Below are 144,179 nucleotides of genomic sequence, written 5' to 3' on the forward strand. Positions count from 1 at the left end.
TTCACAAGAGGTTACATATTAAATCATGCAGTCTAAAGGCTGTCAATTTAACTAAATACCTAGAGATTACAATTAGCAACAGCTTAAATTGGATAGATCATCACATAGAAAACGCAATATTGCAGTGATGATGTCACTACCTCACTCACTCTTCTCCCCCCACTTCCCCTCTCCTCCCACACCTCCCTTTTCCCTTCCCCATCTATGAATTGGCGGGAAAAGGACTCACTCTGTGTTGAGCTGCTGGAAACGAAGGACGTAAGGTACAGCCTTGGAAACTGTGTTCAATTATTTATATGTTTAATATCCTGCTGGAAGAATTTTCTAAATTTGTCATGGAAACGTAACTGACAATTATCCTACAGCCTTGTTGCTTGAAATTCAAATAAGCACAACTGCTTAAAAATGACGGAACAACAGAAAAGTGCTCTCCTGGAAAAAGGTCGTCCGTACAATGGAAAAACGTTCAAAAACCGATAACTGAAACGAAACCATAATCTTGCCTATCCACCGAAAAACGCTTTGTAATTTACCTTATGTCATGGAAAATTTCGAAGTACACAAAGATACACATCTGAGAAAGTTTGACGAAAAACACCTGTCTTAATAAAACACTGCTTGCTACTGATATAAGAACTACATCTGCGGTGGTATAAAAACACACACACATCGGGAAACATCAATGAAAAGCTTATACACACAAAACGGATATCACGAGAAAAACATGAACGCAAACTGTTCTAATTACACGGTGCTAAAAAAACGATAGTGAACCAAAATCATAAACTACTCTACACACACAAAACAAAATGTTGTATCGTGAAGAAATAGCGGTTAAATAGCTTGCTTGAGTGAGGTCTTCTGATGCAATACACGGAACAGCTGGCGTCCATGAATCTAAATAAAGCACACACCACAACTGCCAGTCTCCTGCTGTCATGACATCTGTCGTTCAACTGGCGGTGCCGTACCAGTTGATACGCAGCCTGTAGTGGGCTCCTGTGACTGGTATGTGGCTGCAGACAACTGGCGCATCAACTGTTGTATCGGCACGTAACATGTACCTGCTCGAGCCTTTCGTCTCGCTAATCTGCTCGTGGCCTGAAAGGCCCGCATTTACAAGTTCAGGCATGTGTGTGTATGTGTGTTTGTGTGTGTGTGTGTGTGTGTGTGTGTGTGTGTGTGTGTTTGTATGTGCTTGTGTGTTTGCATCCCTCGCTTCCACTGCCGCAGACAACTGCCTGTTACAAATTATGCAGAAAATGCATTGTATCTCTTAACGACCACCCTGGACTTTACCTAGTTGGAAACAAGTGTATTTCCCAGAACGACTGTAGGTACCTTATAATACATGACCCCCCCCCCTCCCCCTTCCCTCGGCAACTTTCTTGATATGTTTTTGAGTATACCAGGAAAATTTGGGCCAGTACCTTTGTCTGTTTCACTGTCAAAGGCAATACCGGCTCCTTCGACGAAACGAATGTTTCCCATCATAAAAGAGTCTAAACCACCCCAGGAGAGGGAACAGGCAATTACTAGATACAGTGCAATTTATCTCACTGTTAGAGGCGATAGTGATGTACCAGCTTGTTCTAAAAAGGGGTATGCTCACCAAGATTTCCACACGATCCACAGATGTCAGCAGGTCTCTGTATACCAGGGAAACTGGGACCGTAGCTTTGTCTAAAACAGAACAAAATATTTCATTGTCAAAGGCGATACCGACTCCTTCCAGGAAGGGGAAGTTTCTCCTCTCACAAAGGTGTATGGACCACCACAGGAGAAGAAGTAGGCAGTTACTTCCTCTATGGGAACTTCCATTTCTGTCTGAAACATGGCAATTTATATCGCTAGCGATCTACCAGCTCGTTCTAAGGAGAGCACGCAGTATAAGCTGACAGGTGGTAAGAGCTGCACATCTGCAGGACAAAGGCTCTCGGCCTAACATGTTGAGACAAGTAGATTAGCAGACTTGTTCCAATTTGGTGGTCAGAGTTCCTCTAACCCTTTTGGCTACCACTAAAAGAGAAGGAGAAGATTGATGCTATATAAAACCTACCCTCTCCACAGTCATCTTTATTCTGCTTGTTTGCCTCCCTGTGATCACAATGAAGCTACCTCATCCGTGGCAGTGCCAGCAGCAAGTGTCTAAATTGTTCAAATGGCTCTGAGCACTGTGGGACTTAACATCTGTGGTCATCGGTGCCCTAGAACTTAAAACTACTTAAACCTAACGAACCTAAGGACATCACACACATCCATGCCCGAGGCAGGATTCGAACCTGCGACCGTAGCGGTAACACGTTTCCAGACTGAAGTGTCTAGAACCGCACGGCCACACCGGCCGGCAGCAAGTGTCTGTGACTGGATGAAGACTGGTGTGTGTGTATGTGTGTGTGTGTGTGTGTGTGTGTGTGTGTGGGTGGGTGGGTGGGTGGGTGGGTGGGTGTGTGTGCAACTTCGTCAGCAGCTGTTTCACTTGTAGGTCGGTATGAGTCTACTCTTCTGACATTTCAGTGGTAGTTCACTGCCCTATCCCTTCTTAGTAAATATTTGCGTGCAGGTTCTTCAGCAGTTCTTTCACTTGTAGATTGGTAGGAGGCTATTCTTTCTACACTTCAGTAGTTGGTTCAGTGTGTGTGTGTGTGTGTGTGTGTGTGTGTGTGTGTGTGTGTATACAAGTTCCTCAGCAACTATTTCGCTCGTAGATTGGTATGAGGCAACTCTTCCTACACTTCAGTTACTGTTTGCCGTCCTATCCGTTCATACCATGGGTGTGTGTGTGTGTGCATGTGTGCGTGTCTAGTAAAATTTTGTAGTATATTTTCGTAGTTTATGGTCAGATTTCGTAATATATTTTCGCAACAAAATGTTTCTTTGTGTTGTTACAGCATTCATTCATCAAATTCAGGAGGATTTAATTCGAAACTTGGAGACTGAAAGAAGGTCGGTTGATGGGGTGTAGAGCCCCTTCAGATAGTGGAACAGGCTCCAGCTGCGGTTTCACCAGCACATCAGCTATGTAAGTACAAAATTTGGTGTTTAGTCGTAGTATATATTAACATTACAAGAATGTCACAGTTTTTTTTCCTGTTTCAGTACATGTTGTCGCTGAGATTGATTGGTTTCTGAAGCTTGTAGGCAAGCAGGTCAAAGAGTCTGAGCAGACTCCAGGGAAATTGTCCCATGTAAGTACATATTCTCGTTGAAAAGATTTTTTTTTTCGCAGTGTTGTATTTCGTGTATTTGCATCCCCGCTGTATACGTTTTTAAATAGAAATGTTCCTGCTGTTGTACGCGATTTTGGGAAGGTCAAGGGCTTTGTTACGCCATCCCGGATAAACTTATCGCAACAGCCATATAATTATATGTGTGTTCATCAAATTGCATTTCGTAGTACATTCTTGTTTAGAAAAACAATTATTAATTCATTTCCGTGTTGTAGTTACAAATGGTTCAAATGGCTCTGAGCATTATGCGACTTAACTTCTGAGGTCATCAGTCGCCTAGAACTTAGAACTAATTAAACCTAACCAACCTAAGGACATCACACACACCCATGCCCGAGGCAGGATTCGAACCTGCGACCGTAGCGGTCGCTCGGTTCCAGACTGTAGCGCCTAGAACCTCACGGCCACTCCGGCCGGCTTTGTAGTTACTGCTTGCATATCGAAGACTGCAGTAAAGCTCATGAAACTTGTCTATATAGGGATGTGCTTTCTAAACCTTCCAAATTCCACATGGACAGATACCATTATGAGTTTGTGAAACCTCATTTGGTTGATTCTAAGTTAATTTGTATGGATCAGGCTGGTTCATCTGTTGGATGAAGAACTGCAATGCATTTGAAGTAATGAGGTGCCACACTGTAGAACTGGACATGTCTTCATACCATGGTCGATAATCCTTCTGGTGTTGTTCCCCAGAACTTCCCTATTGTCACCTATTGTGGAGAAACATGGGCAATGACAGAAAAGGACTGGAGCAGACTGCAGGCAGGGGAATTAAATTTGTTAGAGCAGTTAAGGGAAAAACAAGAATGGATAGAGTAAGGAATGTAGAGATTAGAAAGGACGTCAAACAAGAAAATGTGAGAGAAGAAATTGAAAAAAAGAGATTAAGATGGTATGGGGACGTTAAGAGGATGCATGGGCAGAGACTCCCCAAAATTATGATAGAACTAAAGATGGATGGAGAAAGACCTAGAAGGCGCCCAAGAACACAGTGGAAAATGCGAGTGAGAATATCTGTGAAAAGGAGAGGTGCGACCTGGCAGCAAGTGGAGGAAGAAAAGTGGTGGGAGGACCGAGCCAAATGGAGAGGACTCGTCAGCACCCAGACCCGGCAGTAGGCGGAGCGGAATCCGGATATAGATAGATTGTTAGTGCAAATATGTGTATGTGTCAATGTAAATAGTTCCTGTAAAAAGTCTGGTGTTTAAGTTTCACCTGCCGCCAGTGCTACTGTGCCCTGGAAAATTGTAAAAAATATCTAAACCAATGCTACTGAAAATTGTAAATATTCTCAACTAGTGCTGCTGTTGGGTGGACTGTGGACGGCTTTTTCTACTCATGGTTATTAGTAACAGTAATGGTAATATTGAGTAAGTTAAAAGTAAATCTGCACTGAACATATTAGAACGAAATTGTACTGAGTCTCAGTTATTAGCATCTCTGCATTGAAATATTAGAACCAAATTGTATGTGAAAAACTAAATTATAACTGAAGAACTAAATTGTATCTGTGAGCACTGAATAAACGAAAAATTCGTTACCATACATCTTCATCGTTGTTGTTATTTACAGAAAACGTATGCCAGAGGTTGAAGATACTGCATCAGATGTAAAGTTCTCTTATTATCACACGACTGGTTTCTGGTTCTCATAAGCCTATCTTCCGTGTCGTACTGTAAATAGTAAGATACGGGAGAAAATTTTCACACGCAGCATCACACATAAAAAACAAATAATTCCATAAAAAGATTTTAAGAAACTTTTTACAAACGTTTCAAAACTGCCGGTCGGGCTAGGTGCTGTGAACCCATGTCAGTGCGGAAGTGACTCCAGACAGTAGAACGGTCGACTGCCTGGGTAGGGAAGTATACAAATAATAGCAGGACACTTACACTTGGTGCTGTCGCCCCCGAGCGCCGCGGTGGACGTTTACTGGGCGCGGTGTGCTACCATGAACGCAGAACAGGGAATAGCGGATGCGAAAGATGAAGCAAACTGGTAAACCAGAGTGGCAAAAGTGGTGGCATCTGTTGACGGAAAAAAGAACGCCGGAACACTAGCCCAGCCGCTTACAGTTTGAGATAGTGGTTTACATTTAATATGAAGAAAAAACAAAAAAATACAAAAAAAATGCACGGAATAAGTTAAAAGTGCATTATGCGTAGTAAAGGAGCGTATTGAACAGGACAGTACAGAACTGCGGTAAAACTGAGTGAAAGCTGCGACATGAACTTATTAAGTAAACCATAAAGCGCAATGAAACTTTCCTTTTACATGAGTGGCAAACAAGCTTTTAATTTGGTTGGTATATGTAAGTGGCAACGTGAAACATCAGTTAAAGGGACATCCGCATGTGCCACTCCTACGTACAAGTTCCCGTTACCGATCAACAGGGAAAGTAGCGAAACCATACAGTTTATTCTGTCAGAAAGAATATGCCAATTAATGGCTAGCAGCAACAGCCCTAAAAAGAGACATTAAAAGTGGGATCAATTTAAAACGTGCAACCAACAGCCGACAACTAATCGAGGCTTACAGGAGATGAGGCCTGAGACGCATTTTACATCATGTAAGGCAGGTACATTTTTAATTAGTGAGGGCACAGATAATGACACAGCACAATAACGCGCGATAGATAAAATGTAAAACATTCGAACTTTTATTAAGAGAGGACAATTTTACAGCTATGTAAAATGAACTGGGCGGACCTCACTATAGCTAACAGCCATATCCCGTACACCCGTTAAGCCTACTGAAGGCCACAAAAATAGTGGCAGTAATTAAGAAATATACATGTATGGCGTAAGTACTCAGCCACCAGAAAGAGAAGGAAATGAGGCTGGACACTGCTTCAAACGAGAACAGTTATTCAACAGGACTGCGTGCTTAAGAGCAGCTTGGTCGTTCAAAATGCCAGAAGGATCACGGCAAATGCTGCGGATGTTTTCTGTTTCCTCTAAAATGTTTAAAACCGGGCCTAGATGTTGAATATGTACAATGCTGCAGTCTGTGTTTATATTTGAAATGGAATGGTTATGATTCTTCAGGTGGTTAGTGAGAGCGGATTTGGAATTGCGAAGATCCTGATTTTCACTGAACCGTATGTTAAAGGAGCGGCCAGTTTGGGCTGTGTATGCGGAAGGGCACTCACTACACTGGAAGTGGTAGACGCCCGATTGTGCGTAGCGATTGTCTTCTCTGGTTTCGTGGTGTTTCAATAGGTGCCCGACCATATGCGCGGTGTAGAAGGCGGGTATAGCCCCCTCTTTTCTAAGCCCTTTTCCAATCCTGTCAGATATAACACCTACATAAGGGATCCTAAAAAAAATTTTTAGTGTTATCATTATTAGTAGATGACAGGGTAATTCCATACAGATCGTTGGAAGCGGCTTTCGATTGCATTTGCTGATGAAGGACATCAACAACATTTATCTGGTAGCCATTAGCATGTGCTACGAATTTTATGGTATTCAACTCGCGCTGGTAATTTTCTTTTGAGAATGGGACTCTGGCCGCGCGGTAAAGCTTAGCACGAAGAGCTGCCATTTTTTGCTGCTTTGGATGAATTGAAGACTAATGAATTATAGAACTAGTCGTAGTTGGATTCATAAATATGTTAAATGAACTTTATTGTCCTGTAACGATATTTCCAGATATAAAAATCAATTGTAAAACCAAAGTGCGTACCATCACGTTTCCGACTTTGATAAAGGTCGGATTATAGCCTATCGCGATTGTGGTTTATCGTATCGCGACATTGCTGCTCGCGTTGGTCGAGATCCAATGACTGTTAGCAGAATATGAAATCGGTGGGTTCAGGAGGGTAATACGGAACGCCGTGCTGGATCCCAACGGCCCCGTATCATTAGCAGTCGAGATGAGAGGCATCTTATCAGCATGGCTGTAACGGACCGTGCAGCCACGTCTCGATCCCTGAGTCAACAGATGGGGACGTTTCCAAGACAATAACCATCTGCATGAACAGTTCGACGACGTCTGCAGCAGCATGGACTATCAGCTCGGAGACCATGGCTGCGGTTACCCTTGACGTTGCATCACAGACAGGAGCGCCTGCGATGGATTACTCAACGACGAACCTAGGTGCACGAATGGCAAAACGTCATTTATCGGATGAATCCAGGTTCTGTTTACAGCATCATGATGGTCGCATCCGTGTTTGGCGACATCGCGGTGAACGCACATTGGAAGCGTATATTCGTCATCGCCATACTGGCGTTTCACCCGGCGTGATGGTATGGGGTACCATTGGTTACACGTCTCGGTCACCTCTTGTTCGTATTGATGGCACTTTGAACAGTGGACGTAACATTTCAGATGTGTTACGGCCCGTAGTTCTACCATTCATTCGATCCCTGCGAAACCCTACATTTTAGCAGGATAATGCACGACCGCATGTTGCAGGTCCTGTACGGGACTTTCTGGACACAGAAAATGTTCAACTGCTGCCCTGGCCAGCACATTCTCCAGATCTCTCACCAATTGAAAACGTCTGGTCAATGGTGGCCGAGCAACCGGCTCGTCACAATACGCCAGTCACTACTCTAGATGAACTCTGGTATCATGTTGAAGTTATACCTGTACACGCCATCGAAGCTCTGTTTGACTCAATGCCCAGGCGTATCAAGGCCGTTATTATGGCCAGAGGTGGTTGTTCTGGGTACTGATTTCTCAAGATCTGTGCACCCAAACTGCGTGAAAATGTATTCATATGCCAGTTCCAGTGTAATATATTTGTCCAATGAATACCCGTTTATCATCTGCATTTCTTCTTGGTGTAGCAATTTTAATGGCCAGTAGTGTAACATTATTGTTCTGTTGTGAAGTATCATGCTGTGAGTTGTTTGTGGTGGTTTTATACCTTACACTCACCCTTTTTTCATTGACAGTACGGTACACAGACAGAGGGATTCTGCAGGCTGCTGTGAGTTCCAGCTGGTTGGAGGTCACCACTGCTTCTGGTCCAGTAAGTTGAGGGTCGTTGTCGTCGCTTCCGCCTTCCACATTCCGTGACTGGCTGACGCTCATTCCTGCTTCCTATCCTGACTGGTTGAACTTCGTTGCAACCTCTGTCAGGTTCCTGCACGTTTGAGGTCACTGCTGGTTCCACTTTAGATGTGGTCGTACTACGATTTCCTCACCATGAAAGTCGATTATCCTCCTCTACAGTACGCTGCTCCAGATAGTCCAAAGCCTGAACTGTTACTGAGAGGTATATAGCGTTTGTAGGAGTCTCAACGATCGTATACCCAGTTCCGACTGATGAGAAGAATCCGTAAATTGTATGTATCGATCTATTGTTTAAATCGAAGATTGTTACAATGTTACAGTCGACACGGATTGTACTGACAGGAAGTATATCCACTGACTGGTCAGGTCTGTAAAATTTATTAGGGTCCTTCTTCAAAACCTGACCGTTGTGAAACCATGTAGTCATCGCACTGAATCTTTCTGGTTAAAGTCAGTCGCTGCATTCGCTGTATTTTTTTCAGTTTTAAGTGTACTGATGTTTGCGTGTAGTAGCATGTAGCACAATCCAGACCGTTTTAGAACGTCGTTTAAATCGCCAGTATTTTATGCGCAAGGTTCTATTTCTACAATTTCTTTTCTACCATTAATATCCAGATAAAGTTTATTGTTTGCCTCTGTGACGTTCAGAATGCTGTTGTTTGTCTCCAGTCCAGTCAGGCAATACACTACTCTCCACTGCTTAAATCAATCGGTCGAAAGTAATTCGCACGTAATACTGACGTTCGTTCTTCTACAGCTAGAGTACACAACATCACATTTGAACCACAACTGACGAGTGGATGCTTCATGCACTTCCTTATTTTTTCTTCTTCATAAACATTAGGAGGAACGTGAATGTAGATGCCCGCACAGTCGAGTAATAAAGTCTTGATAGTGATGAAATTTATAGAACACGTTTCTTCTATCGGGGAAGTATCGTTGTAACTCTTACGGTGGCTGCGTGTCTGGTTCCCCAGTAACATCTAAATCCACATTTCGACATAGTCTTCGGTAATGTATCCCGCATACACACAGCGTAGAATCTTTTTTTTCTGATGAACTTGAGCAGATTGTACCCTGCACGGTATCTGACTTTTTCTTTTTTTTATTTATGAAGAGACCTAGTCCTATCTTGTACGGTTTCACGTGTACTCCTTTCCTAGTGGCAGCTGCTTCCATCATGTGGTTATGTCTCCTTGCTTCCTCTAGCTGCTCCTGGGAGTTCTATGTTTTCCTGATTGTTCTGGCAATAGCCGCAAAGCCGCAACACCGCCAGCCAGTAAACCCTCTGCGAGGGCTAGAATCAGAAAGGGGATGATTCCAAATCCGCCTGATGTCTTGGGTATCGGGAGAACCACGGTGCTTTAACCAATCCTTTATGCTTCAGGGTACTTTTAGTAGCTTACATCGCTGTCAGGAAACAGACTTTTAAACACTCCTGACCTGACTTCTTCGTCTACATCTACATAGATACTCCGCAAGCTACCGTAAGGTGCGTGGCGGAGGGTACCCTGTTCCACTACTTGTCATTTCTCCTCCTGCTCCACTCACAAATACAGCGAGGGAAAACGACTGTCAGTATGCCTCCGTATGAGCCCTAATTTCTCGTATCTTAGCTTCTGGTCCTTACGTGCGATGTATATTGGCGCAAGGAAAATCGTTCAGCAGTCAGCTTCAAATGTCGACCTCTAAATTTTCTCAGTAGTGTTTCCCGAAAAGAACGCAACCTTCCCATCAGGGATTCCATTTGAGTTCCCGAAGCATCCCCGTAACACTTAAGTTTTGTTCGAAATTACTGATAACAAATCTAGCAGTCCTCTGAATAGTTTCAATGTCTTTCTTCAATCCGATCTGGTATGGATCCCAAACACTCGAGCAATTCATCATTGTTGTCTTCTTCTTCTTCTTCTTCTTCTTCCGCAGTGACCGACGTGTGGCGTTCATAATTTGCTTGAAATTCACAACCATGCCCAGCTTATTTTCATCATGCATGGTTTTATCAACTATAAATGCTCCAATGCGCTGCCCTATGCCAATACCCTTCCGCATAGGTATTGTCCCGACTTCATCAGCTAAAACTCGATCTATAGTATGACGTCCTGGGAGATATTTACGTTTTGCGTTATCGAACACACCTCGTCAAACGGGTTAACAAGCCAAGGCTCGTAGTAATTATACCCTCCAATGTGCAATTCGACTAGAAGTTTGTCGAGAATACGCAGGAAAACCAAGTCATTTAATTAGTGCTGTATTCCCTCGATGTCTTCCGACACGCTCTATGAGAAACACATGTCGTTCTGAGCTCTTCTACAATTCCTCTGTGGAAAATTATGATATTTCAGTGCCACTGCTATTCTTTAAGATATAAGTTCGGGGGTTTGTTCTCTGCATTTTAGAAACTGCAAATGTCTCATTCGACCTGTTTGGGAGGTTTGGCTTCTCGAATGCTATCTTGTGTTTTGAGATATGCATCAAATGACCCACATAAATTTCTGTTTATATGAGTCCAACATTTCAATGCAACAGTATACCGTATCCATGAGTCCATTATCACGAACATTGATTGCTCTCATTTTTATTGTCCTATGATTGATACGATTATATTGTGGGGTTATTCCTGTGAAGATTAAAATCGATCCACATTTGAGCTTTTATTGTCCTGTTCAGACATTCCATGATACTCATATTCAGGTGGGTGAAGGTTGGATGATGCTGATGTATTCCATACCGCTGCATCACAGTCTTGAAATAGCTATAGTAAAACTCTCCACTATGATCGGTTTTGAGTTTTTTTGGCCATAGATTCATCCCTGGCCACAGCAAACACTCGAACACATCTGCGATATCTCTCCCCACTTTTGTTTTGAGGGGGTTATGCACAGACAAATATGTAGCATGTATCAGTGACCATCAAAATATATTTGAATCAATTATTCGCCTGTGAATATTTCTGTATATCTATAAGATCAGCCTGCCATAAGTCATCTAAACCTTTAATCATAACATGCTTACGAGGGTATGTTTTGCTTGATGGTTTGTGCAGTTCCTGAACTATACTCTCTATCCTTATTCGATTATATGTCTTTCTCTAAGTTCGGAGACAACTGAAACAGCCTCATTTGAATGAGCAGTATTATCAGCGGCAGCTGGTCCCATGAGTAGTCATAGTCGATCTATTAAGTCACTGGGATCGTCGTATTATATATATTTCGTGGGTTGGTTGCTGACTATTTTATGCTGAATGTCGATACCATCACCAATGCTATATCGAGAATCTAATACAGGTTTTATAATGGTTCTGTATTTTGCACTGCACCAATTTCGTGCCTTCCTATGTAATTAGTCAAATGTAGTGTTTCAACATACATGTCCAGATCCTTGGGTGAATAATTCATTGTTTATCTGGGATTTAGGAAAATCATATTCATTAGACCAGTTGTTTTTTGAAGTCTCCCGTAACCTATCTTTACTGTTTTTTTCTTTTAAAATTATAAGCTGCAAGCACAACATGTATGGGATTTCACCACTGTTTTGCCTATCTGAGCATTGCTATGATGGTGAATGAAATCAGCAAAGACATTATGGTTTCATAATTTCGTTGAGAGCTCATCAAGACAGTCAGTAGCTGGTTTAAAGGTTTCTCTGAGCGTCTGCTCTCGGTCCAAACGTCCTAACCATAGCAGCCATTACTTCTCTTCATCAGCCGTCCATGCTGCAATGACCTTATACTTAGTCGACAGCTTGTTATGTACTGAATGGACTCCTTCAAGGGATGCACCTTATACACATTCCGTCATTCCTATCAACCTTTACAGTTAAGTCTCTTGCATTCTTTTCAAGAGGATTAACCCTAGCAGCTAATTCGTTGATCTGTCTCAGAAAGGTGTCAAAACACATTGATCAGCCAGAACATTATGACCACCTACTAACTGCCAATATGTCCATCTTTGGCACAGATAACAGCAATGACACATCATGGCATGGAAGCAATGAGGCCTTGGTAAGTCGCTGGAGGGAACTGGCACAGCATCTGCACACACAAGTCACCTAATTCCCCTAGATTCCGGGGAGGGGGGGGCAATGAACGCTGACGCCATATTTAGCCATATGTGCTTTATTGGGTTCAGATCTGGCGAGATGGGGCGTCAACACTCGCCACTGTGTTCCTCAAACCACTCAATTACACTCCTGGTCTTGTGACATGGCGCATTGTCATGCTGAAAAATGTCACTGTTGTCGGGAGACACGAACATCATGAAGGGGCGCACGTGGTTCGCAACCAGCATATGATACACCTTGGTTGGGATGGTGCCTTGCAAGAGCTCCACTGGCCTCATGGATGCCAACCTGAATGTTGCCCAGAACATAATGGATATCAAGGAGCTGTGTCCTTGCAAGTCGACGGATTCGCGATATCCCATCCTCATGATGAAGAAGGTATCGGGATTCGTCAGACCACGCAACGCTCTGCCACTCTGTCAGTGTCCAGCTCCAATGGTCATGTACCAATTTCAGTCATAATTACCGATGTCACGGTGTTAACATTGGCACATGCATGGGTCATGAGCTGCGGTGGCCCATCGTTAGGAGTCTTCGGTGGACTATATGTTCAGGCACACTTGTAGTCTGCCAAGTATTAATGTCTAATGTTAGTTCTGCCACATTTCGCCATCTGTCATGTTTTACCAGTCTTCCCACCCTATGTCATCTGACATCTGTAATGAGTGGTGGTCGCCCAACCCCATGGCATCTAGACATGGTTTCATCTTGGTTTCACTGTTTGTTGAAGAGACTCACCACAACACTCCTCGAACGACCGAAAACTTGTGCAGTTTCCGAAGAACACATGCTAAGCCACTGAGCCATCATAATTTGCACTCGGTCAAACTGAGATAGATCACGTGCCTTCTCCATTCTGGACACACATCGACAGCACGCTCACTGATACTACATGCGGTATGCATGTGACTGAATAGCAGTCACCCCTCGCCATTTGATGCTGCTATCGCCTGAGCGAGATTATATTGTTAGTAGGTCGGTGGTCATAATGTTCTGCCTGATCAGTACACATCTCTAGATACCTAACTTCAGGTTAGAGACACTGAAATTTTCCATCTATGTATAGACGAATTGTCTGTCCACGTATACCCATTGTCTTCGTTGGAGTGCCTTGGATACATACAAATTGGTACTCATCTCTTTTGTAGATGTATAAATACAAACACCTGGAAGTTGCATCTATTCCTACCATCATTTAGTTTTCTTATTTTATCAATAACAAGAAACTAGTACAGAGTATTAGTACAGCAATCTACACATATCTTTACAAATTCATTGAATGACAATGTCAGTTCCACATGAGCTTGGTAAATGAGGTTTAAATTCAAACTATCTTGTTTGATGGCTATAATGAGGTTTCCATTATCCCTCACAAACTGTTTCAGGATTCTGTAATATGTTTTACTCAAATAAAATATGTCAACACCCACATGTCGACCAAAACAGAGATATCGTAGAATTTGATCCTTGTTTTTCACAGCGACATCATCAAATATGAACTCAGTGTTTGGCTTTACTTTTTCTGGAAAAGGAGATTTCACTGCTTTGACTCAATGTCGTGTATGTTACGCCATCTACATTTTGCAGTCTCTTTTGCAGCAGCTGGTACTTGGGCTGAAACAGCGTTTTTGAAAATATACACACATTCTCTTAATGTGTTAGCAGTGGCACAGGAACATGTCTTGCCACAGCTGGATGAATCCACAGTTATCACCCTATATTATCAGGTAGGAGTGTCCCATTCTTCTTCTTCTTCTTCTGGTCTTCTTGTGCACCGTCACAGGACCAGTTGTTCATAAGAAATTCATTGTGTTGAGAATGCTTCACCCATCCCACCAAGATACTGACTACATCAAGTTTTGATGTGCAATGGACTTTTCTGGAATGTTCCCTTCTCCCAGTGCATATTTACCTACGATTTTTCCTTCTCTTCCTGTTCCTACTATAAAATTCCAGTCCCCCATGACTATTAAATTTCCATCTCCCTTAACTATCTGAATAATTTCTTTTATCTCGTCATACATTTCCCCATCTCCTCCTCATCTGTGGAGCTAGCTGGCTTATAAGCTTGTACTGCTGTGGTGGGTGTGGGCTACAATGGCTACAATAATGCGTTCACTATGCTATTCGTAATAGCTTATCCGCGTCCCTATTTCTTAATTCGTTATTAAACTTACTCCTTCATTACTCCTATTTGATCTTGTGTTTATAGCCCTGCATTCACATGACCAGAAGTCCTGTTCCTCCTGCCACTGAACTTCACTGTATCTAACTTTAACCTATGCATTTCCCTTTTTTCTAACCCACCTGGCCGATTAAGGGATCTGACATTCTACACTCCGATCCGTAGAACACCAGTTTTGTTTCTCCTGATAACGATTTTCCTCAGCAGTCCCCTTCCAGAGATCCGAATGGAGACTATTTTAAGTCTCGAGCATTTTACCCAAGAGGATGTCATCATCATCTAACCATACAGTAGAGCTGCATGCCCTCGGGAACAATACGGCTGTAGTTTCCCCTTGCTTTCAGCCGATCACAGTACCAGCACGGCAAGTCCGTTTTGGTGATGCTACACGGTCGGATCACTCAGTCATCCAGACAGTTGCCCCTGCAACTTCTGAAAAGGCTGCTGCCCATCTTCAGGAACCACGCATTTGTCTGGCCTGTCAACAGATACCCCTTCGTTGTGGTTGCACCTACAGTACGGCTATCTGTATCGCTGAGGTACGTACGCCTCCCCACCAACGGCAAGGTCTATGGTTCATGGGGGGAGGAGACGAGGGATAATGGGTAATAATTGTAGAGGGATAGAAAGCTCGACCACAGAGTGCCCTATTAAAGTGTTTCCAGGTTGCGAAAATTAAACAGAAATGAAGGAACTGGCACAGGACAGGCTAGCGTGCAAGAGCTGCGACAAACCCATCTTCAGAATGAATACCTCGACAACATGGCACTCTAAGCGAAAACGATGGTTCTAGTTGTGTTATATTACATTCCACAGACTATCGTGGTCTATAGAAGTATGAATTAAGTGAAGTATTTGACAATGAACTAGAGAAAGAGACGAATTTATTCAGACATTCACAACACACGTGAAATAGTTCACAGCCTGTCCATACCTAGTTAACATCCATTAGAGCCCTAAAAAAGCAAGATAGATTCAACAGAATGTCCAAGGATCCAAAGCCAAATCGTCGTACGCAATAGCAATGGCCTCTAATGTATTAATGCGCCACGTATCCAAGTTCAGGTTTCCTCGATCAACCCAGGCGATGTCACTAGCTGATTTATGGTCTGAAGTGTTTTTCCACAGGTGATACTTGTAACTAGGGCCGCGATGGGTTGCTAGCATCTGCTGGCGCTTATAATTCAAATGGCTCTGAGCACTATTGGACTTAACATCTGAGGTCATTAGTCCCCTAGAACTTAGAACCACTTAAAACTAACTAACCTAAGGACATCACACACATCCATACCCGAGGCAGGATTCGAACCTGTGACCGTAGCGGCCGCGCGGTTCCAGACTGAAGCGCCTAAAACCGCTCGGCCACTTCGGCCGGCTTGCTGGCGCTTATGTCAGTAATTGTGCTGCATCGATAATGATGTCTGCGTCGGAGCCTGAGTTGCCGTCAGGCCGGGATAGAACATTATTCAAATTTTTGTGGGTATTGAACCCACATTAATAAACATTTTATGCCAAGTCTTGAATGAAATTCGCTGTTAAGTATTCGTCTGTTTTGAGTTGCCATTTTGATGCCCTCTCACATAAACTGAAAACAGAGCGTCGAACTATATCAATCCCCATTAACTTGGCTGCCGGGATATATATTTTGTTTAATGATATTAATTGTTTTTGTTTTCAGTTTTTAAATAAGATTGCAGTATGGCATAAAAAGGCTGAGAGCCTGGCATGGGTGATGTTCCTGGGTATATCGCTTGACATGTTGGTCACGACAAGTAGAAAAGTGTTCCTGACTGTGTGCTGTTTCCTTACAACATCAAGACATGTAAGGGACTGGTACAGTCTCTTCTCTCCCATTTCCATCCCTCGTCTGATGCTGCTAGACTCCCTTATAAAGTAAATTCGTTACGCTGATCTCATACTCACTGTGATTTTCAGTCTTAGTTCTTTTCACAAGTTTCTGCGTAAGTAACTGTTAGGTTTATCACAGTCAATCATGGTTTCGGGAGCAAAGATGGTGTAGTCGGTTAATACATGTCGACCAGTATCACACTGAAATTGGCCATACAACATGAAATTTGACCTATTCCACGAAAAACTCATATTATTATTTGAAAACAGCTTTCCACAAAATCTAATCAGAAAGGAGATTAAACAGCCTTGTAAATACAATGGACTCCTAGACTGATTAAAGTATCTTGTGAAAGGAAAAGAGAACTCTATTTACTGTAAGAAATAGAGATACTGCACTAGTTGCACACTACAGAAACTGCTCTAAATTACTAATAAAAGTTATTAAAAAGTCAAGGAACATGCATATTATGCAAGGAATCAGCAATTCTGACAACGGACTTACGGCTGTGTGTAATGTAGTGAAACGAGACGGGACAACCAGCCACAAAAAAGGATAACATCTCTATTGTACTAAATGATGAATCACGTGTAGCAAATACATTTAATAATCATTTGTTTAATATAGTAGAAAGTATAGGGAGAAACATTTCAAGAGAAAAATCAGAGCAGTTTGTTGAAAAAGCAATTCTCGTTGAAATCAGTCAAATGAATATATCAAAAATTTCTCCTTCCGAAATTAAGAAAATTATACATTCTCTCAAAAATTAGTGTTTGTCTGGTTTTGGTAGTGTTTCCAATAGAGTACTAACGATTTGTTGCCACATAATAAGGCCTCTGAAATGTGTAATCCATCGCTAACACAAGGCGTTTTTCCAGATATGTTGAAATGTGCCATTGTCAAATCCATCCATAAGGAGGACGTCAATAACTACTGATCTGTTTCATTGCTGACATTATTCTCCAAAATTTTTGAGAAGGTGATGTGTTCTAAAATAGAACCTCACAATAATATTCTCAGTAAACCACACTTTGGATTTCAGAAGAGTTGTTCTACTGAAAATGCCGTTTGAATGTTCACTCTCCAAATTTTCAAGCGTTAAATAATGAAATAGCGCCAGTTGGTATTTTCTGCGGCCTATCTAAGGTATATGACTGTGTGAATCACAATACTCTCCTAGATACATTGAAGTTTATGGGACTGATGGTATAGCCAATCAGTAGCTAATGTCATATATGACCAAAATAATGCAAAAAGTTGCAATTAGAAATTCAACCAATGTAGAATGGAGACATTACCCTGATTGGAGAAATATCAGGTTTAGGGTTCTGTAAGGCTCAATCTTTGGTCCACTGTGGTTCCTCATTTATGAAAACGATCTTCCGTCTAATATCCAACAAGTAGAATTAGTTATTTTTGCAGATGACAATAGTACTGTGATTAATACAAGCAAACACACAGAAACAGAGGATATAGTGAACAATGTTCTTAAAAATGTCGTTGACTGGTTTTCTGTGAATAGTTTCACCCTCAGTTTAAAACAAACAAACAAAATATTCATTTCTGCACATCTAGGGTACACACCAGTGGTAAGTGTAACACATGGTGAGAAAATAATAAATAGGTTGGAAATTTCAAAATTCTAAGGTTTCCATATTGATGAGAATTTAAAATCGAAATAGCGCATTTTGGGACTACTGAAACAACTTAGTCCAGCCACGTTTGCCTTAGAATCGTTTCAAATCTTGGGGAGATACTAAGAAGTGAGTTGATATATTTTGCATATTTTCATTCAATAACGTCATAGGGCATAATGTTCTGGGGCACATCATCTTTAAGAAGGAAAGTCTCCATTGTTCAAAAATGTGCTGTAAGAACAGTATGTGATGCTCAGCCACGATCATCTTGTAGACATCTGTTTAAGAATTTGGTCATTTTAACTACTGTTTCTAAGTATATTTTCCCCTCGTGAAATCTGTAGTAAATAATCCACTACAGAGCAACAAGAGCAATGAGTTATACTTACAGGATAAGAAAGAAAAAAGACATTCATTACTCCACATCAAAGTTGTCTTTAGCATAAGAAGGGGTGTACAATGCTGCAGCTAAAATTTTTCATAATTTATTCAGTGATATCAAACGTCTGGCAGAAAGAAAAGTAAAAGTTTTAAAACAATCTGAAAAAGTTTGTCCTTGACAACTTCTCCAATTTCTTGGAAGAATTTCTATTATTGTAGTGTATAAAAGGTGGTGGGAAGGAATTACTAACTCACATGTGTATAATAAAATATATGTTTAGTATGCAGCTATGTTTAAAAATTAATTTGGGACCTGCATGTAAAATGATTCGTTCCACATCATTACCGTTTATATTACAAATGCTGCATGGAACATGAAACTAGGAGAGGGGCATGGAACTGCCTGCATGGTCGGCATAAGTGCACCTCCTGTCACTCCTGTAGTCAGTGGACAGTTCATGCTGTGCAATCATGAGTGAATGTGATTGGAAGTTTTTTTCACCATATATGTTTAGTGGAAACGGTAGTGGGCAGTGTGCTTGTGTTCTCAACTATCGGTACATACAAGCCCTCAGATATATTTAGCACTACAGTCTATTTGTGGCGGAAATTTAATTACTTGATTTGCAAAATGTATGATTATGATTCATATGCGTATTGATATGAAGAAGAGTCATTGTAAGGTGGTTGTGCGTGTTTTATGCGATCTATTTGACTCCTGTAAATTGTTAAACAATTAATTTGATAGAATAGCTCAAATGGACAATTAATAGCTATTTTGTTATATCGCAGTTGTACCAGCTTTCCCTATTGCCCCGTGGCATCATAAGAGTGGACAATTTTTCCCCACCCAAACAAAGAGAACCACAGCTCAGCGTTTCCCACCAGTGTAATTAATTGATTTGATTAGTGTTTAAATCAATAAACAATATATTACTCAAATTTACCACCCATTTCGTGTCTTGATATCCTCCTAGTCCAGATTCTCAACACAGACTGAGCTTTTCCCACCAGTTCATAGGTGACAAAGGGGGGGGGGGGTGACAAACAGGAAGTAACCACTTGAGTGAGTGAGAGAGAGAGAGAGAGAGATGGACAGAAAGTAAATGAGTCTGGAATTTCTTGGTCAAATGAATGCTGCCACCTGAGAGGGGCACTCGTGTAATCACCTGTTATGTACGTCGTGTAATCACCTGTTATGTACTTATAAAGAAATTCACCTAGATCTCTTTGTGTACCATCATTGACAAGTTATAACAGGCTTGTAAAACCAGTATCCCTCCCTCTGGGAGGAGGAGAGAGAGGAGGGAAGGAAGGAAAGGGAGGTAGGAGGAAGATAAGACTGTTTCTAAGCTGGTTAGTCTGTTTCCAACCATCATGGTGAGCACATATGTAGCGCAACCACTCTCTCCTGTCGAGGGCCAGTTCTTGCAGTAGCTGTATTATTACAATGATTTTTCTCAATTCTCAGTGTGTGTTTTACGTTATGACACATGTTTTATGAGTTGTGGTTCTTTTTCATGACAGCTTCGATGTGTAATTAGAGCAGTGAAGCATTTTCTATCAAGTGTGGTAGCATGTATTGGCCTTCTTACACTCACCGATAGTTTGCTATCCTGTCCCTTCTTACTATACGTGTGTCAATATGTGTGTGTGTGGGTGAATGGGTAGATGTGTGTGTGTGTGTGTGTGTGTGTGTGTGTGTGTGTGTGGGTGGGTGGGTGGGTGGGTGTGTGGGTGTGTGGGTGGGTGGGTGAGTGAGTGGATTTGTGTGTGTGTGTGTGTGTGTGTGTGTGTGTGTGTGGATGTGCAACTTCTTCAACAGCTGTTTCGCTTGTAGATCAAAATTAAGTAATTTTCTGGCAGTGGCTGTAGAACAGTTCCCCGCCAATTCCAAGTGGTATTGTGGACTAGAGCAAACATCAAGCATCAAGGTGAACATATACACACAAGTGATTGGAAAGGATAGCAAAACCTGTTTCATGCGCCCTCATCGGAGCCCCCTACACAAGGCGAGCACCTCTGGTTCACTCAGTCTGGGGTAGTGGAATAGGACAAAGTTGTCTCCTGCACTGTGGACTGACTGGCCACTTCAGAAAACACAAACAGCTCCAGCACACACAGTAGTCCCTATGAGTTGTGAAATGCATCCCAATGCATCGCCATTATTTGCTGAAAATTACTCGCCCCCACGAGATGCATGTGCTCGGCGATCCACCTGGGCCCAGCAGTACTCATCTCATACATACAATCCAATCTCTGTGGTGTATGGATACACACAATTAGCGCTCCATGACCTGGCTGGTAGACACACTCATGCAGACGACCCAAAACTATGGCTAACATATCGCACTTCGCTCCATTTCTCGGTGCTTACAGCTATTGCATGATGGAAAGTGGAGGTGTGGGGTGTGCAGATGTGATGTCTATTGAAGTGGGGGAGCCTTGTCTCCCACAAACTGATTAAATAAAGAATATGCGAGTTGAATTGATCAGTACATTATCATGTCAATTGACATTGATTTGAGATTCTTCTTTTCCAGCAGCTCAGTGCAGATTGAGTCTTTTTCCTGTCGTTTTATAGATGAGGATAGAGGGGGGAAGTGCAGAAGGGGAGGGGAGGGTTGGAGGATTTCGCAAATGGGGAGGCGGTAAATTATTGATCAATTTAATTAATTACTCAATTGATATCAAAAGTAGGGTTGTATCAGCAAGGGATAGGGGGCATTGGAGATTTCCCAGAGGGGTGGGGGTTTCTTATAAAGAGGGTTTATCCTCTGGGGGATCATAAATCAACCCCCAGGGAGTCATAAATTAATCAGTGCAACAAGTGGAGGGAGTGGGCAGTAATTTGCCCCTGAATGTATACTTGTCCTGAACGTATCCAACTGGCACAAACTTAATCCTCCAGACACTTCTTTGCCTCACAACTGACCTGCATCTGTATCCCGTGCTCAGTCGAGCTCGATGCCAAGGTGTGTTGCAAGCTGTTGTTTGGTGATAGAGGTGGCAGCTCTGTGTACCAATTTTGCTCCCGGTGTTCCCCCAAATCACCTACAAATTTAATCACTTTGTCTTCCTGCTATGTGGTACTGCATAACCCACAACAAGTAAAATTTCGGTATTTGCTATTCTTCTTGATGTTGCAATCTTAATGGACAGCAGTATTCCGTAGCTGTAAGACAAGACTTAATACATCCCATAGCTTGGCTGCATCTAAGCACAAAGCCCAACTTTTCTCTCTCTCCTCTTCAATTTCAGCTTTTCGTTTGTGGAACAAACTACCCGTTACTCTACATGTGTTTATACAAAAGCCGCTTTTAAGGGAAGGCGAAAAATTCGGCGTATATTTACTCTCAGTATACACCAGATGTTTCCTCCTGACCAAGAGAAAACCAACACTTCTCTTAGAGTGCCAGCACTTCTATCAGCTTGTGTTATCGCTATCTCTTGCTCTGTCTTTATATTCTGACTCCACTGCTTTCTGTTTCATTACCTCTTCTATTGACGCTCTCCTAGCCTTTTTCTCTCCGCCACTGAGCAAGTAAATCCATTTGTATTCCTTCCGTACCACTGTTTATATCATTACTCCTAGTTGATAGAGACCTTATGTTACAATCAATCAAAAGTGTTGCTATAATAAAGTGATTTTCTATTGAAAGGCCGCCACTTAAGAACGAACATCTTATCATTCCTCCTGAAACTACAATTCGCATTGTATTTATCACTTGTTTGGTCCGGCTGTCGATAAGTGTGTCTACTACAAAACGCTGGAGTGATTCATCTTCCCTTGTCCGAAAAAGTTTGTAAATTTGTGATAAGGACTATGGGACCAAAAACCTGAGGCTATCGGTCCCTAGGCTTACGCACTACTTAATCTAACTTAAACTAACGTAGGCTAAGGATAACACACACACCCATGCCCACTCGAACCTCCGACGGGGACAGCTGCGTGAACCGCGACAAGACGTCCTAGACCACACGGCTACCCATCGCGGCTGCTTGTCCGAGAATACGGTGATCTCTTCTGAGACGTTAAGGCATTTATAACCCGAGAAAGCCAGTAGGTTTACTAGGCGGTAGTTTTCGCATGTCCCAGCCACGCGGTTCGCAATGTACAAAGCTGCTACTTCTTGTCTGGTCTTCATTCGGTGCTGACTCTGATCTCGTCGCCATTTTCAGCACGTCATATCAAGCTCTTATTCAGTTTTTTGTCTACTGGACAAGATGCAGCTTTTAAGCAAAACATTTCGATGTAATATGGTGAGACGCATATCGCTGCGAGCATTGCATTTAGCTTCCTTTCAACAAAGATTTACGGGTTTACGGCGATTGTAATTTCGTGTGCTAAATGTGGGTCTTTGTTCGAGTTAGCACTTCTTTCGTACAACATGTGATACGAAGTCCATTTTAATGATAAGCATCCTAAACCTCAAGTCACTTAGACTTACACGCATCTGTCTCACTTAAAATGATTCGTTTCTTCCACGTGGAATATTATTGTTGTAATGTAGTTTTGAGATACTGTTCAGGAAGACTCAATCTATTTCACCGTGTGAACGCAGCCACCAGAACTGAACTGCATATTTGATTCCTTATTCAGTTGTAGTATTAGTCAAATTAATTTGCCTACTTTGATTGATTTACTTCACCTTTTCCTTTGAAGCACGAACTTACCAGGTGACACAGCATCCATATTACTCGTATAATTTTGAATGATTACGCTCAGCGAGCTCATATAATGCGTAGAACATGATATATAAGGAACACTTTGTACTATCGTGTTGCCTTTGAACTTATCTTTCGTTAATGATTTTCAGATCGTAAGATAAGTTTGAGGCTCCTGCAGTTTCTCCGAGATCTTCAGGCGGTGTAGACGAACGACTTGCACTTATTAATACTGGTCAAATAGCGTAGATCTTCAGGTTGTTAACTATTAGTTGGTAACTGATTTTAAAGCATGTTTACAGAGTTTACAGAATCCATTTTTGTGCTATTCGTTATGCTTTGAGATGTAGAAAGTAGGAGCTCACACTTCATAATTCAAGTTTAATGACCAAAAAGACATTACTAATAAATGATTTCCCCTGCTGCTGCTATGCTATCGCGTGAGCTTGCTCCCACTGCCACTCTCACTATAACTATTTAACTTCGATTCCTTTAAAATGGTTTCTTCTATTTGGGACCATATTTCAGAGCAAAGTTAATTATTGTTGGTACCAAAATTTCTCCACACTGACGCACTCCAACTGACAGAGAGCTCTTGTTGTTCGGTTTCGAGCACTTGAAAGTGACCTAAGGGCCTAAATGGATTGTGGAGAAATTTTTCATGCAACTGGCACAGCGTTTTAATCTAAATTTACGAGCTACTAAAATCAAGGGCAGATTATTTTCAGTTTTAATCTCCGCTGTTCTTACTGTGGCAACTACCATAGCCATCTGCAAGACTTTCCATAGTTCTGCTGACATTCTTTGTTCCTTTAGACCTTTTTGCATTTATAATGACTATTGGTATTGTATGAACACAAACAGGACGCCACTGTCATTCTCATAGTTCTGTCAGTTGAACAAAATTAATTCGCCAGAATCTTTAGACGTGAGGTGTCGCCCAAGGGGATTGCCTTGTCAACAACCCTTGCGCTGTAGCTAGTATGAAGATGCACGCTGTCAGAACAACTCGCTGACGTTGTATGATGTAGAACGCATTGTCCTCTAGCCATTCTCTAGCATTAAAAAACTAAACTCCATGCCAACAGGCCTTGGAAGGCCCAACGGCACCGACCGGCCGTCGTGTCATCCTCAGACCACAGGCGTCACTGGATGCGGATATGGAGGGGCATGTGGTCAGCACACCGCTCTCCCGGCCGTATGTCAGTTTACGAGACCGGAGCCGCTACTTCTCAATCAAATAGCTCCTCATTTTGCCTCACAAGGGCTGAGTGCACCCCGCTTGCCAACAGCGCTCGGCAGACCGGATGGTGACGCATCCAAGTGCTAGCCCAGTCCGGCGACTTCAGTGTTCTGACGGGAACCGTGTTACCACTGCGGCAAGGCCGTTGGCATTTTCTAGCATACTTTGAGTTATATATTTGTAATGCGATTGTTTGCCGACAGGTATCAAATGAAGTACCCAGTGGTATTTCAGCCATTGAGCCACGTCCGATCTTCTGATCATGTCTTATTCTTGCAACCTTCTATTATGTACGTCATAGACTCTACTGCGGTGGAGCCGTATCACACTTGCAGTTAACAACGAAAGACCCTCACATAGTTTTTTGTCTCAGTCAGTTGATCTTGAAACTCTCACTGCTTAGAGATCTCCAATAGTACGATATTTCTGTGACGACTCCGTTGACATCGTGCGCTTATACAAAAAACGTGGAGTTTAATATTAAAAGACGGACTTTCAATGGTGGTAATAAAAATAAATGAACGAGAAATTAACCAAACATAGTGTTGCAAAGCGCAGTTTGCATAACAGTGTCAGAATACAACAATAAACAACAGAAAATGTAGAAGTGATGCTATAAACAAAATTACGTGGTCAGTCAGTAACAACTTCTACATATGACTTCACAAGCTTCTAAGTTTTACCTGGGTCGTTGTTTTATTTTTCACGATATCTGCCAACTTCTCTTGTGGTCTTCGTCAGACGTCGAGAGCAGAGTGGTTCGAGTCAAAACTTAATTTTTTACTTTATCAAAGTCTTTTTCCTTTATTCCCAGATTTCGAACTGAACAAGATGCATTCGTCACGTCGAAATCTGTAATCAAAGTAATAAATACACTATTTGATCAAAAGTATCCGGATACATATTCGTGGGCATTAATATGAGATTCGTCCACCTCTCGCCTTTATGACGACTTGAACTCTGCTGGGGGACTTTAATAACGTGTCTGAATGTCTGTGTAGGAATGGCAGCCCACTCTTCCTCAAGAGCCAAAGAGTGTAGAGAAGGAAGTGATGTCGGACGCTGGGGCCTGGGGCAAAGTTTACGTTCTAACTCATCCCAAACGCTTTCCACTGGGTTCAGGTCAGGACTCGGGCAGGCCAGTCCATTTCACGAATGTCAAGAAAGCACTGCCTCCAACATTCTGCTTTATCGTAGGGTTCACTGACATGCTGATCTGAACAATCATCATGTCCGAGCTGTTTCCCTACTGCATGCAGCACACAATGCTGTAAAATTTGTTCACATCCTTCCACATTTGGGTTTTTCTTACTCCAAAATAAGGGGACCACACCCTAACTACGAAAAACACCCCCACACCATAACACCACCTTCTACATAGTTTACATGATGCCAGACACCAAACCCATCCATCGGGTTGCCACAGGCGTTTGCGTGATTCATCGCTCCAAATCACTCGTTTCGAGTCATCCACTGTCCAGTGGCGTCCCTCTCTACATCACCTCAAGCGTCGCTTACCGCTGACTACAAAAATGTGTGGCCTTTGAGGAGCTGCCCGACCACTCTACCACATTCATGTTAACTCCCTAAGCACAATCATTGTGCTAGCTGCGCTGCTGGTAGCACTTTGGAACTCACGAATAATTCCTTCCACGCTGGTTTTATTATCACCCTCCGCAGTGCTCAATGGTTCCTGTGGGTTAGTACGTGAGGTCTGGCTGGTCTTGCTTTGGCTATAATTCTTCCTTCACGTTTCCTCTTCACAGTCACATCACGGAGGTCTCTTTGGCAGTTCTGGGAAGGTTGTAAAGTTCCTGCTGGATGTGTTACTCAGGTGACATCCAGTGACTAGTCCACATTCGAAGTCAGTAAGCTCTCCTGACCGATCCTTTCTTCCACTATTGCTTCTCTACTGACAACACACTACTCTTTGCCTCCTTTTATACTGGCCTCTCATGATATCTACAAGCCAATTCCGCATTAATATGGGTGATTAAAGAGATTGTAAGGATCCAGACTATGTTTTCTGTAGTTATTGAAATGCAGCACACTGCACAGTAACGTTGTTTTATGTGCAGCACAGTCGCTGAAACACGTCATGCTATGCATGAAAAAATGTATCTGATAGAGTGTCTTACATTTAAATGATTAATGACACAAATGCGTACCTTTTAAAACCTCATTGTAATGAATAAAATTAAGATGTTTTCCTTCATTAGATCCTAATATTGATTGTCAGGTAAAACAAATTTACAGGGGCAGAAATATGTAAGATCGAATCTAGTAGTATCTATCTCACAGAGGACTGCAAAATGTGGTATAGAAATTTTACTGATTACCAGCATAACAGTATGTCGTCGTCCCTACGCTGGACTATGAATAAAACAGGTATGCTAGTGTTCTTTGTAATGTTATGTTATGTGATATAAAATGGTATAAACAGAGGACGCGATAGGTTATCTACGACATGTACAGAAATCTGACTACAGTCATAAGAGTCGGAGGGCATGAAGGGGAGCCAGTAGTAGTGAAGGGAGTGAGACACGATTGCAACCTTTTCCCCTAGTTATTCAAACTTTACTTTGAGCAAGCAGCAGACAAAACTAAAGAAAACCCGGAAAGAGAATTAGAAGTCACAAAGAAGAAATAAAGCTTTGAATTTTGTCAGTGACATTGTAATTCTGTCAGAGACAGCAGAGCACTTGGAAGGTTAGTTGAATGAAGTAGATAGCGTTTCGGAAAGAGATTATAAGATGAACATCAACAGAACCGATACAAGATTTAGAGTGAAGTCGAATTAAATTGTACGATGCTAATGGATCTGGATAATTAAGAAATGAGATGTGATTCTTGAGTTTCTCCCGGCGTATTTGATAATCAAAATATCCACGGGTGTGCTGCCGGTCTACAGTGCCCAACGGGCACAATATTTCGGTGATCATACACGTCGCGATCATCAGGTGAACTGACGGACTGAGCTCCTGTGAACGTGCCGGCACGGAGATCCGTACGCTATGGCTGCTCAGAGGGAACTGGGTTCGGTCGCGGCGGCGTCCGATTTAAATACCCCCCGCCCGCGGTGCGCTCCCTCCGCTGTCCGCGCCCCCGCGCCACGGTCGCGCTGTGGAACAGATTGCGACGGGGTCTGAGATGACGTCGGTGTGATGGCTCTGTCCGCCGTGGTCGTCACAACTATACGTTGGCTCGATTTACTCCTGATTAACCCAATCGCTGGTTCGCAAGCCTTGCTAAGATTATGGCCACAGTCACGGTTTATGAGGTAGTCATTGGCGCGAATTTCGATGGCCTCTCTAACAACGCTGTTCCAGTATCTTGACGTCTGTACCAGAATCTTCGTGCGTTCATACTCCATGGAGTGATTTTCCGACAAACAATGCTCAGCGACCGCCGCCTTGCTCGGATACATCAGTCGAGTGTGCCTCTGGTGTTCACGGCATCGATCCTCGACGGTACGCATCGTCTGACCAATATATGACTTGCCACATTGACACGGAATCTGGTACACGCCGGCCTTACTCAAACCGAGGTCATCTTTGGCGCTCCCCACCAGTGCACGAGTTTTATTCGGAGGACAAAACACAGTTCCGACCCGGTGTTTCTGCAAAATGCGGGCGATTTTCCCCGAGAGTGCGCCTGTATATGGAATAAACGCAGTGCCTACCTCCTCCCTCGTGATTTCATCCATCTCCACAGGTTGTGCTGTAGTGGTTGGGTGGAGAGCACGTTGAATCTGCCACTCTGAGTACCCATTTTTTCGAAATACAGTTCTCAGATGTTCCAATTCCTGGGCTATACTCTCTGCGTCAGAGATAGTGCGCGCCCTATGTATTAGAGTTTTAAGTACCCCATTCCTCTGTGAAGGGTGGTGACAGCTGTCTGCGTGCAAATACAGATCAGTGTGCGTTGTCTTCCGATACACCCCATGACCTAGGGTGCCGTCAGCGCCTCTCTTGACCAAGACGTCAAGGAAAGGTAATTTACCCTCCGTTTCAGTCTCCATAGTGAATTTGATGTTGGGGTGTATGGAGTTTAGATGTGTAAGGAAGCCAAGGAGTTTATCCATACCATGTGGCCAGATGACGAACGTGTTGTCCACGTAACGGAAAAAGCAAGTAGGTTTCCATTCGGATGACGACAGGGCTTCCTCCTCGAAGTCAGCACACATCCTGAGGATTTAACGAATACTTAATTTGATAGTGTTGGGAAGTGTGTGTGTTGGGGGTGGGGGAAGGAGGAAGAATAGAAATTGTAAAGGAAGATCGCTTGACCAAAGTGAGCAAGTACTTTGTGGTTGTAATTAAATTGCAGCTATGCATGGGAGTCCAGTGTGAACTAGAACTATCGCATGGCAGTGAAACCTGGTACATATTCTGATGTGTTGATGTGGAACCGATTTCTGCTACTAAAAATTTGTTCCAGTGTGGGTCACCAGGTGCAAATCTACGCTGTGAATGCAAGAAAGACGTAAAGAATGTTTCCATATGTAACGAATTGGCAATAGGACAAGTGGGAAAAGATTTGCTTGCACCTGTGACCAAAATGGGAACTATTTTTTACAGCGGAAATCCGTCCCGCATTAACGCATTCGAATATCTAGCAAGTTTCGCTCCCATACGATACCTGCAGCCAACAGTGGACCTCTGTGGATAGCTGCACTTTAATTGTAACCACTCGGTACAAGTTGGTGTGGGTGGCAGGATTTATGAAGACTTGAAGAGGCTTGAACAGGACGTGGAAAACCGCGTCGAAACAGTCTTCGGGCCGAAGACGCAACAGCAGCGGTGTACGGGAGTTCACTCTTGCTGCGGTGAGAGTTTAGCACGGGTTGAGGTTACCGCAATTCCCCGCAGCGCTCCCGTCTCGGCCAGCGGCTGCTGCTACGGAACCACACTGCCAACTGGCGGCTGTCAGCTGTCAGCCGGGGGACTCACCGGCAGAGGGCAGGGCGGGCGCGCCGGCGGCCGCAGCCGCGCCGCCGGTCCAGTGTGCGGCAGCATGGCGGCCGGCGCGCCGCGGCTACTGTGCGTCTGCGCCTGCGTCTGGCTGCTGCTTGTGCCGGGCTCGCTAGCGCGTAAGTACAGCTACCCGCCGGCGCTCTGCGTACGCGCTAGGAACGTCACAGTCCAACAACTCGTCGAGAAACTGGAATTCTAATTCGATAAGGAAGGCGATACAGGAATCGTCCTTGTATTAGGATGAAAGGTATCAGACGGATTCCATATTCCTTGACTTCCGGAAAGCGTTTGACTCGCTGCCCCACTGCAGACTCCTAACTAAGGTACGAGCATACGGGATTGGTTCCCAAATATGTGAGTGGCTCGAAGACTTCTTAAGTAATAGAACCCAGTACGTTGTCCTCGATGGTGAGTGTTCATCGGAGGTGAGGGTATCATCTGGAGTGCCCCAGGGAAGTGTGGTAGGTCCGCTGTTGTTTTCTATCTACATAAATGATCTTTTGGATAGGGTGGATAGCAATGTGCGGCTGTTTGCTGATGATGCTGTGGTGTACGGGAAGGTGTCGTCGTTGAGTGACTGTAGGAGGATACAAGATGACTTGGACAGGATTTATGATTGGTGTAAAGGATGGCAGCTAACTCTAAATATAGATAAATGTAAATTAATGCAGATGAATAGGAAGAAGAATCTCGTAATGTTTGAATACTCCATTAGTAGTGTAGCGCTTGACACAGTCACGGCACAAATGGTTCAAATGACTCTGAGCACTATGGGACATAATATCTATGGTCATCAGTCCCCTAGAACTTAGAACTACTTAAACCTAACTAACCTAAGGACATCACGCAACACCCAGTCATTACGAGGCAGAGAAAATCCCTGATCCCGCCGGGAATCGAACCCGGGAACCCGGGCGCGGGAAGCGACAACGCTTCCGCACGACACAGTCAAGTCGATTAAATATTTGGGCGTAACATTGCAGAGCGATATGAAGTGGGACAAGCATGTAATGGCAGTTGTGGGGAAGGCGGATAGTCGCCTTCGGTTCATTGGTAGAATTTTCGGAAGATGTGGTTCATCTGTAAAGGAGACACTAATACGACCTATTCTTGAGTACTGCTCGAGCGTTTGGCATCCCTATCAGGTCGGATTGAGGGAGGACGTAGAAGCAATTCAGAGGCGGGCTGCTGGATTTGTTATGGTAGGTTTGATCATCATGCGAGTGTTACGGAAATGCTTCAGGAACTCGGGTGGGAGTCTCTAGAGGAAAGGAGGCGTTCTTTTCGTGAATCGCTACTGAGGAAATTTAGAGAACCAGCATTTGAGGCTCACTGCAATACAATTTTACTGCCACCAACTTATATTTCGCGGAAAGACCACAAAGATAAGATAAGAGAGGTTAGGGCTCGTACAGAGGCATATAGGCAGTCGTTTTTCCCTCGTTCTGTTTGGGAGTGCAACAGGGAGAGAAGATGCTAGTTGTGGTACGAGGTACCCTCCGCCACGCACCGTATGGTGGATTGCGGAGTACGTATGTAGATATAGGTATTGTATGAGCTAGGAAAGACAACGGAAAACCTAACCCACAGTAGCCAGATAATGGTTTGAACCCTTTCCCTTTTGAACACAAGTCCAGTGCTCCACCAGGAAGCAGAATTCACTGTCGACTGACTGGATATTTACTACACCACCTGCCATTTTTAACTATAAAAAGACTGGCTACGATACATTAGAATTCGAAGCGCTTTGTGTGAGTTCAATTCATCGTCGAGTGTGAGAAGTACATTAAATTATATATTTCACTGAAACTGAATCTTCATAATAAAATCGCCCAGCCTACACATATGTATATAGTTCGTTAACACTACCACCCTATCACCCATGCAGGCCGCACTGTGGCAGCCAGAAAGAAAAAATACGCTGTGCCAGTATCTGGAATCGTGAAACTCCTTACCACTCAGGCCCCCAGACCTCCTTCCTCCCTCCTCTACACCCGTTATAGCTCCTCCAAGCAGTGATTTGCTACAAAGTTTTAGTTTCAGCTGTGTCATTTTTGTTCATTATACACCTTACAATCGCCGGCCAGTTTGGCCGAGCGGTTCTAGGCGCTTCAGTCTGGAACCGCGCGGCCGCTACGGTCGCAGGTCCGAATCCTGCCTCGGGCATGGATGGTTGTGGTGTTCTGAGGTTAGTTAGGTTTATGTAGTTCTAAGTTCTAGGGGACTGATGACCTCAGATGTTACGCCCCATAGTGCTCAGAGCCATTTTTTGAAACACCTTGCAATCAGGCAGAACTGACTCCAGCATGACTCACGTTTTCGCGTTATTATTAATCCAGTGTATCACAATGGTGGTATAATGAATAAAAAACCTTTTAATTAAAACAGTTCACTTGTGGAGCTCATATTCTGCCGAAATAGTGTAACATCGTAGATAATCCAGTGTTTTACAAGGGAACCAGAATCATCAAAAACGAACCTGGAAAGTATACGAGCATCTCCGGTGTTCGCATACAGACGAGCCATTAGGTAACGTAGAGTTGTTTCCGATCTTGATAACTGTAAATAAATACATAATAGTCGGGAAAAACATAGGAACACACACAGTAGATAATACAAAAGAAAAAAAACAGAAACATAAAACTGGTGATCGGTTTCGTCATAATTAAGTCAATTTTGTATTCTACCATACTAGAAAGCTCTGTTGACTGGAATAGGATAGCGTATTACGGAAACATTGTCTACAACGTTTTTGAACGACCAGTTTTGTAAGTACTATTCGGGTGCCCGCCTCAGTCTTGTCACCACAGAGAAAGAGACTAGAGAATTTACAGACAAGCTGCTGTATTTGTAACTGGTCACTTTTTCTCGGAAGTGATGCATAATTCTCGGTAATTTTTGGAGAGCAATGGTTAGAGGGGAAATTCAGAGCTCGGTTAACTGACGTAAACTTGACGACATTGTTCGCCTTACCATCACCAGATATGTCACTATTGTCTGAGGTGGGCATTTTACAATGTGTGTGAAGATTCTTTCAGCTGCGTTCATACAGTGCTACGCCTCCCACAAATGATGTATCAACCAGGCGCTAATGTGTTGTGACTCTAATTCCCAGAAGATACGAAGTTATCGAAAGCGAGGAATAACAGCGTTCAACGTGCACGTACAATTGGACGACCACACTCAGCGACCTTCTGAAATGCCTAGGAAATGATTTCCTTTCCATATATGCGATACGTAGGTTATATATGTATCGTTGATTTAGTACCGTAGGGCTACTACGCTTAGCAACTAAACAAATGCAACAGAATGTAACTTTTAAAAAACTGTCAATTTTAGCTATTCTATTTTATTTCACTGTGCAACGTTTTAATGAGACAAGAGCATAGGGCTCGTCATTATAAATCTTGAACTCTTTGAAAGAAAAGTCAGAAGTTGCAAAACGTTAAACCAGTGGTAGCAAACCTGGTACCCACCGCCCAGTAGTACACGTTCCAGTTTTTATGGTGGGTGGCAGGCAGTTTGGGATTAAAGATATTTTCATTTGGTTTTCATAAAATTTTGACGTAATTGTGATATGCTTTAATTTGCTGCACCTCAGCTTTATAAATTTTATAAAGTAAAGTTACTTTCGTACTTCATAAATCACCATTACTATGGAACTGGTGGGCGGTAAGGAACTTTTACTACTAACACAGATACAGAATTGAGGGTACTTAAAATAAGTTGAGTATCCCTGCGTTAGACTATGAAAAGCCGAAAGGAGTCCATTTGTTGGCCTGGAACAGGATGGCGAAACCACGCAAAAATCCAAATCAGTAGGCCAAGTCAGCTGAACAGGCCTGAACCTTATTTACATAAGCAATTATTTCTTACTTTTCAAAATAATTTAGTAAGCTACGGTTGCAGTTACACAGTAAAGTGGACCTGAAGTGTTCTTGAAGGGGATAGTTTGCCGGAAAAAAGCCCTTGACACTGGATGTGAAGATCTACGGCTTGTCACAGCATTCAACTCTTCTGGAAGTCAACTGAAAATTTACTCCTCAGAGTACTGCACACTGCTTCGGATGGTGCTTAAGGTCGTACTCGTAATACAACTATTGTTCCTCCGTTTTGTGTTCACGGAATGGATACTGTTATTTTTAAGACAACGGATTTATGTTTTTAACCTTCTGTCTATTAAGCTGTGCTTCGTCGTCAGTGTAGAATTTCTCACCCTATTTGACATCTACTAAAGCTCAGAGGACGAATAGACCAACTATGGCGGGTGGCTGGCTTTGTGGCTAAAAATATTCTTCCTGCCTAAGATGAGTTGCTCCGAGACGTTACTCTGTGTGACAGAAGGGTATAAAGTTTTCAGTGTACTACTACGGGATGACTGTGGACAATATTCTAATCGTAAGCGTAGCCACAGTCAGTCTGTGTGGGAGATCGTGAATATTGTTTTACCATCTACCCACAGTTTCAGAGACCCGGTCACTTTTGTTTCACTACTGGTATCATCAATGTAAGAGAATTGCATCTCTGTGCAAACAGAATTATGTGACAGAAACAGCACGTATTGTGTTTCGTTGCCGCTGAGTCACCTTATTAAAACAACACAGACAGCATGATTGCTTCCCGTAGGTCAAATGTTATTTGCTTACGATATTGGAATCAGGGAACTACTGAAAATATCAGAAATGTGCCGAAGTCAGTTATGGCTACCAGCAAAATAAAACAGTGGTCACAATAAAGTGTTAGATTTTAATTTTCTAAATGCTATAAAAGGCCTCAGTTATCTGTATATCACCAATATTAGCTGCTTTCATGTTGTTGAAGTTGCTGCTTATAAAGAAAGACGATGACATCATCAGATACCTAATCTTTTCACTAGTATTGTTATATGAAATTTGCTGTGGTCTAACAAGGAAGACGCGAAAGATTAGAGTTTGCCATGTAGGTCATTGGAGACAGAACACAAACTCACATTCGTCAGGAGTTTATTAGGGAAATCACAGTAAACCTATATTAGAATGGCTGGGAGGAGATTTGAATCAAAACAAGATCGTTGTGTTACTCACTAAACACTCGGGTTATTGATATGGTGTAAACGTTTAATCGTAGATTAAATCAGATACACTGTTGTTTCTGTAGACACAGTGAGGAGACCCTCGAGGATGTGGAGGATGTCAGAAAAATAAAAATACAGAATGCTTGTTTATAAGGGAACCGACATGCCAACGCTACTTCCAGAAATGCTAACAAGTGGTCCTCAGGGACGTTGAAACAGTCTCACATTTTACGATTTTTTTTTCATTTACACGTTAAAAAGTCAGCACACACATTTCAGTGTATATGCATGTAAAAGCAGAAGATAACGTCTAGATTATTGCAGCCAAGCATTGTCAAAAATAAATAAGACATACAGATAACATTACTGCACTCAATCTGGGTGGGAATCAGGTATTACATAACATTTATATTAACTATTAGGCCTATAATTAATTATTCATTTGTCTGCTCTGCTTCGAAATCCATGATCTGGCCACAAATATATGCTTTAGGTTCCTCTCATATTATACAAGTAGCTAAACTTTTTAAGCTTTTTGGAAAATTATAGAAAATGTGTTCCTGAAAAATGGACAATTTTCTGGACTCCTGACTTTAATAACTCTTCATTAAGATCGTTCTTATTCCTTCCACTGACTCCATTTTGCGAGAGATATACATCATTTATGACAGTTTTCATTGAGCAGTAAATGTACGAAGAAGCACTAGTCAGTAGGCCACGTCTTTCAAGAGTGTTCTAAGAGAAGTTCTTGAATACATACCATAAATTACTCGCATTACCCCAGAGAGGGCACAAAAAGCTTGAGCTTGTCTAACTTGTATAATGTCATGGAGTGAAAGCAAGCAAAGTATGGTTCAAATGGCTCTGAGCACTATGGGACTTAACTTCTGAGGTCATCAGTCCCCTAGAACTTAGAAAGTAAGTCAGCTCTTTAATGCTTATACTACTTATGTTTGTCAATATTTGAGACACAAATAAGACTTTTAGGCGTTTCTTCAGTTATACATTATGCTTCTCTCAACTGAATTTATTATCAAATGGTTATTTTAATTCATTATCAAGTGATAATTTCAAGATATCAACTCTGGCACACTCTTGTATCCTCATATTTTATGTACACTACCGGCCATTAAAATTGCTACACCGCGAAGATGACGTGCTACAACCGTGAAATTTAGCCAACAGGTAGAAGATACTGTGATATGCAAATGATTAGCTTTTCAGAGTATTCACACAAGGTTGGCCCCGGTGGCGACACCTACAACGTGCTGACATGAGGAAAGTTTCCAACCGATTTCTCATACACAAATACCAGTTGACCGGCGTTGCCTGGTGAAACGTTGTTGTGATGCGTCGTGTGAGGAGGAGAAATGCGCACCATCACGTTTCCGACTTTGGTAAAGGTCGCATTGTAACCTATCGCGATTGCGGTTTATCGTATCGCGACATTGCTCCTCGCGTTTGTCGAGATCCAATAACTGTTGGCAGAATATGGAATCGGTGGTTTCAGGAGGGTAATACGCAACGCCGTGCTGGATCCCAGCGGCCTCGTATCACTAGCAGTAGAGATGATAGGCACCTTGTCCGCATGGCTGTAACGGATCGTGCAGCCACGTCTCGATCCCTGAGTCAACAGATTGGGATACAACAACCATCTGCACGAACAGTTCGACGAGGTTTCCAGCAGCATGGAGGCTCTGAGCACTATGGGACGTAACATCTGTGGTCATCAGTCCCCTAGGACTTAGAACTACTTAAACCTAACTAACCTAAGGACATCACACACATCCATGCCCGAGGCAGGATTCGAACCTGCGACCGTAATAGTCGCGCGGTTCCGGACTGAGCGCCGGAACCGCTAGACCACCGCGGCCGGCAGCAGCATGGACTATCAGCTCGGAGACCATGGCTGCGGTTACCCTTGACGCTGCATCACAGACAGGAGCGCCTGCGATGGTGTACTCAATGACGAACCTGGGTGCACGAATGGCAAAACATCATTTTTTCGGATGAATCCAGGTTCTGTTTACAGCATCATAATGGTCGCATCCGTGTTTGGCGACATCGCGGTGAACGCACATTGGAAGCTTGTATTCGTCATCGCCATACTGGCGTATCGCCCGGCGTGATGGTATGGTGTGCCATTGGTTACACGTCTCGGTCACCTCTTGTTCGGATTGACGGCACTTTGAACAGTGGACGTTACATTTCAGATGTGTTACGACCCGTGGCTCCACCCTTCATTCGATCCATGCGAAACCCTACATTTCAGCAGGATAATGCACGACCGCATGTTGCAGGTCCTGTATGGGCCTTTCTGGATACAGAAAATGTTCGACTGCTGCCCTGGCCAGCACATTCTCCAGCTCTCTCACCAATTGAAAACATCTGGTCAATGGTGGCCTACCAACTGGCTCGTCACAATACGCCAGTCACTACTCTTGATGAACTGTGGTATCGTGTTGAAGCATGGGCAGTTATACCTGTACGTGCCATCCAAGCTCTGTTTGACTCAATGCCCAGGCGTATCAAGGCCGTTATCACGGCCAGAGGTGGTTGCACTGGGTACTGATTTCTCTGGATCTATGCACCCAATTTGCGTGAAAATGTAATCACATGTCAGTTCTAGTATAATATATTTGTCCAATGAATACTCGTTTATCATCTGCATTTCTTCTTGGTGTAGCAATTTTAATGGCCAGTAGTGTATATGTTGGACGGAAATTTCTAGCAGGTTCTGAGCTTCATATAGAAAGCTTTTTCTTTTAAAAAACAGTTTAATGCCATTAAGTTAGTTAGAAACCGCGAGTTACTGATCAACATAATTTCATAAACCCTTCTTTCTGAAACTAGTCTTGGTTTACTACTTATTTCTCTTTGTATCATCTAAAATGCAAACAGACATAGCCTCTGGTAATGTTTACCAGAACTCTTCGTTATTGACATCTTGTGTTCCATGCTAGAAACGGTGTGAACCATTTAGGAGAATATTCTGCGGCACCAGGACCTAATTTATTTAAAGGCATGTTGTGAAACTGAAGCGATCCTTCCGGCTCGCCCACGGAAGTTCAGTGGTCACGGTCGGAATCAGCGCCGGGCGTCACTCGAGACAGCTTTGCCTGCCGAAGACGTGTCCGCCAACTAAACTGCAACGCAGGCACCTTAAGAAGAATACCACATCTGCACACAGGAACGCACTTGCAGGCTCTTTTAAAGCTTAACGCACTGACAAATCAACTATATTGATCACACGTGATACAATCGAGACACTTTAATCAATCAGCTACGCCCCGCATAGCCCACGACTCACCGTCCGCCCTCGCGAGAAATGTGGACAGACTCTCGATTTAGGAAGCTCCACGAAATTGTCTTACATCCAGGCTTTCCTGTCAGTCAGACTCAGGATTAACTAACATGCAGGCAATTTCATTCGCTGTGTAAAACACTTGCCATTATAGAAAAATCACTCTATCTTAAAACAATATAGTAGGCGCCAGTCACAACCCATTTAGAAGTATTACGGGAAGGCCGGCTCAGCATCTCGAAGCTGGACAAAGTCTCCTTCTACCGGATACCATCTGGGGCATTCACAACTGCCGACGACTCAGCCTGCCGACACGGCAGCCAATATGTTACAAAATGTTACTGACTGATAAAATTCTGGTCACGTATCACTTATTGTCTAATGAAGCAAGTGCTTTCTCAATCTACATGTAAGGAGCCTACTCAATATCAAAACCCTTTACAAATCCAGTGACTCTGACATTTTGTTATTCGTAATTAGAGGTTACCGGAAAATTATTATATTGACGATCCTAAGCATTTTGTGAGTGTTGACAAAAGTAGAAAAATAGGGAAGTTCGATGAAGTGTGATCAAACGAATCCCGACGCCTGTCAGTGTACATTGGTATGGGATGTGTCCAGCCTTCGCATGTGTGACGGCCTGAATTCTGGTGCGGCACTTTCCGTGAGGTATCTGAATGTCTGTGGACGAATGACAGCTGATTCTTTCTCAAGAACCGAAACCAGAGAAGATGTGATGTTGAACGCTGGGATCTGTAGCGAATCCACGTTCTAACTCATCCCAAAGGTTTAGAAAAGATACCCAGTGTTGTTCAATTTTAGGAATGTCACCGTCTACAAACCACTGCCTCACATATGCTGCTTTATGACAGGGTGTATTGTCATAGTGACAGGCCTACAGCCTGTCATCGTCTCCGAACTGTTCCTCTGCTGTATGCAGCACACAAAGTTATGAAATGTGTTGGTATCCTTCCGCCTGAAGCGTCTTCTTTAGTCCAGAGGCGACTACTCCCTAGCCGCTACAGACACCCACAACCATACCTCCATATCTCCGTGCTTCGGTATTGGCACTACCCTTAATGGCAGGTAACGTTCTTCCAGCATTCGCCAAATCCGAACCCTTGAGTCAGATTACCGCACGTTGTAGTACGATTCATCAGCTCAAATCACTAGTTTCCAGTCATCCACTGTCCAGTGGAGTCGCCGTTTACAGCACCTCAAGCTCCGTGTTAGCGTGCCCTCCAGAAGTGTGTGTCTTATGAGGAGCTGCTCCACCACTGTACTCCACTGTTTGTAATTACCTACACACAATCATTGTGCAAGATGGACTGCTAATAGCTCTTCGGAACCTTTCTGTTGTTACTACTTCTCTCCTGACAACAAAATACTCTCCGCCTCCTCTTATAAGGAAAAGTCCGCCACTTGGGACATCTAGAGGTCAATTCTGCATTACATGCTTTTCACCAGACAGTATGTTCATTTTTTCACTTTCTTAGAAGGGGGCACTCATTATCGAGTCACGATGTATTAACTATTACACTGAATCAGTTTCCGCCTATAGCTCCGAATGTAAAATAATCGTATTGTGATGAGATAAAAAAGATTTTTTTTGGCGTCATTCAACATTTCGCCACCTTTCTCTTAAGTGCCAACATGGTGAATGTGTGACTGAACCGAGAGCTGAGGAATGGTGACTTTGTTAATGTACGTTCATAATATATTGTCACTGAGTAATTGTATAACAGCTCTTGAAGTGAAAGTTTATTTTTTTTCTATTTTTAGATCTGTTTTGTGTTTACTGACTTATACTGAATCCAAGATCCACAGCCAATGCCCATAATGTCACTTATAGTTAAGAGGCTCCACCGTGCTGCTCTGTAGAAGGTAGTATGTATCAAATTGGGCAATAGGGGGGGGGGGGGGGCAGTGTCCGATGTTCGGAATGACGTCTCACATGTTCAATTATTTCAGTCGTTATGGAAACATATGCTGCAAATACAGGAAAACACAGGAGCTAAAGTTACCGCTGTAGCATCCGTAAGCGCAGTGCAGCAGAGATTAAGAAACAAACGTTTCGCAAGCAATCAGACTGCTACCTCACTGCGCTGTAGAATTCCCTGTCTGGACGCGTTGCGCAGCGCAGGTTCTGCCATGGAACGGCGCCTCTCGAGTAACCGCTGAAAATTCAACCAGCACAATTCCTTTGGCATCTGATACTACTCACATTTGAATAACCAATGGTGAATCTGTTGCACATTAAAAATAAGCAGTGAGAGATATACTGACACCCGCACCGACAAATAGTGCCAGTTTATTCTTGAGACAAAAACGATGAGGAAAGACCAAAACTTTTGCCCAAAGATAGTTTTAAACCTACTTTCATCTCTAACTCAACTTATAGTCATTTTCACGTTTTTTTACAAAAAAAAGTAAAAGTCGCCAAGTTCGTTCAACAGACGGGTCGATATTTCATGCACTATATGTTGAAGAGACATCTGCCAGTTTGGGAACAAGTTTCCTTTTCTGCACTGTACTTCAGGCGCTGTTGACAACACGATGTCATAATATATAAATTTAATGTGAAGGAGACAGAAAGGAAAGGGAAGGGAAGGTACTGATGATATCAGCTGCATGTGGAATCAGCAGCGACGAGTGAAAATGTGTGCCGACCTGGGACTGAACCCAGGATCTGCTGCTTACTACTAGGCAGTCGCGTTGTTGCTGCGCCACCGGGCCTGTGTTTATAGCAAATGCGCGGACTGTCTCTGCACGCTCCTCGGCCAAGCCACATTTCCACCTAGAGTCATATGTTCAAAAGAACAGACACCACGCATTCATATAATTGATACATTCCAATGGAGTATAAATCCATAACCATCAATGCAGATGCACATTTACGTTCAACCGCCACAGGGAATCTAAGATTAGCGAGCACGGAAGACATGGACTGGTACTACAGGTAAGCGGTGGCATTATGTGGGAATGTGGATCGGCCGAGGAGCTTGGCAAGATAGTTGGAGCAGTTGCGATAAACACTGTGTCCGGGTGGAGCAGTGGTTAACGCAACTGCCTAGTAAGCAGAAGATCCCAGTTCAAGTCCCGGTCTGGAACACATTTACATTCGTCGCCAGTTATTCACCGTAAAGTCCCGCGCTGCTGGTATCATCAGTACCTTTCCTTTCCTCTTCCCCCCTCCACATAATACGTATCACAGCTGCTAATTCCACGTGGTGTCTGTTCTTTCGGAAATGTTCGGACTTTTCCAAAAGAACAGTCACCTCGCACTCGTATAATTATGCCATAATCTGCACAATACATCAGCAACAGATGTTAGTAGGTTATAACTGCGTTCATATGGTCAGATGTAAAATCTTCTGGTCACACTTCCAATTGGCTGGGACTGGAGGAAAAATAAAAAAGAAGTGAATATAGAAACTCTCTCTTAATATGATGAGAATGCTACCAGGAGATTATTACTGCAGTTTTTACGCAGAGCCTGAAACATTCAGCGATTTTTTGGTACTTCTTGACCTGAACAGACATAAGCGTCGCATATTGATCAAAATCAATTTTGCTGCCTCGTGCAAAGTTACGAAACGTGTTACTATAAATACAGATAATTCGTCCTAAAGTCAGACGAATCAATTTACGAAGCTTTGGACGAACTGCGGAACATTAACTTTAATGAAACACTTACGGAGCTAGCAAGATAATTTAGACACTTTACACATTTATCATAAAATGTAAATTGTATCCACAATTATGCAAATTCTTACCCAAAAAGACAACAAAAAATCAAACTAAATCAGGAAAACGATATCCGGAATACCGATTCTGCGTGTTACCACGTTGTAAGAAGCACTGAAACGAAAAGATGGTAACTGTGGCCACGCAAGAAGAACGTAGATAAAGGATAATCATTGGTTCAGTGTTAGTATAAAACAAAAAAAGTAATTTTGTAACGTCACAATCACTTTTTACTCACAAACTGGTCACCAGTTTCGGGCAGAGCCCGTCTTCGGTCCATAACCGTTATAAGAAGTGTAATAGGTCATTAGCTGTTTTTAGCATCCACACATTATGATAGATGGAGTGCTCATATTCCCTGATATGGACACGTCACTACATAGTAAGTAACCGACAACTGGCTGCCTCCTACAGTTAGTTACGTGCTATAACACTTGTAACGATTATAATTTCACCGGAAAACGGCAATCAATTAGTACCCAAAAGGTGGCTATGACGTCAAAAACAAATATTTCTTTCAATCTCAGCTCTGTTCAAAAATGGTTCTGAGTACTATGGGACTTAACTTCTGTGGTCATCAGTCCCCTAGAACTTAGAACTACTTAAACCTAACTAACCTAAGGACATCACACACATCCATGCCCGAGGCAGGATTCGAACCTGCGACCGTAGCAGTCGCGCTCAGCTCTGTTGTTTTAGTACAATAATCATAGCAAAAATAATCAGTGGTAGTACGCGGCAGCTATCATTATGTGGAATACGACAGTAATAGTGCTAACAGCACAAATATTCACTGGGTACCAAAAAATTTTCGAAAGCACGCTAGTTCAAATTATGGAAGGAAGATAAGAAGGACGATCAGTTTCGAACGTATCTTCACGTACGAAGCCAGTAGAGATGGAGTCAGATCGGATTAGGGAATGAAATCAGCTGTATATTTTTACAGGAGCTATCCTGGTATTTAACTTCAGCTGTTTAGGAAAAGAACGGGAAATCTACGTCTGAATGGCGAGATGGGTATTTGCTCGCGATTGCGTTCTGCACGCTCGCTCGGGGCCGCAAGTGTGCGCCAAGTCCGATGAAACAAAGCCAAAGCAGGAAACACGTTACATGGCATAATTAAAATATACTATTAGGCAAGGAATTTATCATCATCGTCTTCAGTACCAACTCCACAATTTATGGGCTTAACCGTCCTGCATGCTCTGCCGCTTTCGTCTGGATAACGAGTTATATGGGAGTCTCAGGGAAAGAACTAGCTGATACCCTAGACAGGGGAGCGGTAACACGACCGACGTTGGTAATGGAGACAACGGACGCGGATTCGCGAGCACATATGAACTTGCAGCCCATCAGAACTGGAGCGGGGATGTTAGGCTATTGCTCCTTCCAACAGACTGCGGGCCATGAAAGAGACCTTAGCTGTCTGGCATTCGTTCTTTCGTCGTCGAGGAAAGAGTCGACTGTCTTATGCCAGTTTCATATTGGTATACCTGTCTAATGATTTTACCCTGTGTAACGAGACTCTCCACAGTGGGACTGCGGTGCTACGCAAAAGGTGGATCAAATCGTGGTGGAATGCCCCCTCACCATACTGGATCTGAAGGGGAGAAGGTACCTTCTACCTCCGCCATGTTAAATTCACCGTTTTCAATGTACCTTTTCTGAGGAAGTGTTGACAGTAGAACACTGGATTGATTGGTTGGTTGATCTGAGGGAAGGGCCAAACAGCGAGATCATCGGTGCCATAGGATTAGGAAAGGATGGTGAAGGAAGTCGGCCGTGTCATTTCAAAGGAACCATCCTGGCATTTCCCTGAGGCGATTTAGGACATCACCGAAAACCTTAATCAAGATGACCGGAGGCGGGTTTGAACCGTCGTCCTCCCGAATGCGAGTCCAGTGCGCTAACCACTACGCCACCTCGCTCGGTGGCACACCGGAATTTTTTTCACATATATTTACACTATTTCCTAACAAGCTACCATTTTTAAGAATAATATATTAAATCTGAAATGTTGAAAAATGTTTTGATAATGTCCCTTTTTTGGGTAAATGTATAAAATAAAAATGATGATGGAGTCCATAATTATTTAGTTAGAAAGCTAAAAAACGTATTTCGGGCACTTGTATTCAGACAATTGACTATTAGAATTTCATTGCTCTGGGATGAATGATTTCAGAGAAAAGGCACATTAAGGAAAATAGAACAAAAATTACGCTAAGTTTAAAATATTTTTGCAGTTACAGTGCCTTCAGTACGTTCCTGCTTTGTTCACATTTTAAAAACGAACTTACAGCTTCTGAAAACACATTGTTATCCCATATAATATACCTGCTACGGGTTTCAGAGTGTTCTGCGTCATCTCTATACGTAGAAGGGCAGTAAAACAGATTCCTCATAGAAGAGTTGTGAGTAGAAGCACTTCCATATGATTCTGTACTCGCTGAAGCAGTAGTATGACGTAACTTACACTATTACTAGGTAAATGATTATCAACTTCTAGTGTATTTGTAATGTTTATATTCATTATTTTCTTTTTCCCATAACCTCCAAACTTTTTCTTGAAAACTTTGGAAGTCAGAATCAAAATCAAAAAACACACTGTAGGAAACAACTGAATGCAAGACAGGAAAACATATAGCCAATTGCTGGATGCTCAAAGCAATGGAAAAAATCCGCAAGGATAATGAACTCAAAGATCATAGCGAGAGAGGTCACAGAGCAAAAGTGGGTGCGCCTCATTCTGGAAACTGCCATTTAAACCGACATTCACGACCTTTAACTATGGATTTGGTCTAAAATACTTTTATACTCGCATAAAGTATACTACAAACCATCATAATAACAAATAACAAAATTACGTATTTTCATCATTTCCAAGGTACCTTTTGCCCTGAACTCTAACTCTTAGTACTGGCTGCTGGTGAGAGGACAGCCTTCAGGATTCGACCATTCTCAGGTCGGGAGCGAGATCGCATGATCAGCCCTGGGGAAATGAGGGGGATGTTAGACTGCCCCACTTTACCTGAATGATCTTTCCAGTTTTTCTCGTTTTTACTATATTCCAGGTATTTTTTCAGATATTCGCTCAACTATTAGCTGTCAAGTCGCTTTTATTTGTACTGACGTCTCCTTTGTCTGTTTACAAGGGGGATGATACTGTACCATTGTTCTATAAACGTCTAGTGTTGGTTGGAGGTCGGGCATGGTGGCTGGGTGCTGAGCGTGCGACTCTCCGCAGATGAGCCTGGAAGGACCTCTGTTTACATCTTCTAAAATTGCTTTTAATTCTTAGTAATGTCAACGTTCAGGACGCCTCTCTCCTATTTTGCGCCGGACATCGCAGCCCCTTAGTTGGGATTTACTTCTGGTTTGCAGTGCCGTTCTCCATGGGTTTGTTTCTTGATTGAGGGACTGATTACTTCGTGGTTTGACCCCTTAAACATCACATGCCCAACCAACCACATTTACCATCTTACCCATAGTCATCTCCATCTTATTACGTTGAATATAAGGTGTCATATCAAAATTTGTGCCAGATTTGGGCTCGATTCAAGATTTTCAGCTTGTCTCTAAATTCACGTTAACTGTTACGCTATCTAAGCACGCAGTCATGGAGGCCCCGGTGTACAAACCAAAAGTGTTCCCCACCTCGAGCCTAACCCTCCCACGTTCACGTTTCTAGCTAAGCAAAAGACTGCCCATACTTAAGCTCTCACACTCAGCTCCCCCAACCACTACCGATCCCCCCCCCCCCCCCCCCAACACACATTTACTCATCAACCCATCACTGTCCTACTATCTCCTATTAACAAAAAAACGCTTTCAAAAAATAGCATTTGACCTTTAATAGTTTAATAGAGTGGAATATAATATCAATATTTTCTCTGATATATCAGCACATGAAACAGCTAAACTTTCCGATATCTTTGCACGTAACAAATACTGCCCTCCGCCTGAGGAACATTTTAATATAAGATAAAGGTAGTTTTTTTATAGAATTTTTTTAACCTTGTAGGACACCTTTCTTAGATTCAAAATAAAAATATTAAAAACTAATCAATTATAACACTCAATAATATCACAAAAAAGGCGAGTAATACAGCATTATAAGACAAAACATAAGCAAAAAGTTAACCGAAGCAATAAACACGACCAGGTAAACGATCCTGTAGCATTACAGAAAATAGCAGTTTTATTTACCTATTAACTTGGAAAAATAAAGCTTTGCCTTTGCAATGGATACTGTTAGATGCATCAGGATAGCTTTATTTACGTCACGTTACTCGATACCAGTGACCTATGTTTTACCTACAACACCTCTGCTAACTTTTGTACACCAGACGGTTTCGATACTTGTATTTTAAATGAAGTTCTTATCAGTATAAGATGTGCTGAAAACAGAGGAGAAATGTAGTCAACAGATGCCATAATAAGCACAAATGTTATATTTTTAAGATCTTCCTCACAGGCGGTAGATACGAACAATGGTGGTATCGTTCTATACGTGCGTATAACTTCTTTCATTCCTTAAAATATCGTATTCTGTTACAAGAAGCTGATGTCCTCATTGGGCAGGAAAGTGACACTCCAAATAGTTTCCGGCTCTGCCAGTCTCGTCCTCGTAAAGCTCGACGAAGTGCTTCTTCACTGCTTTTTATTTCTTCGTTCGAGCATTTGCTCATGCGTTCCATATTTCACATACTTTAACTTCATCAAGCAGTCTGTCTAATGATCCTTTGATTTGTGTCAGCTCCATTCCTAAGAGGTTATAGGCCTATGCAGCTGCGCCGTCCATAGTCTTAGAATATTGCTTTAGATGCTATACTGTTTTTTATCTGGAACCTTAGGCTAGGAAGATAAGACAGCTGTAGTATTACGTTTTCTTTTTAAGACCTATGTCTACATTTCCGTGATTAAATTTCTTGCCGCGCGGGGCAGCCACGTGGCCTGAGGCCCCTTGTGTCACGGTCCGTGTGGCTCCCCACGTCGGAGGTTCGAGTTCTCCCTCGGGCGTGGGTGTGTGTGATGTCCGTAGTGTAAGTTACTTTAAGTTAGATTAAGTAGTGTGTAGGCTTAGAGACCGATGACCTCAGCAGTTTGGTCCCATAAGATCTTACCACAACTTAAATTTAAATTTCTTACTTGAAAGAATTACACTTGTCAAAGCCTTAAGAAAGTCAACGAATCTGTAAGAGCATGGATGCGCCGCACCATCTCGCTCAACGTATCTCGTTCAGCTGCTTTAGCTTCATCTCGGCAGTACCCCGCGGAACAATTTTTAAATCCCGACTTTAAAGCACATTGTTACTAAAAAATTAGTAGATGTTCTTAACTGTTCCGAAAACGATGCTATTTCTTGGTTAGCCTCTACAGCGTCTTTACGGATTATATTGAATTTGTGAATCGCACAATGAGCAAAAGCGATAGGACGCACTAATTTCTTTTATTTTTCACCATAATATATGCCACTCGTAATGGAAGCTCTGCCATAACTTGGCGTTGAAATTTGATCAGATTTAGTTCCTTTCGTTCTGTACATCCAATTATTTGATGTTTCTATCATAATGTGTAATACTCTTTGATCTGACTAAAGGATTTCTATTGTCATCTTTGATTATTTCAAAGTAGTAAAGATTGACGCCCATTAATTGGCTGGTTTTACATATGCTTGAGTAATATAAGATGTGATAGAAAACAACTGTGTGCTTTAAATCTCTTGAATTAATTCTCGTGTGATTTCTCCTAACCACCAAGAACTAATTTAATTCTGGGTTACGAGACTGAGCTACTTTACAGAGACATGTGGTTTCTGATACAATCCATTCAGTGCTGAATGATAACTGTTAAGTAGTTGAATGGTAAACAGAAAGTTATCCTTGTTTAAGCACGTGGTATTGCTGGTTGTCCCAGGGAATATTGCTTTCTACTAAGGTTTATGGGACATAATCCATCATTCGACGACTGACGCTGGTGCACCTCCTCTTCATAATCAAGAGTCAGGTATCATTAAAGCTTTACGTCTTCCTCTTTCCTAATAAAATTATTGGCATGTGTAGTAATCTCTGTATGCAAACTACACTAATCAGCTCGTGGCTGTCGAAACCTGTGTCTTTCTCTTCCCTATTAAAATTATTGGCATGTGTAGTAATCTCTGTATGCAAACTACACTAATCAGCTCGTGGCTACCGAAACCTGTGTCTTAAAAAAAGATAATCTTGCTGTTTCGTTACTTCAAAATGTGGCCACTGTAGCTGAGTTATCGATTTCCTTCCTACGAGAGTTTCCTTTATGCTTTTTTTTCGTTTTTGATCTTCTTAACCAAACGAAGCTGTTGACCACCAACATAATACGGGCCTTAGCGAACGAATATCGATGCATTTCGTGTTTTATATTTTTCAACTTTTCGCTTTCTTTTTGATTTTCCTTTTGTTTCTGTTTTCCTGTCTGTGTCTGCGCGTCAGGAGGCCGGTTTCCTCAGCCTAATTACGGTCAGCTCAAATTTTGGTCGTCACTAGACACAACACCAAAATTTCTCCCACGGGACGTGTGGGATTGGTGCTACTGTGGAAACGGATTTGAATAATAATGACTTACTCTGCCAGGAGGTTTGCACTGTATATGAACCGAATTAAATGCACTGAACTGAAACGAATATCCAGACATTCTTTGTGACAGAGTATGCCGCTGTCCTCCACCATCCGTTAACCCCATACACCCCATCGACGGACCTCTAGTGGTAGTGTTCGGAAATCGCAGATAGGAACGTCAGTGACGGTGGAAATTGGGGTCAGACCTTGAGGCATGGTCAAATACTACGTCGCAGTCTTTTCATACCTCTTGGTAAGCAGCGCAGAGCGTCCTTGGCCCACCTACCACGCATTCATCCGATATGTCCCACGTCATCCACTCCACTCTGTTCCCTCGTATCTTTGTTTGTTTGTTTTCCTACCTCTCCTGGTAATTCACAACATGCACTTTTCATTACTCGCTGAGTAACTTCCAGTGTTTCAACGATTTTGTTATTAAACGACCAAGTCTCCTGCCATAAACTGTTGATAAACAAACATTACAAGCTTCCCATTCCACACAGATATGAACATGCTTTTGAAAGTCCGATTTATTTTATGAAAAGCCTCTTCTGTTTATTTCTATGCGTGCCGTCATTGTCTTTAGCTATCCTAAATGCAAGAAAATCATCAGTCACAGTGACACCTGCGCCGCCTGACGCAGTGCGCTGACACATGTGCTTTTCGTACTATTCTAGATATCGCAGTATGTCGTAAGTGAATCTTCCGGCAACTAATGCCAACGTGTAAAAATAAGGAGCACGAGAATCGAATGAGGTAACTTTACTTCTGTACAGGCATCCTCTGTTTCTTCTACCATAGCTCGCTAGCGTACTTCAGGGAGACCTCGGCCGATTCTCATAATATACACTGACGGAAAGGAAATCGCAACACCAAGGAGGTGTTGGACGATTTGTTTCCACATCTGAAAGATGATGTCTAAGCAAATTTCGCGCCAGTCGCATAAGACTGGCGCTAGCAGCGCCACTATGAGGATGCAAATCAGGTTTGCTTTAGAAACACGCTGTAACGGTTTCGAGTGGTGATTAACAATGTGTGTGTGAAATCTTATGGGACTTAACTGCTAAGGTCATCAGTCCCTAAGCTTACACACTACTTAACTTAAATTATCCTAAGGACAAACACACACACCCATGCCCGAGGGAGAACTCGAACATCCGCCGGGACCAGCCGCACAGTTCATAACTGCAGCGCCCAAGACCGCTCGGCTAATCTCGCGCGGCGATTGGTGATTACCTTTGAGACTGCACGTGGAGAGATGTCTTTAACGTGACAAAGACGCCATTATCAAAACCTCACAGAATTTGAATGAGGCTGTGTAATAGGGCTGCGGGAACCTGGCTGTTCCTTCTGCGATATTCCAGGTAGACTTGGCAGGAAATATAGCCACTGAACATGACTACTGGCAGCGGTGGTCACGAGAATGTACGATCGCAAGATCAGGCTCCGGATGGCCACATGGCACTACCGACGGTGTAGAGTTGTAGACCATCGTGTTCGGTGTATGGTTCTGACCCATCGTACTGCATCTGCAGTAGCAGTTTGAACAGCAATTGGTACCACAGTGACAAAGAACAGTTATAAATCGGTTACTTCAACGACAGCTCCGAGCCAGAAGCTCTATAGCGTACATTCCACTGACCCCAAATCACCGCCATCTGCAACTTCAGTGGTGTCAATCCAGCCCTCATTAGAGGGCAGGGTGGAGAGGACTGTTTGTTTTCTGATGAAAGCTGGTTCTGCTTCAGTACCAGTGGTAGTCGTATGTTAGTCAGAAGGAGACTAGTTGAGGACCTGCAAGCAACCAGTCTGCGTGCTAGACACAATGGACCACCACTTGGGGTTATGGTCTGGTGTGCTATTTCATATGATAGAGGGAGTTCTTCCTTGGTGATCCCACGCACACTGATTGCAAATTTGTATGTCAATCTGGTGACTCGACCTCCTGTACTGCCATTCATGAACAGCAGTGTAGGGGGTGCTGTTCAACATGATACGTTCGCCCACATACTGCTGTTGTAACACAACATGTTCTGCAGAGTGTTGATGTGTTGCCTTGCCTCCTCAATCACAAGACCTGTCTCCAATCGAACACGTATGAGTCATCATCGGACGACACCAACGTCATCAATCCCGGTATTGGCCGACCAAATGTAACAGCCACGGTACTGCAGCCCACAAACTGCCATCTGGCGCCTGTACAACACAATGCAGGCACGTTTTGATGCTTGCATTCAATAATCTGGTAGTTACAGCGGTTATTAATGCACCAGCATTTCACATTAATTGCAGACAAATGTATTCGAGAAAATTCATTATTGTGCAATATTTTTTGGTGTTGCGATTTTTTCCGTTAGTGTAATAATGTGGTCTATACTGCGCATTGGTTCAAAATTAAGTCTGAACACAACAGGAGTTGCCTGTGTGCGGGCCTAGTTACCGAATGCGCACTAAACAGAACCAACATAAAGGAAAAGCAACTTAGCTATAGTGCCTTATCTTCTTATGCTGTTCTGCTAATTCTGTTTGCTGCTCTTCCGAAATTGTAGCTTGTAACTGTGTACAGATGTCAACCTGGGTGTTTAGTGCTGACTGCTCCTGTTGCTCCGCAGAATCTTCCCGCCGCGCGCAGCGTCAGGAGTGCGAGATGACCGTCCTTGCGGACCGCATCTACGGCGGCGACAGGGCCACCATCGGTCAGTACCCGTGGCTCGCCCTGCTGCAGTACCGTTCACGTGAGTACCAGCACACTATACTCTGCTACCTCGCTGACTTCCCTGCAATCGCTTCTTGAAATACATGCCGATATTTATGGTTCACTTGGGCATCGTTATTACGTTGTTGAAGCATTTTACGCTGAAGAACCAAAGAAACTGGTACACCAGACTAATATCGTGCGGGGCCCCACGAGCACGCAGAAGTGCCGCAGCACGACTTGATTAATGTCTGAATTGGTGCTCGAGCGAACAGACATCATTAATACTGCCGGGCTGACCATAAATTCGTAGAGTGCGAGGGGGTGGAGATCTCTTCCGAACAGCATGTTGCAGGGCATCCCAGATATGCTCAATAATGTTTGTGTCTGGGGAGTTTGGTGGCCAGCGCAAATGTTTAAACTCAAAAGAGTGTTCCTGGAGCCACTCTGTAGCAATTCTTGACCTCTCAGGTGTCGTATTCTCCTGTTGTAATTGCTCAAGTCTGTCGGGATGCACAATGGGCATGTGTGGATGGAGGTGATTAGATAGGATGCTTACGTAAGTGTCACCTGTCAGTCTTATCTAGACGTATCAGGGGCCCTATTTCACTCCAACAGCACATACTCCACACCTTTACAGAGCCTCCACCAGCTTCAACAGTCCCCTGCTGACACACAGGGTCCATGGATTCATGAGGTTGTCTCCATACCCATACACGTCCATCTGTTCGATACAATTTGAAATGAGACTCGTCCGTCTGTGGATATTATAATCATTTAATAAATCATTTTTAACAGTGTCACAAGACAAACTATGTGCTGTAAAATACCAAGATGGATGGAGTTTACTAGATTTTATACAAGTATCTCTAAAATTTTCAGAAATATCTGCTAGTATTAAAACAATAGATTTATTGTATAATTTTGTACATTTGTCTTAATTTTAAATATTCAATTTTTCCCAAACAAGTTTTGCATGATTTAATCTTCACCACAAATGTTTTTTAGTCAAGTCTAGAACAAAAATATTCTCTATTAGGTAATTTTTATTCTTTTAATTTTTCTGTACAATTCGTATATTCATAACATCTTTTTTAATCATTAAAACTAGTTGTTCATCTTTAAAATATTTTGATGCTTCTCTAAATTGTTCTGTTGCAAGATTTTCAGATAATTTATCAATGCTCAAGGTCACAAATTTAAATTTATCTAAACATCTTAATGTTAATCCATCTTCAACATCTTTACTGAATGAAATATATTATTGTTCATTATTTGGAATAGCATTAATGTCTTGATTATCTATAGTTAATTTGTTGATAAACAAATGAACATCGTAATTTGCTGCATTATCAATATAAACTGCAATAAAATTAGGATTTTGATAATAACAATTAAAATCTACATGTGCAGTTCCTTGATATTGTCTTTTTAAATAATAATTATCTCTTACCTTTTTTCCTCTTTCGTAAATTGTTCTTCACAAATAAAACAATTTTTTGAATTTATAAATTTATTTTATCTTCTTTTGCCATTATCATTGGAATATTTCTATCATATAATTCTGGAACTTCTCTAGGTTCTTGTTTCAACATTTCAATGACTTTTTTTGCTGTACCTTTACCAGTGTATGTTACAGGCTCTTTGTAGTCATCATTAGAATATTTAACATAGTAATTAAATGAAAAATGGAATATGTTTTTGATATTTATTAACACAAGCTTTCCCAGCATTTGCTTTACAAGTGTTAACATCCTTTAAAAGATGTTCGAAATGTGAATAAATTATAACAGTTAGTTGTAATGAATTATTATAATTTCCAAATCCAATTTTTTCACCTTCTACAGCCAAATCTATTTTTACTTCTTTATGTTATTTACAGTAGTTGTCATGATTGTCTATCACAAGGATAAATTTTTCCATTGTGTTCATTTGTTTGTGAACTAATTAATCTAGGTAAATTTTTTACCCCAAAATAATGTGAATTATTTTTATCTCGAATTAAAAGAAGATTAATATGTTTTTCTTGTTTATTTTTTGTATGGTTAAGAGAATGTACAATAAATTTTTCATCATTTGCATAAACATTAATTGAAATATTCTGACTTCCTTTTAAGTTTTGGAACATTTGATAACTGAACTGCAAAGTGAATTTTCTCTTTTTAAAATTTCATCCAAATCTAATCCAATATTTTTATAATTTTTAACTTTTTCAACAAGATCATCTTCTGGACATGAAGCTGATTTTAAAAGAAAGAAAATATTTCTGATCTGTAATTTTTCACATTAATTACAGCTTCTTTATCTTTAATTTTTTTCATAAATCGATATACACTCCTGGAAATTGAAATAAGAACACCGTGAATTCATTGTCCCAGGAAGTGGAAACTTTATTGACACATTCCTGGGGTCAGATACATCACATGATCACACTGACAGAACCACAGGCACATAGACACAGGCAACAGAGCATGCACAATGTCGGCACTAGTACAGTGTATATCCACCTTTCGCAGCAATGCAGGCTGCTATTCTCCCATGGAGACGATCGTAGAGATGCTGGATGTAGTCCTGTGGAACGGCTTGCCATGCCATTTCCACCTGGCGCCTCAGTTGGACCAGCGTTCGTGCTGGACGTGCAGACCGCGTGAGACAACGCTTCATCCAGTCCCAAACATGCTCAATGGGGGACAGATCCGGAGATCTTGCTGGCCAGGGTAGTTGACTTACACCTTCTAGAGCACGTTGGGTGGCACGGGATACATGCGGATGTGCATTGTCCTGTTGGAACAGCAAGTTCCCTTGCCGGTCTAGGAATGGTAGAACGATGGGTTCGATGACGGTTTGGATGTACCGTGCACTATTCAGTGTCCCCTCGACGATCACCAGTGGTGTACGGCCAGTGTAGGAGATCGCTCCCCACACCATGGTGCCGGGGGTTGGCCCTGTGTGCCTCGGTCGTATGCAGTCCTGATTGTGGCGCTCACCTGCACGGCGCCAAACACGCATACGACCATCATTGGCACCAAGGCAGAAGCGACTCTCATCGCTGAAGACGACACGTCTCCATTCGTCCCTCCATTCACGCCTGTCGCGACACCACTGGAGGCGGGCTGCACGATGTTGGGGCGTGAGCGGAAGACGGCCTAACGGTGTGCGGGACCGTAGCCCAGCTTCATGGAGACGGTTGCGAATGGTCCTCGCCGATACCCCAGGAGCAACAGTGTCCCTAATTTGCTGGGAAGTGGCGGTGCGGTCCCCTACGGCACTGCGTAGGATCCTACGGTCTTGGCGTGCATCCGTGCGTCGCTGCGGTCCGGTCCCAGGTCGACGGGCACGTGGACCTTCCGCCGACCACTGGCGACAACATCGATGTACTGTGGAGACCTCACGCCCCACGTGTTGAGCAATTCGGCGGTACATCCACCCGGCCTCCCGCATGCCCACTATACGCCCTCGCTCAAAGTCCGTCAACTGCACATACGGTTCACGTCCATGCTGTCGCGGCATGCTACCAGTGTTAAAGACTGCGATGGAGCTCCGTATGCCACAGCAAACTGGCTGACACTGACGGCGGCGGTGGTGCACAAATGCTGCGCAGCTAGCGCCATTGGACGGCCAACACCGCGGTTCCTGGTGTGTCCGCTGTGCCGTGCGTGTGATCATTGCTTGTACAGCCCTCTCGCAGTGTCCGGAGCAAGTATGGTGGGTCTGACACACCGGTGTCAATGTGTTCTTTTTTCCATTTCGAGGAGTGTATGATGAACCTAAAATTTGATTGTGTCTATTAACACTTAATTCTAAATAATTTGTATAAAATAAAGACCAACCAGTTTTTTTATTTGCATTTCTTCAATTTCAGTTAATAGTAAAATCACCGATCTTTGAAAATGATCTTCTAAATTAGTTGTTCTTTTTGAAACTTTGTAACTTGTTTTAAAATTAAATTCTTATATTTTGTCTTGTCTTTTAAAATAACAATTATTCTAATGACAATTGTTCATTGTATTAAAATATTATTAAATTTAGTGGTTACCTCTTGTTTAATTTGATTAAAAAATTCTTACAGTTCAACAAGATTATTGACAGTACTAATTTGGTGAGTTGTTATTCTAGATTTAAAGGCAGAATCTTTTCAATTCATTCATTTAGGTGATTTAAAAAATAATCGTCTATAAAATTCTGATAGTTTTTTTCATTAGATTTCTTGATATTTCTCTATAAGAAGTTGTTATAATAATTCTCATTATCATTATTATTAATATTACCCTGAGGTCTACTGATAAGATCAATTAATTGTTGTTTATTAACCTTAGAAAAAATTTTTAAATTTTTTGTTATACAGTTTTGATGAATTTCGTTCAAAGATTTTTTATTCAAATCTTTTCATTGTATGAATTGCCCTCATATCTTCCAATACAAGGTATTAATTGTTTTTCATTAAGTTTCCAGTATTTTTTAAGTTTTTTTTGTTTTTGAGATTCCATTGTTTGTTTAAAGATAATTTATTCAATTTGTTATCATTATTATTAATATTGTGAACATGATTTATAAATTTATTTTATCTTCTTGTGTCATTATCATTGGAATATTTCTATCATATAGTTCAGGAAGTTCTCTAGGTTCTTGTTTTAACATTTCAATGACTTTTTTTGCTGTTCTTTATAGTTATCTTTAGAATATTTAACATAGAAATTAGATGAAAAATGGAATATATTTTTGATATTTATTAATACAAGCTTTGTTAAGCTTAGTATAATTTTTTAATGTTCTCATTTTAAAAATTGTTCGAAGTTCTTTTATGTTTTTATACCTTAGTTCTCTCTTCTTCATTTGTTTCATACTAAAATAACCAATAAATTCCCTTTGATCTTGTCTAGTTACATTTGAATAAACTTCCACTTACAACTTTTTTTCTAAACCAGCATAACTATATTTTTCTCTACAATAATTTTGTAAGTTTTGAATAGCTGAACTTTGGAATATATTTTGTCTTGATTTTATTTTATAGAAAAAATTTAACTTCTTATGAAGTTGAAATGTTTATTGGTGAAATGTACCTTTGAATTTTTAATTAAAATTTCAATCGATGATATAGGTAGCTGAGGTTTGGGAGAGTTTATTTATATGGAGAAAAATGTATTCATTTTTGTATAAATTAAAATTTGGTTTGTGGATGCAGATAAACATGATCTTGAAGAGCCTATTTATAAAGAAAAATGTATTAGATTTTTATTTTTTAAATAAATGGAAATTTCATAGACAGTCTTGGAGAACCAATTTATAAAGAAAAAATTATTAGATTTTTATTTATTAAATAAAAAATTTGGTACATGGATATAGAAACATTTTTAAGTGCAGGAAACAACAAAACTAAAATCTTGGTTCATATCGAGACATTTTCTAAAAATGTTCTCTTTGGGCCAGCTCTCTCATAAATATGCTACTAGTACGCCACTTTGCTCGGTAGTCAGTTGAAAATAAACCATCTACACATTTTAAAAATTACAGAGAGGTGGCAAAAGTCATGGAATATTTCCTAATATTGTGTTGGACCTACTTTAGCCCAGCATGTTCCACTATCTACATCTACATGAATACCCTGCAAATCACATTTAAGTTCCAGCATAGGGTTTGTTGAACCACCTTCACAATTCTATATTGTTCCAATCTCATATAGCGCATGTGAAGAACGAACACCTGAATCTTGTTGTGTGAGCTCTGATTTCCCTTCTTTCCTCATGGTGATCATTTCGCCCTACGTAAATTGGTGTCAACAAAATATTTTCGCATTCAGCAATTTCGTGAGAAGATTCCGCCATAACGAAAAACGCATTTGTTTTATTTATGTGCACCCCAAATCCTATATCATTTCAGTGACATTCTCTCCTCTATTTCGCGATAATGGAAAATGTGCTGTCCTTCTTTCAACTTTTTCGATGTGCTCTGTTAATCCTATCTGGTAAGGATCCTGCAACACACAGTAGTATTCTAAAAGAGTAAGGACAAACATAGAGTAAGCTGTCTCTTTAGTAGATCTGTTACATTTTCTAAGTGTCTTGCCAATAAAACGCTGCCTTTGATTAGCCTTCCCCACAACATTTCCATTATCTTCCTTCCAATTTAAATTATTCGTAATTGTAATTCCTAGGTATTCAGTTGAATTTACAGCCTTGAGATTTGACTGATTTATCGAATAACCGAAGTTTATTCCTTTTAACACTCATGTGGATGACCTCACACTTTTCGTTATTTAGGGTCAATTTCCAATTTTCGCACCATACCTATATCTTTTCTAAATCGTTTTGCATTTTGTTTTGATCTTGTGATGACTTTACTAGTGGATAAATGACAGCATCATCTGCAAACAACCTAAAATGGCTGCTCAGATTGTCTCCCAAATCGTTTATATAGATAAGGAATAGCAAAGGGCCTATAACACTACCTTGAGTAACGCCAGAAATCACTTCTGTGTTAACCGATGACTTTCCGTCAGTTACTACGAACTGTGACCTTCCTGACAGGAAATCACGAATCCAGTCACATAACTGAGACGATACTCCATAAGTACGCAATTTGACTATAAGTCACTTCTGTTGTACAATGTCAAAAGTCTTCTGGAAATATATAAATATGAAATCCATTTGAAATCCCTTGTCGGTAGCACTCAACGTTTCATGTGTGTAAAGAACTAGTTGTGTTTCACAAGAACGATGTTTTCTAAATCCGTGTTGACTGTTTGTCAATAGGCCGTTTCCTTCGAAGTAATTCATAATGTTCGAACACAATATATGTTCCAAAATCCTGCAGCATATCGACGTTAATGTTGTGGGCCTGTAATTTAGTGGATTACTCCGAATACCTTTCTTCAATATTAACGTGACCTGTGAAACTTTCCAGTCTTTGGGTACGCATCTTCCGTCAAGCGAACGGTTATATATGAATGGTAAGTGTGGAGCTATTGCATCAGCATTTTCTGAAAGCAACCTAATTAGTATACAGTGTGGACCAGAAGTCTTGCTTTTGTTAAGTGATTTAAATTGCTTCACTACTCCGAGGATATCTACTTCTGTTTTACTCACGTTGGCAACTGTTCTTGATTCGAATTCTGGAGTATTTACTTTATCTTCTTTTGTGAAGGCATTTCGGAAGGCTGTGTTTAGTAACTCTGCTTTGGTAGCACTGTCTTCTGTAATATCTGCATTGCTATCGCGCAGAGAATTCATTGAAGTTTCTTACCACTGGTATACTTCACATACGACCAGAATCTCTGTGGATTTCTGCCAGGTTTCGAGACAAAGTTTCGTTGTGAAAGCCATTATAAGCATCTCGCATTGAAGTTCGAGCTTCTGTAAAAGATCAACTATCTTGGAGAATTTGCATGTGTTTCAATTTGGAATGTTTTTTTCGTGACATGTACTCAAGAAGCCGTTGAAAGTCCCCTGTAGAAGTATTGAGCGATGCTGCCTTTATAGCACTCCATAAGCGTTTATAGCTGTCCATAAGTGCGAAAGAACTGCTGAAGCAGGTTTTTGTGCAAGAGCTGACCTCTTGATTTTTCCCATAAATGTTCAGTGGGATTCATGTCGGGCAATCTGGGTGGCCAAACCTTTCGCTCGAGTTGTCTAAAATGTTCTTCAAACCAAACACGAAAAATTGTGCCCCCATTACGTTGCATATTGTCACCCACAAAACATAAAACTTCCTTCGTTGTCTGAGAACATATCGTCCATGAAGGGCGGAAAATAGTCTCCAAGTAGCCGAACATCCAGAGGACCCAATCCGTTCCTTGTAAACACAGCCCACACCATTATGCCATTATGGAGCCACCACCAGATTGCACAGTGCCTTGTTGAAAAGTTGAACCCATAGCTTCGTGGGGTCTGTGGCACACATGTACCCCCTCCATCAGCTCTTACCGCCTGAAATCAGGACTCATCTGACCAGGCTACAGTTCTCGAGTCGTCTAGGGTCCAACCGACATGGCGACGAGCCCAGGACAGGCGCTGCAAGCGATGTCGTGCTATTAGCAAAGATACCCGAGCCAGTCGTCTTCTGCCATATCCCGTTAACGCCAAACTTCGTCTCTCTGTCCTAACAGTTACGTTCGTTGTACGTCACACATTGGTTTCTGCGGTTATTTTACGGAGTGTTGATTGTCTGTTAGCACTGGCAACTCTAAACATACGCCGCTGTTCTCGGTCGCTAAGTGAAGGCCGTCGGTTACTGCATTGACCGTGATAAGAGGTAGTGCCTGAAATGTGGTATTGTAGGCACTCTCTTGGCGCTGTGGATCTCGGAATATTGTATTCTCTAACGATTTCAAAACTCGTGTCCACCTCCGTAGCGCAGTGGTAGCGCTACCGCCTCCCACGCAACGGGGCCCGGTTTCGATTCCCGGCAAGGGACTGTGTGTTGTGTGTCCTGCATAATAATTTTCATCATCATTGACATCCAAGTCGCCGAAGTGGCGTCAACTAAAAAGACTTGCAATACGGCTGCCAAACCCCGAAGGGGGTATACCGGCCAATAAATGCCATATGATCATTTTAGTTTTTCTAAAATGGTATGTCCTACGCGTCTACCTCCAACTACCACTCCACATTCATAGTCTGTTAATTTCCACCGTGCGGCCATGATCACGTCAGAAACCTTTTCACATGAATCTCCTGGGTACAAATGCCAGCTCCGCCAATGCATTGTACTAATGAGTATAAATAATTTGCGCGATCGTGACTAATAGAAGATTATTTACAAGAACCTATAATTTGTAAAAAATAATTTAATTGCGTAACCGAAACGCAATTGAACCCTTTTGTTTCTACCCACCAGAAAATTACATTTTACCCCTCATGGAGTAATTAGCCCAGATTGGGAACACTCTCACAATGTCGGAAGCAGATATTCTTAATAACTCGCTTATTTCAGTGATTTTTTTCATTAATTGCATATGTATGTTTAGGAGTACTAAAATAATACTATATTCGAAAGAAACAAAATTTATTTTAAGCTTTGTCTGCCTTAATAGTTGTTCATAGTAGTCAGATTCCCTGATATAATTTGCATGTTAGCCGCGTATTCTGGGCTGGAATTCCGTACTGTATAGCTGTGTACTGTGTATGCTGACTTTTAATAAACTGAAAATGTCGTTTGTACGAATCGACTGGAATACAGTCGACCGAAGGTTTTAACCACTTGAAGTGGCTGGACACCCAGGAAGATTTTTGTCGCCTATATTTATCAGTTCTTAAGAAATCTTTTCGAATGTATTTCAGCCTGCTATTATTGTTTTCTTGTGAATTATTTACATTCATTGTGTGTCATTTTATTTATATTTACTCTATTGGACCAAAAGTATCCGGCCACCAGAATGTAGCGCGGAACTGACCGCTAGATGTCACGAGAGGCGGACCCGTCAATATAAAACGAGGCGACGAGTTTTGTGTTGTCGCTAAAGAAGCAGTAACAACAGAATGGATCAGTCGGAAAAGCTGAGTGACTTCTAATGTGGACTACTCATTAGATGTCACCTGAGTAAGAAATCCATCAGGGGTACGTCAACCTTTTTAAATCGGCCCAAGTCGATTGTTGGTGATGTGACTGTGAAATGAAAACACGAAGGAACAAATACAGGTAAAGCAACACCAGAGAGGCCCACGTGTTATGGGCCCGAATCGTCGACAATGTGGAGCGTGGCTGTAGATAGTTGGATGAATTCAGTGGAAGGAATCACTCGTGAGCTCCAAAATGCTACCAACAGTCAAGTTAACACAACAACTGTGCATAGGGAGGTAAAAAGAATGAGGTGAAATGGTCGAGCTGCTCCTCGTAAGCCAGACATTTCGGTGGTCAGTGCTAAGCGACACTTGAGGTGGTGTAAATAGCAAGGCCACTGGATAGTGGACTGAACTGGAAACGAGTAATTTGCGGTGTTAAATCACGCTGTACCTGTGGCACTCAGATAGAAGGGTTTGAGCTTGGCAGATGCCTCGAGAACTTTACCTGCCACCATTTGTAGCGCCAGCTGTGCAGTGCGGGTGAGGTGTTATTATTATTTTTTTCTTGGTTAGGTTATAGTCCCCTTATTGTGCTTAACAAAGCGCTAAATGTGGAATGGTAAGAAATCATGTTACGGTACTGTGTTCTGTGTACGATGCAGGAACAGTTCGGAGACGACGACTGTTTGTACTTGCATGACGGTGTACCCTCGCATGAAGCAGTATCTGCGAGGCAGTGGTTTGTGTAAGCAACGTTCTGAAATGGACAGGCATGCCTGGAGTCCCAATTTGAACACAGCGAAACACCTTTGGAATGAGTAAGAGTGTCGACTTTGCTCAAGACCCCAGCGTCCAACACCTTCTCATGTTTCAGCTGCCATTCCTTCACAGACATTCATACAACTCACTGAACGAGTCCCGAGCAGAGTCAAGCCGTCATAAAAGCGAAGAGTGAAAACACTCCTTACTAATGTCCACTAATAAGTGTCTGGATACTTCTGATCAGTTATACTGTGAATATTATTTCCTTAGGTTCATAAGAAATTAATATTTCCATTTGTAACACGCACGCGCAAGTAGCCTCTACTAACTGTTACACATTTACACGATTGACAACTACAAATCGTTTCATTGCCGGTAACGGTGTTGTTTACTGCGGGCAGCAGTGACAGTGGCCTCACTGTGAATGTTGTGTTGTGTTGCCAGCTGAAGGGGAGCTGGCGTTCCTGTGCGGCGGCGCGCTGGTCAGCCCGCGCTACGTGCTCACCGCCGCCCACTGCCTCCAGAGGAAGCCCTCCGGCGGCACCCTGTAAGTACCACCTCACATCACCGCACCACATCTCTCTGCCCGCAGCCGTATCTGCAATTGCAATGAAATACGTTTTAACAACTTCTCTAGTTAAATGACTACTGGCATCGTGACGCTCATGCTAAACGTAAACCCCGACATAGGGAGACACCAGATTAATAATAGTTCACTGTAAATTTACTTATCAGGATCACGTTGCAAAGAAACAGTTAGATAACCGGCTTCATTGTTGAACAACCAAGTTCGTATCTATCTGCCGTAGCTCGTAGTGCAACTGGTACCAAAATACACATTCTGAAAAAACTGATAAGGTGCACTGCAAACAGCGTACTGTCACGGCACTCAAAATCTGCCTAAAGATATACCACAGTGATAGTCATCCACCCAACACTGACCCCTGCGCGTCGCTGTCTGGCGCCAGCAAGGGTTTCCAAACTCAACAAATAGGGGTCACGCAGTTATAACATAAGTGCAATATATAAATACACTGAAGAGACAAAGAAACTGGTACACCTACCTAATATCGTGTAGTGTCCCCGGGAGTACGCAGAAATGCCGCAACACTACGTGCCATTGACTTGACTAATATCTGGAGTAGTGGTGCAGGGAACTGACACCATGAATCCTACAGGGCTGTCCATAAATCCGTAACAGTACGAGGGGGTGGAGATCTCTTCTGAATAGCACCTTGCAAGGCATCTCAAATATGTTCATTAATGTTCATGTCTGGGGAGTTCCATAGACAGCGGAGGTGTTTAAATTCGGAAGAGGGTTCCTGGAGCCAATCTGTAGTGATTCTGGACTTGTGGGATGTCGCATTGTCCTGCTGGAATTGCCCAAGTCCGTCGGAATGCACAATGGACATGAGTGGATGCAGGTGATCAGACAGGATGCTTACGTACGTGTCACCTGTCACAGTCGTATCTAGAAATATTAGGGGTCCCTCCAACTGCACATGCCCCAAACCACTACAGAGCCTCCATTAGCTTCAACATTCCCCTGTTGACATGCGGGGCCCATGGATTGATGAGGTTGTCTTCATACTCGTTCACGTCCATCCGCTCGAAAAAATTTGAAACAGGGCAACATGTTTCCAGTCATCAACAGTCCAATGTCGGTGTTGACGGGCCCAGGCGAAGCGTAAAGCTTTGTGTCATGTGGTCATCAAGAGTACACGAATGGGCCTTCGGATCCAAAAGCTCATACCGATAATGGTTCGCTGAATGATTCGCACGCTGACACTTATTGATGGCCCTGCATTGAAATCTGCAGTAATTTTCTAAAGGATTGTACTCCTTTCACGTTGAACGATTTTCTTCAGTCGTCGTTGGTCCCGATCTTGCAGGTTCTTTTTCCGGCAGCAGAAATATCGGAGACCTGATGTTTTATCCGATTCCTGCTATTCACGGTACACTCGTGAAATGGTCGCACGGGAAAAGCCCCACGTCATCGCTTCATCGGACATGCTGTGTCCCATCGCTCGTGCACCGACTATAACATCACGTTCAAACTCACTTAAATCTTGATAACCCGCCATTGTAGCAGCAGTAACCGATCTAACAACTGCCCCAGACACTTGCCTTATATAGGCGTTGCCGACCGCGGTTAATCGCCATCTGACATTAATGCACAAGAAAACAAACAAAGTAAATGGAACTGACACTTGAATTTCAGAGTTTGAGAACCCATCACAGGATGCAATCAGTACACTCGATAGTAATATCAGCAAGTTGATGTTTCGCACGACATAGGCCAGACTAGCACAGTAAGTTTTTCGAGTCTATCCCTGTAGTCGAACACACGTGTAGCAAATACAACAGAGCGAGACGATGAATTCGGCAGAGTCAGCTTAGCTGGGTGGCGTCGTACTCAGTTCGATGAAGTATCGCACAGTCGCTCGGAAGATCCTCAGTCCACAGTCCACTGAGACGGTCGCGCTCTCGTTAATCAGAGTATAGATATCACTCAGAAAGACAGAAGGTTTTCTATAAGTGTCATCGATGTTTCCACATGAGTTGGTGGTCGAGGGTGACCTCCAAGTACTTTGCTGTTGACATCCAGAGGGTGGGTGTAGCGAAGAAAGTAACATTGACTGTGACACGGCATCTCTTTGTGAGGAGTGTCGCCTGGCTTTTGGCGGCATTAAATTTGATCAGTCACGTTGACGCCCAAGATTCGAAAGTCCAGCAAGCATCTTGAGGACAGCGTTGAATCCCTTCTCGTTGCTGGTGCCAGCATAACAAGGCAGTTTCGTCGGCGTATATGTATTAGCTGACACGAGGCGGCGAATGGAGGTCTGCAGTGTATGCAGAGTACACCGAACCCTGCGGGACTGCGGCGAGAACAGGTCGTTCGTTGATGTGGCGTCATCGATCCTCATGCGGAGGAGAGTTCCTCAAAATAGTTGGCAAGGAGGTGGGCCAATGAGGTCGGCAGGCCTTGTGTAAAAAGTTTATAGATCACACTCCGATGCCAAACGCTATCAAAAGCGCGAGAGACATCATGCCTCAGCTCTCTCTGTTGTCGAAGGCTTGGATAACGTTTTCAATAACCCAAAACAACAGGAGAGGTGTAGAGTGACTTGCCCTAAATTCAAACTTGCTCAGCAGTCAACACAGCTTCGCTGGACTGATGTACAGAGAGCCGCGGCAGCAAAATTCCCGTTCGGAGGCCTTGTTGAGATTAGAAAGTAGGTTAATGGGCTGTAAGCTGGCAAGATCGGCACGATTCTTCCCCAGTTTGGCCGTCTTCCAGGACCCGGGAAACATTTTCTATGTCAGTGTCCTATTAAATGTGCAAGTATGAAAGTGACAACAACTAGGGCATTACCTTAGGCGCTTTCCTGTGGGGATTTGAAAGTTTCGCCGGACGTTCTGTTCGCTGATGGCCTCATATCCTGGGCGTTATCCCCAGGATCGGCCTAGAGATAACCAGAAGACTGTGACGGCTGTAGTTATGCAAATGAGGGCCTCATCGACATTGGTGCCAGAAGCAAGCGTATGTTCGACGATGTAACAGTGCAGGTGTCGGTAGTACTCTCTCCAGTCAGTTCTGGCAGTGTGAAGGCGACCTGAGGTGGGGGTAAGTCGTCCATCCATGGAGTACACTACTGGAAGACGGTTAAAGGGAAGCTCCCAAACTGCTTCATTGCAATGAATCTTGGGATTCCTTTGGCGATGTGTACATCAACGACATCTGGTTAAGTGTCATTGGCAGGGTAGCTGGTAGGCCCATTGGGAGCACACACGAGAGCCTGGAATGAACTGCTGCTCGACACAAAGCTTTGCCACTGCGGTTGATTGTCCTGGAGTGTCACACCACATGCTTTGCGTTAAAGTCCCTGGCAATGACGCACTTTATTCTAGTATGGAAGAGACGAAATGCATCCTCTTCAGTCGGGTGGCATTTAGGCGGTCTGTAAATGCGGTGAAAGTAACAACGCCATGCCTGATTTCCACTGTGACAGAAATGGATTCCATGATGCGGAACATTGGCGACGGTGCTGCATAATGGCAGAGAGAGCTGCTAACGAAAACAGCTGTTCCACCTCTGGCTGCAGGGCTGTCAGCGTTATAGCGTGTTCACTATGGTGGCCTGCACCACTGGCTTGATGTAGGTTTTATGTGATGCAGGGAGAGCTCGAATCCGTTTATATGACGATACAAGTCATTGTCCTTCCAAATCACAAAGATAATGTCGTCAAAATGCATACGCCTGGGTATGTCCAGTCTGAGTAGTTCCAATGGCGCGAACAAACAAGCTTCTAACAGCTTCTTGCACAGTCATAATAGCAGTGGCACCCTTGAGGTCAGCGACAGCCTGACAAAACGCAAGTACCAGTGCAGTGACGTCTGTTTGTTTTCCCATGGATCGGGGTACAAACAGGGCTGTTGTCCTGGTCCTTACTTCCACATGCCTAGCTGTGATGCAATCAGTGTAGTAGATGCTCCTCGAATCTTGGAGACTAGTTGTTCTAGTCAAATTCAAACCGAGTGGTGCTCCATAAGCGTGGATTGTGGCTGCTGATGGCCGTGGTGATGGCGCGGCGGAGCATATAAAAGTTTCGGTAGTTGGGCCGTAGCAGCCAATGTCTTCTGGGTGGTGTCCTGGGGACGGAGAGGCGGGAGACCAACTTGCCGTCGGCGAACATTTTGTGCTTGAGTCAGTCCCTGTAGCTAAAGGGGTGGCAGCCCTGGCAAAGGCAGCAGATTGCAGGTTTCTCACGTTATAGCGGACAGGGACCTCCTTCATGACCCTGACCACACCTGCCGCAACGTGGCTGCGTCATAACTAAGTGGCGCGTAACGTGATGGCATTCCTGGAAATTATAGCACTGAAGAGGATCTCAGCTAGAGTACAGATTCTCAACTTTGACGACAAGATGGTAAAATCGCTCTACATAGAAAATTTGGCGAGTCTGTGCCTGGAAGAATGACTGCTCGCCTTGGGGAGGTCTTCCCAGTGCCTGGAATCGTGAGCGGCATATGCTTCTTCTGGAAGTTCCTCGATAATGCCGTCGTCAGGGACGGTTCTGCGGATGCCTTTGATGACGGTTTTCACTCACTCGGCTTCACCATCGGGAGCGTATAGCACGGGATGCTTTCGGCACCAACTTTGTCAATGACTTTGACGTAATCAGCGGAAGTACGAAGTGAAAGCTTCAACTTGTCTCCACCTGCCTGCTTGGCAGTGAAAGGCGCAGTAAGGTTCTTCTTAGTCGGGTTTTAACCGTGCTATGATTCGCGTTGTATTGCAGCACAGTGGGAGGTATCTTCTGGCCTTGTTGCTGCTGTTGCAGTATTGCTGTTGGGCCTTTGGAGTTGCGTCGTCTTCTCGGAGTGCAGAGGACAAATTCGCAGTTTCTAACACCGGCGGTGCAGGCGCTGTCTCAGCATTCGTCAAGCTGATTTCTTTCTTCTTGGGAGTACCATGAATCCCTCGCTGTCGCCAGAGACTAGCAGCGCAACACTCATTGTGGCCACTTCTCTTTTCCTCTTGGAGTCGATGGGAAGACGCTCCGCCTCCATAGAGTCCTACACCCTAATCGGAAACCTCTCTTAGTTTACTGACGGTTGCCGTTTCGTCATACCTGGAGCGCCCGATGAGGCCGCCGACGAAGAAAACTCCGCCGGACGACGATCAGCTGACTCAGGTGCGGCCGGCTCGGTGGCCGTTTATAAAGTCACTTCTTACAAGGGGAGGACGCGACGGTGGAATCATGTATTTGCTTCAAACTTTGTACGACTTTGGTAGGCCATTAAAACAACATAGTGTGCAAGTAGTGAGGTGCACCAATCCGAGAAAATCTCATAAGAAGTTTTATGCGTCTGTCATGTGCCTTATGTATCTGTGCGTAGGTGACGGACGTTGGAGTCCATTGGTGGTCAAGTGACCAGAGTTCGACCTTCGGAAGACGGATGTGTATGAGGCGACGATTCGTCTCCCGTTCACACTTAATTATTAATCTATTTCTTTCATCACTGGCCATATTATTTAATTTCTGTGTCATTTGAGAGATAATATAATGTAAAAAAATATGTATTTGCGTAAAGTATTTGCATGAAGTTTTAATTTATGTTTTCCATGTCTACGACAAATACCATCCTGCGACGTGTGATGTCGAGAGCACATCCGTCGAGTAACTGTACATTACTCTTGTAGTCTGACACATTACTATACTTCTGATTGTAAATGACGTCATTCGCATAATTATTTATCGAAGTTTGACTTGGGCTTTCCAAACCTATCCCTTGTTCAAATAATGGTTCAAATGGCTCTGAGCACTATGGGACTTAACTTCTGAGGTCATCAGTCCCCTAGAACTTGGAACTACTTAAACCTAACTAAGCTAAGGACATCACACACATCCATGCCCGAGGCAGGATTCTAACCTGCGACCGTAGCGGTCGCGCGGTTCCAAACTGTAGCGCCTAGAACCGCTCGGCCACTCCGGCCGGCTATCCCTTGTCCTTGTAAAAACGTTCAAATGTGTGTGAAATCTTATGGGACTTAACTGCTAAGGTTATTAGTCCCTAAGCTTACACACTACTTAAACTAAATTATCCTAAGGACAAACACATACAACCATGCCCGAGGGAGGACTCGAACCTCCACCGGGACCAACTGCACAGTCCGCAGCGCCTTGGACCGCTCGGCCAGTCCAGTGCGGCTTGTCCTTGTAAATTGAATTACAAATAGCAAATAGTCAAATAACTCACGAAATTCACTACAAGTTCGTCATAATGCACGTGCGCTTTTTTCGTTGTATTACATATCAGATGTCATATAAATGAAATAATGTGACCAGTGATGAAAGAAATATAGATTAAAAAGCAAACGGAAGCAGAATTCGAACCTTCGCCTCCTCCATGACCTTCTTGCCACGCGGGAAAGCTACCCGCTTGACCACAGTGACTTGTGTCTATTGATATCTTGGCACAAATACATCTGTGACATAATAGACGCGTAAAACTTCTGTTGCCGTTTCCTCAGAATTGCCAGAGTAATGCACCTTACTACTTGCACATTATGTTGTTTTAATGATCCGCTAAAAGTGTACAGAGTTTGAAGTAAATTCGTGATCTCAACGTCGTGGCCTTCTATCGTTAGTTTCCCATGTAGCCGACTTAAGTGACCGGTGGTCACGTGGCGCACTTACCCCGCTTGTGACCGGGCCGATAAGCCTGTGATGTTGATAGTCCCCGTCATTGATGTGTCTTCATCCATCGATTGCAAAGATGTCAAGAAACTCCAAATTGGTCTGTTTGTAAATGAACTGGTAAAGTCATCACTGTTTCCTCTGTGTGGCAGCATCAGATTGCACAGGGTTTCTTGTGTTTTCATGCCCCACGTGGTCCAATTGGATCTAATATGCTGTAATAAAAGCAGTTAGTTTCTGAATAATCCTGTTCACTAGCGATCACATGGTCTCAATCCCATGATACTGACAGGCTTTCCTCCATTTGCGTTTTAGTGGACAAGCATATCATGTCTGTCTTTTACCTTTCCGTCTAATTTATTGCAAAAAATAAATCCACTAACAACAACAGTCTGCTGAGTAAAAGGAAATATCTCTTCTTGTAGTTCCATGAGGACACTCTCCCGTGGACACGGCTAAGTAGAAGTAAGCTCACCCGCTGCCTGCAGGCACCTATCTCCTCTTACCAGTACTGACTTTCTCACGTTTTGCGAGATAGTCGGGCTATCTGCAGCGACAGATTGTCGCTAGCACAGCTGCGCCACAGCTGAAAGCATTCAGTTCTGAAACTCAGATTTACAGAAGAGTACAACTTCATACAAGATTTCCTTATGTCTCAATGTTTTTACTTTGTCATTAACTGGTTTCTAAACGGGTTTGTGGTAGCTTCAGAAAATATTTTGGAAGATCATAAATTCACATTCATTTGACGACACAACTCTTAATTTTAAGCGAAGATGTAACTTCAGTAATAAACGAATCTGTATACAGAATTCTTGGACTTCTTTTCGCGTCAGTTCTGGGTAAGACCTCGAGCTTTCGACGCTTACCACCATCGCCTTCGTCAGGAGCAAACGACTGTCTAAACTGCTGGTGTTGTGGCCTTATGTAGCCCACAGATGACTTCTGATTGGTCGGTAATTACGCAGTGCTATCGCAGACGGTGTCAACGTCTGTGCTGGCCATCGCTCCCATCGTATCGTGAACATAGCGACAAATACCAGATGTAGAAATATGAAACCGGAATTTGGTTGCAATAATTACAAGTCTGTTGTTTGAAATTAATAAACAATATTTTATTCAGAATAATCTCCATTGCTACTTATACATTTCTCCCGACTCTCCGGAAGGCTATGAATGTCACGCCATAAAAACGGTTCTCCTTTTGAAGCGGACCAGTCAGCGAGCCATTTTCGTACATTTTCATACGAATTGAAGCAATTTTTAGCGAGAGCGTGTCCCAGTGATGCAAATAGACGATAATTGGACGGAGCCAAATCTGAAGAACCATATTCCGGTCGTTTTTCACGTAATGATCGATTTAAATCGATCATTTGCTATTGGTAACGATCGGTGTTAACGTTTTCACCAGGTTTTAGCACCTCATACTAGATGACACCCTTCTGATCCCACCAAACACAGAGCAGTGTCTTCTCTCCAATGCGATTTGGTCTTGCAGTGGATGCCGATGGTTTGCCTGGATTCACCCATGATTTACGGCGCTTAGTATTTTCAAAATATATCCATTTTTCATCACCTGTCACTATTCGATGGAGAAACGACCTTCTTTTGTATCTGTCGAGAAGCATTTCGCAAGTGGTCGTTCGATTTGCTTGCTGTCTTTCACTCAATTCATGCGGAACCTATTTTCCCACTTTCTGCACCTTTCCCTATTTCGTTGGACATAGCGCCGCAGAAAGGTGAAATACATTCGGTGGCTCATCAGGTAAATTTGCAGCATTTCACGTTTCCTTTCTTTCGCGAACATTGATGTCGTATCACGTGAACCATAGGCATTCTTTCGGAGCACGTGCTTCAGGTAGTTAATTTCGGAAGCCAAGTGGTTCTCGTCAGAAACGGAAACAAGTGGTGCTGCATCTCTCATAAGACGGCGCAAAGGATGTAAGACTTACCATCAGTCGCATTTTAGCCTCTTGAAGTAGTCTGGTCTACCGGAGGACGTCATCAAAAATCTTAGAGCACGAACTCCTAGACCTCGCAGGCTCTAAGGATTATCTGAAGTCCACAAGGCAAGTATTTCGTTGAGGCCAATCGGTGGCGCTCTTGGTCCTCCTACCTACAGGCTGGTCAAATATTTAAGTAAATTGATCACTCTGATAGCTGTCCACTGTGAACATCAGATCAGAAACTCTCAGGCGTTCATTGAGAAATTAGATTAGAGTTAGCCTAAACGATATTTTAGTCTGCGTGGATGTAGTCTAACTATATACAAAAGGTCCTGTGGAGGACACATTGAATCTGTTGGCAGAGCATTTTCCTCCTGAAGCAATAAAGTTGTTCCAATATATTATGAGAGCCACGTACTTCTTGTATGATGGAAAATTTTACGAAATGACTGACGCAATGGCTATGGGTTCTCCGTTGTCTCCAGAGTTGGGTAACTTTTTAATGGTACATTTTGACGGACGTGCATTGAATTTAACTTCCTTTCGTCCATCTTCATTTTATCCTTATGTTGATGACATGTATAGTCTGGCCACATAGCCACTCGGCCGAACGCTAAGTACTTCCTTGAACATATGAACAGTATTTACCCAAGCATCTGGTTCAATATCGAGACGGAGAAAGAAGAAATGTTGCCATTTTCGGATGTTTTGGTACGACGTAAGTCGGGTGGGTGTCTCGACAATTCAGCGCACTGCATACCGACGCACACTGATTTATATCGCATATATTTTCGTCCTCCAGTGCAGAAGAGAGCGATTTTAAATACACTGGTACACAGAGCAAACACTGTTCCTGACGGGGACCACTTGGATTCCGAAGTTAACCATCTGAAGTATGTGTCCCGAAGGTTGAAAATTCTCGTGATGAGCCACCGATTGTATTCCTTCTTTTCTGCGGCACTACGCCCAACAAAGTAGGTAGAGTCCAGAGAAGACAAGATATTAAATCGCCCAACAAAGTAGGTAGAGTCCAGAGAAGACAAGATATTAAATCTATTTTCCACCCTCCTAAGAAGATAAAGGAGATACTACGCCCTGTTAAAGGACAGTCTCGGCCTCTAGATCACTGACATTTATGACGTCCGTTGCGAGTGTGGAAGAAATTACATCGATCAGTCCATTCACACTGTTTTCTACTGCTGTTTAGGACATTAACAGCATATTAAAAATAGAGAACTGGAGAAATCCTCAGTTGCTAAGCACAGCCTCACAAACAAGCACAAAATTCTGTTTGACGAAACAATAGTTTTGTACCCGTTTCCTACATACCGAGATTCTGTAATAAAAGAGGCTCTAGAAATACGAATGTGCGAGAAGAACTTCAAGCGCGACAGCGGATACAGTCTTAGCGAGTTCTCGATGCAGAGAAGAGGCAGATATATTCGCTGGTGCCACCAGCGCAGACGTTTACACCATCTGCGACAGCATTACGTAATCACCGACGAATCAGAAGTCGTCTATGGGCTATATAAGGCCACAACGGTAGCAGTTTACACAGTCATTGGCTCCTGACGAGGACAATGGAGGTAATCATCGAAAGCTCGAGGCTGCACCCTGAACTGACGGAGCAAGAAATCCAAGAATTTTTTATACCACATTGCGTCTCAACAAATGTATCTCTAAAATATTGTAATTATTAATTCCATTTGATGATAATTCAATTCTGGATCGAGGGAAAAATCTAGGCATCGAAACCAGAGTTCCACGATACGGCAACTGTCGAAGAACATTCAACAGGTTCCTCGGAGAGTTTTGCCTGAGATCGAGACTACGTAATTAGGGTACCAGAAGTTCCGTACTTGTTGGTTTCTAAAATTTCTTTAGGAGAACCACAGTACTTAACGGATGACTTCATCTCTGGACTCTTTTTCGTTAAGGTGCGGAAGGAGACTGCCCACTGAACAGAATCGTTATTCGAGACAAGACATGGGTTTCCTGTGCAAACGCGGAGACAAACCAGCATCACTATAGCGGAGACATACAGCCGCACACACACACACACACACACACACATATATATATATATATATATATATATATATATATATGTATATGTATATAAAGTATTTAATTTTGACTGTAATTTGATTTTGTGTGTGTTTCGAATGCGGACGAGCAGTATGGAATAGACAGTATAGAGGTAATTATAATTTTTACTGGTTTTAACTGTAATTAATTCAAAAATTAGACATTTTTGCCACGGTGACCTTTTCCATTGTTAGAGGACCCTTCGTGGAAAGTCTGAAACCTCTTTCGAGCATGAATACACAAGTGAGGCCCCAGAGCAGCGGTTGTGGTCGTTAAAAGAAGCAAATGTTGGCAACCTAATCTAACTGAGCCACCGAGGGCTGGGCAGATGAGGACAGTTAGTTTGGATTTGAAAATTAGAGCCTTCCGCGCTTTCGACCGTCCACAGCAGGACTCTGCGTCATTGGGGTCAGTGTTCCTCTGCCGTCGAGACATGTTTTCGTGGCTGGTACAGTCAGTCTGCACACCACATGGCACTGCCATTAACTGCCTTCTACACTCGGAAAAAAAGTTAATGATCACGTTGCTTGCAAGCTACGCCAGTCAGATCAACCGCCAACTCGTAGTTATTACGATAGTATCCGGGCCACCGAAGCCTCGCTGTCGCCGCGTTCTGCTGCCGTGATCGTTATTAGACGGTATCTCTTTTGGTCACTCCCAATTACATGTGTTATTTCTTCATTTTGTATGTGTGCTCTTACTACGTTTTTTTCGTGATCGGACAAGCGTAATCTTCAGGTCAAGTAATAATTACGTCATATGTGATCGCTTTTCATCTATTTCAGTGCCTTTCTATTCGGTTTAATCGTGTTATTAATGTTTTTGTGGAATTTTTATCAAAATACATCATATCTGAGTCTGTAGTCACTCTTATTTAAGTAGAGTTTGTGCTATTCAATTCCGTCCTCAACCTATCATCACGCTTCGTGTACTGTACTGTGACCATGAAGACAACACCGAATAACGCCTGTAGTAGGAGATGAATTCGACGCTTTAGGATAGATCGTGACAGGGAGCTCGTTCCAAGCAACACAGCCGGGAACCCGGTTTGACCTTCTTACATTGCCTCGCAGCGCTTTGACTCTGATAAGATGCTCTGCCGGAACGGCTGCAGTCACTGGCGTAGAGCTGTACGCAGAATCAATTTTCAACTCAACAGATATAAAAGCTTACATCTGAACGCTGATTAAGTGGAGAAGCAAGGCAAATGTGTAGGTTACAATAGTTTTCTCATAAATTTGGTTTACTAGTTTCTCCGTGTTGCGAGGGTGCTGATTACGCAACTATATCTTCAATTAATGATATGCCGCTCCAATTGCTAATAAGAACATTATTAAGTCCTCGACTCTATTCGGCCCTTACATTAGGTCATTCTTAAGAGGCCTGCAACTGCCGCTGTAGATGTATAAAATGATATACAAATATTCCACATAACAGGAGATGAAAAACAAGGCTTCCATATCTACATTTTAAGCACAGGAAGAATTTTTAACTTGCATTGTGCTGTAGAGAACCAACGGCAAACGACAAAAAACAAAATTAGGAATCAGGTGGTTTTAAGAAGTTACGTGCCCGTGGCATCGTGAGAACAATAGGCGTGCGTGATTAGACTCGATCCAGTCACAATAATATGACCACCGCCTATGTCCGACGTCAGCGTGCAGTAACTACTCAGACGGCAGGTGTCAGCAGTAGCTGTGCGGGTAATACAAAGCGTGTCGTAGGAACGTGGAAAACGGTGCAGTCGTTTTCGTATTGCAGAAAGGGAGCGATTTATCTGACGTCCAAAAGGGCATAATCATTGGATTTTAGGCCAAGGATGAAAGCGTTTCAGAATCGCTAAGTTTGTTGATTACGGCCGGCCGGGGTGGCCGAGCGGTTCTAGACGCTACAGTCTGGAACCGCGCGACCGCTACGGTCGCAGGTTCGAATCCTGCCTCGGGCATGGATGCGTCTGATGTCCTTAGGTTAGTTAGGTTTAAGTAGTTCTAAGTTCTAGGGGACTGATGACCTTAGAAGTTAAGTCCCATAGTGCTCAGAGCCATTTGATCCATTTTTTGTTGTTGATTGTTTTGCGTGCCACCGTGGTTAAAGTATACTGTGCATGGCAAAAAGGCGCAAAACGGGTACCACAGGCCATACATAGATGACAGGGGTGACCGGCGGCTCCGGAGGTGTGCACGGGCGAACAGACGTGCAACTATCAAACTACTGACGGCCCCTGTGAACCAAGGGGCCACTAACAGTGCCTCCTCAACGACCGTTCAGAGAACGTGGCTGCGTATGGGCGTCCGCTGCAGGTACCAACTTCATGCAAACCATGCTGACTGCTGTTCATCAGCTGCGACGGCTGGAATTTGCACGCCAGTACCGCGATGTAAGTCCACTGGGAGCAGCAGGTGACCTTTTCAGATGACTTAAGCTTTATGCTCCAACGGACTGAAAGCAAACACCGTGCAACAATCGTCGGTAGGGTTCATGCTGGAAGAGGGAGCGTTATGGTCTGGGGAATGTCTTGGTGACGTCCCCTGAATGTTTTCGTCAATCTAGAGGGTACAATAGATCAGCACACGTACGCATCTATCCTTAGCGACCACGTCGACTCCTGCCTGCAGTCTATTTTTCCTCAGCACGATGGCATCTGCAAACAGGACAGTGCGACATGTGGCACAGCTCGCACTGTACCTGCGTGGTTCGAAGAGCGCCAGGATGAGTTTACCGTACTGTCCTGGCCACCGAACTCCCCGGGTTGAAACCCAATCGAGAATCTGTGGGACCACCTCTTTCGGGTTGTTCGCGTCGTGGATCCTCAACCGAAAGACATAGCGCAGCTGGCCACAGCTGTCGGTACCTTCCTGGACCTCACTGACTCTGCTCCTGCACGTCTCGCAGTGGTCTGCTCCGAAAAAGGAAGTTATTCAGGCTTTTGACAGGTGCCCGCATTAATGTTACTCGACTGAGGAAAAAATGTACAGGTCGACACATTAAAAGTATTATCATGATTTAAGAAGATGATGATGATGTTTCGTTTGTGGGGCGCTCAACTGTGCGGTCATCAGCGCCCGTACAAAGTCCCAGTTGTTCCACAGTCCAATTTTGTACTCAGTCCAGCCTATTCACTGTCACGAATGATGATGATGATGACGATGATGATGATGATGATGATGATGATGAAATGATGAGGATAACACAACCACCCAGTCCCCGGGATGAGGAAATCACCAACCCGGCAGGGAATCGAACCCGGGACCCTGTGGATCCAGAGGCAGCAATGCATGGTTTAAGAAGAGTTATTTTCTGACGTGTTCCAGAATTCCAAGTTCTGTGCTTTAACAATAAAAGGCTAAAAGTGTTTTTTTTAGATTAACCAAGAATTTCAAATAATTGCGGTGGACAGTCCATCCAAGTGGAGTGTAAAGTTACGTCCTCTGGCGAGCAAAAGTTAAATCACAATTAACTGAAGCGGCGTTTCATTACTTAAATTTCTTTTAACTATTCCATTATGTTATACTACTGGCAATTAAAATTGCTACACGAAGAAGAAATGCAGATGGTAAACGGGTATTCATTGAACAAATATATTATACTAGAACTGACATGTGATTACATTGTCACGCAATTTGGGTGCATAGATCCTGAGAAATCAGTACCCAGAACAACCACCTCTGGCCGTAATAACGGCCTTGATACGCCTGGGCATTGAGTCAAACAGAGCTTGGATGGCGTGTACAGGTACAGCTGCCCATGGAACTTCAACACGATACCACAGTTCATCAAGAGTAGTGACTGGCGTATTGTGACGAGCCAGTTGCTCGGCCACCATTGACCAGACGTTTACAATTGGTGAGAGATGTGGAGAATATGCTGGCCAGGGCAGCAATCGAAGATTTTCTGTATCCAGAAAGGCCCGTACAAGACCTGCAACACGCGGTCGTGCATTATCCTGCTGAAATGTAGGGTTTCGCATGGATCGAATGAAGGTTGGAGCCACGGGTCGTAACACATCCGAAATGTAACGTCCACTGTTCAAAGTGCCGTCAATGCGAACAAGAGGTGACCGAGATGTGCAACCAATGGCACCCAATACCACACGCCGGGTGATATGCCAGTATGGCGATGACGAATACAAGCGTCCAAAGTGCGTTCACCGCGATGTCGCCAAACACGGATGCGACCATTATGGTGCTGTAAACAGAGCCTGGATTCATCCGAAAAAATGAAGTTTTGCCATTCGTGCACCCAGGTTCGTCGTTGAGTACACCATCGCAGGCATTCCTGTCTGTGATGCAGCGTCAAGGGTAACAGCAGCCATGGTCTCCGAGCTGATAGTCCATGCTGCTGCAAACGTCGTTGAACTGTTCGTGCAGGTGGTTGTTGTCTTGCAAACGTCCCCATTTGTTGACTCAGGGATCGAGACGTGGCTGCACGATCCGTTACAGCCATGCGGATAAGATGCTTGTCATCTCGACTGCTAGTGATACGAGGCCGTTGGGATCCAGCACGGCGTTCCGTATTACCCTCCTGAACCCACCGATTCCATATTCTGCTAACAGTCACTAGATCTCGGCCAACGCGAGCAGCAATGTCGCGATACGATAAACCGCAATCGCGATAGGTTACAATCCGACCTTTATCAAAGTCGGAAACGTGATGGTACGCATTTCTCCTCCTTACACGAGGCATCACAACAACGTTTCACCAGGCAACGCCGGTCAACTTCTGTTTGTGTATGAGAAATCGGTTGGATAATTTCCTCATGTCAGCACGTTGTAGGTGTCGCCACCGGCGGCAACCTTGTGTAAATGCTCTGAAAAGCTAATCATTTGCATATCACAGCATCTTCTTCCTGTCGGTTAAATTTCGTGTCTGTAGCACGTCATCTTCGTGGTGTAGCAATTTTAATGGCCAGCAGTGTATTTATAAGACAACAGAGGATACTTCCCAGACAGCCTTCGAATCCTCGTGGGCAGTTGGCTACCGAGTGCTGCCAGTTTGGAACACTGTGCGCAGGGTAAGCGTGCGGCTGGGCGAGTTCGACGTGGACTCTGAGTTCGACTGCTTCGAGCCGGACGTGAACGGGACGCGGGTGTGCGCCGACCCGCCGCTCGACGTGGAGCCGGAGCGCCTCCTGCCGCACCCCGGCTACCGCGGCCAGGACAACAGCTACCAGAACGACATCGGGCTCATCCGGCTCAACCAGGAGGTCATGTACACAAGTAAGTATGCCCCTGCAACAGCGGCACTCGGCCGTTCAGGCAACACCACACATGGAGCTGGAGCAGGGTACATCAGTTGGTCATTAGTTGGACAAAATACACTCTTCTTCTTCTTTCCCTTGTGCCTTTGTTCAATGTTTTCGCAGGGTCGGCATGGTTATGGTCGGATTTGGCAGGGTTAATTTAAGGGGTGGCCGGATGCCCTTCCTGTCGCCAATTGGCCAAAATACACTGCCTGATAAAAAAGCAAACCACCCAGAAGTCATGGTCGGGTGCCAATGTAATTTAATACACGAGCACACCATCGTCGGGTATGTAAATGACTAAGACTTAAAATTCTCGGTGACTGGTAGAACAGCCACCAGAGCGCATTAGTGTCCTTCGTGTGTAGTACTGTTACCACACCTGGTAGGGTATATAAGGGACGTGAACAGCGTCAGATAATGAGTTATTACTGTGAGGGACACGGAGAAGCCCCGTACACATGTGAGACATCTTTATCAGCAGCTCATTGTAGGTTTTCGTTTGACGGCTGGCCGAACCGTACAGAAACCATATTTGCGGGTTATTTGGGTGTAACAGTGGCCCGATGTTGGGCTGCATGAGAAACGAGAGCAAGTAAACTGGTCATCAAGGTTCCAGTCGAGCATGCCTGACCACCACAAGGGAGGATCATCGCAAAGTGCACCAGGCATATCGTAAACCCTTTACATCGGCGCCTGCCATCCGGCAACAACTGAAGAAACCCCCGCAACTTCCTTTGTCATCCTGAGACTAGCAGCAGCCGGATTAAGGAATCGCCGTCCCACGCACAGGCTGTCGCTAACACCACAACGCAAACATCTGCGTTTGAAGTGGTGTTGTGAACGGGAAGCTTTGAGTATTGATGAATGACGCTGCATTGAGTTCAGCGATTAATATGTGGTTCTGTACTACCCGCGGTGACCATTGTTGGCGTGTGAGGGGGCGATCTGGGAAGAGGTCTCATCCTTCAGGTTATTCGGAGAGCCGCAACGGCGTTATACTTGGCGTTACGGTGTGGGGAACCGTCGGGTATGATTTCAAATCATGGCTGATGGTGATTTCTTCCTCCTCTGTGGCCTCTCCTTTTCCATGGCTTCCTTTACCTCGTATAACCAGGCAACTTTCGGTCTTCCTCTTCTCTTTCTTACCTGAGGAGGGTACATCGAGGTCTTATTTGGTCATCCGACATCTGTCATTTGCATTGCATGTTCATACCTGGCGAGCTGCCGTTCTTCTGTCCTATCTGCAATGTTATTTTTATTCTTAGTCGTTTGCCTAGTCGTTGCATTTGTTATGTGGTCACGCCCGGATATTGTACACGATCTTCTGACATAGTCCATTTCTACAACTCTTAGTTTGCTTTTATTTTTTCCAATACGCTCCCACCACTTCCCGTAAGTTGTTATAGGTTCTACAGTATTTATTTAGAGCATCTTCTTTACTCTCAAACTTATCTTAGAGGACCACAGCAGACGGTTTACCTTCTAGATTGCTGTTTTTCCATTCACTACTCGTTACTGTATTACAAAATTATTTTTCGTCTTCCGATTTGTTGCTAGCCAAATATTTAAACGTTTTACGTGCCTTAACGTGTTGGCCATTTACTGTTTTAATTCCTACATTTTCTCCCCTGCATCGGTATTCAATCTTTTGAAAATTTAGTTTCAGTCCCCACTATTTAAACAATGTAAGAGAAAAGCAGCACCCTGCTTCAGTCCCTTTCTGATTTTGAAAAGCATTGCCGAAATTGGTTTCCCCACTTAGATTACACGCTCTGTAAACTTCTGTAGTTTGCATATAGTTCTAACATGTCTTTCAAAGCCCAATCCCCTCAGGGCTTCAGCCGGCCGGAGTGGCCGTGCGTTTCTAGGCGCTACAGTCTGGAGCCGAGCGACCGATACGGTCGTAGGTTCGAATCCTGCCTCGGGCATGGATGTGTGTGATGTCCTTAGGTTAGTTAGGTTTAATTAGTTCTAAGTTCTAGGTGACTGATGACCTCAGAAGTTGAGTCACATAGTGCTCAGAGCCATTTGAACCATTTGAACCTCAGGGCTTCAAACAGTTTCTTCAGCGGCACTGCGTCATATGGCTTCTCCAGACCTTTGAAAGCTAAATGGCTGCTAGAATTCCTTTGCAGTCTCTTTGCCATTAGTTGTCTTAAAGCAAAAATGTTGTCATTACTGTCGCCACTCAAATTCGTTTTTACGCCGGGCTATCTAAACTGCTAGCAAATAAGCCTGCACTACGAAAATTTAAAGGAAAAGCTGTTTTTTAACACTGCTTCTTATAATCCTAAAATACGTAGACCGTACTTATTTGGTATGGGTTTATTGGGCTTAATTTTACAGTGCACAGCTGACATGAACGAAACATTCGTCTCTCATACCCTGCGCTCCACGCGTCATGCTCCCAGTGGCTCCGGGCCAGACGCAAGGCTCTTCATTTCCTAACTGAAAAAGTATTTACGCACGCACCTTATCATAGAAACGCACAATTCAGACTGTTTACCCCTTTCGGTGAACCATGGCGGAGAGTCGCAGTTATTTAGGAGGTCATATCGACATCACAAGTTGATAATGCAGTCTACATCTACATCTACATTTATACTCCGCAAGCCACCCAACGGTGCGTGGCGGAGGGCACTTTACGTGCCACTGTCATTACCTCCCTTTTCTGTTCCAGTCGCGTATGGTTCGCGGGAAGAACGACTGTCTGAAAGCCTCCGTGCGCGCTCGAATCTCTCTAATTTTACATTCGTGATCTCCTCGGGAGGTATACGTAGGGGGAAGCAATATGTTCGATACCTCATCCAGAAACGCACCCTCTCGAAACCCGGCGAGCAAGCTACACCGCCATGCAGAGCGCCTCTCTTGCAGAGTCTGCCACTTGAGTTTGCTAAACATCTCCGTAACGCTATCGCGGTTACCAAATAACCCTGTGACGAAACGCGCCGCTCTTCTTGGGATCTTCTCTATCTCCTCCGTCAACCCGATCTGGTACGGATCCCACACTGATGAGCAATACTCAAGTATAGGTCGAACGAGTGTTTTCTAAGCCACCTCCTTTGTTGATGGACTACATTTTCTAAGGACTCTCCCAATGAATCTCAACCTGGTACCTGCCTTATCAACAATTAACTTTATACGATCATTCCACTTCAAATCGTTCCGCACGCATACTCTCAGATATTTTACAGAAGTAACTGCTACCAGTGTTTGTTCCGCTATCATACAATCATACGATAAAGGATCCTTCTTTCTATGTATTCGCAATACATTACATTTGTCTACGTTAAGGGTCAGTTGCAGAAGGGAAAAGTTTCACGCAGGGCGTACCAAAACGTATTAGGTGACTGTTATCTATATGGTCTTCCGTCCGAATGCTAGTTCGATGTAGCTCAACATATTAATCTATCCTGAGCAGGCCTCTTCATCTCTGCAACGTACAGCCATTGAAACTGCTTACTGTATTCAAACCTTGGTCTCCCTCTACAATCACCCCCCTCAACCCCACTCCCCCCAACACACACACATACACACTCACACTCCCCCCATTTCCAAACTGATGATTCCTTGATGCCTCAGAATGTGTCTTATCAGCTGAACCCTTCTGTTAGACAAATTATGCCACAGATTTGTTTTTTCCACAATTTGATCCTGTAGTTTTTCGATCCGCCCATATAACTTTCAAAATTCTTCTGCTGCGCCATGTTTCAAATGATTCTATTCTCTCCTGGTCTGAACTGTTTATCGTCCTCGTTTCATTTTCGTACGTTCAGAGAAAGCTTCCTAGCACTTAAATTCATATTCGGGTTAATAAATTCCTCTTCAGAAACGCTTTGCTTGGTACTGCCAGTTTCCTTTTTATATTCCCTACACATCAGCTAACGCCAAGTATTTTGCTTTACGAATAGTAAAACTCATCGACTTCTTTTAGTCTATGAACTCCTAATGTACACTCCAAGAGAAAAGACGCATCACGAAGGAATTATCCGAATGGGAGGGATAACAGTAGATGTGACGTACTTGTACAGACAAACAAATGATTACTATTTCAGAAAAATGGAATACTTTATTCAAGAGCAAGAGCTTCGCAATCTGAGCATGTCAATAACGCGTTGATCCACCTCTGACCCTTATGGAAGCAGTTATTCGCCTTGGCATTGATTGATAGCGTTATTGTTATGTCCTCCTGAGGGATATCGTGCCAAATTCTGCCTTCTTGGCGCGTTGGATCGCCAAAATCCCGAACTGGTCGGAGGTCCTGCCTATAATGTTTCAAACGTTTTCAATTGGAGATACATCTGTCTACCTAGCAGTAGAAAATCTCACCACGTGCGGGTGGGTGTTATCTTGCTGAAAAGTAATCCTAGGATGACTTGCCATGAGGGTAACAACATGGGGCGTAAAATATCGTCGACGTAACACTGTGCTGTAACGGTGCCGAGGATGACAACCGAATGGGACTTGCCATGAAATGAAATGTCACCCCAGACCACGGCTCCTGATTGTCGACCATTATGGCGGGTGACGGGCTGGTATCTCCCCGCCGTCTGGGGAGTCTCCAGCACGTCTTCGCTGGCCATCAGAGCTCATTTCGAAACGGGACTCATCACTGAAGACAATTCCACTCCTATCACTGAGATTCCAGGTCGAAGACGTGTCTGAAGACGCCCGAGACAGCAGTGGGATACCGACCTGATTATCACCCGCCATACGGTCCGACAACCAGGAGTGAAGGTCTGGAGCGCCATTTCAGTTCATAGCAGAACTCCTTTGGTTGTCATCCGCAGCACCCTTACAGCGCAGCGGTACGTCGACGATATTCCACACCCCGTTTTGTTGCCCTTCATGGCGAGCCATGCTGGGCTTACATTTCAGCAAGTTAATGCCCCCCCCCCCAACCTCCCCCCGTCAAGAGTTTCTACTGCTTGTCTTCGTGGTTGTCAAACTCAACTTTGGCCTCTCCCCAATTTGGCACGTTTGGAGCATTTCCGTCCCATTCGGATAATTCCTTCATGGTGCGCCGTTTCTTTGTCTTAGAATGTACTTCCGTCGCCATCGCCTGATTTAATTCGACTACATTCCATTATCCTTGTTTTTCTTTTGTTGATATTCGTCTTATAACATCTTTTCAAGACATTACCCATTCCGTGCAACTGCTCTTCCAAGTCTTTAGCCGCGTCTGAGATAATTACCATGTCATCGAGAAACCTCAAAGTTTTTAATTTCTTCTGACTGAGCTTTAATCTCTGTCAAAAAATTTCCTTAATTTCCGTAACTGCTTGCGCTTTGTACAGATTGAACAATATCGGAGATAGGCTACAATCCTGTTTCATTCGCTTCTCAACTGCTGCTTTCCCTTCATGCTTTTCGAATCCTGTAACTGTGGATGATGATGTCCATTCACCAGCTCAGGCATTGTTTCAATCAGGGCACTGCATGTGTGAGTTAAGTCTGGCACTCATTCAGTTGGAAATGTCGAACTTCAGTTCAGCACTTGCCACACCGAGTGAACTGACGCAGAGGCCAACACATTGGACTAGTATTCCGGATGGCAACTGTTCAAATCTCCATCCGGAGATCCAGATTTACATTTTCTGCGACTTCCAAATGCTTCAAATGGCTCTAAGTACTATAGGACTTAACATCTGAGGTCATCAGTCCCCTAGACCTAGACCTCCTTAAACCTAACAAACATAAGGACACCACACACATCCATGCCCGAGGCACGATTCGAACCTGCAACCGTAGCAACAGCGCTGTTCCGGACTGAAGCGCCTAGAACCGCTCGGCCACAGCGGCCGGCCTGCGACTTCCCTAAATCATTCCAAGCTAATATCAGAATGAGTGCTTTGAAAAAAGTCACGGCCAATTTTCTTTCCCATCTTTCATAATTCAATCTTGTGCTCTGTCTCCAACGACATCGCTGTCGACGCAACGTTAAACTCTTAATCTTCCTTCCTTCTTAGTACGTGTCACAGCATATGCGACACTGAAATACAATCTCTCACAGTCCAAGTATCTATGTAGCCTTCACAATCCGATGGACTTAAAAAACCTGCCCTATTTCCCGTGTGTTTTAAATTGTCCACAGGAGGTATATATTGGGCGTAACAAAAATGTACGGCACAAATTGCTGGACACATTCCTCATAAGTAGGCAAAGAAGTTATGTTGTATGAACATTGACCTGGAAACGCTTTGTTTCCATGTTACAATTCGTTTTCTCCAACTCATTAATCATGTGAAACATACAAGATCAGAATGTTAGAATCACGGGGAACACGCTCTCTTGGTGACGTCTGGTTACGTTGTGCACCACCAGTGTTTTGTTTCTCAGGTCCCTGTTGCCATGCGACGTACACCTTAGCTTGTTTCAGCGATCAGTATAACAGTTGCAAGCACACGGGTTACTACGTAGAGTTAATGACATATTTGACTCTTGCAGTGGCAGTGTACACAAATTCAGAATAGGCAGATGCCCATTTACTGTACGGATTAGCTGACGGCAATGGCCATCGCGCTCAACTATGGTACTGATCCGGTTACAATGGATAGGTAGCGACGGGGCAATTGACTGGCCTCCATGCTCTCCGGACCTAAACACACTGGACTTTTATTTTTGGGGGCATTTGAATGCACTTACGAGATGTAGAAGTATGAAACCGGAATTTGGTTGCAGTAATTACACGTCTGTTCTTTGAAACTAATAAACAATATTTTATTCAAAGTAATCTCCGTTGCTATTTATACATTTCTCCCAACTCTCCGGCAGGCTATGAATGCCACGCCAAAAAAAAAAAAACAATTCTTCTTTTGAAGCGAACCAGTCAGCTAGCCGTTTTCTTACATTGCCATACGAATTGAAGCGTTATTCAGCGAGAGCGTGTCCCAGTGATGCAAGTAGATAGTAATCGGGAGGATAATCCGCATGCCCTAGTATTTCCCAAATGAACGCCTCGATCGTTTCCCTGACCCGCTTTTCTGTGTGTGATGCGTTACCACGAAGCAATATGACTTTGTGTTGCATTTTTCCATAATCCGATCGTTTTCCACGTAATGCTCGTTTTAAATCATTTACTGTTGGTAGCGATCGGTGTTAACGGTATAGTAGATGACACCCTTCTGATCCCACCAAACACAGAACATTGTCTTCTGCCCAAAGCGATTTGGTCTTGCAGTGGATGTTGATGGTTTACCTGGATTCAGTCGTGATCTACGATGCTTAGGATCCATTTTACATCACATTCGATGGAGAAACGACTTTCTTTCGTATCTGGCGAGCAACATTTCACAAGTGGTCTTTCGATTTGCTTGCTGTCTTTCACTCAGTTCATGCGGAACCTATTTTCCCACTTTCTGCAACTTTCCCACAGCTTTCAACCGAAGAAAAACGGCTTTCTGTAGCACATTCAATTGTTCCGCCTGTTCCTGTTGAGTTTGAGTATCGTCTTCATCCAATAAGGCCTGCAATTCGTTGTCTTCGAGCTTTTTCGTTGGTTTCCCGCGCTCGTCGTTTCTCACGTCGAAATCACCACTTTTGAATTTTTTGAACACTCGAAACACTGTTTTCTCAAGAGCATGTTCGCCGAAAGCTTCGACAAGCATTCGCTGCGATTCTGTAGCAGTTTTCTTCAAATGATAACAGAAAACCATAGATGCCCTAAAATCGTAGTTCGTAGGCACAAAACTCGACGTGTTTACGGGTTTGAAACAGATACAGATGTATGGAACTCGCGTTACAATGTGTTGACATTCGTCGTAAGCCGTTACAGGAAGCAGATGGCACTGCAGACGCGGTATCACTAGAGAGCCTTAGGTATCACGAGATCTGCACTGACCGCTAGCACCATCTGTAGGGGAATTCCGGTATCATATTTATGCATCTGGTATATGTGGAACCCAGTACAAGTTGTTCAGAGTCTCTGTGCCCGTATTATGGAGGGCTGCGAAACCATACGTAATACTCGAGGGACACATCAGTGCATCAGAGATTCTGTATGACGGCCGTTTAGCGCATGTGCCAGTGCCCACGGAGGGCATATTGAACAACTCCTGTGAGAAAGAGTTGTATGAGGTTTGCTGGTGCGTTCTGTTCGTATGTATTTCCCGTGATTAATGAGTTAGAGAAAATGACTTGTAACATGGAAACAGAGCCGTTCCAGACCCTTGTTCATACAACATAATTTCTTCGCCTACGTCTGTCCTGCAATTTGTGATGTACATTTTCGTTAGAATCTATATAAATTTTGAGAAGAAATATCTTTCCTGGAATAAGCTCGTTCTTACTGTTCAATAGGTAGGCAACTCCTCGAATTCACTGGAAGCAGGTGCTATTACGATTACTTCAAGTTTTTCACCATTGACTGCTCAATTACGGTATAACTATGCCTCTGAACAATTTTCTCCGTCAAAGAGATGCTAGGCTGTGTACAGAGCGTTAAGTTCTCTTTAGTCTAATAATTCTGCTCTGTCAAAAATTCTCATCTATCTTAAACGGAAATCGATTGACCTGTTCACCCGCGCATGCGCGGGGAAGGAGCGTACAACCATACCACGACTGGCCAGTGCGACATTTATCATACGACTCATTGCAGCATTTACGAACTTCACGCACATATGGTCACAGCCTTTAACATGTATTTTCAGTCTAGAGAAGTAACATACTTCGGAGCTAAGTTTCATTGCAGGCAAATAATAATCGACATTGATAACAATTTCTGAATCATGGGATTGTGGCGAAAAGCTTTAGTGAACCTGTATAAACTCTCTGAAGTAGATAACTGTTTTTTTCTGTAGGAATCATAATATTAGATGTTGGGCACTTGCTACTTCTCCCTTTTCCGCTCTCTATCGAACCCACAGTGGTAAATAAGACAACGTTACTTTTATGCTCACTGTTTACGAAGTAATGCGCTCTTGCTTTCTTCATACATAGAGTTAACAACTATTTCTCTCTTCTCAGTTGCATTGTTACACTAAGACAAGCACTTTGGTATTCCAGATAACATCCGGCCGATCTGCCTTCCGTCTCCACGGGATGTCAACGAGACCTACAAAAACTGGCAGCCGACTATCGCAGGCTGGGGTCGCACTGAAACGAGTAAGCAGCCCATGTATTAGAACAAAAAGTGGTTCTCGCGAAATTGTGACATTTCCCAATATCGCAAACTTCTGACCATAAATTAAGACTTAACACGATGTACACCGTACTATAGAAGTTTTGGTCTGCGTAATGAAATAGTAGTCAGCCTTTTACCTACCTTAGACGGTTAATCCATTACACAAGTGTCAATCAGGTCAATGAAAAAGTGGCCCAAAATATCCACTGGTAAAATGAAGGAAATGGAGTATTGAGAAGAGAGTCAATAAGACGCAAAATAGTCGTTAAGGTCAAAAATATGGATGGCCCTCCCCCACTTTTTCGGGATGTGGAATTGGTAAGGTTAAAAGATGGGCTCCTAGAAAAAGTTCCAAGCAGTATATTGAACCATACTAACAATTTAAAGAATAAAACAGTTCCACGGAAGCTCCTACATTGCCCTGTGGTTGTGAGAGTTGGGCACCAACACAGAAAGCTACGTCTTGAGTGCAGAACTGTGAAATGAAATTCGTAAGCGGAACTAAAGAAGACAAGTTTAATAATGCTAATAAGAGCTGGTGAGCAAGATGTATGAGACAGGCGAAATACCCACAGACTTCAAGAAGAATATAATAATTCCAATCCCAAAGAAAGCAGGTGTTGACAGATGTGAAAATTACCGAACTATCAGTTTAATAAGTCACAGCTGCAAAATACTAACGCGAATTCTTTACAGACGAATGGAAAAACTGGTAGAAGCGGACCTCGGGGAAGATCAGTTTGGATTCCGTAGAAATGTTGGAAAACGTGAGGCAATACTAACCTTACGACTTATCTTAGAAGAAAGATTAAGAAAAGGCAAACCTACGTTTCTAGCATTTGTAGACTTAGAGAAAGCTTTTGACAACGTTAACTGGTATACTCTCTTTCAAATTCTGAAGGTGGCAGGGGTAAAATACAGGGAGCGAAATGCTATTTACAATTTGTACAGAAACCAGATGGCAGTTATAAGAGTCGAGGGACATGAAAGGGAAGCAGTGGTTGGGAAAGGAGTGAGACAGGGTTGTAGCCTCTCCCCGATGTTATTCAATCTGTATATTGAGCAAGCAGTAAAGGAAACAAAAGAAAAATTCGGAGTAGGTGTTAAAATCCATGGAGAAGAAATAAAAACTTTGAGGTTCGCCGATGACATTGTAATTCTGTCAGAGACAGCAAAGGACTTGGAAGAGCAGTTGAACGGAATGGACAGTGTCTTGAAAGGAGGATATAAGATGAACATCAACAAAAGCAAAACGAGGATAATGGAATGTAGTCAAATTAAATCGGGTGATGCTGAGGGGATTAGATTAGGAAATGACACACTTAAAGTAGTAAAGGAGTTTTGCTATTTAGGGAGTAAAATAACTGATGATGGTCGAAGTAGAGAGGATATAAAATGTAGACTGGCAATGGCAAGGAAATCGTTTCTGAAGAAGAGAAATTTGTTAACATCGAGTATAGATTTAAGTGTCAGGAAGTCGTTTCTGAAAGTATTTGTATGGAGTGTAGCCATGTATGGAAGTGAAACATGGACGATAACCAGTTTGAACAAGAAGAGAATAGAAGCTTTCGAAATGTGGTTCTACAGAAGAATGCTGAAGATAAGGTGGGTAGATCACGTAACTAATGAGGAGGTATTGAATCGGATTGGGGAGAAGAGAAGTTTGTGGCACAACTTGACTAGAAGAAGGGATCGGTTGGTAGGACATGTTTTGAGGCATCAAGGGATCACAAATTTAGCATTGGAGGGCAGCGTGGAGGGTAAAAATCGTAGAGGGAGACAAAGAGATCAATACGCTAAGCAGATTCAGAAGGATGTAGGTTGCAGTAGGCACTGGGAGATGAAGAAGCTTGCATAGGATAGAATAGCATTGAGAGCTGCATCAAACCAGTCTCAGGACTGAAGACCACAACAACAACAACAACAACAAGAAAGAAATGAACGTAGAAATAGTCAACACCTGAATGCAAAAATACAGACGCCAATGGGCTTTCCATATCCATAAAAAGGAGGACACCAGGCTACCAAAGGCAGCTCTGTGCTGTGAACTCAAATGATGAAGTGTGGAGAAACCAAGGAAAAAGATGGAAGTAAACGCTATGAAGATGTAACATGCGGTATCCCTAAACGTAAGGAAACTGTTACTGAAGTTTGTCAGGGTTCTCTTGGGACACTATGTATTAATAAATGTTTGTGTATGTGTGTGTGTTTTTAATGTTTTTATGTATATTTGTTATTAGGCACTCCGTATTATTTCTTACGCTATCAATAACATCAAAAATCACGAAAAGAATGGCAGTGGTTAAATCGCAATACATCAATTACATCCCAAGAAACCGCAATGCGACGTCGATACTTGAAATAAACGAAACGCGCAGCTACTGCAAATCTGATATGCAAGCTTGAATCCCACATTTCTCGTAATCGCGATGTACTTGACATACTGCGATTCAATAAACGGTGTACTTATTGATACACTGTTAAGTGGACTGGAAACAATACAGATGTCTGGTCATACACAAAGAAGAGTAAGGGAAGGGTTTGCTCATTCGTGTTTTATTGAACTTTACTACAGTATGGTACTAGAATGGACAAGACGGCAACGAAAATCCAAATATCTCCGGCCACGGTGAGCATCTAAGTATCTAACAAAGAGGTAAATAATAGTTGTACATTTCTGTGTTGTAGGTAGTTGTATGACTGGATACTGCATTGTTTCCAGTCAATTTAATAACAATGTAAATGACAAAAAGTACAGCGTTTGTTGCATCATAGTACGTCAATCACATCGCAATTACGAGCAGTGTGGGGGATTACACTTGCATCTCAGTATGTTCAATAGCTGCGTGTTCTGTTTATAAGCATCACTTTCGCCTTGCAATTTTTCGGGATGTGAATGACGTTTTGCGATACAACTAAAGCCATTCTTTCTGTGATTTTTCGTGTCACTGATTGCGTAAGAAATAATTCGGGCTGCCCATTACAAAAAAACCATACGTTTGTGTTGAAAATAATATTTGCTTGCGATTTAGAATGTCTCATAGTATTTACTTTCATGAGCCCCTGCCTTACATTCATACTTCTTAAAGTCGTTTACCAATATCTGTTGTTGTTGCAGAGATATTTGCACTGAAACGTTTAAGTGGACCACCCTGCACATACACACCGATGAACCAAAACATTATGACCAACAGTTTAATAGCGTGTTGTTTCTCTTTTCGAACACAATAGAACAGATATTCTGCGTGACGTGGATTCTATAAGTCTTTGACAGAATTTCAGAAGTATGTGGCACCAGAGGTCTACTCACAGGTCAAGCAATTCCCGCAAGTTTCTAGATGGTTATTTACAGCCTAACACCTGGCATCCAATATGTTTTCCAGTGGGTACAGATCAAACACATTTGCTGGCCAAGACTTCAGTGTGAGTTCACTATAATGACCCTCAAACCATTGTCGTAAGATTCTGACCATGCAACACGGGCAGTTATCCTGCTGCAAGATGTTACAGCCTTAGGGGGAGAGTTCAAGCACGAAGCGATGCAGGTGATCCGCAGTAATGTTCATGTGGTCCACTGCTGTCATGATTCCTTCGATGACCACCACAGATCCCACTGAAGCCCTACTCAATTTTTTCCCTTAGCATAGTTCTACACTCACCGGCCTAGCATCTGTTGCCTGATGCATGTTTCGTGCAGCCATTCGCCTAGATGACGGCGTGTAAGGACCCAACCATCGATATCGAGTAACAAGAAATGTGATTCATTCTACAGGCGACACATTTCTATTGACCCACAGTGAAAACTCAGTGATGCTGTGCTCACTGTAATCACAACTGATGATGTCGTTGGGTCAACACAGGAACACATAGGGGACGCATAAAGTGAAGCTCCATGTTTAAAAATGGCCTTTGAACAATCTGCTCTGAAAGACTTGTGCCTACGCCAGTATTGTACGTTGTCTTCAGATCTACCACAGATCACTGCCTACCCTGGATTACCCGATGAGGAATCCTCCAACTTCCACGTTACGTAATGAGGCGTGGTCGTCCAGTACGATACGGCCTCCTTGTTATTTCACCATCCTTCAACCACTTTCCGTAGGTACTCACGACAGCAGTACGCCAACAGGGGGCCAGCTTCGCCTTTTCAGAGATTCTTGTTTCCAGTAGCCCTTTGTCGAAACCTCTTATATCGGTGAATTTCTGCGTTTGCGGCCCGTATCTTCGTTATAATGTCTGTCTATTCGCGATCTCTTGCGCTTATATTCTTTCCTTATTGCCTCACTGCCCTCAACTCCACCAGGAGTGAGCAGTAGTCATAATATTTTGGCTCATCAGTGTATACATATATACGACAGCTTCAACACCGAGCAGAATACATTTCCCTAAAACGAACTTTATTTCACATATTACGTATATCAGTAGCATTGTTGAACTGTCCATAATCTCTCAGTTTGATAACTCAGTATGCTGTGAACAGCACGTACGTGCTACATTTGTATTCCGCAAGCCACGGCACGGTGTGTGGCAGAGAATACATAATGTATTGAACCTGTATAATTTCTGTCTTTCCTATTCAATCCGCGGATGGAATGTGGGAACGAAGACTTTCGGTAGACCTGAGTCTGAAGGTCGGTTTGAACATCTCAGTGCCTTTCTACGAGGGGGTCTCAGAAAGTAAGTTCCACATGCCGTCCCACGCCAAGACAAATGCGCAACAGGAGTGGTGCGTTGTCAGGAGTACTTGTTCTGGCGTTCTTGCAGACACAGTTCTGCTTTGGTAGGTATAACAGACGCCTGTGCGAATGAAATTGAGCGATAAATGTAAACGTACTTCAAATTTCATTTATGCGGAAGAGTACGATTCTTGTGGGCGGAACGCCTCCATGAAATTCTCGTGATACACGGACCAAATATAATTTCGTATCCAGCCGTAATGAAATAGTGCCAACAGTTTGTCCCAGGACGCACAGATGTCAGTGACGTTGACCAGGAAGGAATGAAGGCCATCTACGCCAACCACAGACGACAACATTCAGGCAATCGAGGAACTGTTTTGCAGCAGTCGTAATTTTCCGACGATCATGACGTTCACACAGCGATTCCCGAACGGCTGCGTTACGAAGAAGCGGACTTCTACCGTCGAGAAATTGAACGATGTGCAATACGCTGCGACCGTTGTCTACAGAAACTGTGCGATTACATATCTGTATCACTTTAAAGTGTAGAGTTACCAGGCTTGGCTCTGAGCACTATGCGACTTAACTTCTGAGGTCATTAGTCGCCTAGAACTTAGAACTAATTAAACCTAACTAACCTAAGGACATCACACACATCCATGCCCGAGGCAGGATTCGGACCTGCGACCGTAGCGGTCGCTCGGCTCCAGACTGAAGCGCCTAGAAACCGCACGGCCACTCCGGCCGGCAGAGTTACCAAGCCTGCCATAATAACATGTAATTTACTTTTTGAAGTCCCCTCGTAAGTATGATCCTGTTGGAGGATTGCCTTGTATATTGGGTATTAAACTGTTAAACCGGGGACCTAGAAACGACGCAGAGGCTTCATCCCGTCTTAGCCCTCAGTGGTTCACAATCCCATAACAGGCCACACAGCAGTCCACCCACCTCACCGCCGCCCCATGCCGAACCTAGGGTTAGGGTTATTGTGCCGTTCGCCCCCCCCCCCCCTCCCGGGAACGTGTCATACCAGACGAGTGTAACCCAAAAAGTTTATGGTGTACTCGCACATTGAGACAGTGTTTGCGCATAGTGTAACTTTAGGCTGAATGAGGCGAACCAGCCCGCATTCGCCGAGGTAGATGGAAAACCGCCTTCAAAACCATCCACATGCTCGCCGGCACACCGGACCTCGACACTAATCCGCCGGGCGGATTCGTGCCGGGGACCGGCATGCCTTCCCGCTCGGGAAGCAGCGTGTTAGACCGCGGGACAAGCCGGGCGGGCGAGGATTGCCTTACTCCGGCCTTTGAACTGACATACCCAGCTAGTTATGTGGGGAACTGCTGTTAACATCAACTGCAAACCACGATGACACTTGTCATTTTAGACATTATAAACCATTACCAGAGGTGAATAAAGACGAATAAGTGACAGAAAAATCCTAGGACCAACAGGGGGTCGCACTCCAGGCGTTTGAGTTGTAGTTTGTCATTAAACGTGGAATGCCTTATTGCAAGTGGCGATTACTGTTCCAGCTCGCCTCCATGCTGCTCAGAAAGTTCACCTCGTCGTCGGAGCTGAATCGCTTTCTGGCCAAATGTTCTTTTAACCTGGGGAACGGGTGATAGTCACTGGGCACCAAGTCAGAACTATAGGGTGGGTGGGTGATTATGTTCCACTGAAACTGTTGCAGCAGAGCAACGGTTTGCCGAGCGATGTTTGGGCGAGCGTTGTCATGGAGGATGTGTACGCCCTTGCTCAACATTCCTCTTCTCCGGTTCCGAATTGCCCGTTTGAGTTTTTCAGAGTCTCACAGTACCTGTCAGCGTTAATTATGGTTCCAGTGAAAGAAGAGGTTCATAACTTTCTGAACATCATGGCAGCGAGCTGGTATGACATGAGCATACAAAAACTACACAGCGTCTACAAAAATGCATCGACAGAAATGGTGATTATGTCGAAAAATATTTAAATGTTCAAGCTGTAAACTGATGTAAACCATTGTAGAAATAAACAGGTCTATGTACTTATAAAAAAATAGGAGACCTTACTTTTGGAATTACCTTCTTAGGTTAGGATAATCAGCTGCGACAGACCGGGGAAACGAAACACTCACAATAGTAGATGGGTTTTGCTGTTTGGGCGGAGAAGCAACTGACGACGGCGGAAGTACTGAGTATACAAAACTCCGTCTGGTAATGCTTTGTACAAAAGCTATATATGTTAACATAATATAAATTTACATGTTAAGAGGTTTTTTCCGAAAGTATTTTTGTGACGTTTGGTATTAAATGGAAGAAAACATGGACGACAAACAGGACAGGCACGCAGAGAACAGAAGCTTTTGAAGTGTGGTGCTTCAGAAAAAGCCTAAAGGTTAGATGGGTAGGCGAGTAACTGTTAACGAGTTATTGAATCTAACTGGCGAGAAAAGAGCTTTATGGTACAAATACGTTGATAAGAACTTCCTGACGCGACAAGAAACCGTCAGTCAGAGTAAAATTGTACAAGGAGACAAAAGCTTGACTGCAGGAAGCGGGTTTAACTGGATAGGGTACAGTGGCTGCGCTGATGTGAAAAAAACCTCACGTGTTAAACTGCTGCCTCTAATCAGTCTTAGGGCTGGTGACAACAACAAAAATAATGTCAGCGCACCGGACAAAATATTAGTCTCCCCCTTAAAGAAGCATACTGATCTCTTTGGAGCATTACAAATGGCGTGGAACTGGTAGCGGGAATTCACGCAACCGTGCGGCGCGGGCGTGACGCACGGCGGTGTTGTGAATGTGCCAATAGCTTGCTTGGACGCAGTACAGTTACATGGCTCGCCGTGGAGACCTGAGAAAAGGCTCAAAGTGCTGCCATGCTTGGACGTGCCCATAATTTCACCGTGAGTGAAGCTGCCGGATTTGTTGGTGTACCAACGTGTCCAGAAGGAATGTTACCACTTGCAGCCCTGTAATTGGAACAGGCTGTAAAAAATACTGATCGTGAAAAAATCCTAATCGGCGGGTACTGGAGACGAGTGTAAAAAACTGTCGGTTTCTAACTCGACAGGAATTGCTTCTGTTATTGGATGCGAATCCATCTCATCCAGTTACTGAGAGAAGATTGGGAAGGCACCGGCGTGCAGAGGACGTTCGGAGTCGGATACCTCGCAAAAGGACATTGCTCTCAGTGGCACATAACGCTGAACGTCCCCAAGGGGCAAAACAATGCAGAACCGGTCAGTAGCTGATCGGAGGCGTATAATGTTGTCCGAAGAGTCGCGATTCTGCCTCTTTTCAAGGCATCGAATTTACCGGCGGCTCAATCAGCAGTGTGTAGAATGTTTAACTCAGAATGGAGACGGTTGTCTGATGCTTTGGGCTGTTTTTTGTACCACGACATAGGCTCACTGATTTAGGTTTTGATGAAAATGAACCAGAATGTTTATTTTAGAAATCTCGGTAATCAAGTTTTGTCCTTCCTGCTTCATCTTCATGATGGATAAGCTACGGGCACTCCCTTCTTGCAGGATAACAGCCGTGTTCACTGGGAGGTAAATGTACGATCCTGGTTTGACCACCAGTCAGCCACCGTATCACACCTCGTCCGGCCCGCTAAACCATCTGATCCTGGCTACACACGAAAAAAGTGTGGGCTATTCGGAGCAGCGAGTGAAACATAGCAGTCAGCAGCCACGCATCTCTGCATGGCGTCAACTGGAAATGGCATACCTGAAGAGTCTTGAACAAGTGATGCTCTGCAGCTTGCAAATATTGTAAATATGTTTTGAATATATGACATATCTCTAGTAACTGACAGAACTTGTACACTCTCTTCCTTATCGACATGACGCCATTATCAAGGCGGTGGTACATGGTACTTGCGTGATATCTTCTAGGGCGTGATTAGCATTTCCTCTGGTATGTTTATGAGGAATCTCGTCCCCTGCAGTTGGCTCACTTGACCTCATATAATCTACTTCTTTCATGTGGTGACGGATACTTACCGTAGTGCAACAGCATGGAGCGGGGGAACGGTAGGTCCTGAGCTCCAATAAAGTAAGATTTTAATGCAATAACTTTTTTGTATCCACAGGCCTCAACAAAAGTAATTTGGCACAATCTTGTAATAGATATATTCCATTTGATTAAATACAGTTTAAACAAAGCGCTCTTCGTAAGCCATTAATTGATGTTAATAAAAGATATTGTAAGGATCTTGATCATTAAGGTTACAGCGTAAACTAAACAATTACAAATATCAAAGCACTTTAAAAGGAATAAAGTAACACACATCAGTCACAGCTTTAAATACTTGCTTACTAACGAGACTGATACACGGAGGGGTTTCAAAATAAATAATTCATAATCAACACATCTGTAGCAATGGATCCCAACCAGCACACCGAAATAAACTCGGCCCCCTAGAGGCGGTGTGTGTGCCGTACAGTTACGAATACCACTAGCTCCAGTCGACCACCTAACTCAGTATAAAGAAAGGAAAATTACATACATGCCATACACGTGATTACGTAAGAAATATAAGCACCCAATGGACATTAAACATGAAAACGTGCCAAAAATAATCACTAGTTAAACTGAGCTTGACAGTACACCCGAAGGCATAAAAATCATAAGTTCATGCAACATCAGTGCCTAGTTAACTCTTACTTTACATTAATAGGCTTCTGGAAAGTAGCCAGAATCTAAACTAATTTCGCGACAAGAAAAGCCACTTAAAACAATGTTCGGCAGAAATACTTCTAATATGGCCAAAGCACGGCCACGGACAGAACAGTCATACCGGATCTCCCACAGAGCAAGACACACTGGTTCAGATTAAGGAATGAAGACAACACAATCTTGGTGAGCAGATGAGATGCCCGTAAGTCACCAGTGAATATGTCTCAGCAACCAGCAGCCAAGTTTGAACCTAAGAACGCAGAAATCTTCAACGCAAGCTACGCAACACGATGTCGGACGACGCTGGTAGGTAACACGGTTCCTCACGGTGCATCACGCTCCGATCAACAGTGGGTACGATCCGTCCACCGCAGAGCGTGGTGCGTCTGCTCTCTGCCACACCAGGCGGCAAGTGCACACCCCGGCGAGCAGCAACACTGTGTTTGACCACTGCCGTGAGGCATCGATAGGAGACGGCGCACGGCTCCGTCTCAGTAAACCTTTAAATATTATGCCCGACATGTGAAAAATTCCACGTGATTGCACGGCTACGAGTTAGCTGGTGGAAAAAAGGAACGTCCTAAATTATGATAGTTAATGGTGTGACACTGTGTTCAAATTGCTGCTCTTTTCAGTAATCCGGTTTAGATTGCGACCAATCGATCTATTCCAAAACGATTGCTTCAGATGAAAATTAATTTGTAAGCTATTCCTTTAATTCTCTCTAATAAAAGATGGTTCCAACACTTTCGGCCAGTATAAAAAATTACTTGAAATTGTACGTACCTTTCACATCGATCTTCTTACTTGTATTTACTTTTATCAGCTTTCTTCGTGTAACTCAAGATTCAGTATTTGATTTCTCGTTTAAAAATTATGCCCAGCTTTAGTAACATGTGTCAAGAGTGCCTCATATTCACAGTGACATAACAGGATTTGTGGGGCATGGCTTCCGTCATCTGATCCTGTAAAGTTTGATTTGAGAGTCCTACTCATTTTTATTTCTACACTGTTATAGAGAAGAATTTTTTGAAACAATGACTCACTTCTGATAACTAGTTGAACTGAAGATTAAGTTTTAATGAATATCAGTGAATTGAAATATCGATAAAGGTACGTCGACAACACTCGTTATACGTGGTCCAAACAAAATCCAATTTCAGTTCATAATCATGATAGGATTTTGTTTGATTTTTATTTTGCGTTCTTCTAGTGATTTTTGATTTTGCGTTTTTTTAATCTTCCACACCCTCTCTCCCGTTCTACCTCGTGCAATTACTATTTCATAAACACAGTTTACATTTGACCAAGCCCGGTAGTATGTGAGAGGTTTCGAATCTCATTTTGAATCACTGAATTATCTATGTACGTAGTAATTAGTCATCAGTTACAGTTACATGAAACTTGGCTTGTTTCATAAGACAAGTCGTAATCCTGACGTAAAAGTTGTTTGACTCCAAGTCAACGTTACCGCAACGCACCAGAGTAAAAGCTGCAGTCTAGACTGAAGGTGGACGGTAGTGGCAGGCGTGTGGACAGTTTTGGAGCGTCGAGTTGCTGAGCCCAGCGATTCCGATGTCTCTATCTTATTAAATAATATGTTGGCAACACTAGGACAGGCGCTAGATGTCTATGTATTTGCACCGAACAACTTTAAAGAAACATTATTCGATTTTTTTGTTTATTATTTAATAGCTAAGATCACCTCAAACATAAAATGGATCCTGGGCAGCCAACGACTGTAAAATAAGTACACAGTGTGTCCCAGTTCCGTTAATGCTGTGGCCATGAAAAATATAAGTCATGAATTAGGTTCATAAAACCAATGTATTTATTCAAAATAGTGTTTCCCTGAATCAAATCGCAGCTGAAATCGTTTTAAAAGTGTTTTGAAACAGTCTCAGGAATCCTGTACTGGAACTGCATTTAGTATTGCGGTATAGTTTTCTTGGATGTTCTTAATTACGTCGTAACGGTGTCCTTTCACTACAACTTCAATTACGGGAACAGGCTGGGGCCACATGCGACGAATACGTTGGGTAATCCCGTACTGTGATCTGTTCGCTGACCAAAAACCCGTGCACCATTTTCACTCTGTGGGTTCGGGTGATGTCGTGAAGGGCGACCACGAACCTGCCTCTCGGTATTTGGGTTCAATTCAACGAATTCTCGCCCTCAAACACAAAATTTACTGTTGCTTCTCTGCACGACCACAATCTTCCGACGAGTGTTAGACACGTACTGCTACATTCGTAACCAAGGTGCCTACTGCAGCAATGCTAGCGCTTTGACCTTCTACACGGCTGTTGAAACTTCAGTGATCGTAACGACACAACTTGCGACAAGATAACTTTGCAGTTTGTAATTTCACAAAAGCAGTGCTAACGGAATTGGACAGACTGTGCATATCCGCAGGAAGCGTGGATTTAGGACTCTGCTGACACGCACTAGTTTTTTGTTGATTAAACAACGAAACACAGGTAGATCTGAATGTACATCTTTCTCGTGTGTCACGTTATCAGAAAAACAAAGAACTAAAAAAACCTTGACAATGGCATAAAATACTAAAAATACATTTTCATAGCTGCCGGGAGTGCAACATAAAACGTGGGAGGGGAAATTCCGCCCTATTGAAGATATTGTTTGATTAGTTTTGTTTTACGCAAACATGTTGCAGCACTTGGTGCTATGTTTTTATTTATTTATTTATTTTTTCTGATAATTATTATTAGATGTTGTCATATTGTGGAGGTGAATTTTTGGCTTAAAGTTATTAACACGAACAAAGGAGTGGTTATTAGATGTTAAATTTTATGTTAGCGTAAATTTATAGTCACAACACTGAGTTGAGTCATTATTTGTTGTAGACTCACACAGTGTTAAAAAATTTAGGACTAAGATACTAATTTGGATATAAGATGATTGTACGTCACTTCACGTATTTTACATGACGCTTTCAATTATGCATGTTGGTATTTTATATCTACTATGCATCCTAAAACTTGTCGTCTGCAAAGAACAAAACGTTTTCCATTCTTCATTTATTCTGGACTGAAAACCACTGTATTATATCTTGCTTTTTAGAGTGTTTCTTACGCGCTTCTTTTTGTTCAAAAAAATGGCTCTGAGCACTATGGGACTCAACTGCTGTGGTCATAAGTCCCCTAGAACTTAGAACTACTTAAACCTAACTAACCTAAGGACATCACTCGCATCCATGCCCGAGGCAGGATTCGAACCTGCGACCGTAGCGGTCGTGCGGTTCCAGACTGTAGCGCCTTTAACCGCTCGGCCACTCAGGCCGGCTGCTTCTTTTTGTGCTGTGCTCTTGCTTTCTTTGTCTATGACGTGTTAAATAACGTATTTCTTTTGTTATTGTCGTTTTTAGATGTTACAGACGGATATGGTAGACTTTATTAGCAAACACAAGGTTTCAGCCACAACTTTAAACATTGACGTAGCTACATAGTGCTCATTTGCGACTTTTCGTGTTTGTTTGTATTGTTGCCCGCGATTTCGAAGTCTTATTGACATCTGAGATTCTTAGGTTTTGTGTGTGTATGTGTGCGTGCGTGTATGTGTGAGTGTGAGTAAGTGTGTGTGTGTGTGTGTGTGTGTGTGTGTGTGTGTGGGTGTGTGAGAGAGAGAGAGAGAGAGAGAGAGAGAGAGAGAGAGACAGAGAATAAATTTCCTTTAATTTACGTCTATGGTCACAAACTGTTTGTTCACAGATTACCGGTTTCGGTGTATAGTGACCATCTTCAGATCTTTGTTTTATGAGTGAGTGTTACTGACAACATAATTGGTGCATATGCAGTTTTTTATATATCTCTGTTTGATGCTGGTGCTGAATCTGCATTTAACATTTGACGATGCCACTATGGCTGCACTACATTAGGAAATTGTTTATATAAAACACAGATCTGAAGATGGTTATTATAGATCGAAACTGTGAACAAAAAGTTTGTCACCATAGATGTAAATTAAAGGAAATTTATTCTATATACGGTGCATGGGGGCTTAATTAAATAAATGAAAATAATTTTTAGTTTTCGTAGCTGTCTGTTCGGTTACGCTGTGTCGTAAACGGTTGGCCCTGACTAGTTTTAGTACGCAATCTGACTGCATAGAATAACAACAAAGAATGAAAGAAAATTTCCGTTAACACAATTAATTAATTAAGTCCCCAGCAACTATAAAACCTAGGAAACAACAAAACACAAGTGTAGCTGTTCTGTGGGTGGAAGTGTGATTCAACGTACACATCTGGCACGGTTCTTCTTCAATAAGACAAGAAATTTTAAATACCATTTATACTGAAGTAATTTAAAAAAATAGAAATACTATAATTGCGCAAGAAAACCAGAATTACACTCTAATACAAGAACACAAGCCAGATGCTTTGTTGACTGAACCTGTAATGACGCATTATTTAAGACATTGAAATAATAAAAAGAAAAGGGAATTTTTTTACCTTCATATATATTGACGAAAAGCACTCTGATCATTACAATATCTCCATTCGAACAACATCTGCTGCCTAGCCCATCAAACAACTGCATAAAACATGGAACAAGCACTCCCTACTACAACATCTAAACACCGACTCACTACTAATTCTCAACAAGCACTGACTACTGCTGCATCTCGACAAGCACTCTCCACCACGACTTCTCGACAAGAACTGCCAGTGGAGGCGGCGGAATAAAACTCTTTGGCGCAATCTCTGGCGCTGTGGGTCAGTGTAGCCACCTTTCATATGCCCTTCCTCCACGGGCCAGAATTTGATGGTATTTTTGCCAGCATTGGTGGTGAAACTACCACCAAATTCGTCCACAAAAATACAGACAAAAATAAAAGATAATATTAATACGTAAATATCACATAATTAGATAATTTTTTGGCTTTGCACTGACCTTTCAATAACCTAATATATAAAATACAGTAAGCAATGCAAATTCTTTCATACATGTGACTTTACATAATAGTTTACACAATACACAAAAAATCAGTTTATACAAATGTTCACATAAAATGCTTTCAATGATACAAAAAACAAGTAGTTGATAGTTCCAGCAGTAGCACCCAGCAATGGTCAACAGGTTCAAACAGCAAGAAGTAACATCATTTCAGTAGAAACAGTTCCAACAGTGCCACCCAGCAATGTTGAGTAGGTGCAGACACCGACAAGTGACATCATTTCAATAGAAGCAGTTCCATCAGTTGCACCCAGCAATGTTGAACAGGTGCAGACACCAACAAGTGACATTATATCAGTAGAAGCAGTCCATCAGTGGCACCCAGTAATGTTGAGCAGGTGCAGACAGCAACAAGTGACATTATTTCAGTAGAAGCAGTTCCATTAGTGACACCTAGTAATGTTGAACAGGTGCAGACAGCAACAAGTGACATCATTCAGCAGAAGCAGTTCCATTAGTGGCACCCAGCAATGTTGAACAGGTGCAGACACCAACAAGTGACATCATTCAGCAGAAGCAGTTCCATTAGCGGCACCCAACAATGTTGAACAGGTGCAGACACCAACAAGTGACATTTTCAGTATAAGCAGTTCCATTAGTGGCACCCAGCAATGTTGAACAGGTGCAGACAGCAACAAGTGACATCATTCAGCAGAAACAGTTCCTTTAGTGGCACCCAGCAATGTTGAGTAGGTGCAGACTCCAATAAGTGACTTCATTTCAGTAGAAGCAGTTCCATCTGTGGCACCCAGTAATGTTGAACAGGTGCAGACAGCAAGAAGTAACATCATTTCAGTAGAAGCAGTTCCAATAGTGGCACCCAGCAATGTTGAGCAGGTGCAGACAGCAACAAGTGACATTATGTCAGTAGAAACAGTTTCATCAGTGGCACCCTGCAATGTTGAACAGGTGCAGACAGCAGTCCATAATATTCACTATCACTAATCACACTGTTCATCAGAGTTTATCAGCAGAAATTAAACATGTCCTAGTGGCACCAATGATGTAGAAAAAGTGCAAGTAACAGTCCATAATATTCACTATCACTAATCACACAGTTCATCAGCAGAAATTAAACATTTCTAAGTGGCACGCATTATGTTGAACAAGTGCAGGTAACAGTCCATAATATTCACCATCACTAATCAGACAGTTCAGGCATGAACAATAGTTTGAATGCACACACAATTGCTTTTACAAAATTATTATCAATGCTCTTACACTAAACATACAAATTATAATAAACACACAAATGATATCAGATAATTGTCATATTAACTGTTACAAATGCACAAATATCAGTAAACCTATAATATTTATTGGTGTCAGTGCAAGCCACAACAAACGAGTAAAATAATATTTAGGAGATAGGTCGGTACCAATTATTTGGGATTAGGAAAGGAAAACACACAAAACACACTCACTCATCTTTCATCCACATTAAGTGCTACTGTGTAGTTGAATAGTGTTAACTGTGTAAATGCAATTCTGTCAATAATAGTTAGTCAACGTCATAGTCATTATGTCAAGAGCAATGTTTGCCAAGCCAAATCAAATGTACGGTTGCTGAACAACTGTCAGTGTGCCAAGTTATGCAAATACTTCCTCTCTCCAAAAAAAAGTAAATACTGCTTTGTGATTTAACAAAGTGTGTGTGTAGACTATCTTCCTTCTACTTGAGTGTTCTAGTCTGCCATCTTCATCCTCCTTGTTCCATATAAACCAACAAAAAACAATATGCTCCTCACTTACTTTACCTCTTATCCACCAAAACTCCAATAACCATCAGCATCAGATAATCTCAATACTTCAATAATACCTCTTACGTCGATACATATAAACCTTATCATCAATAGCATTTACCTTACCTCTTGTCCACCAAAACTGCAATAATCATCAACTTCACATAATCTCAATACCTCAATAATACCTCTTCAATACGTCGACACATATAAACCTTATCGCCAATATCATTTCACTTCCATAACAACTCTTTCTTCTAGTCAGTCTCCTCGAACAAGTACAGATAAAATCCTAGTGCAAACTTAATCATCCCACACAATCCGTAGACACAATGTCCACACACAACCTCTGTGTAATCCATCTGACCCAATCTTCTACTCATTACGAATTCTAAAATACATTTTGGTTACCTTGTCCATCATTAAATAAGAGAAATGCATACATGACCTCTAACAGACTTTAGTTTGAATAACTTTCAGTAAGGAAGTACGTTTACAGAGTGTGAATGATCATAATATTTCACAGTGTGTACACCACTTCAAGAATCATGGCAGAAGCAAACATGTGGAGTATTTTTTGTGTCAAGTGTCACTTACTATTTCAATTGCTCACGAAGAATGCAGTGTAATAACTGTCAACGGTCTAAACCCTAGTGTTGGTATGTCATGTCGTTAGCTTCCTTCCTATTAGCATAAATTTATACAGCTTCCATAAAACCTCCAGCTCATGTGACTTCTATGAAGTTTCTTGTACTAATGTCGTTCGTCGAATTATAGCAGTTCATTTTCTTATCTTAAAAATATAAGGCACTGAGCGTAAGCAAAACTTGCAATAGCGAGTAAATATACCAGTAGAGAACAGAATGTCAACAAGTGGATGCAGCACAGTTCCTACAACGAGGCTCTGCCAAGCAAGCAATCTATAATTAATACCATAGTATGACCTAAACTCTATGTTCGTACACAGTATATCAGCATTTCTATATACGAAATTAAAGAGTAGTTATGACAACAAAACAGAAATGTGTAAATATGCAATCCATACGCTAAGCAGCAAATACATATCTTACATAATAAACAGGTCATTAGCATCATATCAGCATAAGCAAATAAATGTTCGTATGTAATCTTAATAAGTAAACATGAGGGCGCAAGCAGGTAAATCACAAAGTGTAACCTACATACATAACCATATCAGCACAATTAATCATGTGACAATTATAATTTAAATAAATAAGCACAGCAGACACATAATAAAAAAAAAATATGACAGTGAAAAAGCAGTGCAGCCAAGCGATGCATAATATACACAAGTAACAACCCTGTTCATTAATAAAACATTGTCAAATTCAGCAAATGTACGCAAGCACGTCGCTTCACAAGTAAATTCATAGAACATGAAATTTAGCACAAAGTATGAATCACGTAATCGCGAGCAGCTAATTACGTCTAAAGTACGTACCTAAGTGGAAATATGTTACCTGAAAAATAAACTCAATTAATAGTTACCTTTTTGGTTTATTACTTTTTTCTTCGAAATTGCATTCTACCTGAAATTTTCTCGATAAAGTCCTCTTATCGTTGGACACACACAGAATTTACCTGAAGTTCTTAAATATTTTATACAACCGTATCCTGGAAAATACTGAACGTTAATAACATAATTTATCAAGTCACTATAGCTTTATACTGAATTTAATCAGAGAAATTAAACTGTGTATTTGTTTACGGCTGTCAGTGCATTCGCACTGAGCGCTCGATCAGCTGTAGGTACGCGTGACGTAGGAAGTAATTGTTTGCGGTCAACGACTGCCTTGTGCGCCGCGCAGATTTGACTGTTGCTTTGAGTATGAGCCGCCGCCAAAACACAGCGCGGTATCCTTGTATTCTCTGCATGTTTACGTGTAGCTGTTAGTTTCTCTAAAGTATGTCATTCCACAAAAATTTTGACGTTCGATATGTGATGTATTCCCTTAGAGCGCCGAGATTTAAGAGTTTCTACTTCGACAGTGTTATCATGAATAATTTTGCGAATTCTATATGGACCGTTATAAAGCAGAAAAAATTTGCTACATATGCCCTTTCCTTTGTGAGACAAACGATGAGACTTAATTAACACCTTTTGGCCAACTGAAAAAGTTTTTAAACGACCAGGATGCTTAGCTGATTTCTCTCTTCTAGCAGCCGCAGATGCAATATTTTGCAGAGCCAGGTTCACAACTTCAGAATGCCGCAGTTTCCGTGTAGGCGGAAAAGGAACGATTTCAGAAATGCGATTTGTCGGTGCTTTGTTTTTTAATATCAGTATAGGCGGTAAAGAAGTTGAGTCATTTGGAAGTTCATTCAGAATGTTTTGAAAAATATGAAGATACTGATCCCAAGTTCTGTGATTCGGATGACAATAAAGTCGACACAATTTATTGATTTCCTTCATCCATCTCTCTGAAGCATTAGATTGAGGGTGAAAAAGTGAAATGAAAATTGGTTTAATCTTACGACGCTGTAGAGTACGAAGCCAAATTCTAGAGCGAAACTGTGATCCATTATCTGATATAACCTTATCAACTTGACCCACGTCTTTAAGAAAATGTTTGATGAAAGCATTAGATACTGAACGAGCTGTTGCTTTGCGTAAAGGTGTAAAACACACATATTTTGATGTCAATTCCACTGCTACGAAAATGTACGCAAAACCATTAGTAGAACGAACCACTGGACCGAACAAATCGACTGCAGCCATCTCCTTTAATTTCGCTGGAATGATAGGAAACAACGGTGCTCTGTGAGAAATAGTTGGCGGCTTAGCCTTTTGACATAATTTGCATTTGGCAAAAACAGATCGATTACGTTTTTCCATATTACTGAAGTAACTATTTTCTCGTAATTTGTGAAAGCATTTTCTGGGACCAAAGCGTGCATAACTGAAATGTGTGTACCAAATCAATTTGTTGACCCACTCATCAGGAATACAAACTAACCAAAAAGAGTTGTCAACCGATTTTCGCTTAAAAAGAACTTTCCAGATAGTTCGCAAAAACGAGGTGTGGCCAAATTGTCCAATCTAACACGGCGTCTAAGAAAATTACAGACACCAAGGAAACTACGAACATCACGTTTTGTAGTAGGAACAGCATAATTACGAATAGCGTCTAGTTTCTCCGGATCAGGAAGAATACCTTCTGTAGAAATAATGTGACCAAGAAATTTCACCTGAGAACGACCAAATTCAGATTTTTCCAAGTTCACAGTAGTGCCAACTCTTGCAAAGATACGTAATAATGAATCCAAAATTTTGTTGTGCTCACTCCAAGAACGTTTCGCAATAAGAATATCGTCAACATATGAAGTAATATTGTCACGAAGACAAACAGGTAAAATTTCGTTTAAACTACGAATGAATGCTGCTGAGGGTACAGTAAGTCCAAACGGTAATTTCCGAAATCTTTTTTGGGTAAAATCGTCATATCCGGTTACTTTTTACCGACTCTCTAGATAGATTGATAGTCGAAGAGTTGTTTTGACAGATGCAAAGAATAGTAAAAGAGTAGGCAGCGGTGCAGAAAACTAAAAGGGAAATAGCACCACTACAGCTTGGGGCCCTATGCAGGCTACGGCACATATTCACTTAGTGTAGTGAATCCCCTGAGGACTTTAATAGCCGCACATAATTTCCAGTTTGTGACTTAGTGGCCAGTTTCGTGGAAGTGCGTACATAAATTGATCTAACCATGAACATGGATGTATGTCGTTCTTAGAATTGCGAAAGATCTTAAATTTCCGAACAGTTAAGAAGAGTTTATAGTCAAAGTTTTATCCTCGTGGCGACAAAGACCTACCGCGACCGTTCCAGTCCGAATGTCGATTATTGTCAAGTTCACGCTCCTGGCGCTCTCTTGTTGCATCCCGTAAATGAAACAAATTATTTTCTTCAAAGCCCTCTGCTATCTGTGATTCTAAATTTCTTCTGCTGTCTTTTCCTATGATTTCGCCTTCAATTTGTTTGACTTGCTATCGTAATGCCTCAAATTCCCTTTTGACGCGTTCATTAAATTTTCCCTGATTTTCAACATGCTTATTTATGTTCTGGTACTCTTCGGTTTCTGCAAATGTCAATGGTGCTGTATCATCTGAATCTCTGTCCCCATTTAAACTAAGACTTGTCAATTTATCTGAAATCTCCTCAACTCTTTCCGATAAGTCACCTATTTTTTCTTTCTGTTTATTTACGTCTTCCGTAAGTGTCGCGACTCGGGTTTCAGTATTAACACATTTAGTAGTTAACTGTTCATATTGTTGTGTTAGGTTATTTATTCTGTCATTTGGTACGGATTCCTCGATTCTCTCAAATATTTCTTCCTTATCGTGTGCACGTTGTAAATTTAACTCTGAAAATTTTTGTACTATCACGCGATCTCTTTCTTCCTGTTCTCTATCCTGTTCCTTTTGTCTGATTTCTATTGAAATTAATCTATTATTGTGAGCATTCAAAATCGGTTGAACTTCTTCTCTAATTTCTTTCTTTGATTCATCTTTCATGTTTTTGAAACATGTCCCTATTCGTGAGCTTAACCGTGTTGCCATTGCTTCCATATCAGTTTTAATTTCAGATCGTAACTGTGATCCCAGTGTGTCTAACCGTGTTTCCGTTGTTCCTGTATGTGAGTCTAACGTGTTTTTAATTCAGATCACAAATTTAATATAGCACCCATCAACTGCTCCATATCTTCTGTCGTTAATCACGTATTCTGAAAATTTTTCGATTGTGAAAAATTTTGAACTGTTTCCGGACTATTTTCCCGACTTATTAAATTGTTTTCCACTTCATTATTCATCATCCTGTTTTCCTGTGTTGGCGAGTTCGCCACGTCAACAATTTCGTTATTCTGACTATTCATCATTTTTGCCTTTTTCATCGATCGCGTAATTATTTACAAAACGTACAAAACTCGTCACTGTACGAAAATTACACACAATGACTCTTTATCTCCAACAATACCATTCACACGAAATGTTTCCCTCAAACACGATTAACGAACAATTGAAATAATTGCATTAAATTGTCAAACCCGTAGACAAGACAACAAAAATTAAATTCTGCAAAAAAATACCATTAGAAGAATGACAATTACCAAATCTACACATGCAATATAGACTACAATTACTAAACTACAAATTACTACAACAATACTACTGTCTGCTATTTTTACAATCAGAAGAACCCCAAGGGACGATCCTGGCAGGGTCGCCACGTGCATGGGGGCTTAATTAAATAAATGAAAATAATTTTTAGTTTTCGTAGCTGTCTGTTCGGTTACGCTGTGTCGTAAACGGTTGGCCCTGACTAGTTTTAGTACGCAATCTGACTGCATAGAATAACAACAAAGAATGAAAGAAAATTTCCGTTAACACAATTAATTAATTAAGTCCCCAGCAACTATAAAACCTAGGAAACAACAAAACACAAGTGTAGCTGTTCTGTGGGTGGAAGTGTGATTCAACGTACACATCTGGCACGGTTCTTCTTCAATAAGACAAGAAATTTTAAATACCATTTATACTGAAGTAATTTAAAAAAATAGAAATACTATAATTGCGCAAGAAAACCAGAATTACACTCTAATACAAGAACACAAGCCAGATGCTTTGTTGACTGAACCTGTAATGACGCATTATTTAAGACATTGAAATAATAAAAAGAAAAGGGAATTTTTTTACCTTCATATATATTGACGAAAAGCACTCTGATCATTACAATATCTCCATTCGAACAACATCTGCTGCCTAGCCCATCAAACAACTGCATAAAACATGGAACAAGCACTCCCTACTACAACATCTAAACACCGACTCACTACTAATTCTCAACAAGCACTGACTACTGCTACATCTCGACAAGCACTCTCCACCACGACTTCTCGACAAGAACTGCCAGTGGAGGCGGCGGAATAAAACTCTTTGGCGCAATCTCTGGCGATGTGGCTCAGTGTAGCCACCTTTCGAAGGGTCACTGTTTTATTCGCTACAATGTCGCAACTTTTGAAAGAGAGAGTGACAGAGAGAGAGAGATAAGGTGAATGGTGTGAATTTGGACAAAGAATAAACAATTTTTTGTTACGTTTCGAGGTTACGAGTAGCATCAGTGTGAGTGTGGGTGCGTCGTCTGCCTCAGAGAACTGGAGCCCGGTGGTGCTGCAGGCGATGGTGCCGGTGGTGGAGGGCGGCGCGTGCGCGGCCAAGTTCGGCGGCGAGGCGTCGCTGCGCGTGGACCCGCGGCTGCAGGTGTGCGCGGGCGGCGAGCAGCGCGACTCGTGCCGCGGCGACTCGGGCGGCCCGCTGATGGGCACGCGGCCCGCCGACGCCGTCACCGTGGCCGTCGCCGTCGCCAGCTACGGACCCGACCCCTGCGGCAAGCCGGGCTGGCCCGGCGTCTACACGCGCGTCGACGCCTACCGCTCCTGGCTACTCCGCAACATGCGACTCTGAAGCCGATGATCCCACTGCCACCACCTGCCCACATTCGCACACCTACTTTTTGCGAAAAAGTCTCTTCCTTTTGTTACGTAGCACTCCGACTCATCTGGCGGAACCTTGCCAGCTGTGCAATGCCATCTTCTCGACTACCTCATCTTACATTACGTGTGAGGATCACGACGTACATTTTAAGATTTGAAAAATTATATAAAATAAGACACTTTTATCGTTGTATTTTCTCAAAGTACCTCCACAAAACTTACACTAAGGTGACAAAACATATGGGATGCCTCCAAATATCGTGCCCGACCACCATTTTCCCGGTCTAGAGCAGCAGCTCAACAAGTCGTTCGAAGTCCCTTACAGGAAACGTGAGCCCTGCTGTCTCTATACTCGTCCATAATTACGAAACTGTTGCTTGTGCAGCATTTTGTGCACAAACTAACCTCTCTATTATCTCCCATAAACGTTCAGTGAGTGTCCAGATCATTCGCTCGAGCTGTCCAGAATGTTCTTCAAGTCAGTGACGAACAATTGTGGACCGGTGACATAGCGCAATGTCATTCATAAAAATTCCATTGTCATTTGGGAACATGAAGTTCATGAAAGGCTACAAATGGTGTACCAGTAGCGAACATAATCACTTCCAGCCAACGTTCGGTTCAGCTGGACCAGGATACCCAGTCCATTCAATGTAAAAACAGCCCAGACCATTAAGAAACAACCACCAGCTTGCAAACTACCATGTTGACAACTTGGGTCCATTGCTTCGTGGGGTCTGTGTCTCAGTCGAACCCTACCATCAGCTCTTACCAACTGAAACCGAGACTAATCTGATTAGGCCGCTGTTTTCCATTCGTCTAGGGTCCAAACTAAATGGTCACGAGCTCAACCGACACCGACTCAAAGGAAAGCCTCGGCGCTTGTTGGTGACGTCACGTCAGCTAGGCACGGCGAACGCCAGGTCTGCTGCAGGCAGAAACGCCCTGGCGTGCTTATCACTATAAATCTCTTATTTTTGGACAAACTGTTTGGTATTGTTTTGGACTCTGCAGTTTTATTTGGATGAAAGATTTTCTTACTATCGTGAAGCTACAAATGAAGATCATAGTTCTGTATTACTGAATCCTGTCGAAACAAACGTAGATCAATATGAGAAGATGCTTTGCCCCATTGCAAGCTTCGGAAATTTTACTTTCAAGAAACTATATTTACTTGATCCATTTCGCTGTCGAAACTTACCCCAACCCCCTTACAATGAACTCGTTTCTTTTATTTATTTATTTATTTATTTTCGTTTGACATCGTCACTGTAAATGTGAACTAATTTACATGTGTAAATGTCCAACTGTTGCCAGTCATTAGATTACAGTCGTTTCCAACGAAAGGAATTCTAAACAGGAAGCAAAATAGCTTCTTACATCAAAAATACTGCTGAGCTTAAACTTTTTTAAACATGCACATTAGAAAAGATAAATAGTCCCCTCTTGACACTGAAAGGAGGAACTTTACAAGATAAAAAAAATTATTTTATAAAACAAGTATCTCTCTTTTGCCACTTCTTCTGTCCCCCACCCCCTCCCCCAACGTGTACAATCGCGAGATATTTCATTAACATTCAGTGCTCCTCACCCCATAGTCAACCAAGATACCTAAAGAAGAGCACTAATATGTTCACAGTTTCTTGTAAAAGCAACCCAGTACAAACGTAACTTCCTCAACTTTTCAAATAAGGTAAAGAAGCACGAATTCTGTTGCTGCTGGACCATGAAGTTGTTTTTGTATGTCAGTCCTTAAAACAGGTGGAAATTTAAGTTCAGGAGTATACTATTTGTTAAGAAGTGTAATGAATTGCACAATTAATTGATTGCAGAAACCTCTCAGAACAATCTGTGTTGGTCAACTACCGCCAATAGCCTCACATTTTCCTGTGTCAGAGAGGGAGACACCACCATCATGAGTATGCCTGCAACAGACCTGGCGTTCGCCGTGCCTAGCTGACGTGACGTCACCAACAAGCGCCGAGGCCTTCCTTTGAGTCGGTGTTGGCTCAACAGAGGCCCCGCAGGCTATGTCGTGCTGTTAGCAAAGTCACTCGCCACGATCAGCTGCTCCCTTAGCCCTTCCGTACCACATTTTGCCGCACTGTCCTAAAGGATACGTTCGTCTTACGTCCCACATTGATTTCTGCGGTTATTTCACTCACCGTTGCTTGTCTATTTGCACTGACAACCTGCGAAAACGCTGCTGCTCTCGGTCGTTAAGTGAAGGCTGTCTGCCACTGCGTTGCCGTGGTGGCAGGTAATGCCTGATATTTCGTATTCTCGGCACACTCTTGACACTGCAGATCTCGTAATGTTGAATTCCCTAACGATTTCCGACCGAGCGAGGTGGCGCAGTGGTTAAACACTGGACTCGCATTCGGGAGGACGACGGTTCAATCCGGCGTCCGGCCATCCTGATTTAGGTTTTCCGTGATTTCCCTAAATCGCTCCAGGCAAATGCCGGGATGGTTTCTTTCAAAGGGCACGGCCGACTTCCTTCCCCGTCCTTCCCTAATCCGATGAGACCGATGACCTCGTTGTCTGGTCTCCTTCCCCAAAACAACCCAAACCCAACCCTAATGATTTCCGGAAATGCGTCTAGCTCCAACTACCATTCCGCGTTCAAAGTGCGTTAATTGCCGTCGCGCGGCCATAATCACGTCAGAAACCTTTTCACATGTGTCACCTGAGTACAAATGACAGCTCCGCCAATGCACTGCCCTTTTATATCTTATGTACGCGATACTACCGCCAGGTACATGTCCATCTCGCTATCCCATGACTTTTGTCACCTCAGTGTAATCCACTTTTCTGAACCAGTTCTGAAAACTGTTTTTTTCCTCATGTTCATCAAATACTGTAAACTCACTGTTGTTGGCGTCCACAATTTCGACTGCAAACGAAATTTTCTACACGTGCAAGTTTTAACTTCAGAGGACACGAGGGAATGACATAGCGTCTGGAAGTCGGAAGACAAGATATGCGTTTGGCTTCCGTGGACCCTAGAAACTGAGCGGTTACATTGGATTTGCTCGCAGACACTTATTCTCTCGGGTTCCTATTGGCGTATTAAATGGTCGAATAACTTAGGAGAATACAGCCGGGTCACGTCCTCAACAACAGCCGAAATTTCGACAGGTGCACACACCGTCGTTTTTGAGGCGAAAATGCAGCGAGAGAGTGCTGTGCAAGGAAATTTAAAGCATCGGTTTGTGAACAAGAACCACAGAATTGCATCTGCAGAAAGACTGATTTCACACTGTAAACAACTTTAGCGACGACACAACCAAAGATGACCAACGTCAGAACTTACGGAGTGGCCGAGCGGTTCTAGGCGCCACAGTCCGGAACAGCGCGACCGCTTCGGTCTAGGTTCGAATCCTGCCTCCGGCATGGATGTGTGTGATGTCCTTAGGTTAGTTAGGTTTAAGTACTTTTAAGTCTAGGGAACTGATGACCTCAGATGTTAAGTCCCATAGTTTTCAGAGCCATTTGACTCGAAATTAGTCAAACACATGAAAAAGAACACCTAACTGAAAAATGAAAGTAAGTTTCAATAAACACTGATAGGTTTGACAAAGTTATCGGACAAGGTATGAGGTCTGTAGTAATTAGTTTCCTAATATATTAATTTAGCACACGCAGCTGCAGGTGTATAACAGTGATCCTGCGAAACCGAAAAGACTGCCGTTATGCCTGTCCACCCGGTCATGGATAGCCTGTATGGATTTACTGACGTACCAGAAAGCCACTTGCTTTGTTCCGTCCAAACCAGCTAAAGCCGCCAGACATTCTCGCCACAATTGTTGTGTGACGACGAGTAGTCAGCGGATAGCGCAGATTCATACTACCAGAACTCATCCGCCGATTCAAGCTACCTCACAAGCAACGAGAAGTATACGTGCAAGTACCATTTTCTGCCAAGTCAAGGGTGTTTGCGCTTTCTGTTGCTAAGCGTCCAGTCTGAAGATGAGGAAGAAAATGTAAGTTCACTAACCTTTCTCCCATGTCTGCCTTGCACTGAGTTCGCATCTAAAAAAATCTCCCACCAATGGCGTGAGTATGATATTGCTGTTTTTTCTCCCACCAAAAATTGCACAAAAGTCATTCTTCAATTTTCCGGCTTTTCACCTTATTTTCTTTCAAATCAACTATTACGTTTCTTTCTTTCCTGCGGGCGGAGAAAAAGTCTTGTATCCCACCAGGCCTTGGTGGCTGTTTCTTGTGACATTTTCACCCAGTAGTGCAAAAAAGCACTTCGACGGAAGGCCACAGGTGATAAAAGCACCTATTTTTTTACTAGCATAAGTCTTCGTGAGTCATCATTTCTTAGTAGTCTGCTGGACTCTCATATTGTCTCCTGTTTCTTAGACCACGCGGAAAAAGTTGGCTATAGGCATCATAATGGCGCTTGGCCTTGAACTCAGCTCGAGATCCTTGCTCTACCGAACTACTGGCTTCCTAAAACCTCTGCTGACACAGGCGAAAAATCTACCATTACTTGTACAAAGAACCAGTTAGAACATAGAGAAGAGGGTGGGTAGTATTACACTAACGAGTAAGGCGTGATGCAAACAGTCAAATTTTACTCTCTCTTTCATCCATTTTTTATTTTGTTTGGCGGATAGGGTACCTGACCATAAGTTGAAATATGACCAGTTAAGATATGGAAACAGGGTTACTTTGGCAAACTATAGCAGCACACATATGATTGCCACACAATTTGATTCATTCTTTTCGCCGATAATGTCGCTTAAGGCTTTTATTAAAATGTTGCTATGATAATGGTAAAGCACTTCTTCTTTGAATATGCCCAGCTTGCAAAAACTAGTTCATTCTGAACTCAAAAGTTTTGCAATATCAGTTAAGCTATCTCATCCACTCACGTTGTTGTCGGCCCCCTTGATTTAGTAATTCATTCCATTTGTCAATAACAAATATAAAATTCCGTCCTACTCAATATATATGATGTTCAGAAGACATGCATATGTATAGTCCCTTGATTAAGTACATACACTCCTGGAAATGGAAAAAAGAACACATTGACACCGGTGTGTCAGACCCACCATACTTGCTCCGGACACTGCGAGAGGGCTGTACAAGCAATGATCACACGCACGGCACAGCGGACACACCAGGAACCGCGGTGTTGGCCGTCGAATGGCGCTAGCTGCGCAGCATTTGTGCACCGCCGCCGTCAGTGTCAGCCAGTTTGCCGTGGCATACGGAGCTCCATCGCAGTCTTTAACACTGGTAGCATGCCGCGACAGCGTGGACGTGAACCGTATGTGCAGTTGACGGACTTTGAGCGAGGGCGTATAGTGGGCATGCGGGAGGCCGGGTGGACGTTCCGCCGAATTGCTCAACACGTGGGGCGTGAGGTCTCCACAGTACATCGATGTTGTCGCCAGTGGTCGGCGGAAGGTGCACGTGCCCGTCGACCTGGGACCGGACCGCAGCGACGCACGGATGCACGCAAAGACCGTAGGATCCTACGCAGTGCCGTAGGGGACCGCACCGCCACTTCCCAGCAAATTAGGGACACTGTTGCTCCTGGGGTATCGGCGAGGACCATTCGCAACCGTCTCCATGAAGCTGGGCTACGGTCCCGCACACCGTTAGGCCGTCTTCCGCTCACGCCCCAACATCGTGCAGCCCGCCTCCAGTGGTGTCGCGACAGGCGTGAATGGAGGGACGAATGGAGACGTGTCGTCTTCAGCGATGAGAGTCGCTTCTGCCTTGGTGCCAATGATGGTCGTATGCGTGTTTGGCGCCGTGCAGGTGAGCGCCACAATCAGGACTGCATACGACCGAGGCACACAGGGCCAACACCCGGCATCATGGTGTGGGGAGCGATCTCCTACACTGGCCGTACACCACTGGTGATCGTCGAGGGGACACTGAATAGTGCACGGTACATCCAAACCGTCATCGAACCCATCGTTCTACCATTCCTAGACCGGCAAGGGAACTTGCTGTTCCAACAGGACAATGCACGTCCGCATGTATCCCGTGCCACCCAACGTGCTCTAGAAGGTGTAAGTCAACTACCCTGGCCAGCAAGATCTCCGGATCTGTCCCCCATTGAGCATGTTTGGGACTGGATGAAGCATCGTCTCACGCGGTCTGCACGTCCAGCACGAACGCTGGTCCAACTGAGGCGCCAGGTGGAAATGGCATGGCAAGCCGTTCCACAGGACTACATCCAGCATCTCTACGATCGTCTCCATGGGAGAATAGCAGCCTGCATTGCTGCGAAAGGTGGATATACACTGTACTAGTGCCGACATTGTGCATGCTCTGTTGCCTGTGTCTATGTGCCTGTGGTTCTGTCAGTGTGATCATGTGATGTATCTGACCCCAGGAATGTGTCAATAAAGTTTCCCCTTCCTGGGACAATGAATTCACGGTGTTCTTATTTCAATTTCCAGGAGTGTATATTGAACCCTAATATAAAATACAAGGACATTTTATTTTTAGCAACTATAGTGAATTATGCAAAAACAATACTCTATACTCAAACAATAAAAGAAAAGCAAATGTTGGTACTTTACAAAAGGGAAAGAAAACGAGTCAGCCAACGGATAATGAGGTGACTCCTCAAGACGTGATTGAAGGTCAACTTCATTATTAAATAATCATGAAAACTACATATAATAACAAAAAGCAGTATCATGGGAGTTAGCTAGCATTATGTAAGGAAACCTATTTCTATACATAAAATTGTTAGTGTACGCATGTAAGAGTGTCTCTGATGTACTATCAGTTGTTTAAAGAAAAATCAAGAGCATACAGATACATAAATCGTATTACATGCTACGCCGGAAAAAGGTAAAAATTATTGTTACTGGAGGACTGCAGCTTACTTGAGGGTGATTCTAAAATGGTACAATTACATAGATACATACAAAGATTTAACAACAATAATTGAAGACAATATGTCAGTTTCCTGTCTAGCATAGCCAGAGATCCAGAAAAGTATCTGACACGACAGTGTCTATTAGGAAAAGAAGGAAAAGGAAATAAACCTAATTACATTCGAGAATTTTTGTCATGTTCAAGTTTGGCACACTAGGGAAGTACATAGACAGTGTCACATGAGTATCTGGAAAAACGTACTTCAGTTCAAGGGAAGATGCCTGTGTTCATTGATTGGTGGCATTTGCGTGCATAAGCATTACGTTAGCTCATTAGTACGTTCTTTCATTGAACGACCCTCCTCATAAAAGAGTTGGCCAGACAATGTTGTCACTGGCGTATTTCAATGGGATATGTTGGCAAGTGTCAGGGCAATGACAAGATTCAAGCTTCTTCTTCCAACCTGTTTGTATACCCTATGGATTTCTTTGTTACTCAGGAACAGAGACAATGTTTATCTGTATTCGCTCTACATGGTGTAACACTGCTGATACAGAAGTTGGCACATCAAGTTATATTCCTTGATTCCCTTGACAACAGGAGAGGCAAAGGCTGCTCAACAGGATACAACAATAAAGAACTGTTAATAAAGTAGTGTTACCAGACATAGTATTGCTAACACAGGGTGTATACGTGGACAGGGAAAAAAAAAATTCCCGGATTTCCCGCTTAAAAATACACTTTCTCCCGTGTGACAGTATATTTTCCCTTACCAATCCTTTGAATGGTTATGGTTTTATACACGGGCGTACAATTTCCCGGCACTTTAGAAAACGAAACTCAGGGGAAAAGACACGTTTTGGAAATATCTTTGATGTGCAGCAGTATGTACGCTGCGTATCTTCGTATTACGAAAGTATACATGGGAATTCCACCAAACACCGCATGTTACTTTCCGAATCACTGAAATCGAGATTTCGATGCGCTTTTGTAAGCCGTTCGTAGCTCATGTCACGTGATCTCGCCAGCCGATGACAGCGGGTATTCAAAGCATAGGACACGTGATGTAGTCAGCCAACAGCAACATCACAGTTAAGTAGCACGAACACACAAACAGGGAAAGTTAATAGTTTAAATTAATATACATAGTGTTGCTACAAGAAAAGCAAAGCTTTCACATATAATATTGGTCTCAAGCTGCAAGAGAAGCTAAGCTTTCGCATATACTGTTGATCTTTTTGGCGTGTGTTACACTATAAGATATATCACACAAATGTGCCAGTAAAATTTTTAATAATGACATAAATGTCTGATCTTCAGGGTTCGAAATTCTTCTAAATGGCTCGTCATCAAAGAGTTGATTTTTAAATGAGAGTCAAACGATCTGTGATTTAATAAATTCATGGTACATTCTTGCACATAGTACAACTTACGTAAAAGGATATTTACTTTGTAAGTAACGCTTTTCGAACCACTATTCGCAATATTTTCCCGCGACCTGTTAGAAATAGGTTCGTTTCAGCAGTTGCCAGAGAGCGCAGATAACAGGCGACACCGCTATCATGACGTAGGAAGCCCGTATGAACGTACGTGTAAAACATTGAAAGAACATACATTATGTCATAAAATAAACAAGGCATCAGAGGATACCGCAAGAGCATCGGAATTTCGTGATCCATATTAAAATGTGCACATTTAAAGTGCATACTTCAAGGGCACATTCGTATGTCCAGATTCCCAATGAAGTAGACCTCGCCCTGATATTAAGCTTTTCAGTGTGGTTTTCGGGATTTAAATTTTCTTGGGAGCACCAGTACTGTATTATATCATGTTTGGTTATTTATTATGGCATAATGCCATACGTGGTAGAAAATGAAAACGTGCACTTGCAATGTAGCGAACAGTTGAAACTAGCCAGTATTATGGAATTAAACATTTCGTTTCAAATAGAGTGACTGCCTCTGCGAAAAATGTTAACAAAAGTCAAATTTCTTTCGAAAACAGACAAAAATAACTTCATTATTCCACAAGGCGATTAATGCTTGACTGTCAGAAAAGTGGAAATAAAATAAAATCTGTAACTAATAACATATTTCAGCTTTACGTAATTATGTGAATGTGTTTTAATTAACTTGATAGCTCCCGGCCACAGATATCCGTTTTGTTTTCATTTGACGTGAGGGTAAACGAAAGGGAAACAGCAAAATCACTAAATGTAAAGACGAGTCACGTGGAGACTGCCGGCCGAAGTGGCCGTGCGGTTAAAGGCGCTGCAGTCTGGAACCGCAAGACCGCTACGGTCGCAGGTTCGAATCCTGCCTCGGGTATGGATGTTTGTGATGTCCTTAGGTTAGTTAGGTTTCACTAGTTCTAAGTTCTAGGGGACTAATGACCTCAGCAGTTGAGTCCCATAGTGCTCAGAGCCATTCGAACGTGGAGACTACCCACTATAACTCTAATTACTCTGCGCATCATCCCCGGATTACGACATTTGCGAACTCGGTCAATAATAAAAAAAATCGAATTTTCAAAATATGTTCATCTTGTAGCGCACATCTTTCTGAAAAATCTGAAACATAAAACATATGTATTCGAGGAAATGTAAGACATATAATTTGGTCTTAAGTGTGCGAAAGTGCAGTGCCACGCCTCTTCATAAAGAATTTTTCTACCGCACATCTAAACTATATTCAGGAGAGTGGAAATTGAAATGTCCTGTGGTGCCTCTCCGGCTCCCAGTTGGCCGGTTTGACAGCCTTTCCCTCTTAAAAAAATCTCGCAATTAATAGCGGATGGGATTATTTGTAATCGAGAGAACAAGAACTCTTCAGAAAATCTGAACTCTTTATTGCCTATTAGTTAATAACTTGCTGTTTTGTGTGACATAAAATTAAATATAGGATATATAAAACCAATACTGACAAGAGATAAGCAAGAAATTACACATTTCTTCAAACCTCAGCTCCTAGCACTTTTTTTCTCTCTAATCTTGCTACAGCTTTACATGGCGTGCTTTCCTTTCTGCGAAAGAATCTATTACCTCATCAAAGTTCGTCAAACGTTTGCTACATGAAAAATCGAAATGTCGTTATCTGATACTGAAAAAGCTGTTAATCCAAATTATACCCAAGACTGGTGTGGTTTCTCGATCTGATTACGTCTATTTTTTCACTGTCTGCTAGGCAAAACAAAATAGGCCTTTCTAATATGGCAGCAATTTTGTAACACACCAAATAAACGAGACTGTTTTGGCATAAAGGCCATTTTTACAACACGACAGAATATAATCCACGAAGTACCAATATCAAATGCCTATTAGGCTTACTACAAGCAAAAAGCTTTACGTTAGGAAATAGTTTCACATTTCATTCATACGCACCAGCTTCTCAAGCATGAGATTGAAAAGTATTATTACGAAATTTTGATATAAATTTGGAAACGTCTTATTCTTCCATAATTGGTGTGATGTCCCCGTTTCTTCTCCTTCCTCGTTCTAACAAACAATATTGTCATCACCAATTCTGTAGCTATTACTGCCACTGTCAAAATTTGTTCACCGATTAACTTCATTAACCCAGCCAGAATCACAGGTTTAGTTATCCCGCGATTATTTTCCGGTTAGACCTCATTACGTGTTCGAACAACACGTTTTCCGCGTTACTTCCAGAATAGAACTTACGCAGCTGCTAGCCGGGGATTGTACTGCTGGTCCTTACTGCTGTAGCGATCTGGCCAAAAATTTTCTGTCAAAATTTCATTTTCTTGGTTACACCGAGAAGATAATACGTGATCTTTCTCACCTGTTATTCCTGTCAGTCGTTTATTTACATTCTGGTAGTCTGAATCTCTGGATTTCGCTAGTAATTATAGCAATGCTGATCATTCGCAAACCCAATCAACCACATAATCAGACGTTCGGCTTCACTCCCTCAGCTCGTATAGCCCCGTCCCCATTTGTCTGCTGAAAGTTTATTTCTAGATGCGACGAGGAATCTCCTGACAGAGACATTACGTACACTATGCATGCATTCAAAAGTCGACTTATGATTCATTCAGAAATCAACTTAAAATGTGTTCAAAAATGTTCAAAAACCAACAGGGGAACGTTTCAAAGTCGTATGAATAATCGATAGACAAACGTGCGCTGGATGATAGGCGCTTTGAGAAACTAGTTTTTTTCCTCAATAATATGAATTTGGTGCCCCCTTTTCCCGGTAGCATCTAGCTGCTTGCTGCGACTTCTTGCACAGCCAACAGCCACATTCCTGAAGCCAGAAGCGGGAGAATCTACTATTCAAACGCGACTCAACTGCGCATGCGCATGAGCCCGAGCATAACTGCTAAAACTAGCCGAATGTAAACAGTTGCGACTTCACGCTCATTGTAGGCAATTTGTTGTTATGAAGCACTGCATAGTCTTTCTAAAGCCTTTGACACATTTTCAATTGCCAGACGCTTGCGTGAACACTGTGTCGTTGTTGTATATGGAGCATTTCCTTTGCAATTTAAGTTATTCTCGTTTTTTTTCTCGTTTATGTTTTATTGTTGAAGTATTATTCTGCAGTAGCGGGATACAGTAATATCCTTTGTTAGAGTATCGGTTCTTACCAGCCAAAATTAGAAAAATGTAACTGAAAACTAAAACAATGAAAAATTCCCGGAATTCTACAAATATCCCGGGTTTTCCCGGTTTTCTCCCGGATGAAAAAATTCCCGGGGTTTTCCCGGATATCCCGGTTGTCCCGGGTCGTATACACCCTGTAACAATGGGTGTCGATTGAATTAGGAGTGACGACGACACTGCTTGTGCATGGCTGGTAGTATGAAGAATTTCTCTCGAATAGGGATAAATAAGGAACATGGAAGAATTGCTTTCTGACAGTACTACTGAGCATGACAGTCTGCGCAACACCATTATCACCAGAAAATGAAAGAAAGGATGTGTATAATCTGTAATTCTGGATTGCACACTCTATCAGTGTGTACAGAGCTGTATTTAATTTTCTCTTCTCTACTGTTGTGGATATCAAATGCAAGACATTCATCACTGTGTCTCGGAACATGTGTTTACAAGTGTCGACAACATAGGTGTTATGCCTCCTATTCCGCTTGAAACACCCAATGTGGCTGAGGAATGGGTCGACCCTGGGGGGCTATGAGGAGATCCAGTCGTCACTTCAGACTACCTGGCGCCGAGGCGGCTCTCCCACCCTTGGCGTGACAGCAGAAGGTGCAGCCGCGCGACCGACGTTCTCCTGTCTCTCTTCTCTCCCGTCTTGCGTCCTCTGGGCCTGGCTGCACCCCGCTAACAGCTGGCCTCACTGGAAGGCTGCGTCGTCGCATGGCTGTGTTCTTTCATCAGCTGCCATTCGACCAGTGTTCGCAGCGCTCATGTGCGATTGTCTGCATAATTCTCAGATTCCACAAGTTACAATTTTATCTTAATTTTTGATTGATACGGTATTTACAGAACATGAAAATTTTCATTTTATTTTACTATTACACCGTCATTTGCTGGATCGGTCTCTCATAATGAAGCTGAATCTATAGGGCTTGTTAATCGCTCATTTAATTATAATATTCAACTTATCTGTCGTTCACAAACTATCAGTCTGAATGATTAAAATTTACAGTGACTCTCATTAAATATAAATCACTTAATTCCTCTATTTTACTTACAAACACTTACAATAATTAATGTGAAGTAATGAATTTTGGGAATACATTTGTCCAGGTAACATTTAAGTGATCAACTTTGCAAGATAACAGGTTGATGTAAGTGCGAGACAAGCCATTGCAAATGTGAATTTCTGATATATCAGCAACATGTGTAACCACTAGAGGGTTGAATGCAAGCTATCAAATGTGCATGCATTGTGTTGTACAGGTGCCGGGTGTCAGTTTGTGAGACGGAGTGCTATGCCTGTTGCACTTGGTCAGTCAGTACAGGGAGAGTTAATGCTGTTTTGTGACTGACACTGCCGTTGTCGTCCATTGATGTCAAGTATGTGGTCGACTGTAGACATATCTGGTGATTGAGCAGGCCAGGGCAATATGTCAACATTCTACAATGAGATTTTCACTCTGCAGCGGAGTGTGCGCTGATGTGAAACTTCCTGGCAGATTAAAACTGTGTGCAGGACCGAAACTCGAACTCGGGACCTTTGCCTTTCGCGGGCAAGTACTCTGCCAACTGAGCTACCCAAACACGAATCACGCCCCTTCCTCACAGATTTACTTCTGCCAGTACCTCGTCTCCTACCTTCCAAACTTTACAGAAGCTCTCCTGCGAACCGTGCAGAACTAGCACTCCTGAAAGAAAGGATATTGCGGAGACATGGCTTAGCCACAGCCTGGGGGATGTTTCCAGAATGAGATTTTCACTCTGCAGCGGAGTGGGCGCTGATATGAAACTTCCTGGCAGATTCGTGCTTGGGTAGCTTAGTTGGTAGAGCACTTGCCCGCGAAGGCAAAGGCCCCGAGTTCGAGTCTCAGTCCAGCACACAGTTTTAATCTGCCAGCACGTGTCATATCAGCGCACACTCCGCTGCAGAGTGAAAATCTAATTATGGAAACATGCCCCCCGGCTCTGCAACATCTTGGGCTACACCAGCAGTATATAGGGGACCGTTATCCTGTTCGAAAATAAACCCTGGAATGCTGTTCGTGAATGGCAGCACAACAGATCTAATCACCAAACGGACGTACAAATTTGCAGTGAGAGTGCATGGAATAACCACGAGAGTGCTCCTGCGGTCATACGAAATCGCACCCAAGTCCATAACACCAGATGCAGGTCCAGTATGTCTAGATACTAGAAGGTATCAGATAGATTATATAATGGTAAGACAGAGATTTAGGAACCAGGTTTTAAATTTTAAGACATTTCAAGGGGCAGATGTGGACTCTGACCACAATCTATTGGTTATGAACTGTAGATTAAAACTGAAGAAACTGCTAAAAGGTGGGAATTTAAAGAGATGGGACCTGGATAAACTGAAAGAACCAGAGGTTGTACAGAGTTTCAGAGCATAAGGGAACAATTGGCAGGAATGGGGGAAAGAAGTACAGTAGAAGAAGAATGGGTAGCTCTGAGGGATGAAGTAGTGAAGGCAGCAGAGGATCAAGTAGGTAAAAAGACGAGAGCTAGTAGAACTCCTTGGGTAACAGAAGAAATATTGAATTTAATTGACGAAAGGAGAAAATATAAAAATGCAGTAAATGAAGCAGGCAAAAAGGAATACAGACGTCTCAAAAATGAGATCGACAGGAAGTGCAAAATGGCTAAGCAGGGATGGCTAGAGGACAAATGTAAGGATGAAGAGGCTTATCTCACTAGGGGTAAGATAGATACTGCCTACAGGAAAATTAGAGAGACCTTTGGAGAAAAGAGAACCACTTGTATGAATATCAAGAGCGCAGATGGAAACCCAGTTCTAAGCAAAGAAGGGAAAGCAGAAAGGTGGAAGGAGTATATAGAGGGTCTATACAAGGACGATGTACTTGAGGACAATATTATGGAAATGGAAGAGGATGTAGATGAAGATGAAATGGGAGATATGATACTGCGTGAAGAGTTTGACAGAGCACTGAAAGACCTGAGTCGAAACAAGGCCCCGGGAGTAGACAACATTCCATTAGAACTACTGATGGCCTTGGGAGAGCCAGTCCTGACAAAAGTCTACCAGCTGGTGAGCAAGATGTATGAGACAGACGAAATACCCTCAGACTTCAAGAAGAATATAATAATTCCAATCCCAAAGAAAGTAGGTGTTGACAGATGTGAAAATTACCGAACTATCAGTTTAATAAGTCAAAGCTGCAAAATACTAACTCGAATTCTTTGCAGACGAATGGAAAAATTAGTAGAAGCCGACCTCGGGGAAGATCAGTTTGAATTCCGTAGAAATATTGAAACACGTGAGGCAATACTGACCTTACGACTTATCTTAGAAGAAAGATTAAGGAAAGGCAAACCTACGTTTCTAGCATTTGTAGACTTAGAGAAAGCTTTTGACAATGTTGACTGGAATACTCTCTTTCAAATTCTGAAGGTGGCAGGGGTAAAATACAGGGAGCGAAAGGCTATTTACAATTTGTACAGAAACCAGATGGCAGTTATAAGGGTCGAGGGGTATGAAAGGGAACCAGTGGCTGGGAAGGGAGTGAGACAGGATTGTAGCCTCTCCCCGATGTTATTCAAACTGTATATTGAGCAAGCAGAAAAGGAAACAAAAGAAAAATTCGGATTAGGTATTAAAATCCATGGAGAAGAAATAAAAACTTTGAGGTTCGCCGATGACATTGTAATTCTATCAGAGACAGCAAAGGACTTGGGAGAGCAGTTGAACGGAATGGACAGTGTCTTGAAAGGAGGAATGAACATCAACAAAAGCAAAACGAGGACAATGGAATGTAGTCGAATTAAGTCAGGTGATGCTGAGGGAATTAGATTAGGAAATGAGGCACTTAAAGTAGTAAAGGAGTTTTGCTATTTGGGGAGAAAAATAACTGATAATGGTCGAAGTAGAGAAGATATAAAATGTAGACTGGCAATGGCAAGGAAAGCGTTTCTGAAGAAGAGAAATTTGTTAACATCGAGTATAGATTTAAGTGTCAGGAAGTCGTTTCTGAAAGTATTTGTATGGAGTGTAGCCATGTATGGAAGTGAAACATGGACGATAAATAGTTTGAACAAGAAGAGAATAGAAGCTTTCGAAATGTGGTGCTACAGAAGAATGCTGAAGATTAGATGGGTAGATCACATAACTAATGATGAAGTATTGAATAGAATTGGGGAGAAGAGGAGTATGTGGCACAACGTGACAAAAGGAAGGGGCCGGTTAGTAGGACATGTTCTGAGGCATCAAGGGATCACAAATTTAGCATTGGAGGGCAGCGTGGAGGGTAAAAATCGTAGAGGGAGACCAAGAGCAGATTCAGAAGGATGTGGGTTGCAGTAAGTACTGGGAGATGAAGGAGCTTGCACAGGATAGGGTAGCATGGAGAGCTGCGTCAAACCAGTCTCAGGACTGAAGACCACAACAACAACATGTCTATCACGCAGGCACGTTGGATGCAGGCCCTCAACTGGCTGATCAAGACGCAGCCATCACTGTCACTGAGGTAGATACAGTTTTCACCATAAAACACAACAGACCTCCACAACATCTCCAAGAAGCTGTCACTTGACACCACTGAAGTTATAAATAGCGATGGTTTCGGGTCAGGCATTCTAGAGCCCATCTGGCTGAGAGCTGTCCTTGGAGGAAACGATTTGTAACAGTTTGTTGCGTCGCTGTGGTGCTAACCGCTGCTCAAATTGCTGCTGCAGATGCAGGACGATGCAGCAGAGCCCTCTCTGTGGCGGCACATGGCCGTCCGCAGTCTGGTCCTCTAGCAACCACACATCCTCGTGACCACTGCTGCCAGCAGTTATGTACAGTGGCTACAGCAATATCACGGAAGGAATATCCAGCTTCTTGTAGCCCTATTACTCGACCTCGTTCAAACTCATTGACGTATTGATAACGGCGTCTTTAAGCCATTCTTCACTAATGTCAACTCATCACGTCCAGTCTCAAAGATAACCAACGCTCACGAGCGTTACAGGGTGTATTCAGGGCAAACCTGATGTGCGTCCTCAGAGTGGCGCTACTGGAACCACTCTCACGCGACAGACGCGAAATCTAAGTAGACGTCGTCTTTAAGGAGTGGAAACACGTCTACCAACTTTCGTTTATAACGCACGGCTCCATCTTTCTGTTGTGACTTTTTTCTGTCAGTGTATTTACTGACTGAAAAACTACTCCCCATTTCATTACAACATAGTCAAATAATGAGCTTGACTGTCACAATATTCATTGTTAAGCAGTTTATTAGATTGTTTAATGATCAGTTAAAGCATGCTTTATTTCTTCTCCATTCATGTAGTCAACTAGTTTATATATATGCCCTCAATAACGATGGTACCATATTTGCTATGCCAATGACAAAATTGTTATGCAGTATCACCAAGAAAGAGAAACCATCACCCATTCTGTGACGACATTCAACTACTGGGCAGCCTTTCCATTCTTTCATCCTTTATACATCTCTCCTTATCTCTCTTCCTGGACATACATCTTCCATGTATCGTGGTATCACCGATCATCGTCATCAATATTGGCCTCTCACTTTTACTGACATGTTGCATATCACGCGTATCAAGTCTGTAAACAATAGCTTTCCAAATAATTACAACTGCACATTTTCTTTTTACATAGACACATGGACAAAGAGCTAATAGAAAAAGTAATTGTACATTAATACCACTCCTGAGTTACTTACTCCTTTTCCTGCTAATATTACATTATCATTTCCATTATATAGGATGTATCAAAATGAATCATCCGATTTTACAAAATCGTAACTGTTATGTTACTTGAGGTATGTGCGTGAACAACGTACTGTTGGAAAGAGCAAACTCTCGAGTTTACATGGTTCCCGTTAGGTAGCAGCAGTGTGTACCCACTTCAGTTCTAGTAAAATGGTGTCGGGACGACAGATAGCGTTTTGTGTTCTACGTTGTGCGCAGTGCGGGTCAGTAATAATTGTTCAGCGTGACTTCCGTAACTAGGTATGGTGTGGATCCTCCTATAGCACAGAGTATTAGACGGTGGCATGAACAATTCCGAGATCAGGTTGTTTGTGTAAAGCAAATCACCGGGCCGTCTCCGAGTGTCTGACACAGAAGTCGAACGAATCCGCCATAGTTTCACAAGAAATCCGCAGTAATCCGTTCGCCGTGCCACTCGACAGTTCAATATGCCCCCGATGTCCGTTTGGCGTATGTTGCGCCGACGTTTACACATGAAATCATACAAAATTCAGCTACTGCAAGCTCTTCGTCAAGGTGACAAACAGCAATGTGTGGAGTTCTGTAATTTCGTTCTTCGCAAGATGGAGGATAACAGTCTTCTTCCACGTTTAATGTTTAGTGACGAGGCAAGATTCCATTTAAATGGAAGGTGAACCGTCATAATGTGAGAATATGGGTTACAGAACAAGCACATAAAGTTGTACAACATGAGAGGGACTCTCCAAAATTTAATGTGTTTTGTGCAGTTTCGCGGTAAATGACGTACGGTCCATTTTTCTTTGCCGAGAACACTGTTACAGGAAGCACATATCTCGATATGCTTGAAAACTCTCAAACAATTATTCTCAGATGACCTTCTACTCAAATCTGTGTCTCATCACTAACAATATTTCTTCATTGACTGTTGTTTGTCTTCTGTCTAATTGTGCATAATACAGAATCTCAATTCCTAGTTGTCCTTTCAAAACCACATAAGGCAGCATATATATCCCAAACCGTCTCTGGACCTCATGACATGAGCCCATACTTACTTCTGACATTGGTTAATATCTTCAATACTCCTACTCTCTCTCTTCCTAATAAAGTCTAAACCCTCTCTTTACATAGTGGTCCTGTTCCTCCTTTGGGAAGGACATAAACACGTATTACGTCTCTACAACTCTTTCCTTCAGCTAACGACAGCTAAACAATCTAGAAAATTTGGATACCCTGTACTACTTTTATCTCGAACTCAGAAAGAGCAATCCAACATTTCACATAACTTGATCATGGCTGTGCAACCTACTTTCCCTTTAACTCTCACATCACCGCAATTAGTCACTACTTCTCCTCTGAAATCCCTTATATCATCTTTTCCCTTCGACACTCAATTCGTCACAACTATCTCACACTTCCTTCATTTATTTCACTACTGCTTCTATTAATTCCCTTTACACAAATGTCTATGGAGAATGCTCTTCACACGACCTCATACTCCATGACACAAGACATCTATTTACAGGAAACAACATTGCTAGTGATCACTTGTTGGAACTGCAATTACACAACTTAAAATCGATATTCATACACAATTACTCTAGACAATCACAAAAACTTTTTGCAAGATGGTAACACTCCACACATTAAACTAGTATTACATGTTCAGAAAGAAATTATGTACATTGTCCCACCATCGCTACACTATTCCTATTTGAGGAAGATTTTATATTTCTCACATGATGTACACCATACAATTTTCTCGACTTGTTGGTCTATAGTTCAACCAGATTCAAGTGTGAACCCACTCAATTTGCAGCGATCTATTATAAACCAAACAGAATTTGTGATACAACACCTTCTGTTTGTTTGAGAGCCTGTGGGACTTTACAAGGACCATCTGCCCAACACAAAAACTTTATATTGTGGCTTTCTTATTGGCACATTCCTTGTGGTCAGCTGGAAATTCTTTAATGCCAGATTTGCCACCTCTTCATGTCGCCATCTTGTCCACAACAGAAAATCTACCAATGCCCTACCCATTGCTGTCGATTTCTCAGTTCATAATCGGTGGGAGCAATATGGGAGATCATTGATCATGTTCTGAAAACCTATAAAAAGATGTCCCTCACTGAATCTTGTTTTGCAGAGTATAGTCTACAAAAGCTACCTAGTTCCCTCATTTTTTCTCTCCACAGGATTTGATGATGGATGGTAAGTTGAAATATAGATGGGCTTAATCTAGTGTCTCTTCAGTTTCATCACACACTGATGCAATCTGAACAGAATTATCAGAGATAAAGCTATCTCTATGTCTAACTTGCGTCAGGAAATCCTTCCCTAGTGCCTTAGTTACTGTCTTCACTATTGAGCACCATAGCAGGTTCAGTATCACAAACTGGAATGTGAACTCGACCATGACTAGCAAAAACAACTTTTTGTCCTGGAAAGTGGCTTAGAAGATCTGTTACTGCGATTTGATGTAATCTTTTTGGTGCTGTAGGGTACAATGGTGCCTGGTTTGTTTTGATGGAGCAGTCGACTTTTTGACATGGCTTACAGATGAACAAAACATTGCATGTTCTCCTCTCCGTGTTACAAAAGTGGCAAATCTTCAAGATCAAATGCTTGTCGAGTCTTCAGGTGGATCAAACTGTCATCTGAACAAAACATTTCCGTCGTCCACCTGGGCACCATAATCAGGCGAGAAAAGCTAAGGTGCTCTCTCTGGTAACTGATTCAAACTGTGAACGACGGAAATACGAAAGCGCATGTGTTGAGGTAAAATGTTCAAGTGCTGAATCGTTGCTGGTGACCCCTGGCGCAAAATCAGTTGCAGCGCCTCCAGTGGTGAGTACTTTCAAATAACGATATATAATTAAAGATTATTACTCATAGCCGGGCGATTCAGATACCGTTGTTTCTTCATATTGGATAAAATAGGATTCCAAATTTTGCTTAGTGGGTATTCATGATCAGGGATAACTGTATTACCTGTCAGTCTGATTTCGACAGATTCTTTTAAAACGAAATCCCAGTAAGGCAAGACGTTTGCAGCCATGTGTGTCTGATTGTACAGCATCCTATGTCCCTCTGTAAGACAGTGCTCAGCCACCGCAGATCTGTCAGGTTATAATAACCGTGTATGGCGATGATGTTCAACACATTTGTCAGTGACAGTATGAATAGTCTGGCCAATGTACATTTACTACACTCGCATGGTATTTTGTAAACGTCAGGCTTCCTCAAACCTAAAGCGTCCTTAACAGAGCCAAGAAGTGTTCTAATCTTAGCTAGCAGCCGGAATATACAGGTACATCTGACTTCACATTTCTTCAAAATCCTACCTATCTTGGCAGACACATTCCTAGCATATGGAAGGCCGGCCACAGAACTAAAAGTGTCTTCGGCTGGTTTAGGTATTAGCCGAAACTCAAAAGCACGTCGAATCTGTCTGTTTGTATAGCTGTTATGGTCAAACACGTCCTTATGATGTTGCAGCTCTCGTAGTAAATTTTCAGCTTCTGGGATAGCATATATTTTCTTGACCAAGGTCTGTAGAGCTCCTGTATATTGAAATGGTGGACAACAGCTGGAACCATGTAAATACCTATCAGTGTGTGTCGGTTTCCTATAAACTCTGCGTCCAAGAGTTCCGTCATCTTTTTTATAAACCAGTACATCCAAAAAGGGTAATTTCCTCCCTTTTCAATTTCCATCATAAAGTTGATGTTAGGATGAAGACAATTAAAATGGTCCAATAACCGATGCAGAGAATCTATTCCATGTGACCAAACAAGAAAGATATCGTCAACATACATCAAAAACATGTAGGCTTCAAAAATGATGTTTTTAGGGCCACATCCCCAAAGTTCTCCATAAAAAGATTAGCGACTATGGGCAATAATGGACTCCTCATAGCCACTCCACCAGTCTGTTCAGAATATTTGCCATTAAATAAAACGTAGGTAGACGTCATTTTCATATCTGGTTTTCCATTGATTGAAATCAATGACTCTTCAAGAGGGACCGAATAAAAAGAGACACCACGTTGAAGCTGACAAGTAAATCAGAGGGAGTAAGACGACGTGACTTTGAACGCTGAATAAAATGCATGGAATTGGAAATATGGTGTTCACATTTACCCACATGAGGGCTGATGATCGACGCTAAATAGTTTGCCAATTTGGCGCACCCAAACAGCTAATGACTCGACATAATGAGACGCCATCTTTATGGATCTTTGGCAGTGGGACGGCCGCACCAGGACCAAGTGTCCTCAGAAGTGAAATCATTGTTCGTTTTATGCGATCCGTGAGATCCTTCTGTAATATACGATACGACGGATCCTTAAGTAAATCGTACATATTATTCACATAATCAGCATTGAAGATTAAAACGGTAGCGTTGCCTTTGTCTGCTGATTAAATTAATAATTCGGGGTCCTCTTTGATAGACCGAATAGTTGCCCGTTCAGCCGAGGAAATGTTACTCTGTGAAAGCCGAGTCCGACGCAAAAGGTGAGAAACCTCCTGTCTGATCTCTTCCGGAAGACGAGACACTGCTTGCTCAACAGAAGAAAAGAATTCCATAACGGGAACACTTCTAGACTTGGGTGCAAAGTTTAAACCTTTCTCCAATACTGTAACCGTGACATCATCCAGATGACTCGTAAGACTTATCACAGTCCGTCGATAAGTATCAATTCCCGATATCAAGGGTTGACGACAAAGACGTTGAAATTTAGAGAATTGCCTACTAACAGCACTCCTATGCACCCAGTCTGATAATGTCCAGGAAGAAAAATGCTCTCCCTTTCTATTGTGATGTCGGTGTTAACAGGATGGCAAATACACAGTCAAATCGTCTTCAACTTCAAACAACGCTGCTTCGGACCGAAATGTGTGTAACTCAAGTGCGTGTAGCAAATGACGTTGTTTATGAGGTCCTGAGGTATACTAGCAACCAGAGTCAATCGTCCAAGTTTCAACAGCGAAACAGTATCCCGTTTCTTAGCAGTCAGTACTGCCTGACAGCAATCTAGCTCTTGTTCTTCCATCTGTTCTTTATATTGATAAGCGCCGGATCCTCGTTTTGTTCCTTGACAATTTCCTTCATCATTGTAGTGAATTATTTTCAAAGGCCACATTTCTGAAGTAAAACATGCTGAAATGTTTCTTTTCTAAGTCTCCATCCAATTCTTCCACTAAATCAACTAGCAAGCGTTGTAACAGATCATTGACAGGCTAAGACTGTTGGTGAGTGCTGGGTGCTATCGTGAGCAATGGCGCCGGTTTCCGCTTGACCAGGGAACTGCGGCAATTCTCCAACCGGAAGTTAAAGACGCGGGTTCCACTAACCTGGCTAATGTGCGGCGAGCTAGCCCAACAAGATGATCTTTTAAGGAGAGTGTGTTTCCCACAGAACTGCTGGTGTTTCATAGTATCCTTTAAGGAACAAACTTCTGAAAGTGTTGGCAGTCAGCAGCACTTTACAGTAGTATGATAAGCGTTAGCAAGAAATGGCCAATCGCAGTACCTGCTCTCTCTTCTGAAAGCTGAAATATCTGTACCTGAAAAGAATGTCGAGGAGCTATGAACAGCTTCGAAATCGAGGAGTCGATCAGTGGTCCAGGTAGTGTGCGGGAGAAAAGTTGGGCCCTCTGCGGTGGAGGTGGAGTCAGGGGCCAGTAGGTTGTTTGCGAGTATGGAAGGTTCAGGAAGTGTTCATAAGTGCATTCGATTTCTCGCTCATGACAAATGTCTTAATCTATTGGTGATTTTTGAAGTGGTTGTCCATATTAGTGACATGCACGGACTGTTAAGAAAGATATGAAGATGGCATCTGTTCTTTCGGACATGTCCGGAAGAACAGATGCCACCTTCATAACGTTAAAGTCTAATCGGCTGACGACTCTCTTCAGTGCGGATGCACACGAATTGCCTGAACTCTTACGGGACTCGGTGGATTGTCTGCCGCGAGTAATGGGTGTAATGGCAGGGGCACTACGAATGTAGTGTGTGAAGTTGAGAATGTGGGTCTCACAGGGATAGTGCCGGCGATAAATCCCTGCAGTCGCAGTATCCACTGTGCCCTCGGTGGCTCAGATGAATAGAGCGTCTGCCATGTAAGCAGGAGATCCTGGGTTCTAGTCCCGGTTGGGGCACACATTTTCAACTGTCCCTGTTGATGTGTACCAACGCCCGTCAGCAGCTAATGGTATTGAATTAATTGTAATTTCATGTTAAGAAAGAGGTTGCCTAACAAAGTGTGAAGCAACTGGTTAGCTGGAAGCGTTGTGTAATGAATGAAGTGGACTTGTCCATGGAGAATACATTGATGTGCTCCAGCAGAAAAGTTATTGTGTATGTCCTTTCCCTCATTGACTTTAAACTTTGTTCCAATGTTGTATATAGAATAGATAGGAGATTATGAGTAAGGACCGCATAACCGAAGCAAGAGATGGTAGAGGTCAACTACGTAAGGTTTGATTTGGTATTTTGTTTATTTCTTATACATTCAAATTTCTTGCCTTTCTTTCATTTTTGAATGAGATCATTTACTAGAAACTCTGCTTTGTAAGCATAGAACTGTTCACGAACAACAGCTGAGAAGCGTAGACGTGGCCTTTGTAAGCAACATCCAGCTGGCCAGTTTATCCTCCATGGTACGTGAATTTTTCAGTTGTTTTTCGTTATCTCAGTTAGTAGTAATGTCATCCGTCACCGAAAAATAGAGTGTTAGGTAATGAATGAATCATTGAAGGGCTGCTATTGTCGGCGAGTGCTGAGCGCTACTTTGAGCGACTGCGACAGTTTCCGAATGACTAGGGAACTGCGGGTATTCTCCAGTCAGAAGATAAGGGGTTGGGTTCCAGTAATCCAGCTAATGAGTGGAGGCCTGGCCCAACTAAATGGTCTTCAAAGGATAATGTGTTTCCCACAGAATCTCTGGCATTTCCTGGTACCCTTTGGGAAACCTGAAAGCGTCAGCTGGCAGCAGTACTTTACAGTATTATGATGACTATTAGAAGAAAATGACCAACTGTAGTGTCTGCTCTCTGCTCTGGATGCTAATTTACCAAAACGTCTGCATGTGAAAAGATACAATGTTTCTGCTGTATCACAAAAGAACCTGACTTCTTGAATACCACATGCAGAGTCATTAAGTAATAGATGTAAATAATGCTTCGAAATCGAGTTGTTCGGTAGCCCTGGTAGGGCGTCAGAGAAAAGTGTGATCATTCCGGGGTGGAGGTGGTGTGGAGGCGTATTTCGGAAGTTTGTGGTCAAGGGCCAGTAAGGTTTTTGTGTATGGAAGCTTCAGAAAGTGGTCGGAAATGCATTCTCTTTCATGCGCACGGGAGATGTCTTAATCTGTTGCTGATTTTCAATGTGAGTGTTCATGTTAGCGAGCATACAAAGACTATTAAGTAAGAGGTCGCTTAACAGAGCGTGGAGCAGCTGGGTAGCTGGAAGGGCTGTGTAACGAATGAATCGGACTTGGCGAGGTTTATCAGAAAAAGAATGAATTGAATTGTGTTCCAATAGAAATTTTAAGTGGGAAGTCCTCGTTTACGTCCTTACCCTCGTTGACTTTAGACTGTGTTCCTGCATTGTTTACAGAAGAGATGGGAGAAACTGGTTGACAATGGTGTGGTTCTGGTGTTTGTTGTCCAATCTATTGGTCGGACTGGGGAGCTTTTGAAGGTAGTCAGACGGCGTCAGGGCATTGACTAGTGGTATACCGAAATCTACAGTTTTAACCCTGTGTCGCGGATGTAAGCGAGGCTGGCGACCATTAATTGGCTTTATAGCGTGAGCAGGGCCTAGAAACTATCCATGTCAGCCAACAAACGTGTGGGAGGATGTCTAAGGAGCAATACGTTGCGTTGTTTGTCTAGTGCACTTCCCAGCACTCAGAGTTCTTGGGGTCTGGCCGTCACCGCAGCCGCGACAGAACTTTACCAGCTGCCACAGAGTCACCGAGAAGACAAGACGAGGAGAAACACTGCAACGTGTCAGCACATCCTCGATAATCTTGGTCATCCCTGGCACTTGAGTAATCATGAAGTTAAACTGTTGTAATCAGGAAACCTATCTATCAAGTAGTCCACACATTAATTTTGTAGCTAACAGAAATTGCAAGGCCTTATGACTGATATAAATTTTGGTTCTTCGTCCAAACAAGAAATAACGAAATTTCAGGAAGCCTCATACCAGTTCGAACGCTTCAAACTCTGTCACAGAGCAATTATTTTTACATTTCTGGAGAACCCTACTTACAAATGCTATGGTCGTCTTTATCCAATTTCCAACTTTCTTGTATTCCTGAAATATCCTTACCTTGGTCTAATCTTGGCACTATTTGCTCCCATGCAAAAATCCTTCTACAGATCGGGATATGGTAACATCGGGGCAATTGCTAGGGCTCTCTTTAATGCCCAAAATTCACGCTCAACTTCTGCATCCCATGTTCATGATGTCTTATTACCTGTTAACTCACACAGACGAGGCTTCAACAACGTCTCCACGTTTACGAAGCACTTGTAAACGTTTACCAGCCCAGGTCATAATCTCGTTGTTTCCTCGTTTTGGGTTTCAGGTGTTGAGTTATTGCCTGGATCTCATCTGGGTTGGGTGAGATTCCCTCTCTCATGATAATGTGTCCTAAGAATTTTACCTATGTGAACCCAAAACAACATTTCTTGATGTTTAAAGAGGTGCCATGATTTTGTAAGAACTCTGTTGTTTTCCTCCCAAGAGATTTTTGCTACTAGAAGATCATCGATATAGCTCATAACACGTTGTCGTAATAACTCGTTGTGAATGCTGTCTGGTTCTTGAATGAACGCTACCAAGGACGAGAAAAGTTGCATGCTGTCAGCTTGATGGCTCTTACTCAGTTTGCCATAACACGACCGCAAATCAATCAAAAAATCTGCAGTAGATTTTCTAATTTTTGAGGCCTGTCAATTTCTGATAAAATGATTCTATTGATTCGTCAAGAATCGAGGACTAAACAAATTGTGTTATCTTCCTTTTTCACCACTTGCAAGGGACTGTTATAGTATGACACACCTGATCATCAAGCATCTATGTAATTTTCTAGAATACCTTATATTTGTGTGACCAAGGAATTACATAAAATGTCACGAAAAATTTTCTATGTTTATTTACTTCAGACTTATACCGAAAACTATTAATCATGGTGGGTTTTGACAAAAATACTTGCACATTATCCTCCAGTATCGCAGCCAATTCCTCTCTCTTGCAGGATTTGCTGAGTGCGTGCACCTTCTCCTGAATATTTTGTTCAGTTTCAAATCTCACTGAAAACTGTTCTGTCATTGGTTGTCTTGTTTGGTTGCCACGTGCAGTTCCCCCCAGTCTATGTCACCCATCATTTTCTAAGCAGCTTGTTCGTATCTGCACGTGAACAGCCTGATCTTTGAAGTGAATGTGCACATTTGTTTCTTTCTATAAAACTTCGCCATGTCCACAGTCAAGAACTGTCTGGCATCCATTTAGGAAGTCTGTACCAATAATTAAATTGATAGTGACCTTTGGTATGACTAGAAAATTCAATTCTAGTAATAGTCCTTTACATATGCATTCCACCCAATCCTACTGATTCATCTCAGTGCTCTTTCTCACTATGGATACCTTAATTATCGTCGTTTTCAAGGGTAATAATAACCAACGACTGTTGCCAATGCTAATCCCAAATGTTATGACTGAGATCCCAGAAACCGACCGACCCCTGGTGTCCACGATCCCTTTTAACTGTATCTCTCCTCCTATTACTGTTATTATGGTGTGCAGATCTTACGTTGTGAATTACTCTTCTGATAATACTTCTGCTATGTCTCCATACCTTATTAGATTTATTTAGGTGGTTCCAATATCATTCACAGATCCTACTACAGCCACTCCCATGTATGTTTCTGATCATTGTGATGACAAGTTGTCTACATTGTTATTATCCCTCAGATTGAAAGGTTCTGTTTCAATAATCTCCGTTTGTGGTCTACTCCTTACTTGTTCATTCCAGTCCTCTCCTGCACTGATTTTGACCAATGGTTTGCTATCTCAATGGTGTGGATCTCATTCTCGCCATGGTTACGCCTTCCACACAAGCACATAGAAATTCGAGCTTATGCATGAATAGTCACATAGGCAGTAATGAATGGCCAAACTGAGCAATCCACATGCTGGGATGTGAGTTATTAACATTATTCCTGAACACTTGACACACGTGGACAGAGAGAAAATGTGTGAAATCAAACGATTCTTCCTCTCACATGCTTGAAGTATCTTCTGCTGGTGAGACTCTTCATTTTTTTTTTATGCCTTATAAGTTAAGAAAACATCGTTAATTGTAACTATCTTGTAAATTATTGCCACTAGTCTTTCGATCGTAACTTCTACTGAATAGTACACTACTGTGTGCATCATTTCGGTCTTCTTGCCAAACCAACACTTGCACTATCTTTCCACTGAAGCCTCCCTGATCTTTACCCAAGTGCTCACTCTTCTTCCATGGTCAGTTATTCTATTTCTCATGTTTATCTTTGAAAGGAAGCGCAGCCTGTATCTCTTGGATTCTGCAACTGACACCAGATTTGTTACATCTGATCCCACATGTACCCTTCTTACTTCCTGCTCTTCATAGTCGCTAACCTTTAATTGTTTCATAGCTTCAAATAGATAATTTTCTATCTCTTCTGGAAAATAGAAAATCTTCTGTACAACGTTAATTCACTTCAAAGTGCTTTTGATACGTTTCTCATGCTACTCTTGGCGATCTTATACTGTGCTGAGGTTGAGCTTCAATATCGGTATCTGTTCTAATTTTATTGACATTTCATTTACTCATATTACTAATTTCAAATGTCCTGACATGTTTCTTTTTTGCCTGTCCTGTTTCCTCCATTGTCTCCTTCATTTCTTACCTAATTTTCATAGTGTTCTATCCCGTTAGTCGGTGCTGCTCTTTTGCTTCCTCATCCAATCTTTTCAGAAATTCAAGAATACCAATGTTCGCACCCTTTGGTGTACTCAGATATGTGTGGGAGAATTCAACTGAGCGCTTCTCAGAAGAGTAGTATTCATTCTAACTTTACCCTCTAATTCATAATTTCAAATCGTCATGATCGTGTCTACGTGTTTCGATGCTAACATATTCTCTATTTCATTAACATATCATCTCATGCCATCTAATTATACATTATATGCTAGAGCTGTTCCAAATTCTCTATCTCTATGAGCTGATTCCTCTTTGGGAAGCATCACCTGCTCTCGTTCCCCTATAATCCCGTCCCTACCGTGATCTGCCTCCATGATTCTTGACTTATTATTACTTGCTAATTCTCTCCCTAATCTGGTTTGGCTCCTAGTTAACAATAGATTATTTGACGTGAATAAAACTATTTTGGTCGAACTTATGACAATTAACACCCTCACTACACAATATCCCTACTTCTCACATAAACATCTAATACAAAAAAACAACCGACGTGAAGGAATTATCCAAACGGGATGAAAATCGGTGGATATGATTTACATGTACAGACAAACAAATTATTACAGTTACAGAAAATTTGCATTCAGGAGAAAGAGCTTCAAAGATCGAGCAAGTCAGTAACGCATTGGTCCACTTCTGCCCCTTATGCAAAAAATTATTCAGCTTCGCACTGATTGTGCCAGAGTTGTTGGATGTCCTGCTGAGGCATATCACGACAACTTCTGTCTAATTTCCACACTAGGTTGTCGTCCGCCTCCGTAGCGTAGCGGTAGCGTTACCGCCTACCACGCAGGGGCCACGGGTTCGATTCCCGGCAGGGGACTGGGTATTGTGTGTCCTTCACCATCATTGACTTGCAAGTCTCCTGAGTGGCGTCAGCTAAAAAGGACTTGCAATACGGATCCCGAGCTCTCCCGAATGGGGCCTTCCGGCCAACAATGCCATACAATCATTTCATTTTAACTAGGTTGTCAAAATCCCGAGCTGGTTAGAGGGCCCCTGCCATAATGCTCAAACGTTCTCAATTGGCAAGAGATCCAGCGACATTGCTCACCGACATAGGGTTTGGCAAGAACGAGGACAAGCAGCAGAAACTCACGCCACATACGAGCAGCGATTACGTTTGAAATGTAAGCCCAGGATGATTTGCCATGAAGGGCAACGAAACGGAGCGTATCAGTAGAATATCGTTAACGTACCGCTGTGCTGTAATGATGCCGTCGATGACAACCAAAAGGGTGTTGTTATAGAAGAGAAATAGCATCCTAGGCCGTCACTCTTGGTTGTCGGGCAGTATGATGAACGGAAGTCAGTCTGATATCTCAGCACTATTGGAGCGCTTCCAGAAACGTCTTCGGCCTGTATTCCCATTGATGGAGTGGAACTGTCTTCATTGATGAGTCCCGTCCTGAACTGTGTCCAGATAACTAGGGAAGACGTGTCTGGAGACAATCTGAACAACAATGGGATACCAATGTAACTGTTGTTCTTCATACGGCCCGACAAGAGTGATGATCTGGGTTGCCATATCTTTTCATTGCAGGACACTTTTGATTGTCATCCACAGCGGCCTTAGAGCACAGCGGTACGTCGATGATGTTCTACGATCCGTTTTGTTGTCCTTCAGGGCAAGCCATCTAGGATTTACATTTCAGCAAAATAATGCCCGCCCAAACAAAGCAAGAGTTTCTACTGCTTGTCTAAGTAATTTCCAGCCCTACCTCTGTCGGCAAGGTCGCTAGATTTCTTCACAATTCAGACAGCTTGTAGCATTATGGGCAGGGCCCTCCAACCAGCTTGGGATTTTGACGATCTAACTCGCCAGTTGCACAGAATTTGGCAGCATATCCCCCAGGAGGACAACCGACAACTCTATCAATCACTGCCAAGCCGAATAACTGTTTGCGTAAGGGCCATAGGTAACCAATGCGATATTGACTTGCTCGGTTTGTGAAGCTCTATGTCCAGAATAAATCATCCAATTTTTCTGCAGTCTGTTCTTGTACATCTTGACATTTAGCGACTTCCGTTCCATTCGGATAATTCATAATACTTTTGTGGTGTGTCTTTCTTTTCGTGAATGCATCTCATACTTGATGTTAAATTTGAAATATAAGGAACGCAATAAACCGTTCTTGTATCGGAGGAGAAATGAAATTAAAGAGCCAGCTATGCCTGTCCGCCTCGTCATGGGTGAGTCTGTATGAATTTACCGCACTACTGGAAAACCGCTAACTTCGTCTCGCCCTAAACAGCTGATGTGCGGCTGCGCGGTTCTTTCCGTTCCTTTACGACGGACCTGCACCTACCTGTGAACATTGTCTGAGCAGATCATCAGTAGGAAAGCCGAGTGAAACCTACTGTACTTCGACGTGAACCAGGCTGCAATTTAAGCCACTAATCTACGTTTCGGGAGAAAGTTTTCACACAAATGAAAGGTTGGAGATTTTGTCCTCAATTAGTATATTCTGAAACTTAGGTGAACAAGTATCACTGCCAAGCCTGTGCTAGTCTTAACACAGTCACTCATAATCCCTTTCACTCACGTTAGCAAGTTTATGGTGTTGCATTTTCCGAAAACGTAATAGCTACAAAAATACTGATTGTTTTTGATTGATAATGCTCGCCAATTTTAAGTCTGTCCGTACCAAATGCAGTCACAGTTTTTAGCCACCGACCTGATCAATACGCCACGCGGCATATATGTCTTCTCTCGTCACAAAATTCACTTAAAATTTCCGAAATTTTTACACGCCAATCGGAATAATTATGCTGTTACTTTACCACACTTTTGATGTATGAAACACTGCTAGATCCGGCAACTTATCATTTCCATCGGAACTACTTCTACACAGGTCCGAACTGTTTCATGGCTAGGCTCCGACTCTTCTCTAGAATACTCTAAGTCTTCTCTACCAGCAGAGAAAGGCGCGCGAAGAATATTGTTTACCATTGGTCAGTTTACTCAACAGCCAATAGCAAAACAACACTGTCCCGCGTCAGGCCGCGCTTTTCATCATTAACCAATCGCAAAAAAGTAAACCTTACGACTGCACTTTTTACCGACGTAATTATCTAATTTGTTGAAACTTCCTGGCAGATTAAAACTGTGTGCCCGACCGAGACTCGAACTCGGGACTTTTGCTTTTCGCGGGCAAGTGCTCTACCATCTGAGCTACCGAAGCACGACTCACGCCCGGTACTCACAGCTTTACTTCTGCCAGTACCTCGTCTCCTACCTTCCAAACTTTACAGAAGCTCTCCTGCGAACCTAGCAGAACTAGCACTCCTGAAAGAAAGGATACTGCGGAGACATGGCTTAGCCACAGCCTGGGGGATGTTTCCAGAATGAGATTTGGTAGACCACTTGCCCGCGTAAGGCAAAGGTCCCGGGTTCGAGTCTCGGTCGGGCACACAGTTTTAATCTGCCAGGAAGTTTCATATCAGCGCACACTCCGCTGCAGAGTGAAACATCTCATTCTGGAAACATCCCCCACGCTGTGGCTAAGCCATGTCTCCGCAGTATCCGTTCTTTCAGGAGTGCTAGTTCTGCTAGGTTCGCAGGAGAGCTTCCGTAAAGTTTGGAAGGTAGGAGACGAGGTACTGGCAGAAGTAAAGCTGTGAGTACCGGGCGTGAGTCGTGCTTCGGTAGCTCAGGTGGTAGAGCACTTGCCCGCGAAAGGCAAAGGTCCCGAGTTCGAGTCTCGGTCGGGCACACAGTTTTAATCTGCCAGGAAGTTTCATATCAGCGCACACTCCGCTGCAGAGTGAAATTCTCATTCTGGTAATTTGTTGAAGTTTTGCTTATGCATAAAGTTATTTACTATTGTTATTTATACCCGAATTAACTTTCCCTTTGCCATAAACTTACTTTACAAATCTATTCTACAAAAATCCCCTTTGTCCATATCCATACTTCGAAATTTTCCCACACTAGATCCTACTACACAACTCGATAAACAATTATCTTCATATTAACCTTAAACCACACTCACGCATCATTCATACTGCTAAAACACATTTATGACATTTTACATACACAAAAAGTCATAATAATACTTTATGAAAATAGAACAGTTTATGAAAAACATTCTATTACTTTAGTGCACCCTAGTGGGCACAATCGAAACTAAAATCACAGTCCCCCTATCCGATATTGTCCTCTATCGGCTGATACATAAACTACGTGCGCGTCCAGTCTCGCGTCACCATCTGTCACTATCCAGCTCTGAGACACATCTCCCACTTACCCGCCTCCAAGGCAGGATCGTTATACGGCGCTACGCCTCAGATGCCGCCCGTTATTGTCACCATCATTGTTTATGTTGACGCATAGACAGCGGATGGTGCAGATGGACGCCACCGGAACTCATCATCTCGTAACACAGGCTGCCTCGCAAGCAGCAAGATATCTGTCGCCTGTCACCAGGGGAAGAGCCCCTGTGCTCTTTGCCTCTCTGACGCTAAAGCTACGTTTGTTCTAGCTGCGGGAATTTCTCGCAACGAGCTGCGTAAAACGCGTGCAAGGCCGCGCTCACCACTCGCCACACCGTTTTCCGAAGGTGCGGGCAACGCAGCGCCGCTGTGGGCTCCAACTGCGGAAAACGCTTGCGTGCTTCGGGAGGAGTCTGTCCCGCACGTCGCACCGATTTGCTTGTTTGGGGGAAGTCGAACTGAGGAGCAGCGAATACTGGGCGACAGATGCAGTACGGTATTTGTTTTGTGGGCACGGACAGCAAGAGAGCAGGTAATTCTTCCGATCTAATTATTGAAACATTCACCAGAAAAGTCTGCCTCAGAGGATGAGCAGCTCATCGAGATGGCATCTGAACAGCACATTTTGTGGAACATGGTTGACACCACGTTGAAAAACTAAATTCAAAAGGAATTACTTAGGGCAGAAATTGGAAGAAAATTGAATGCAACGTGTAAGAAGAAATGTCTTCGATTACATTTAATGTAATACATTACCAAATACATTTGTACGGAGTCTTTAACCACAATTATGATGGATTTGCTGTTATTGTGAATAGTATAGCGACCGACGATTAAAATTTGGTCCGTTGAAGTAATCAGTGAATCCGCTCCTCACAGTGAATCCCTCAGCTTTGGTGTAAACGCCGGCACCTACCAATGGTGTCATGTTGTCCTTGGGCAGTTTATTAATTTCTAATACGTCTGGCTTATAAGGCAGTGGGAGCTGGCATTACTCCGCATCGTTAAACAACTGTTTTGTTATTGAAATGTTATACGCACGTTCTTCTTCACAATGTAAGAACATTTGTCTGACTGCTTTGCGCTTCCTGAGTACTCTTCTCAATGGTATTCACTCTTCCTCCTCTTCGCTAACTTCCATGTACTTTCGGAGCTACCTCCACTAACCTAAGTCACCCGATCGCCACTTCCTCGTACGAACTGGCGCCAAATTTGAATTTTTGCGGTAAACAAAGGTCACTTGTGGTTTCACTACCAACCTAAGAAAAATGCGTGAAGATAGGTCACTTGTACTAACCTAAATCATCCGACTGCCAACTCCTCCTAAAAACTAGCGCCAAGTTTGTATTGTAAAGTAGTGTGGCTTACATCATACAAAATGTGTATATATTGCATTGTAAAGTTACTATGGTTTATGTTATGGCATGACTAGAGAGGATGACTGTGTGTTTTATCGTGAGGGATGTATAGATTCAGCACATCGATAACAACGAGCGTATGAGAAAGAGTTTTTACATGGAAAATTATATGTGATATAGATACTGAAGCACAGTCGCCAAGAGGAGACATTACCCGTACATTGATTCATGTCAGACTTTAGCAGCAATCGTAATATTTCATTGTAGTTACAGTGGTAAATATCTTCCTGGCATGCAATATTCTTGCGAATCTTGTATGTATTTGATAATGTGGAGACAATTTTGCGGGTTTAACTGTCAATGCAATTTAGCGATCTGTGTAAAATAACCGCTGAAAGCCCCAGAAAGACTAGGTGGATGGTGCTTCGATACCGGTGGCATAAGTTATTCGGCGTGTAAATTCGATAAGAGCCAATTAGAATGCTCAGTTCATTGACATCGTTCGTGCTGGGATATAGGAGTCTCTACATAGCGGAGGGAACGTTTGCGTATGTTGAAATCTGGAAGGGTAAGACGTTAGGAGCGCTGGGATGAGTGCATTCGATGTTGTTTTCGTAAACAGGTTCTGTTAGAGTAGGAATTCCCATGCATACAAGATGAGAAGTCTAGAAAGCGAGCGTTAACTATTTCTGGGTAACTATACAATTCCCGAGAGGTTGAGTGAAGACAATGCTGGCCTGAGGTGTCTTGAGTATGGGGACTGCGCCTTGGAGTTCTGTGACGTCGGTAAAGGGAAACTGTATAGACGCAATTTTCATCTGTGTCGGCCGCGTCGACCGCATGCGGGCGTGGCACAGCTTGAGGGGTCTGCACTCTGTATGTAAGTGTTTGCTCCCATCCGATCGCATCATCATTGGCGTCTAGGTGAACACGTATTTTGATAGGAATTTCTCTAGTGTCAAGTAGGAAAAGGGATGTATCCGTGTCATGCCTGTGGGCAGCTGTGTGTGGTTTGACAGCTTTCTGCTGTATCACTTGGCGGAGCTGTCGATAGCCTCCTATGCGCTCTAGTGGACAGGGGGCAGTGTCTGCTTATGTTGGTTACGTGTCTGTTGCATTATTTTGTGAGCAGGTCTGTAGGCTGTGCTATGCGTTATTTTGACAGTTTATGGGTACTAAGTGTGTCTACACATCACTATGATGCATTATTTAGGAGGAGTCTGAATGCCTGCACTTAATTTATTTCGGTAAATTAGGAGTTGTTTCTGTGTCTGGAGAGTGTTATTT

General features: G+C 42.8%; 1 protein-coding gene and 1 non-coding gene across 2 annotated transcripts; one reads left to right on the top strand and one right to left on the bottom strand.

The window, feature by feature from the left end:
* The first annotated feature begins 18,779 nt into the window (after positions 1-18,779).
* LOC126481119 (CLIP domain-containing serine protease HP8-like) lies at positions 18,780-109,280 on the top strand. The gene is made up of 7 exons (XM_050104696.1): positions 18,780-18,847; positions 29,155-29,375; positions 50,569-50,691; positions 61,355-61,457; positions 77,160-77,365; positions 86,395-86,493; positions 108,755-109,280. The coding sequence occupies exons 1-7, from the start codon at positions 18,780-18,782 to the stop codon at positions 109,066-109,068; spliced, it is 1,134 nt and encodes a 377-aa protein (XP_049960653.1). The 3' UTR covers positions 109,069-109,280.
* Positions 99,083-99,166, bottom strand: Trnas-gga (transfer RNA serine (anticodon GGA)). Its single transcript is given in 2 exon segments — positions 99,083-99,117; positions 99,127-99,166. It is a non-coding gene; the product is annotated as a tRNA-Ser (tRNA).
* Positions 109,281-144,179: the final 34,899 nt, after the last annotated feature.

This window comes from Schistocerca serialis, chromosome 1, assembly GCF_023864345.2.
Source record: "Schistocerca serialis cubense isolate TAMUIC-IGC-003099 chromosome 1, iqSchSeri2.2, whole genome shotgun sequence".
NCBI lineage: Eukaryota > Metazoa > Arthropoda > Insecta > Orthoptera > Acrididae > Schistocerca > Schistocerca serialis.

Excerpts from the sequence above, each read along its gene's own strand:
- LOC126481119 (XM_050104696.1), top strand. The coding sequence starts at position 18,780 with ATGGTCGGCATAAGTGCACCTCCTGTCACTCCTGTAGTCAGTGGACAG. Across the intron at positions 29,376-50,568 it reads TGTGCCGGGCTCGCTAGCGC|AATCTTCCCGCCGCGCGCAG; the intron begins GTAAGTACAGCT and ends GTTGCTCCGCAG. Across the intron at positions 77,366-86,394 it reads CCAGGAGGTCATGTACACAA|ATAACATCCGGCCGATCTGC; the intron begins GTAAGTATGCCC and ends TTGGTATTCCAG.